The sequence below is a fragment of the Eptesicus fuscus genome, chromosome 9 (assembly GCF_027574615.1).
Source record: "Eptesicus fuscus isolate TK198812 chromosome 9, DD_ASM_mEF_20220401, whole genome shotgun sequence".
Classification (NCBI taxonomy): domain Eukaryota; kingdom Metazoa; phylum Chordata; class Mammalia; order Chiroptera; family Vespertilionidae; genus Eptesicus; species Eptesicus fuscus.
In genome coordinates this window covers 47,629,547-47,770,760 of record NC_072481.1, presented here as the reverse complement: position 1 = coordinate 47,770,760, position 141,214 = coordinate 47,629,547, and the positions used below count along the sequence as shown (strand labels likewise).

Genomic DNA, 141,214 nt, shown 5'->3' with positions numbered 1-141,214 from the left:
TTTTAAAAACATAAATCAGAAAAGAAAGCAAAAAATAAATAATAACAATAAAATAAAATAAAAACATAAATCAGATTCTGTTTACCTCTTACACCACCACCTTTCAAAACCCTTAAATAGGTCCCCCATGCTTTAGAATAAAATTCAAAGTCCTTACCACACACAGGATCTCTCAGCTATTGCATGGCCTCACCTCTCCCGTCTTGCCACCATCATTTGCCTTATGTTTTTTTGCCCTGCTCACTCTGCTCTATTCACACTGACCTATGACTGTTCGTTAAACAAGACATGCCTTTTGTTGCCCAGGGGACTCTGCACTTTCCATTTCCTCTGCTAGAATTTTCTTCCCCTTGTTCTCAGTGGCTGACCGACTTACATTCTTCAGATCTCATCTCATGTGTCACTTCCTCAGAGAGCCCCTCCCTGACCACCTAGCCAAAGTGGTCTTGCCCAGTAGCTACTTTCTACTCATTGCCTTCATGGTACAATCTATAACCACCTTGTTTTTTTACTTCATTACTTGTTTGTAATTACTTGTTTGAATTTAAGCCATCATGAGAGCAGAAACATTAACCGTCTTGCTCACTGCTGTATGCCAGCACTTAGCATTGGGAAAGAATACTCAATAAATGGTTACTGAAAGAAAGCAGGGAGGGAGGAAAAATGGGAGGGACAAGGAATATAAGCTATAGAAAACTCCCTAAACATTCCTACGGCAAGCAGAATAATGGTCCACAAAATATGTTTATGCCCTAATCCCCAGGACCCATGAATATATTAGGTTACATGACAAAGGGATTTTGGAGATGTCATTAAAATTAAGGACCTTGGCCAAATGGGCTCAGTCTAATAGCGTGAATTCATAAAAGTTGAGGTGGGAGGCAGAGAGCTTCAATGCAAGAAGTATTCTCCCCACCTCTGCTGGCTCTGAAGATGGAGAAAGGGGGCTAGAGCCAAGAAATACAGTGGCTTTTGAAGTCTAGGGATAGATCTCAATGTGCAGATAATATAAAATGTTATATTACCTAGTTCTTCTGGGTCTTCGTTAAAAATGTTTGAGAAACACTGATCTAAATAGAAATCTGACAGTGTCCCTCTCTCTAAACCATAAAGTACAAGTTCATGGCTTACAATGGCCTCTGTGAGCTAATTCCTATCTTTACCACTAGCCACGTCTACCAGCCCTCTCTGCTGGCATTCAGCTCTCTAGTGAGACTGAACTGCACAACTCATGCTTCTGTTACTTTTCCACTGTTCTTAGACTGGCTGAGTCTGACTCATTTACCCCAGACACCTTTTATTCAGTCATTCATTCAACAAATACGTATTAAGTTTCCATGTGCCAGGATTTTGGGACAGAGTGGAGAGGAAGACAGAGAGGGTTTTGGCTCTCATTGGAACCAACATCCTAGAGTAAGAGATAGAAGACAAAGAGATAAATCACAAATTCAGGTAATGATAGAAGAAAGAACACAGGGCTAAAGGGAGAGAGAGGCTGGGGAGAAGAGGAGCTGGTCAATGAGGTGTTTCTAGCAGGTGAAACTGGAGCTGAGACTGGTGTAGGCCAAGTGAAGGCTCGGGAAGAATTTTCCTGACAGAGAAAATGGTGACTGCAGAGCCAGAGGCAGAGGAACAAGCTTGCTGTGGATGAAGCACTGAAATAAGGTCAGGGTGGCTAGGGAAAGTGACTCTGGGAGATTGGTATGAAGTGAATTGGAGAAGGCAGGAGCCAAATCTATCATGGGCTTGTTTGCCATGGAGGGGAGCATGGATTTCACCCTCAACACTATGGGAAACCACTGGTGTTTAATTAGAAGTTCTATTTATATATTTAACTGGGTTTTATTTTTTTTATTTATTTTTTAAAATTTCTTTATTGATTAAGGTGTCACATATTTGTCCTCATCCCCCCATTCCCATCCCACACCCCTCCCCACGGATGCCCCAAACCCCTGTTGAACTTAACCATTGGTTAGGCTCATATGCATGCACACAAGTCCTTTGGTTGATCTCTCCCCCCTCTCCCCACCCTCCCCTATCCTCCCTCTGAGGCCCGATAGTCCGATCAATGCCTCCTTGTTTCTGGTTCTGTTCTTGTTCATCAGTCTGTGTTGTTCATCATTTCCCCTAGATGAGCGAGATCATGTGTCACTAGAAATATACTTATAAGAACTGAATGTGAGACGAGCAATAATAGTTATGCTGACAGGCAAATGAATCAGTCTGTAGTGAGTTTCTTTCTGGACCAACAGTTCTTTTGAGACCCAATATCAATGTCCACCAGTTCCTTATGTGTACATGTCGGCACTGACCCCTCAGCTCTGGATGGTGGACAAATGGTGGTAATGCAGGTCCGACTCCCTCTGGTTTGGTCTCGGCCGGACCCAGGGGCACAGCTTCACCCCGACTCAGGGGCACGTGGCCTCATCCGGACCCAGGGGGCGCGTGGCCTCACCTGGACCCAGGTGCGCGCAGCCTCACCCGGACCCGGGACCCAGCCTCACCCGGATCCAGGGGCACACGGCCTCACCCGGACCCGGGATCCAGCTTCACCCGGACCCAGGGGCGCGTGGCCTCACCCGGACCCAGGGGCGCGTGGCCTCTCCCAGACCCAGGGGCGCGTGGCCTCACCCGGGCCCGGGACCTAGCCTCACCCGGATCCAGGGGCACAAGGCCTCACCCGGACCCGGGATTTAACTGGGTTTTAATTGGGGGTGATACAAGGTATGAATTACATTAAATGCACATACATAAAACAAACAAACAAAAACCACAAAACAAAAAACTAGGCTTGGCCCCTTGTATGGGGGCCAGAATGGAAGCAAGCAGACCAGTTAGGAAGCAATTGCAGAGACCCAGGTAGGAAATGATGGTGGTGTGGACCGCTTATAGCGGCAGAGATGGAAAGAAGTTGTCAGATCTTTGGAAGCTTTACTTAAGTCTTCAGATCAGACAGAAGCCTCCTGCTAGTATCTTCATAGCATCTTGCATCCTCTTATCTTAGCACCTGCCTCAAGTAGTACTAACTTATTTAGGTATCTACCTGTCTCCTCCATTTGCTTGCAAGCTCCTCATGGGCAGAAGCCACAATCTGTGGCACATAGTAGGCATGTGCTGAACGGAATGAAACTTTTCTGTGTTTATCTAATTTACTTCTAGTGTAGTTTTATGTAATTAAAACTACATTAAATCTTATTCTGCTACATTGTGGCTGATGTCATTAATAAATTTTTGTTTATTATAGTTACCTTAGTTGCGTCCTTAAAATTTGAAATATTCTCCATAAAGGAAATTATGAATTGAACTAGAATGGACAGATACATAGGATTAAAAAGGTTTCTGCTTCCTAACTGCAAAGGGTATCTACAGGGTATCTTCCAATGTGCATTGCAATTTATGAAGCTGTAACATTCTCCAAATAGTAAAATATTCAATATTAAATTATTTAATTGGCTAGTATAAAAAATTTTTAAATGTGTGTGTGTGTATGTATGTATGTGTGTGTGTGTGTGTGTGTGTGTGTGTATATATATATAATGTATGTAGGGTACCCCCAAAATAGTATATACACTTTGAATAATTATAAATTCCAATGGGTTAAATCTGAAAAGAAAGAAGCATCAACTGAGCTATCAGCTTTTAGTAGTGTATACATTTTTGGGATACCCTATATATATGAAATAGGCAAAATAGAGGATCAATTTCAGTTTACATAGTCCAAACATAAACTTGATCATTTTCTCTGAATACCAGGTAAAACAGCTCTTCCACTTATAAGAAACTCAGAAACCCAAAGACCTTCAAGTAAATGAGGTATCTTCCAATAAAATGAAACCCCATATCTACTGTAAACATCCTTCACACAGCCTGCCAGGAGGGTCCATATTAAAACTACAACTCTACCTTGAATCAGAAAAACAAAGAGTGTGCCGTGTCACTGACTCATCGCTCCAGTTGTGACAGTTTCCAGACAGAGAAAACAATGTCTCCATGAGGGGGGCGGGGACGAGCCAGACACAGAGCTGCTGGCAGGTGGCAGAGGCAGCAACTGTCTCCCAGTGAGTCTCTTCCTCCGTTGCTCCAGGAAGAAGCATAAAATATGCAACTACTTCAAAATCTTATTTTACTAGTTTAGGAAAAACCCTTACCACAGGGGACAAGTTCACATGGGGAGAAACACTTTCTACTCTGCTTTGCTTCTGTAGCACCATAGTAAGTCCCAGGGGCAGCATGGTATGGTGGAGGAGAAAAAGCCTAGTCAATCTCAGTTCCACTTTGCCTTCTGAACCATAGAGTACCATTTCCTCATTCAGACAACAGGTACCTAGACAAAGTTTTGGGAAGATTGATATGATAGTGTCTTATGGTGTCTTGGACCATAAGAATAACTAACACAAAGTAGCACCACCACTCTCAGGCTAGTTTTCATTTTCCCTTCTGTACCTTGTTTTTGCATTTCTTTTTAAAACCGCTTATTACTTTCTTTTGTTTTGTTTTGTTAATCCTCACTGGAGGATATTTTTCCACTGATTTTTAGAGAAAGTGGAAGGGAAGGGGAGAGACACACAGAGAGAAACATTGATGTGAGAGAGACACATCAATTGGCTGCCTCCTACATGTGCGCTGAACAGGGCCAGGGATCAAACCTGCAACCCAGGAACATGTTCTTGACCGGAATCAAACCGGGACCCTTCAGCCCACAGGCCGACACTCTATCCACGGAGAGTACTTTCAATGTACAGGAATTGTATGTTCTGTTAGACTAAGTAAAAAATTATGTTAGGCACTCTTTATTCTAACATTGGCCATCTGATAATTTAATAAGTCAGAGGGAGAAGGAACCTCAAAGGTTTGCTAGTCAATGCCATGTGCCTGCTGCCCCCTTTCCCTCCCAACTGGAGTCTGGGCCACTGCAGAACAACCAAGTGCTTGTTCTGAACCTACATCGAGGTCGGATGTCTTACAAGTGCATGCCGTTCATCACCCAGCTGACTCAGTGAGGCAGGGTACCAAATCCTTCCCTTCTGGGAAAGCTACTTACAGGCACGGCTTACCGGTGCCAGATCAGAATAAAGACAACACTTTGGAGGTCATCTCTTCTACCTTCCCCATTTTACAGAGAGACAAACTGAGGTCTAGAGAAAAGAAGGAGCTTGCCACAGGTCACACTAAGAGCAGAATCCAGATCAGATATTAGTTCTCCAGATTTCTAATCCAACATTACTTCTGATCCAACATGTGAGACTGTTTCTGATCAGTAGCAACAGCAGCAGCATAATACTAAAAGTAATGCTACAGTTTGTTGATCTCTATGTTCCAGGCACCGTACCTATTACACACAATGGTCATGATACCGGTACAATTAGTAAAGCACTGATAATGCCTAATGCTTGTGATCTTCAGAAGCTTGAATCATTATTTCTGATACCCACCCCCCTCAAAAGAGGATGAAACAACAAAACCCCATGCATATACAAGATGTAAGTATCTCTAATGACCCATTCCACTATGAGGATGGAAAAGGAACATCAGATCCGCCAAAGAGCTTGCAACTTAGCATTGGAGCCAGCCTCTGCTCCATGCCTTCTCATGACCTATGTCATGAAAACGAACAGTCTCCTGAATGAAGCACTGTCTCTTTTTTTCTTTCTGGGGTTTTTGGAGAAAAACCTAACAAGCTATAACATAAACAAATGCTGTCCTGTCAGTCCCCGATCAAATCAGCCCCTTCGTACCATGTTAGATGGCTTCAAGGAGAAGAAGTAACACATCCGTCCTCTCTGCTTTTTTACCCAATAGTCTCAACACCCTTTCCATGAGCCAAATTGGACACACACCTGTTTTCCTTTCTTATGACGCTACTGAGGCTCTTGAATTTTTCCCATGTAGTCCTAATTTTACCATGTATAGAAATTTTCCTCCTTGCCCAAATTCAAGAGATTTCTGAAGTTTTGGTACTTTTTAAAAAAAAATTTAGTCACAAAGTTCTCTCCTTTCCCTCTTTATGACCCCTTTATTATTTTTCTTAACAAAGATACCTTTATATTTTTCTCCTTTCTTTTCTCTTGTTCTTTCTACCAGTTCACTTGTCTTTATTTCCATTTCAGATATATCACACTGCACAGGCTCCCAAAGTGTTGTGTGTAAACAAGTTACTTTTAAAATGCACTAGGGAATCTTATCCAGCCTTAATCCCTGAATCATTTGTACTGTGAACTGCCTTATAAATTGAAGAAAGACAGACAGACAGCACGGGTGGAGTCTTGAAGAAAGAAGGTACTTTAAAATTAATTAATGTTATTTGTTACATTTTGTCTTTTCGTTCTTAGAATAGCTCCACAAACCTACACTATTCACCACACTTTTTCAATTAAGTTTTAACAATCCAACCTTCTCTATTCCCCCCTCTGCAGCCTTCTAGAGCTATCCTACCTAATAATAGACAAATATGCAAATTGACCATAACTCTGACACACCCACAAGCCACGCCCACCACCCAATCAGAGCAAGTATGCAAATTAACCCAACCAAGATGGCTACAGCCACAGAGAGCAAGGTTTCCTAGGTAACAGAGGAAGCCAAGCTTTCCCTTGCCAGGCCTAAGCCTCCACTCAAGCTACAAAGTTTCAATTATAGAAGGTAAACAAATTCAAACAGAAATGGTGGCAGAATGGAGCTTGAGAGAGCAGGCCAGGGTTGTCGGCAGCAACAGGGGAAGCAAAGCTTTCTGCATACTCTGGCCAGACCCACCCACTTAAGCTACAAAGTTTCAATTATAACCCAAACAGAAATGGCTGCCAGCCGCAGAGGGAGCCCCAGGCTTGGCTCTGCTCCAGGCTACAAAGTTTCAATAGTAGAAGGAAAATAAATTCCAGATACCAGGGCCTCCACTTGCGCTGCCAGGGGGCGTGGCCGGCCTGCAAACCACCACAGGCCCCTCGATCAGGCCGCCCCACGCCCCAAGGGAACCCCACCCTGATCAGGGACACCCTTCAGGGCAAACCAGCTGGCCCCCACCCCTGTACCAGGCCTCTATCCTATCTAATAAAAGAATACTATGCAGATTGATCATCACTGCAACACACAATATAGCTGCCCCCATGTGGTCAAAGATCCTGCCCCCATGTGGACACAAGATGGCCACCACAAGATGGCCAGCAGGAGAGGGCAGTCGGGAGGCACCCAGCCTGCAAGGGAGGGCAATTGAGAAGGACCAGGCCTGCAAGGGAGGGCAGTTGAGAGGGACCAGGCCTGCAAGGGAGGGCAGTTGGAGGTGATCAACCCTGCAGGAGAGGGCAGTTAGGGGTGACCAGGCCAGCAGAGGAGGGAAGTTGGGGGCAAACAGACTGGCAGCGGAGTGGTTAGGGGGTGATCAGGCTGGCAGGCAGAAGTGGTTAGGGGCAATCAGGAAGGCAGGAAGGCAAGCAGTTGGGAGCCAGCAGTCCTGGATTGTGAGAGGGATGTCCGACTGCCCGTTTAGGCCCGATCCCGGTGGGACAGTCGGACATCCCTCGAGGGGTCCCAGATTGGAGAGGGTACAGGCTGGGCTGAGAGACAACCCCCCTCCGTGCACGAATTTCATGCACCGGGCCTCTAGTCCTATATAATAAAAGCCTAATATGCAAATTGTCCCCTCTACTGGGAGTTCGAACACTCGCTATGGCATGCGCTGACCACCATGGGGAGGTGTGGAACATGGCAGGTGTCGGTGATGTGGCACTGGCAGTGGGCAGCAGTGGAGGCACTGCCAGCCCTGATAGGCCCTGACGAAAGCGGGACTGCAGCGGGATGGTGGAGCAGATGAGCAGGCGGTGCCAGGCCAAGGCAGGTGCGAGCAGGGCCTGATCATCCCCGCCGATCACCCTGCAGATGGTGACCAGCGGCAGCAGCGGAGGGCGGGGTGGGCTGGTTGGGAGGGTAGGGCTGCTGCCTGGCTACCTGGTTCTGAGGGCGCTTGGCAAGGGCCTGATGACTCAGGCGCAGGGGGGCACGCGGGATCCCGGGAGCCCAGGTGCTGTCCAGGGCCCAGAGGTCAGTTGGGACTTGCCCTTCCATGCCAGATGCTCCCGCTTCGATCACCGGCCAGGCCTTGGGACGGTACTTGTGCATGAACTTCCTGCACCGGGCCCCTAGTAAATAAAATAAGCCATCTTCTACTGGGAAGGATGGTGAACTGGAAAGAGCATGATGTCTGGGGCCAGAGAACCTGGGTGCCATTCTGGGTCCTCCACTTCTACCTCTACCACCATCACAAGTGGTTTCACATTTCAAAGCCTTTTTTCCGGTTTGAAAAATGACAATCAACATTTGTTGTAAGAATTAAATCTCCTTCACTAACGTTTCATCCTTAGTTTATTGAAAGGTCTCTCATTGGACATCCTCAATCTTGAAATCTCTAATTGTGGACGATGGCATGGGGTGGGGATTTAACCTTGTATCTTGCCACTTTGTAACATCAACCCCTGAGTCTTTTCATAAAGTGCTATGAGACATTAAAGACATTAAAGCACATTTCAATTACTTTGTTTTGGGAATTTCCTAGGAACTTCACAATTATCTTCAAGTAACTGGAGGCACGTGTGGGGATGGGGTGGGGGCTAAAACTAGTGATTGCCATCCTGCAATGTTCCTTTAAGTTTCTTATATAAACTAAGAATTCAACTGAAGTTTCTACACTAACAACCCCATGCCTCAGCATCTCTGCCTAACATTTTACTTAATGTTTCCCTTTTCTTCTGGACATCACAAAAAAAAAAGTAAACTAAGGTTCTAATCTTAATCTTTTATAAGCATTTACTTAACAAGTTATCACAATCCAGAGCACATAACTGAGTTGTTACTATTTGGTCTTCTGTATAAAGTATCCATTTGGCATTTCTATTGTACAGGTGGAGAAATCTGTGACCAAGATAAAAAAAAAAAAAAAAAAGGAGAAGGAGAAGGAGGGGAAGGGGGAGGGGAGGGAGGGGGAGGGGGCGGGGGAGGGGAAGGGGAAGGGGAAGAAGAGTCAAAGGAACTTGGACAGGCTTCTTTGGGATTTGGCTTTCTTTTGTGGGGGTGAAGGGACCTGGCTTTCTTTACAAGTTAGTTTGCACAAATTTATATAGAGAAGCTGAGCGCACCACTGTGAGTGTAATTACAAAGATAACAATTGGCTAAAGAACCCAGGTGTCCCACTACAAAAATAAGTGCAACATCTACTACTGTATTTAGAGGAGTCTTTCCCCATAAAAATTTTACATGTGCTTTAGAATTTTTTTCACACTAGAACTCATTCTCATACAAAAAAAAGATTAAGAGCTTACCAACATTTGGAAATTTACCATCTTATGTAAACATCAGGACATTCAAGAAACATGACAAAAGATAAAAAGAATGTTGCAAACTCTTGCAGAGACTTTCATGACTAATGAAGTGATAATCCAGTAAAACCTTGATATAACAATTAATTTGGGCTAGGGGGCGTCCGTTTAAGCCAAAAGTTCGATATATGATAAAGTAGGTTTTCCGAATGCATGTGTTAAAAATTGACAAATTAGTTTACCCGTTTTTACTTATGTAGACACGTTTGTGTAATTAAAACGATGTATGGAAAGTTTAATTTCACAGTTTTCTATATGTATTACTGTAGTTTTTAATTTAGACTGATTGGTCTGGTGAACACGTGCATTCACCAGTCACCTCAAGTAAATAAATGCCCACATCTGGGGCAGGGAACATCACCCCCACTTGTGTTAAAACTGCTGCAGAAAGTCATACAGAGCCCATTACCCGGTGTGATAGAGTGTGATCACTTGCTAATCACTTGCCCAACATTGTTTATGAGTGGTGGCTCTTGGATTTAAATATGTAGATTATAGTTGTAGATATGTAATATTTATTTATGTCGATGAAATTACTACAGTGTTTTCTCCAACATGGCCTATTTGCTAAAATTAAAAAAACAACAACAGTGAATTAATAACAAAATAGCCTCTTAATTATAAGCAAATCTTGGTTAAAAGCATTTTGAAGTTAACAGGGTGTTAATGTTCACATATGACATATGGACCGGAAACTTTGTTCATTAAATCCGAAGTCTGTTAAATTGAGGTCTGCAAAATCGAGGGTTTACTATAATGAATGGAGGGTTTCATATTAAAACGGGGAGGAGAGTGACAGCGCTTGAACACTAAGGTCTTCTCAGTTATCTGGGGGACAGAGAAATAGGACACGTGTTAGAGGGAAATAGAGCCTAATGTTTGTTTGCCCAAGTGGAGGTGGCTATACCCTTATTAAGCCTGAGGTGTGAAAAGGCAAGGAGCACAGAATTGAGAGTCAGAAACGTGTATAAACACTATGTCTGTGCAAGTGCCTAAGTGTCCACATCGGTAAAATGGGAATACTAATAACCACTCACTGGGTTTTTAAACAGTTATATGGGATGACAATGTGCTGGGCACATAGTAGGTGCTCAACCAAGATTTTTATCTACACCAGACATACACCTAAGGATTGTAACAATGATCCAGTCCCTCCTCTCCCCTCCCCTCCCCTCTGCTCCCCTCCCCTCTCTCTTCTTTCTTTCAAGGACCAATTTCACCCTGTTGTTTACACATACCAGGATATAAAGTTTCATCATATGCTTTTGGGCTAAGACCTATATCTAGACCTTAATATATAAGACCTTCATCTCTTACAGCGCTTATATTTAGTGCCCTTCAATCAGGTGACAAGGGCCTCTGAAAGAGACATTTCACAGATGAGAAAACAGGCTGGCCCGTGGGCTCACCCCAGAGCATAGTGCTAGTAACTGCCAGCCGCTGTACCTGAGAGGCCACAGGAAAGCGCTGCCGAGAAGGGGGCCATGCGCCCTCATGCCAGGCCAAGTGTGATCCTCAGTATCTCACTGAAAGTCCATTTTCAAGCCCCGAGTCACGCCCGCGGGCCTAGACCAAGGCTGGCCCCGGAGGGGTGCCCTCTGCCCTTCTCCAGAAGCCCTCCCCCGCTTCCGCACGAACCTGTGATTCTGGGTCCGGCAGGGCTCAGTGTGAGCGCGCACGCCCCTCCATCCTGCCAAAGCCCACCCAGCACCCTCAAGTGCACACCAGCGCCCCGAGAATGAGGACCTTGAGGAGAGGCCACCACCCAAGCTCCCCCGAGAAGCGAGCCCTGAAGCTTGGGCACTGACACACCCCGCTCGCCCGCATCCCTGGGTTCCCCGCCCCACCCGAGCCCCTGGTCACTCACCATGCGGCCAGCCCGGCCCGGGCGCTCCCCGGGCTCTGGGACGCACGTGTTGCGCCCGCCGAGGGCGCTCGGGGAGTCCCGGCGTCAGCGCCCCCTGGGCCCCGCGCGCGCCGCCCGGAGACCCCGGGGTGGCGCCCCCGCGCGCGCAGGTGCCGAGGTGCGCAGGCCGCGACGCAGGCGGAGGGACGGCGCTGCAGCCTTCAGCCCGGACGCCCGGCGCCAGCGCCTGCGGTTTCGGCGCCGCGGTCGGTCGAAGCGGGCCAGGGACCCCTTCCGCGACACAGGCTGCGCCTCTGAGGTCCCCGAGCGAGGTCGTTCTCTCTCCACACCTCCGTCTCCCCTTCGGTAAAACGCGGGGGTAGAGCCCGTCTCCGGAGCCCGAGCGAGGACGGGGTTGGCGTGTAAACTCTGCACCGACGGAGTGAGCGCGGCACAGTCATGCTGTGGGTTTTCACAGCCGCAGCGAAGGGGCACTCTGTTGACAGTCTGAGGAGAGGACTTTCGTGAGATGCTCTTCCTCTGTGCAGCCTGGAGCGCCCCGTTCGTACCACACCCCCCGGGGCCTTGGCTCCTAAGGGGGCTGGTGCAGGGCAGGGTGGGAGGGGACTATCAGGACTTGCATTTGTGTTTGCTTTCTAACGTCTAAGGAAGAAGTGGACATTTACTAGATGCTAGGACACCTACCCTAAATGGGCCCAGGTTCTGTGTTGTAAGGGGGATTCTGGGGGAAGAGGGGCAATTGCACAAAATGCAGTGGGGGTGACGGCGGCGCCCTTACTTAGGACAGTATTGCATTGAATCTAGGAATTCTTCAACTATAAGACGTCCTTTTTTTAACGTACCAGTAAGAAATTAAAAGATCTGTCGCATAAACTATGACACAATGCTTTCTTGTCACTTAGGATATTTTAAATTTTTATTGATTAAAGTATTTCTTTTAGATTTATTTAAGCATATATGTTTATCAGCTATCCTTATTCGTTCAAGAAAGAAAAAGGAAACTATGTATAAGAAAAAATTGTTCAAATAGTCTTTAGATACCTTCAGATTTCAGTGCTTCCCATCACTTTTTTGTTCTACCCAATATCAACCTCAGTGATGTAAGAGTGTTACTAATAAGGCAGCAATTCTTAAAAGAGTGTGCCACTATTTTCTCTGGGATATTTTTCCCGTCCATTAAAACCAATCCAGGTTTGCTGAGCATGTGCAGAGCCAACTACCTTACCATATTTGGGTAGTAGGCATAAGATAAGATGTTAAAATTTTTTAAAATGTACATTTTAGAATTGACAATGCATAGATTGCTTTTATGACACTGTGACATTTTATAGTTTATACTAGTGGCCCGGTGCACGAAATTCGTGCACATTAAAAGGGAATTAATTAGAGGAAATATTTTAATATTGCTATTTGCCTTTTCTCTATAATAGAAGTGTCAGAGGTGAAAGAAAATTAGTAAAATATATATGAAAATCTCCCTCCTGTCAGAGTCTGGGGGCACCATGGGACCCAGAGTCAAGTCCCCACCCACCCCCGTGTGCCTTGAAATCACGTGAGACCCAGACCCAGCCGGCCCCACCCCTGTCAAGGCCCGCAGGGCAGGGGGCGCAGCTTCAGGTCCCCTGTCAAGCCCTGCTGGGTGGGGGACACAGTCTCAGGTCTCTCGGCCTGGCCTCAGGTCCCTGGCCCCAGTGCGAGGACACGAGGGTGTGACAACCATTTGCATATTAGCTCTTTTTAAACTGACTTTTATTTTATTTTTTAAAATATATTTTTATTGATTTCAGAGAAGGGAGAGGAAGAGAGATAGAAACATCCTATCTAATAATAGACAAATATGCAAATTGACCATACCTCCGACACACCACAAGCCACGCCCACAAGCCACACCCACCATCCAATCAGAGCAAGCATGCAAATTAACCCAAACCAAGATGGCTACAGCCACAGAGAGCAAGGTTTCCCAGGTAACAGAGGAAGCCAAGCTTTCCAATAGCCATTGCAGGCCTAAGCCTCCACTCAAGCTACAAAGTTTCAATTATAGAAGGTAAACAAATTCAAACAAATGGCGGCAGAATGGAGCTTGAGAGAGCAGGCCAGGGTTGCCGCTGCCAACAGGGGAAGCAAAGCTTTCCACACACCCTGGCCGGGCCCACCCGCTTAAGGCAACAAAGTTTCAATTATAACCCCAAAACAAATGGCTGCTGGCCTCAGAGAGAGCCCCAGGCTTGGCTCCGCTCCAGGCTACAAAGTTTCAATTGTAGAAGGAAAATAAATTCCAGATACCAGGGCCTCTGCTTGGGTTGCCAGGGGACGTGGCCGGCCTGCAAACCACCACAGGCCCCTCACTCAGGCTGCCCCACACCCCAAAGGAACCCCCGCCTGATCCGGGACGCACTTAAGGGAGAACCAGCTGGCCCCCACCCCTGTACCAGGCCTCTATCCTATCTAATAAAAGAGTAATATGCAGATTGATCATCACTGCAACACACAATATAGCTGCCCCCATGTGGTCAAAGATCCTGCCCCCATGTGGACACAAGATGGCCACCACAAGATGGCCAGCAGGAGAAGGCAGTTGGGAGGCACCCGGCCTGCAAGGGAAGGCAGTTGAGAAGGATCAGGCCTGCAAGGGAGGGCAGTTGGAGGTGATCAACCCTGCAGGAGAGGGCAGTTAGGGGTAACCAGGCTGGCAGAGGAGGGAAGTTGGGGGCAAACAGGCTGGCAACAGAGTGGTTAGGGGGTGATCAGTCTGGCAGGCAGAAGTGGTTAGGGGCAATCAGGAAGGCAGGCAGGCAAGCAGTTGGGAGCCAGCAGTCCTGGATTGTGAGAGGGATGTCCGACTGCCTGTTTAGGCCCGTCAGACATCCCTCTCACAATCCAGGGCAGTCGGACATCCCTGCATTGCAGTCAGACATCCCTCCAGGGGTTCCATATTGGAGAGGGTACAGGCTGGGCTGAGGGACAACCCCCCTCCGTGCACAAATTTCGTGCACCGGGCCTCTAGTCCATGATAAGAGAGAACCATGGATCGACTGCCTCCTGCACACCCCCTACTGGGGATCGAGCCCACAGCCCGGGCATGTGCCCTGACCGGGAATCGAACCTGTGACCTCCTGGTTCATAGGTCGATGCTTAACCACTGAGACACCCTGGCAGGGCTTAAATTGACTTTTAGAGAGAGAGGAAGGGAGAGGGAGAAACATCAATTGGTTGCCTCCTGCATGCCCCCTTCTAGGGATCAAACCCACAATCTGGGCATGTGCCCTGACCAGAAATAAAACCAGCAACCTGTTGGTGCCTGTGATGATGCCACACCAGCCAGGGCTTACGTAAACATTTTTAGAGAAATTATCATCTTTTTTTTCATTTTTAAAAAATTATTTATTTTAGAGAGAGGGGAAGAGAGAGAGGGAGTGAGAGAGCGAAACATCGATTTGTTGTTCCACTTATTTATGCATTCCTTGATTGCTTCTTGATATATCCTGAGATCAAACCTGCAACCTTGGCATATCCTGATGATGCTCTGAACAACTGAGGTCCTCAGCCAGGACTCATTTTATTAACAGAAGAATTTCTTTAATGTTGTGAAACTGGCTGAGATTAGAAATTATCATCTTTTAAGTCTATCAGTATATTATCCAATTAAGGTTTAAACTCAAGATAAGACCTGTGCTAATAGTTATTGCTAATAGTGATTCTCTCTATATCATAAATTCATTGAATGCAAGGGACACATCAGTCTTGTTTGCTCCCTTACCTCCAGCACCTGGCACAGTGAGTGGCACAGGACAGGTGCTCAACAAATCCTTACTGAGATGCAGTGACTTGTTCTGTGGAGATCTCACTGTCTGGTCAACCAAGGTTATAGGTGATGTTATCTTCAAAACTTTCAACAGAGTTTTTAAAATGTAGTTTGAAAATTATATATAGTTTTCCTTAGCAAGTAGGTGACCATCCCATATGGAATCTGTAGAGAGCTTTCTATTTTCCTTCTCCCTTTCTCTTTTTTTTTTTTTTTACCTTTAAAAAATCTTTACTGTTGAAAGTATTACATATTTTCCCTTGTTTCCCCCATTGACCTCTTCTAGCCTATCCTCCCTCCCCCACACCAGGCCTTCACCACCCTATTGTCTGTGTCTGTGGGTTATGCATATTCCTCCTCCTCCTTTTAATATCTGGGTAGTTTTCCTAGTCGATTCATGGCTGTTGTCAGTTGTTGTCTGTCTAGTTGGAGAGGAAAAAAATCTTGCCTCTATATTTTCTGAGAACAAGACCTAGACAGCGGAGAATGCCTGATGAAGCAAGAGCCTAACATACAAACCCAAATATCAACCTAGGATTGTTAGGGTGATAGTTGTTAGGTCGATGGGTGTGAGATGGCCTTCTGTACAGCTATAGCAGATGAATGTACATACTTGCAAATCAAAAGCTCAAGTAAGTGAAAACCACAGTGACAGTGACAAAGACTTTTCTAGGAAATACTAGTTCAGTTTCCATTTCTGATACTTTTCCATTCCTTTAAATGTCTATTTTGGTTCATTGTTGATACCAAAAGTCCTGAAAATACTTACTCACACTGTGCTGTGAACAACTGAGTCATTTGTCAGAATAAATACTAAGAGATGGTTGCCAACATAGTGACTTAGGACATCAGACAAATGTTGGCCCCGGTTAAGCTTGGTAAGAAGGTTTTTACATACATTTTAACCTTTTACTTATAATAAGGAGATCAGAATCTAAGATTAATTATTCATCTTTGCTACTTCTCTTTACAGAAGTTTCATTCCTAAAAGTTTTTTTTAAATTTAATTTTATTGTTTGAAGTATTACAAATAGTAGTACATACGTAAACGTTTTTACTTATTAATTTTACTCATCTGACTAAAGCATTACATGTATAGGACACCAATGTAACTACTAAATGTACTTGCATCATGTGTTGAAAGGCTTATATAAAAACTAGAGGCCCAGTGCACAAAATTGTGCAGGTAGGGTCCCTAGGGCCTAGCCTTCTGCGATCAGGGCCATCTTCTGCCTGTTCACCAGTCCCCAGGCTGAATGCCACCTCCGCTGCCAGGCTGTCAGGCCGTTGGGATCACCAGTTCATACCCGGCTGCTTAGGGGCTCAGGCCTGCAGTAAAGCGGGTGCCGACGACTTCACCTCCATGCACGTGTGCCGGGTCAGCCGCTGATGGAACACGCTGCCTGCTCGGGGCTGCTCACGCGGGTGCTGCCGCCGCCGCTACTGCTGGTGCTTGAGGTGCTGACAGAAGCTGTGGGGCGTGCCCGCGACCTACCCACCCTGGCATGAGCGGCCCCAAGCGGGCAACGTGTTCCATTAGCGGCTGGCCTGGTGCACATGCATGGAGGTGAAGTCGCTGGTGCCTGCTTTCCCACAGGCCTGAGCCCCCGAGCAGCCAGGAATGAGCTGGTGATCCCAACGGCCGACAGCCAACTTGGCCCTCCTGCCACCCACCCCGATTCCCCCGTTCACCATCGCTGATCCATCGGAGCCTGCGGGTTGGGGGCAGGGACCAGGAGGTCAGCCATTCAGCCTGCTTGCCAGTCCCCAGTCCCGCCCCACCCTGCTTGCGGGCCAGGGGGTGGAGGGGAGGGACCAAGAGGTGCTCAATGCACCTCATAGTGACCGGTCGTTTGGTCGTCACAGTTGTCACGGACACTGGCATTTTATATATATAGATAGTGTAGTACAAGACTCTTAGATTAGCAATAAAAAATATTCCTAAAATTCAAAGTTGTAACTTTTTTACAACTGATATTCAGCAAGTACAGATGTTGTTTATAGATGAACAAACCACATGGAAAATTCCATGTCTTGGATAGGAGCAGTGCAATTCCAAGAGGTGTTTAGGTTGCCACAGGCCTTATTGAATGAAAATAAAGGTTCAAGGGTAAAATTAGAATATGAAGTAAATTTAAAACCCTGACAGCCACAGGGTCACCCACAATATGAACTAGACTCACAATCTGTCATTCTCAACAGCAAAGACATACGAGTCATAGGATTCACAGATTCCATCATTTAATGGGTTTGTAACCTGGTCAGCAGCAGCAGAACTTTTTTATTTTTAATATATTTTATTGATTTCAGAGAGGAAAGGGAGGGAGAGAGAGAGATAGAAACATCAATGATGAGAGAGAATCATTGATTGGCTACCTCCTGCACACCACCCTACTGGGGACTGAGACTGCAACCCGGGCATGTGCCCTTGACCAGAATTGAACTTGGGACCCTTCAATCCACAGGCTAATGCTCTATCCACTGAGCCAAACCGGCTATGGCAGTGGCAGAACTTTTGGTGGCCCAAGAAAGTGTTTTGGTGGCCCACGGGAGAGTGAGTCACATAAAAGACAACCTTCTCACAAACATTCTTACACAAAACCACACATACGTTCCTTAGTTTTTTATTTATTTTGTTATAGAGTTCTTCAGGGAAAGCTTGGTGAGCATGAACATCGTTTTGTATATTTCAGTATCTTAAGCTCCAGTGTTCATTTGCTCCATGCTTCTCATACACAAGAATACTCTCTGATTCCCAAGTGAGACAGTCCTAATCCTGTCCTGTCACTGCCTCCAGCTCAGAGTCAAACTCGCTGGGTAGTGAGCAACAGCTACTGTGGGATATGATTACTCTGGTCTACTGCTTATAATCCCCAAACATACCTGCACCCCACTCCCCAGCCACAGTGTAACGTGGTGGAATGGGAATAATGAATGTTCCATGTTGGAAAGGAGAAAATGTGAGACACTGGAAGTCACAGGTTCAAGCACTGCTGTCTGAAAGGTGATGTATTAGAGTTCTTTCATTTGGCCCATGAGACCGCTGCTAAAACTGAGAGAGGAAGAATCTCAAGAAAGTATCCTTTTCTACAACTCCAACACAGCAGAGAAATAGCAAATTTTAATAATTTGTCCTGTCCCTTCCAGTCTCTCCCCAAAAAAGTAATAGTTTTGTGAGAATATTTCCACATTTTTTCTTCATGCCTTATAGAGGTAAAAAAGATAGTTTTTTTTCTGCATTTGAACAAAATTTGAGCCATGCTACCCATCTAACTTTTTATGTGTCATCTGGTTTTCTTTACCACATGGCATAAACTTTATTCTATAACATACATAATAGATTTCACTCATTTTTTTCAATAGCTACAAGTATTCCATACTACGCTATATATGTACTAAGATTTAGTCAATTATTCTTTTAGTTTTAGTTCTTCAAGTTTTTCCCAATTTTCTCCCAAACAAAAATATAACATACTCAATAAAATAAGAATATTCATGTACAAATATATGGTCCTTTTATTTGTATGTAATAGAATCTCACACGTGGCTTGTTAAATTTAAAAAAAAAAGGTATGAGCTTTTACACTTTAATAGATTATGCCAGATTATTATCCAAACTAGTAATTCACATTCCTACTAGCATACCACGCTATCACCGACAGTGAATTTATATTCTGTAATTTTTATCAATCTAACAGGTGGAAAATGGTGTCTTATTGCTTTAAACTATATATCCTTGACCAGGAACATCTTTTCATATGTCTGATAGCTTTTTACAAATATGTATTATTAATTTATATCAGTCTACCTTCAAATCTATAATAATAAAAGCATAATATGCTAATTAGACCGGATGAAGCCATGGCAGCGGGGGCCGAGGCAGAGGCAGCCACTGTGGCGGTGGGGGCCAAGCCCCTTGCACAAATTTCGTGCATCGGGCCTCTAGTAGTGTATAGTGTAAGAGCTTTACAACAGTATACTGCTATCTTCATATCTTTTGTGCTATTCCATTGTACATTTTACTTTCCTACATATTTAAGCTCTACAGTACATTGTTACTACTTTTGTTTTAACTATCTTTTAAAGAAATTTTAAAATAGAAAACAAAAGTTATCTACATGTTCTGATATTTATGGTTGCCATTCCCCTTAATTCCTTTGTATAAGTTGAAGTTTACACTGGGTATTATTTTACTTCTGCCTTAAGAAGTTTCTTTAATATTTCCTATAATGTAGGTATGCTGCTGACAATTTTCTTACCTTTTGTTTGTCTAAAAATGACTTTATTTCACTTTTTTGAGTAATTTTTTTACTGTATGTAAAATGACAGGTTTTTCCTCCTAGCATATTAAAGACACAATCCCATGGTCTTCTTGATTTGCATTGTTTCTAATGAGAAGTCAGTTAAACTTTTACCTGTATATAATGTCTTTTTTTTTCTCTTGATACTTTCAAAATTTTCTCCTTATCATTGATTTTCAGTATTACATTATGATGTGCCTTGGTATGGTTTCCTTGGTGTTTATTCTATTTAGAGTCTTTCAAGCTTGTTAGATCTGTGGTTGTTTAGTGTTTGCAGAATTTGAAAAATTTTCAGACATTATTTCTGTTCCCCCATCTAGATTCCAATTACATGATTTTAGAGTACTTTATAATGTCCCACAGGTCACTGAGGTTCTGTTATTTTTTTCAGCTCTTTTTCCTTTCTTTGCTTCAGTTTGAATAGTTTCAAATTTATTGCTCTTTCTTCTGTAGTGTCAAATCTGTTAAATGCATCCAATTAGTTTTTTATAAGGTGTTAAAAATTTATCAGCTCTGGAAGTCCATTTAGTTATTTTTATAGTTTCCATTTCTTATGTTACATGTCTTTCCTTTAAATTATTGAATACATTTATAATAATTGTAGTAAAGACCTTCTCTTATTTCTATCATCTCTGCTATGTCTGGGTTTATTTCTATTGCTTGAATTTTCTCCTACTTATGAGTCACATTATTGGTGCTTCTTTGCCTATCTAATAATTTTTTTTACTGAACACTAGAGATTATAAATATTATGTGATCTACAAAGGCTAAAATATTTGCTATCTGGTTATGTACAGAAAATGTTTGTCGTTCCTGCCCTAGATGTATTGAATTGGGTTGAATACAATTATCAGTACATGGAGTACACAATATGCAATTGTCCTACCCCTCCCCTCCTTTTTTACAATTCAGTTTTTTTTCTTCAGTATTTTTTTATCAGTATTTTTTTTCTGTTCGGAAAGAGTCAAGAATACAAAAGAGTGGGGAACAAAATATGAACAATCCCCTTTGTTCCCACCCCCATTCACAAACTCAACTATTGTTGACTTTTGGTTTCGGAAGATTTTGGTCCTCTCATGATCTCTATCAGTCTTCCCACACCAATCTTTGAAAGTGACATTTTCTATTTTTTCATTTTATGAAAAGTTCCAAGCAAACACAACTATGAGCTGGGTCTGCTCCTAAAAAATTATAATCTCTATACCCTCTTTCTATTAATTGTAATCACAAACATATACCTTTCTTTGTGTGGGTATATTTAGGACTATAGCATTATTCACCTTGGAGTTCTTTGCATATCAAGGTGTATATGTCTGCTTCATACTTTTCTTAAACAACTTCATCACATCTACAGGACAAATAATCCATAATTCATGAATGATTTTCGTTTTACTGGACACTTTAACTTGTAATTTTCTATTATTCATGATATTGCAAGAAACACCCTTTATATAGTTTACATACTTATTTCTGAACATATGTGGTTATTTGATGGGATATATTTTGGAAATAGAATTTGAGCATTAGGGAAAGTGCATGTTTACAATTTTTTTAATTGAGATATAATTGATATATAAAATTATATTAGTTTCAGGTGTACAACATAATTCAATATATGTATATATTGTAAAATGACCCTCACAATAAGTCTAGTCATCATCACACAGTTACAGTAGTTTTTCTTGTGATGAGAACTTTTAAGATTTACTATCAGCAACTTTCAAATATACAATATAGTTTTATTACCAATATGCTTTATATTACAACCCTGTGACTTATTTATATTATAGCTTCGAGTTTGTACTTTTTAACTCACTTCATCCATTTTTCCCATCCCTCACTTCCCCACGTCTGGTAACTATCAATCGGTTCTCTGTATCTATGAGCTTGGTTTTTGTTTCTTTACTTATTTTTTTAGATTTCACATATAAGTGAAATCATATGGTATTTGTCTTTCTTTGTCAGACTTATTTCACTTAGCATGATGCCTTTAAGGTCCATCCATGTTGTTGCAACTCTAGGGCTTTTTAAAAAAATGATTTGAAAGAGAGAAATAGATGCATTGACTTGTTGTTCCACTTATTTATGCATTCATTGGTTGATGCTTGTTATGTGCCCTAACTGGGGGGTTGAACCCACAACCTGGGGGTATACAGATGACACTCTAATCAACTGAGATACCCCACCAGGACTCAACTTCACTCTTAATAGTAGCAATGCAAAATACACAGAGACCATTTTTTAAAACAGCTTGAGATATATTAAGATATAGTCCATAAACCGTATAATTCACCTATTTTAAGTGTATAATTCAATGGTTTTAGTATAGTCACAGAGTTGTACAACCATCACCACAGTCAATTTCAGATTGTGTTCTTCACCTCCTAAAGAAACACTACCACCTTTAGATATCATTTCCAATCCTTCCATGTACCTTAACCTTAGGCAACCACTAATATACTTTCTGTATCTATAGATTTGCCTATTCTGGACATTTCTTTCAAATGAAATCATATGATATGTTGTTTTTTGTGACTGACCTCTTCCACTTAGCATAATGTTTTCAAGGTTCATCGTGTTGTAGAATGTATCCGTACTTTTACTCCTTTTTTTCTGGTTAAATAATGTTATTCCATTGTATTAATATACCACATTTTGTTTATCCTTTCATCAGCTGATGGGCATTTTGGTTGTTTCTGTCTTTTGGTGGAATTATGCTGCTATGAGCATCCGTGTACAAATTTTTGTGAGGACATATATTTTCATTTCTCTTGAGTATATTCCTAAGAGTGACATTGCTGGGTCAAATAGTAACTCCATGTTTCAGTTTTTCAGATACTGCCCAACTGTTTTTGCAAGGTGGCTGCATCATTTAAAATTGCTACCATCAGCAATGTATGAGGGCTCCTCACCAAAATATCTATCTATCATTTTTATTATAACCATCCTAGTGCATGTGAAGTGATATCCCTGTGGTATTTCATTTGCATGAGACCATTTTTTACCTATCATATTGGTGAAGATCAAATTTTGAAGAAAATAAAAAAGAAACCCACAGGGATGGAGAATATATTGGGGGAAAACAGGCACTGCTTACAAGGCTGGTAGGAATGTGAATTCGTGAACCTTCTATGAAGGCCCATTGGCTTTTCTGTCAGAAATTGAAATGCACATACCCTTTGAGTTAATAATTCCTCTTCTGGCAATTTGAACTTGAGATTGTCTGCACATGGAAATGTGGAAATTGATTTATGTACAGGGGTTTTCACAGTAGCATTGTACCAATTTCCATATATATGGGATTGGTTCTATAAGTGATACGGTGGTACACTTTAAAAGGGTGAGGCAATTTTATATGTACTGATATGAAATTATTTCCAAGATATATGATATGTGAAGGAAAGTGGGGTGCTGGGCAATGTTCCTCTATGCTATCATTTTGTAAAAAAATAAGAATGACACATATTTGCATGTATATGTCTAGGATATCTATGAAAGAATGCGTAAGAAACTAAGAGTAGCTGTCCCTGCAGAAGGGAATCAAGTAGCTGGGGAAGGGTGGGATGGAATTTCTAAATAATATTCCTTTCTTTCTGCATGTTAAATTTTTTTAACTGTATGTATGCTATAGTTACTTTATACATAATCTTTACTTAAAATTTTCTACATAAGGTCTGGCTTTCTTTATTATGTTAATTCCAACTTTATTGTTCATTGCTATTATGAATGAAAAAAAAGTTTTTTGAGAGTATGTTTATTGAGGCTGAGGACAGTGAAATAAGGAAGGGCTTAGGATAGAAGCAACAGGAGAGGGACTAAGTGGGGCTGCTTTGGCTCTAGAAATGTTACGGAAAAGAAGCGGCCCAAGGCAGTGCTGCTGTCAGCTCCCTGGAGAGGCAGAGAAAAGAGGACCTGGGGACAGGTTCAGGGGGTTAGTTCAGGATAAGCTGCTGCTGCCCATTGCTCCCCATATATCGCATTGTGTGCCCACCACCCAAAGCCAAATCATCTTCTGTCACCAAATGTTAAATGAAATCTTTTGATTATGTTTTCTAATTAGATATTACTGGAATTGAGAGACAGTAATAATCCTATATAATAAAAGCCTAATATGCAAATTATCCCCTCAGGCAGTTGTTCAACTGGGAGTTTGACCGGGAGACCAGGAGTTCGACCGCTTGCTATGACGTGTGCTGACCACCAGGGGGCGGCAGTGGAGGTGCTGCCGGCCCCAGTGGGTCCCAATGAGAGGGGGACCGCGGCAGGATGGTGGAGCAGGTGAGCAGGCAGTGCCAGGCCAAGGTGCGTGGGAGTGGGGGCCGATTGCCCCACCCATCACCCTGCAGATGGCGACCAGCAGTGGAGGGGGGAGGGGGCAGGGCCGTCACCTGGCTCCCAGGGGCTGAGGGAGAAAGGGCAAATAGCAATATTAGAATATTTTTCTAGCCCTAGCTGGTTTGGCTCAGTGGATAGAGCGTTGGCCTGCAGACTGAAAGGTCCTAGGTTCGATTCCGGTCAAGGGCACGTGCTTGGATTGCAGGCTTAATCCCCAGTAGGGGGTATGCAGGAGGCAGCCGATCAATGATTCTCTCTCATCATTTTTTTAAAATTTCTTTATTGATTAACATGTTACATATGTGTCCTTATTCCCCCACTCATGCCCTCATCCCCCTGTTGTCTGTGTCCATTGGTTAGGCTTATATGCATGCATACAAGTCCTTTGGTTGATCCCTCCCTCTTCCCCCCACCCTCCCCTACATTCCCTCTGAGTTTTGATGGTCTGATCAATGTTTCTCTGTCTCTGGATCTATTTTTGTTCATCAGTTTATGATGTTCATTATATTCCATAAATGAGTGAGATCATGTGATATTTATCTTTCTCTGACTGGCTTATTCTCTCTCATCATTGATTGATGTTTCTATCTCTCTCTCCCTCTCCCTTCCTCTCTGAAATCAATAAAAATATATATTTTTAAAAAAGAATATTTCTTCTAATTATTTTCCTTTCAATGTGCACGAATCCATGCACAGGGCCACTAGTTTTTATATACTGATCTTGTTCTGGTAAATTATTATAACAACCTTTTATAATAGTTTATCTTATTGGTTATCATAGTTTATCTTATGTTTTTTTAAAATAATTGTGTCACCTAAAAAGAATGAAAGCATTTGTCTCTTCACTTCTAATTCTTATACTTCTTATTTCTTTTTATTGTCTTATTGTGTTGGTTTGGTAGAATTTTTCTTTTCCCATTTTCACTAACAGGACAACCTTGGTTCATAGGATTATTCAAGTTCTCCCTCACACATGGGCTGAAACTGTTTGCTGTTCTTCTCAAAAGTGCTAAAACTCCAGGGCCAAAGGTCTCTAATTACTTCCTTTGCCCTTGTGAACTGTTCTGTTTTAGCTCCTACTTCATGCTCTTAGTTTAGGCCTCTCTTCATTTCTGGAAAGTGGGGTTGTTCTTTCTTGCTTTTGGCTTGGCTGTGTACTTTAAACAATTTTTTAAATATTCATAATTTCTACATGTTTAGGGTTAGAAACAGCTTCCTGTATCAGCTTCTATATTATTATTTTTTAAATATATTTTTATTGATTTCAGAGAGGAAGGGAGAGAGAGATAGAAACATCAATGATGAGAGAGAATTATTGATCAGCTGCCTTCTGCATGCTCCCCACTGGGGATCAAGCCCACAACCCAGGCATGTGTCCCAACCGGGAATCAAACCGTGACCTTCTGGTTCATAGGTCGACACTCAACCACTAAGCCATGCTGGGTGGGCTCAGCTTCTATATTATTATCTAGAAGTTTCCACCTGCTAAGGACAGTATGTTTGTGTCACCCCCAAATTCATGTTTTGGCGTTGGAGGTGGGGTCTTTGGGAGCTAATTAGATTTGGATGAGGTCATGGGGGTGGAGTCCCTATGATGAGATTGAGTAGATCCAAACTCTTCCTTCTCATTGTGAGGAAACCAAGAAGAGTAAAATTGACTTAGAGTTAATTTTCTTTTCTTCTTTCCTTAACATTTGCTTGCTTGTTAAAATCTTTTACCCTTGCCACTTTGATATTCTTAGTACTTCTATCATCACTACTAATATCCTAGTTCAGGTCTTCATTGCCTTTGTATTATACTCCTAATTACTCTTTTGCCAATTTAACTTTCCTAAAGCCCAAATTTATCTATTCAACCATTCATTCAATTTACAGTGCCAATTGCTGACAATACCAAAATGAGTAGATGTTTTCTGTCCTCAATCTTTTCCCATTTTGGTGAAGAATACAGATATAAAGATATATATATATTTAAAAACAAAACAAAACAGTATATGTGCAAGAGTAAATTTTAAAATGTATTCACTGCCCTGGAAATAATTTAATCAGAAAACTAACTAATTCTGAGGTGGGTCTGGAAGAATGAATAGGAACTTTGCAGGCCCAAAGGAAAGACCATTGAGGGAGATGGAATTGTATGGTTTGAAGTAAGGACTCAAAGTGCAGGTCGAGCTTGGGAAGGTTTGAGCTATGTCTGTGAAACAAGGATTCCTGCGATGGAGTGCTGGGAAATGAGCTGAAATGCAGGGCGGGTCTGATTGGGAGATACTCATTTGTCCTTTGTGAGGACCCATGAAAGATTCAGCCATCCATTCTATTAACAGCAATTTGTTAAATGGCTGGTATGGGTTGAGTATTAGGAAATTTGCTAAGAGTAGAATTTAAACCTATCCACCAATAAATAAATAAATAAATAAATAAATAAATAAATATGAATATGTGAGGTGATAGATGTGTAGTGTCCCCCACTCCCAAATTCATCTGTACCATAGAACACGACTGTGTTTGGAGATAGGATATCTAAAGAAGTGGTTAAGTTAAAATGAGGTCATTAGGATGAGCCCTATCTAATATGACTGGTGTCCTTATAAGAAGAGGCGATTAGGACACAGACACGACAGAGGAAAGACCATGTGAGAGCACAGCCATCTACAAGTCAGAGAGAGGCCTCAGAAGAAACCAGCCCTGCTGACACCTTGATATCCACCTTCTAGCCCTCCCAAATTGTGAGAAAGTAAGTTTCTGCTGTGTAAGCCACCCCGTCTGTAGTACTTGGCTACGGCAGCCCTCGCCAATGAATACAGAAGGTGTTCATAAGGCCAGTACACACACAAACAGGTTTTCTATCCCATTAGTCATCAGGGAAGTGCAAATGAAAACCAGCTAGCACACCACCACTCACCCACCAGAATGGCTAAAATTTAATGGTCTGACAATGCCAAACGTGTTAACTGTTGCTATGATTGTTAACTCAGTGAATAGATATTTATAAAACATTGTCCCAGGAACCATTCTAGAGAAAGGGGCCACAAAGATAAACAAGACAGACACCGTCCCCACCCACCTTGAACTTACGGTCCAGGAGGGAGGGCAGACAACTAAACTCGTTAACAGAAATAATATGCACTGAGTGCTATAATTGTGAAAATGGAAGATGCTTTGGGGACACACAGCTAGAATATCGAGCCTAACATCAGAGTAAAATCGTTGGCCGTAAGGAGGTAGGTAAGCATGTCAGGGCTCTTCTAAAGAGAGTTGGACTGAGAAACATAGGCCCCTCAAGCAGGCTAATACCTGGTACTCCTCCAGGGAGATGGTTTTCAAATAACTGTTCAAGCTTTGTCCAGAGATGCTGCTGAATCTGTTTGGAAGAAGAGCAGAGAAGGACCACAGGGTTTGCCCCTCCTGCTCACAGCAGTCCTGTGCTGGCCACACGCCCTCAGCACAGAAGCCGGCACTCAGGGCTGGCTTCGAGGGTGTGTGACTGCTGCAGCTGCACAGGCCCCCAGCTTCGAAGAACCCTGTGCTTCGTTTAGTGCTCTGCTGTCATCTTTTCAAAATCCTTAATAATTTTTGGAAAGGTGGTCCCACGTTTTCATTTTGCACGAGGCTTTTTAATTTATGTAGCTGGCCCAGCCTAAGTACATTGGCAATCCTTAAAGAGCAATTTAGCATGCTCCTTGGGAGTTTCATAGGGCCAGGATTGTTGTAAATGCAGACACTCCGGGCCTACTCCAGCCCTACTGAGTCAAAATCTGCATTTTTAAAGTTCCCCTGGCAATTTAATGCATATGGAAGTGTATGAGAAGTGTTCGCTGAGAACACCTCATGCCCCCTGTGTGCTGAGAGTAGAGCTAACCCTACCCCTGACTCCTCTGATGAACACATGACTCGGCCTGGCCAATGACAATTCCCTGGTAACAGTGATTAATTCGTTTAGAAATAAGCATATTACACAGGTTATGCCAAGCATGGTAAATATTGAAATTTGTGTAGGAATGACTCAGCTGAGACCATCTTTCTCCCTCCCTTCCCTGGAACTGCTAGCTGTAATAGTTACCTGAGTCTGGAGTTGTGGCCACCATACACCATACAAAGCCTGCAAATGAAACCAACACTGCAGAAGCCAAGAGATTTCAAGAAATTGCCATCTGGATGCCATAGCCTTAGCTTCCAGGTCAAGGAGTACTTGTAGTTAAAGCTACGCCTGGTTTTTTTTAATTACTTGATCCAATGCATTCCTATTTTCATTTCAGTTCATTTGAGTCAGGTTTTCTTCTCTTTGGTTCAAAAGAGACCCTGATGGGTAAAAAACTTCTGATCTTGTACACAGCAATAGATGCACTTTTCACTTGAACTATCCAGTTTGGTTATCGAGTTGCAGAAATTCACTGGATCATTACCACATTTTCACTTTGTTTTACTTTAAATGATATACCAGTTCTGGATCAAAAATACTATTTTCTCTTTGCTTGTGTTTCTCTGCTGTTTCAATACATGCAATTCCATTGTAGCTCTTATTGGACAACCAGTCAATTCCAATGTGTAATAATACGTTTCCTTCTGGGGTGTAACTTCCTTAGGCAGTTCACTGAGCCAACAATGCTAAGAATGAAAAGCTCCTGTTTTCACATCAGGAATAAATAGCTGAAAGCATTTCTCTAACGAAAGCCCGCCCTTACTCCCATGTTCATTACCTCCTTTGATTGTTGCTTAAGTTCCCCAAGGAAATGATTAACCAAGCTTTTTCTTTAACACACCATCCGAGTCCCTTCTCCTTCAAAGCATTCCAAGCCATGTTTTATTTATCTCTGAGTACCTGGTAGGTAGCTCAGTGCCCTGATTAAGTATTTTCTTAATATGTACTTGTTGATTTCTGTTAAATTAAGTCTACACACACTCATAAGCAGGCTAAGGGTATAAAGTTTAAGATTACAAATCTAGCTCGAATATGAACCATTAGAGCTGGAGAGAGACCCTTTAACTGAACTCTTTTATTTGTCTGTCTCTCTCCCTCTGTCTCTGTCTCTCTAAGAAATAAAACAGTGTAAAGCCCACCCTACCCTACTCTTCCTTCTCCCTCCCACTAGTGGTAAGCTCTGGTGAAGTTGGTGTATATTAATCCAGTGCATGTTTTTGTACTTGTATCATGTATTTTAGTGTCTGAAAATTTACATTAGTGGAGTCATATGAATGTATCCTTTTGCACTGTGCTCCCCCCCCCCCGCCCCGCACTCTTATATTTTTTAGTTTATCCTCGTTGATACATGTAGATCAACTCTAGGATAAGTTTGCATGTGAGCACAAGGAAGACTGTATATAGCTGCTCACTGTAGCGCTGTTTGTAATAGTGAAAAAGTTGAAACTACCCAATGTAGGGGAATGGATGAACTGAGGTTTATTTATATAATGGAATGCCAACACACAGTTAAAACAAATAACTTCTGTATTTTACGTGGTCCAGAGAGGTTTTGTGAAATGGCAAATGTCATTCAGAGGGTAATGGGACCCAGGATTCCGGCGTCCATGCTGATGCTTCTTTTTATTAATCTTATATTTTGAAGTAATTTCAAACTTACAAAAAAAAATTGTGAGACTAAAACATACAAAGAATTTCCATTACCTTTACCAGACTACTTTTAATACTTTGTCATTTCTTTTCTCTCTCTCTCTCTCTCTCTCTCTCTCTCTCTCCAGTTTCTTTACTAAGTTATCTGAGAGAGGTTGCTTGCATATATTATGGCCCTTTAGCTATATTACTCCAGTGTGTTTTCATATAAATAGTGATATTTTTTATGTATTCACAGTACAGGTATCAAATGCAGGAAATTTAACAGGGATACAGCATTTTAAAAAAAATTCTTTATTGTTTAAAGTATTACATATAGTATTACATATGTCTCCTTTTCCCCCCATTGACCTCTCCCCGGCCACCCCCACCCCCCAGCACAAGCCCTCACCCCCTGCCCCTAGTGTCTGTGTCCAGTGGTTATGCTTATATGCATGCATACAAGTCCTTTGGTTGATCTCTTACTGGCCCCCACCCACTCCTGCCTTCCCACTGAAGTTTGGCAGTCTGTTCGATGCTTCTCTGTCTCGGGATACAGCATTTAAAAAATAATCTACACCTATATTAAAATTTCGTTGAATGTCCCAATAATAATTGTGACAGACCTCCTATTATATTTGCCCTTGGCATAGGATTCAGTCCAAGATACTGTGTTTGCATTTTTAAATGATTCATTATTGGTAAATCTGAAAATGTTTCACAGGTGTGCCTTTAGTGATTCCTCTATTACACACACCTGCTGACTATAATATACTCTTGGTAACTGCTATATTCTTGGCATGTACACATTACTACTGCCAAGGTTTCAGTCTTCTATGACAAAGGTTCATTTAAAGAAGCAATGTAAACAGCAGCTTCCGGACCTGAGGAATTCACAGTTGGGCACAGCACTGAGATAGGCACATGGTATGAGTGAGGTGACCCTGGCAGGATGCCTCATCTCTCGTGACTCAGTTTCCTCAGCGTTGAAGGGCTAATAATACACCAAAGGTTGTTGGGAAGTTAAACAATGTATGGAAAGAGCCAGGTATGAACTCATTTATTGCAGATACTTCCCCGCGCCACCCCCCCCCCCAGTTTGTGCACTGAGATTTAGTTTCTGCCAAGTTTGTGTATTAATAATTATGACACCTCGTAGCCCTTAAGTCTATTCACAGCAGGAAATGTGGGAGTTGACACTTAAGTCATTTCTTCCCCAGTTCCTGACAAGGTTACCTGGTTTCTGCACAAACACAGATAAGGGGCTTTATCTTTTGCAAGCTACACCACATAAAACTTCGTAGCATGCAAAAAAAAAAAAAAATTGTTTACGTAGTCATAGAACAGGATTTGTACCTGGTCGCTGGAACATTTTGGTTAGCCATACCTTACTCAAATTCTGAACGTCAGTCACGTAATTTAAAGGGATTGTCTCTTCTCAGATAATGTGCAATATCAATGTCTAGGCATAATTGTTGAGATGGAAAGCTGAAAATTATAAATATTAAAACAAATAAAAATATTAGAACTTTGTTTCCATTTTAGACTTCCAGTTAGGATGACTAAGAGTGAGTAGTGCAATCCAATGCTCACAGGCTTTTGAAAGGTATGGTTTTTCTTCAAGCTGAGTTGCATTTATTGCCAGTTCTTCTGTCTGTAATTGCAAAGAGGTTGGTGTAGGGGAGACGCTGTCAGGATGGCTTGAGGTTTAACTCCAGTAACAATTTACTGAAAACAACATCAAATATGTCTTTGTGCAGTAGTACCTTTCAATTTGAGGTAAACTAATGTACAAGATAAACAGCATCATTGCTAATCATCACTAGAAGAAAATCATGTAGATTCTGGGAGCAAAATTAGAAGCTTTTTTTCTTTTTCTTTTTATGTCTAGGGGGTTGTATTAATTAGGACTCTCAATTATAAATAATAGAAATACAACTCTAAGTAGCTTAAGCAAAAAAAGAAGACTATTATAAAGGCTTCTCTTTAACTGTAAGTCAGGAATGTGATTGAACTGTATTAACAATTAAAACCAGGTCCTTAGATGCATTTAGGCTTCTCACTTCACCTCTTCTCTTTGCCTTTTTCTGTTTATTTGTTTATTCTTCTTGTTCTCTGTATATAGACCATCCTTTTATTCTGGTCACATGGAGAGAAACATGACTGACAAAAGCTTCTGAACTTTGCATCAAAAATTCTATCACTGGAGAGAGTCTCCGTTTCTCCAAAGTGCCTGGGAGAAACCTTTGATTGGTCCAGCTTAGGTCAGGTGTCCACCTCTAGCCCAATTGTTATACCCAGAGGCAGGTGTTGGGGAAGGCCTTTGACAGGCCTAGCTTGTTTTAGATAACCTCATACCAATCCCCTGCAGCCAGCTGACCAGGGTGACGCTGAAGGTACATGGATTGGAGGAAAAGAGTAGATCCTAGGAAAGGGGAACTGAGGAGAAAACAGATGACCACCATAGGGATGTACGCCATCCAGTCTTTGAAAAAAGAAATAATTTCTGATTACCTGTTGCATCCTTTATTTTTAATTCAGATACAAAAACAGGATGACCAATAACAGTGATTTAAAAACATTACCAGTAATCTCATCTAAAAGTAGGGATAAGTGCTCCAGGGCAGCTCCTCAAAATCAACAGGGAGCCCGGCTGGCAAGGCTCAGTGGTTGACAATCAACCTATGACCCAGGAGGTCATGGTTCATTCCCAGTCAGGGCACATGCCCAGGTTGCAGACTCAATCCTCAGTGTGGAGGGTGCAGGAGGCAGCTGATCAATGATTATCTCTCCCTCTCCCTTACTCTCTGAAATCAATAAAAATATATTAAAGAAACAAACAAACACCAGGGATGAGGGCCTCTTCCATCTTTCTGCTCTGCTATGCCCAGTGAGTGGCGTTTGTCCTCCAGGTCACCTGTGGTCCCAGGTGGCAGCTGGAGCTCTAGCTATCACGTCCACTTTCCAGTCATCAGGAAGGAGCAAGGGAGAGGGAGAGGGGAATATTTTTCTCCATTTGTCTGTCTCCCCTTTTAAAAAGACTTCCTGGAAATTCCTCTAACACCTTCTGCATATATCTCATTGTCTGCCCCTTTCAGTTAGCATCGACCCATCCCTTGGCCACACCTAGAGGCAAGAGAAGCTGGAGAATGTGTCTTTCAGTGGGATCTATTGATGCTTCAATAATATAGAGGCTCTGTTAGTAAGTAAGAACATGAGAATGGCCCTAACCGGTTTGGCTCAGTGGATAGAGCATCGGCTTGCGGACTCAAGGGTCCCAGGTTCGATTCCGGTCAAGGGCATGTACCTTGGTTGTGGGCACATCCCCAGTAGGGCGTGTGCAGGAGGCAGCTGATCAATGTTTCTCTCTCATCGATGTTTCTAACTCTCTATCCCTCTCCCTTCCTCTCTGTAAAAATCAATAATATATATATATATTTTTAAAAAGAACATGAGAATGGATGTTGAATAGACACTTAGAAGTCTTTACCACATTTACTATGAGCCAGGCACTGGTGGATGAGAACAAAATGGGTGTGATGTGTAAACATATAACTAAGCCAGTCCCTAAGGGGGCACAAGATGAGGGGGAGAGTCCAGTGCCAGGTGGAAAGATTAGCCTGGAAGGGGAAAGGTATAGTTCTTTTATTTTATGAAAGCAAGGAGAGAGAATGGGTAAAAGCAAGTTTATAGATGGGGCGGTGAGATGAAGGGGCTCCCATGGATTGGCATCTATTGTCCCTGAGAAAACCAGGTGATGGAAAGATTGGGGATGTAAATAATAATGCATAAAGGCAGGAAGTTTCTTTTCACAAGGAGGAGCAATTAAGTTAATGGTTTCAACCCTGGCAGTGCATAAAATAACCCCCGAAAAGTATCAGTGAAACTGGTGGTGATCAGGCTTCGGTGGTCTTTACTTTTGTTTTGTTTACATTCTCAAGGTGATGCTAATGTTCAGGCAGGTGAGAACCACTGGTCCATTTCTAAGCAGCTAATTTGGTGTAGGTTGTGAAAGAGCCCTGGACTAGGAGTCAGGAAAGTGAGATCTTCCCTAGCCCTGCCACCTCTGTACAAATCACCAAGCCAACCCCAGCTTCATTTACAAAATTTACAGGCTAGTTGGAAACTAAAGCAGATGGCATTTAAAACAACAATACACGAATACATACATTCTGTGGATTATCTCTACTTGACTATTTTTAGCAACTTTACACCAAAGTCCCTGTAAACTACGAGATGCCTGGTCTTTTAGAATTTAGCTGTTGTTTTGTATTAGTGAGCTATTTATCTAATGTTCTATAAGGTGAGAACACTTGTTTGTTTGGTCATTTTCTTTAGCACCCCACACAATTTGTCTGCCCCTTTCAGTTAGCATCGACCCATGCATCAATAGGTCACCAGTTCAATTCCTAGTCAGGGCACATACATGAGATTTGGGCTCGATCCCCAGCATGGGGTGTGCAGGAGGCAGTTGATCGTTATTGATATTTCTCTCTCATCGATGTTTCTGTCTCTCTCCCTCTCCCTTCCTCTCTCTATAAAATCAATAAAAGCATATTTTTAAAATGTATGCTTGATTTTACGTGGTGGTGAGTGCTATGAAGAAAGGAAAAGCAGAGGAGGAGAGTAGGAAGTATGGGGGTCAGATTTGCAATTTTTGATGGAGTGACCAGGGAAGGCCTAAAGTCAGTGTGCTACTGAGCAATCCACCATCTCGGGGAAGAGTATTCCAGGAAGAAGGAAGAGCAAGAAAAATCCTTGAGGTGCTTACTAGGTGGCCAGTGGGATAGAGAGAGATAAACCAGGTAGAGCTTCATAGGTCACTGCAGTGACTTGGACTACTATTATTTCGAGGTATGGGAAGCCATTGGCAGGTTTTGAACAAGTGTTATTTCAGCAGGATCACTAGTTACATTTAGTTCTCTACTGAAGATGGACTTTAGGAGACTTTTGCAATAATCTAGGCAAGAGATGATGGTGGTTTGAACTAGGGCGATCAAGTTGAGGTGATATGAAGTGATTTAATTTTAGGATGTATTTGGAAGGTAGGGTAGACTGGATTTGCTAATAGTGTAGACCTGAGGAGTAAGAGCAAAAAGGTCAAGGATGACTCCTAGATTTGTGAGTAATTGGGAAAAATGGCAATACTGTTTATTGAGATGGGAATATCTATGAGAAGAGAAGGCTTGGGAGATTATCTCATATTGGATCCTCCAGGTCATGAGGATGTGCAAATGGATATGTCAGAAAGACAGCTGAATGTATGAGTCTGGAGTTCACAGTAGAGGTCAAGATAATCTGTTTTTATGGCATGTAGATAATGCTTAAATCCACAAGAATGGACAAGATCACCAAAAGAGAAACTAAGGCCTGGGCCCAGGGCCTCCAATGTCTATATGACAGAGAGGCTAGGAGAAATGAGAAAAGGAGGCTGAGAATGAGTGGTCAGAGAAACAAGTCATGGACTTTTGGTGTCCTTGGAGTAAAGTGGGGAAAAAAGTATTTTAGGGAGGAGAGAGTATTCAACTCAGTCAAATCTACTTCTTTTTAAAAATATATATTTTTTTATTGATTTCAGAGAGGAAGGGAGAGGGAGGAGAGATAGAAACATCAATGATGAGAGAGAATAATTGATCGGCTGCCTCCTGCACGTCCCCTACTGGGAATCAAGCCCGCAAACCTGGTATGTGCCCTTGACTGGAATCGAACCTGGGGCCCTTCAGTCCCCAGGCTGACACTCTATCCACTGAGCCAAACCAGCTAGGGCAAATCTTCTTAAAAAAAAAAAAACTTTTTAAAAATTGATTTCAGAGAAGGAAGAAGTGGAGAGAGAGATAGAAACATTAATGCCGAGAGAGAATTATCGATTGGCTACCTCCTGCATGGCCCCCATTGGAGACTGAGCCCGCAACCCAGCCAGGTGCCGTGACATCCTGGTTCATAGGTCAGCGCTCAATCACTGAGCCATGCTTGCTGGGATCAGTCAAATCTTCAGCAAGGTACACCCTGTCCCATAAAATAGGACAAACAGAGAGAATATCAAACTCTGAGGATTGTCCAAGGTCACACACTTGGCATTCAGTAGATTCAGAATTCAAAAACCCTGACTGTTTGACCTTATTTCAAGCTCTTCAATAGAAAATAAAAGAGGAAGTTTAGTCCACCTATTGCAACATTAGTTATATTTGTAGTTCTACATGCTTTTCTGCAATTTTTTATTTTGCTAAATGAGGATTTTCATTGCTTAGTAAAACAAAATAAACAAAATGGAAAAATAAGAATTTTAAAGAGTGCTTTTAAAAAATCATTATTTCATTGAAGTTATGAGGATAGGTTGAATCTATCATCTGTTGTATTTCCTAAGCATTTCTGTGTTTGTTTGTTTTTTAATTATTATTACAATTGCTTTTCTGCATTACTCTGGGCTTTAGCAAGCTGCTGCCCAGCTCTCACGGGGTTCTGAATATGCTGCCTCTATTCTATCAAATGGAATCTCCAAAGTAGCACAGAATGTACAATGAATACTAAAAAAAGAAAAACAAACTTGCAAATATTTGGCAGCTGGCAGCTTCTTAAAATCCTAATCTCATCATTTAAGAAAACATAAGTGATTTTCAATTTCAACAACTAAGATAAAATAAATCTCCTACATTGAATCCCATAGTAAAATGAGAACTGAACTTTGTTTAAATTCAGATAAGAAGAGGTTTGGAATAAGTATCACATCAGTCAGCATCCAATGAATATATTACATTCTTCATGTTTACTATGAAATTCCGAACACTAAAACAGAACAGCAGAATTTAGGGTTGGTGCTATTTACTGGGTGAACAAGAGCAGTCCTGTGCTGCTTAAAGTGCATGCTTTTTGGGTTTTTTAACCCTATTTCTTTACTCCTGTTTGCTCCACAAGTCTCCTGACATTTCCTGCCTCTCCACTCAGGTACCTCATATTCCCCTTCTTTCTATATCCATTTAGGCATTTATCCCTCCCACCCCCCAATTCACATACTTGTGTGAAGATGTATATAAGATGAATTATTACAAGAGTGGGTATAATAATGAAAAACGGGAAACATATGAAATATCCAGATTAAGGTAAATACATTATAATACATTTACTCTATGAAATACTGTGCAACTGTTTAAAGAATAAGATAAAGCTATATATAACAACATGTGAAGATATCCAAGATGTACTGTTAGGTGAAAATAAGTCACAGAACAATACAACATTTTAAAAATATATATTTTATTGATTTTTTACAGAGAGGAAGAGAGAGGATAGAGAGTTAGAAACATCGATGAGAGAGAAACATCGATCAGCCGCCTCCTGCACACCCCCCACTGGGGATGTGCCCGCAACCAAGGTACATGCCCTTGACCGGAATCGAACCTGGGACCTTTCAGTCCTCAGGCTGACGCTCTATCCACTGAGCCAAACCGGTTTTGGCAATACAACATTTTTAACCATTAAAAACACTGGAAAGAAAAACACTAATTTATTGAGAATTACTATTTTATTAAATGTATTGGGGTGACAGTGGTTAATAGGGTCATATAGGTTTCAAGTGTACATTTCTATGATACACGATCTGTATATTGCACTGTGTGCCCACCACCCAAAGTCAAATCATCTACCGTTGCCATATATTAGGCCCCTTCATCATATTATTATGATGGGGATGGGGCGAGGAAGCAGGGGCATACAGGCGGACTGTCACTTTTCACTCCATTGATACTGATATTACTTTGATTTTTTAAAAGCACTTTTAAAAAATAAATTACTGTGTAGCTTGAAAATAAGAACTGCTTTTTAAAAATTTTACTATTATATTCTTTCCCTCTCACTCACTTCTAATAAAATTCTCAGGCAGGATGTGAACAGAAAGAAAACAGTTGGTTTATTGACTTCCGTGTCTCCCACGGGTTCCAGTGTTTGCTGTTGATGATTTCCTTCCTGTGCCCTGACAGAGTTGCGACTGTTAGATGTGCCTTCATAGCTAGAAACAGCATTCTGGTTTGCTTGAATTTTTGAAACAAGGATCTCAGGAAAGAACTATGTTTCTCCAACACTTGCTTGATTTAGTTTTTTCAATTTTATTTCTTCTCATAAAGCTAGGCCATAATTATTTGCTATCCCAAGCAAAAATGAACCATGTAAGAATAAATTCTTAATTTATTGATAAATGCTAATTATTAAAATTAAATAATAAGTTATTTTCCTGAACATAAGCATAAAGGAAATGCATCTTCAGAAAGTTAATGGAAATTCTGGATAAAAAGATGCAGAGTAGGTTGAAAAGTGAAATTAGCAAAATGGCTAAGAGAGTCCTTAACATGAAACATTAATTGGGATTTACTGGTGTAATCTTAGCAGCTTGGAAGAGACATAAGAATATTCTATCAAACCTTTGTTAGAGTTCCTTATAAAATTGCCTTAACTGTGGCATCCAAGAAAGTAGTACATGATCCACTCCATGAATAAGAATGCAATTATTTTATATTGGTTTCATGCTTTTACCCAAGAGAGCTCCATAAATTGTTTTTAATCACTTTCTTTTATTTTAATCAATAGTGTCTGCCAAGTGGATAACATTGCCCATTAAAATATCACCTCCTATAATTGGTATAATTACTTCATAAAGAGATAAACCACAGCACAATTCAATAGTCTTTGGGGTTATAATCTAATTATGTTCACAACACAATATTTTATTCTTAATGATCAAAAAAAGAACATAAACTTGAACAAAACCCAGACATTTATGATAAAGTAATTGGAAAGAAACAAGTTAATTATTGCAGGTAGTACTGCTTCTATTAGCAACCTCTAAAAGAAAGCTCCTTTTTACAAAGCCGTTCAGGGTGTAGGGAGGTTTGGGGGAGTTGTGGTCCCATTAGCCTGGGTTGGCAGCCTATAGCTGAGATGGAAAAGTTTGGTACAATCCTGAGGTAGGGGCTTCTCAAGGCTGGGCTGGAGTCCTGATCACTCTGGTGTTGAAGAGAGAAATCTGTGAGTTTTCACATGTATGTGTAGGCTGCTTCAGACATGACCTTCAATCTCTGTTTCAACGGGAGATTTGCTTTCACCTGTTTTACATTTTGGACTTCTGCAACAGATTTAATTTCAGTTGCTAAAATTTATTTATGAAAACTCTGCCCTGTGCCATAGTCATGTGTTTCTTTTTTGTCAAAGACTGAAAATATAAGAAAAGAAGTTGAGAACACCCTCTGATTGAGCCAGCAGGGCTGGAGAGCAACCCATGTTGCCTGAGAACCACATGCTAAAACTCATAAGCCTTCTTATATCATCAAATAGTACTTCTAATTTGTAAAAACAAATTCCTAACTTAAAAAAGGATAGAACACACACACACACTCAAGAAAACACCTCAGAACTGTACGTCAACTGTGCCTCTTCCATTGGTTCTATGTAAAAAAAATCCTACCTAATAATAGACAAATATGCAAATTGACCACACCTTCGCTAAAAGCCACGCCCACCAGCCAATCAGGGCAAGTATGCAAATACCCCAACCAAGATGGTGGTTAATTTGCATATCAAGACAGCGTAGAAAGAAGCCAAGAGCTGCAGAAGGGAGCAAAGCTGTGGAGAAGCAAGCAAGCAGGGCAGAGGAGAAGGGAGGAGCATAGGCGGGGCCGGGGGAGAAGGAAGGAGAGCAGGCTGGCTGGTGGAGAAGGCAGGGCAGGGGAGAAGGGAGGAGTGCAGGCGGGGCGGAGGAGAAGGGAGGAAGGAAGGAAGGAAGCCCTATTGCAGGAATCTTCCTGTAACGGGAACGCTAGTAATAAAATAAAAATTTTTTAAAAAGGAAGGAAGGAAGGAAGAAAGAAGGAAGGAAGGAAGGAAGGAAGGAAGGAAGGAAGGAAGGAAGGAAGGAAGGAAGGAAGGAGGCAAGAAGCAGGGAAGATACTAGACCAGGAGGAAATTGCATGTCCCTTAGTTTTAGGATTGTCCAGAATTATGACGTTCTATTTTGCTTCGGCATTACAGAGAATTTACCTGCCTTTCTTTGTATTTATCTTTTCCTCTTCCCTCTCAATGGTATCATTAGGGGCTTTTTCCTCCCTCTTTCTCTCTTCCTCCTTCTCTTTATCCCACACCAAGAAGCATGACACATCCATTAGGAAGCAGCAACTTACAAAGATTGTGAGACTTAGAAAGTTAGTAATAAGCCCAAGGGCTAGATGGAAAGATGAAACGATACACACTTGTCCCCCAAATCTACAGAAAATTCTGGCTGAGGAAGGGAGAGGTGGCGGGGGGCAGGGGGAGTGTTAGGGGCCACATGAACAGGAGGGAAAGAAGTACAGATATTAGCCTTGGAGAATTTTTCCAGAGAAGGAACTGATCAGTGGCAAGCTGATTCTCCCATGCTGGCTCCTCCCTGTGATTCAAATGGCAACGTCAGTGTCCCTTTGGGAGGGACTTTCCCTGACTGCTCAGTGTAAAGTGACCACCAAGTGGCTCTTCACACACTATCCCATTTTACCTCTCTACACACACTTACTATCTGACATTTTTCTTCTTTACTTTTTTTTCTGCTTCTCTTCATCCCCTGTCTTCTCCCCCTTCCCCACTAAAATGACTTAGCCCCATGGACTGTGTGTTTCTTGCCCATAGAATGTAAGTCCCAATGCTGCATGGACTTGGCTGGTTTTGTTCACATCTATATCACTCAGAGTGCCTAGCACAGAGTAGGGACATTCAATACTACAGAGAATAATCCTATATAATAAAAACGTAATATGCAAATCAACTGAACGGCCAAACAGTGGAACGACCATTTGGGCGACCATCTGAGACCACGCCACGACACCCACTGGTGCCAGGCCAGCCAAGGCAGGTGCGATGCGATTGGTCGGGGGCCTAGCCATCACCTCATGATCCTCCCGCAGAGGGAGGGCTAGGCCACCGGCCAGCAGGCTGCGGCAGGTGGGCGGGCTTCCGGGTCCTGGGTGCCGGAGGGAAGCTGGTGCCGGAGGGAAGCTGGTGCCGGCAGCGGGGGGTGGGAGGTGAGGCGTGGGGAAGGGAGGCCTACTCTTGCATGAATTTCGTGCATCGGGCCTCTAGTATTTGAATAAGTGAATCGTAGGAAGAAAACCCTTGCCCATTTACCAAGGTTGCATTGTGATGAAGCAGTTGAAATTTTCCTGGAGTTAGGGCAAAGGCAGGCACATTGCCTCTGTTGCAGGTATTGCTTCAATTTTTAGTCCATCGGGACCATGAGGCCTAATGGCAAAGATAGACCTACAAGTGTCTCCTTGGTGCTAAAGAGTGATGTGGGTGTGGGGAAGACACCTTAGAAAATGAAAGCAGCCCAGAGAACAAGAAGTTCTAAAGGAGACGTTCACTGTAACAGAAGCATACGCAGATCAAACAATGCCGCAGTTCTTTAGGCTCGACAGAAGCTTTCTTGATGTGCAGCCGACTACAATTATACTGAAATACACTAAGAAAATATTCTTCACATGCTAACAGATGTCATCATCATGTTGGTAAACAAGAAGGATTTATCTCAGTCTTTTGTTATTTCTATTTCAAATACTACCTGCCTCTTTACTTCACTATATTCTCCCTCTGGAGAAGAATAAAGCAAAGCCATATGATCATTTACAAATCATGGTATTTCATATTGGCATTTCATTCGTGATTTCAAATATACTTTCAGGATATGCAAAGTACAACTATTATATACATATTTTAGGAAAATAGAATTTCACAGCAGAGGGTATGTTTTTTAAACTGTGAGTAGTCACATTCCATTTTTGGAACAAAATGGCTTTGGTAAATAATATAAAGTAAAATAAAGAGGAATGCCAATGCAAAAAAAGAGATGATGTGATAAATTACTTACATGCTGGACGTTAAGCAGTTTTCACAGATAGGGTGACCATATGATTTATCATCCAAATGGGATGCTTCCGAGAGTGAAAGGTTGTGCTGATCTTATTTAACTCTGGGACCAAAAACCAGGAAAAGCAGGATGTATGTATGGTCATCCTCCTTATGGGGACACTTAATGACGACAAAACTACTTTTAGCTTTTTAAAAAATTAAATGAATCCTTTTTTATTTTTTTAAAAAAGCCCAAAACAAAATAGCTTGCTCATGTGCTAAACACATGGTAGGCAACTGGTCCTTTATTTAAATTAACTGCTTGACTTGTTCTAATAAAATTAAATTATTTAATCTGAATATAAACTGTAGAAGAGAAAGAGAAATTCAGGGGATAAGCTACTCTGTTTTCAAATTGTTCTGATCATTAAAAAAGTGTTCCCCTTGACCATAAAATGAATCATAATAGAGAAGTCTGCTGGGTACCTATTCTCAGCCTAAAATATGCATTTCATATTTCGAAGATCACCTACCTTTCAATATTGACCTGGTTGGCAGGTCATCTCGTCTCAGCCATTATTGATTGTGGCCATCACAAGCACTATGTCAAGATGATTGACTCTAAGGCCACCTTAGGGCTCAGCAAAAGGCATGTAGTGATCAATTAGTGATGTCTGCAGGAGACATGGCATAGGAAGCAATGGAAGGAGTGGCAAGTATTTAGACATATATCTGTATTAACAGTAATCTTCTGACATATATCTAAAACATAATTGAATCCGAAAAAATATTACACCTTGATGATCCTGCATCTGCTACCTCATTAATTCTACTATTGTGTAATTAATACACTGACTATGCCACAGGGGACGAATGCTATCACTCTTGACTTGAATGAAGATAGCAATCTCATGATTTCCACACATCATTGTTTTATAACTTCCTTAGTCCATAATCAAAATAAGAAAAGATCAAATATCTAACACCTAAATAGAAAATAGTAGAAAAAATAGTACAGCAAACATGCTAATTAATTGCTCCTCTGTTTCTGTCCTTTGCTTATTTTGTTGTTGTAGGCTATGATTTTATCTACTCAAGATAATTTTAAGCAATAAAGTGAAAATTAAACTTGCAAGCTAATATTAATGTCTTGGTTTTAAAATAACTATTTTCAGCATTTACTTCACTACCATATATTTTGTATTATTTATCCTTCCTACAACAGAGAGAGCTGTTCTGTGCCTGGCAAGGAGGGAACATGAAAAGGATATCGTTGATTCTTTTTGAAAAATACAGGAGGTGTCCCTAATATTGCTACTTTTTTTGTGACCATAAAGTATGTTCCATCTTTGGATCTTAATTCTCTAATTTTTAAAAAATAGGGCAGAATTAAATTTATGTTGAGGGGGAAATTCAACTTCAGATTGCAAGGCAGCTTTCTCACATTAATTTTGACTACACAGCTCTACTTTTCTAAGAGTGACATCCTCTTGAAGTGGTTTTCCAAAATATTTTGTGGGAAATAAGAATTACTAGATGGCAACTCCTCATTCATGATCCCTAAACAGGAGACAAATTCATCGGGCAGCAGGGTCTGTTCTGGAAGAGTTTCACTGGGGGAAGCATTTTCCAAAAGCATGGTGGTTTCATCCTCTGTCGAGTTTTGCATGTCAGAAGGATTGCATTCTCCTTGATTTAAAATGAGGCTTAATTCTTCAAGAAATAGTGTATTGTTTAGTGAATGCATACTTGAGACAGAAAGAGCAAAATCAGGGTATTTTTTAAAAAGGGCATTTTTTTCCAGGTCTAAGGAATCAACTGTTAGTTTGAGAGCTGAGGAATCGGTTTCATCATCATTGCTGAAATGGTCTTCCTCAGTGAGGAAGTTTGAAACCTGGGGTTTATACCCCGTGTTGATATCAGGAATATACACAACTGTAGTACTGGTGAGCAGTGACTTCTGCAGGCACTCTGTTGTCTCCAGGGTTCCTGTATTCCTTCCTTTCTTGCAGTCCATGGGCTTGTGTTCCTCTTGGAGAAAGATTTCTATCTCTGTGATCACTGGATCAACATACAGGACTTGTTCACTGGAATTATTATTCATAAATTCACTCTTTTCCTGGGGAAGAAAAAGCATTGTTTCAATTTACAAAAGACATTTAAAAGGGCCAGCTGGATAACTGGATAAGGACTGGAATTCTAATTTCCCTCAACTTTCCTTTCCCTCTCCTGTTTCTCATATTGTTTGTCTTCCCATAGGATTTTCTCCTTTGTTACCCTGCTTGAATCCAAGCCTTTATTAAATTCTCCCGTGAGGAGACTAAAGGAAAGGAAAAATAAAAATAATCCATGTCTTAAGGACCTGTCTTGGTTTAAAATTTTTAAAGAGAAAGCGTTCTGCATATTGTTTCAGGGCCTTTTAAAATTTGGATTTTGAAATATGTTGGAATATCTTTTAATATTATGGAGCCTTACTACAAGAAAATACTTGGCTGCTTAAATGAAAAACTGGGGTAGGGGGAGAAACCTATTTTGCTTCCATTTGAGACTAAGGTTGTAAGAAGTGTTTTGAGTTGAGTTTCTAAAGGTGTGCAGCTGCTCGCAATTCAGACACATCTGAGGTAAGCAGGAGGGCAGATGAAGATTTTTATTTGTATAAAAGCCTGATCATTCTTCTGGGTAAGAAAAGGTCTCAAGGTTTTCCAGCTCATGGCTGGCTTCCCAGGGCAAATAGCTTTCACCCAACACAATTGTAAAATTATAGCTTCTGCTATGGACTAAATATCTGTGTCCCTCCAAAATGCATGTATCGATGCCCTAATCCCTGATCCGATAGAGTTCTCTTGATTGAATCATTTTTCGCATGCCTGATTTAATCTTGTGTTGTTTTGTGCAGTAACGTGCTGTACATGCTTATAGCCTGGGACCAATAGTCTGTACCATATAGCCTATGTGTGTAGTAGGCTGTACCACTATGGAAGTGCACTCTATGATGTTTGCACTGGGACAAAATTGTCTAACAACACATTTCTCAGAACATATTCCATCATTAAGCAGAAGATGACTGTATATACTACGTTTTTTTCCTATACGTACATACACTTTATGACTTCTCTTTGGATATCTAATTTTCCAGCTTCACTACTCTTATGCTTGGGGCCATCCTATATAATAAAAGCCTAATATGCAAATCGACCAAACGGCAGAACTACTGGTGGAACGACCAGTCGCTATGATGTGCACTGACCACCAGGGGGCAGATGCTTAACACAGGAGCTGCCCCCAGCCCACAGGCCCCAGGCCAGCCAAGGCGGGTGCCAGAGGGGACCCCTGATCGCCCCGCTGGTTGCCCCAGAGAGGGAGGTGACTGGCGGCGGCAGTGGCAGCGGGAGGTGGGGTCGGCAAATAAGTGGCACCAGGCTGGCTTAGGTGGGTGCCAGCAGGGGGCCCCTGATTGCCCCACCGGTTACCCCACAGATCGGCCTGATCACTGACCAGGCCTAGGGACTCTATCTGTGCATGAATTTCATGCACCAGGCCTCTAGTTATTAAATAAAATAAGGGTTACTTGAACACAAACACTGGAATACCACTTCAGTCAATCTGACAACTGAGATGGCTACCATGTGACTAATGGGCAGGTAGTGTATAATAGTTTGGGTACACTGGACAAATGCTCAGAACTGGCACAATTTAAAACTTATGAATTACTTATTTCTGGAATTTTCCATTTCATATGTTTGGACTGTAGATAACTGACAGTGGGAAAGGCAAAACCGCGGATAAGGGGGAACCACTATAGTTAAAGGATAGATGAAGTCAAAGGAACTAGACACTACAGGAAACTAAGAATGCAAGGTGGCTGTGTTCTGGGGAAGGAGGTGTTTCCCCACTTTAGGTTGGCAATTGAGTGAGGAAGTGGGTGGGAGTCAAACCACAACGAAGGACACAAGAGACCAATGGGAACTATTCCAGAGTGAGGGCCATAAAGGAAGAAGAGGATCTGATCACGAGAGAACAGAGACCTTTCTCTGAGCCATAAAAAGTCCCCAATTCCCTAGTACAATTAATAGGGGAGCAAAATAGCACTACTAAGTGGAATGAATATCAAGACTAAAGTATTTGTTATCTGTAATTTGGTGAATGTATGTTTGTCCTTCGGTCAATTGACCTTGTACTTCATTATATATGTGGGTTCAGTTGTTTAGATCACTCCTCCACTGTCAGCCATCCAAGCCCTTTCTCTCCTTCCTGTATCCAGAGACAAAGATCTCTCCTCCTGCTCAGGGTGGACTTTCCACCTCTTTCCTTTAGACCATCCCCTTGCTTCTTCTTTCTCACAGTCTTGTTCAATCATGTTCCTCTCTCTCTGTAATAATCCTTCTCAGGCCTGTCCAATTTAGTACAAACATGCTTCTGACTCCACACCCCTCTGGAGTTACTGTTATTCATTCATTCCACAAGTATTTGAAAGCTGACCACATGTCAGCATAGCCCCTTTCTTCCATTCCCTTCTAGACAACACTCATCGAAAGATGTTTCCACTCTTACTCCCCACTTCCTCCTTCTCCATCCACTTCTCAACTGAACCTCCGGACTAGGATCACCAATGACCTGCTCCTTGTCACTCCATGGACTCATTTTATTCCTTATGTTATAGACCCTCTACAAATGAGTCAGCACTATGGGTTCTTGCTTATTGACATTTTGTCCACACCTCACTATGCTCATTTCTCTGACCCCCCTAAATCTGCCTCTTTTCTAGCACCATGTCTATTTCAATTGAAAACTCCCACTGGCTCCTCATTGTCTTTAGCAGTAGTTTTCAACCCCTCAATAGTGTTCTCAACATTGGCCATGAAGTGAAATCATTTGGGTAACTTTGGAAAATACTGTTGCCTGGGTCTCCCCAGACCCATTCTCTCCCAGAGATCCTGGAATGGGCCAGGATTCTAATAAGCAACCAAGGCTGAAACTGTTGCCTTAGAGAGATGGGGAAGGAGGTGATTAATGGGCTTGCTTGGCGAAGCTCCAAATAGAGCCATTTTGTTTGTTTTACAAATACTCGTCTTCCTCACATCATTTGAACACAGGGTTCCTAAGCTAAAAATACAGATTTTATTAAAGTTTGAAAACTATTGGTCAACAGAATGAAGTTCCATAGCTGTAAGACCTTTTGTGATCTCCTCTCACTCACCATTCCAGTATTTTTCCAGCTGCTCCTCATGTAAATCCTTTTGATAAAGCAATACCCAGCACGCTCCTCTCCCTTCTGTGCGTTTGCTCATGTTGTCCTCTCTATTTTGAATGTTCTCTGTATCGTCTGAGCAACTCCTATTCATCTTTCAATATACTCTTGTCATGTGTCATCTTATTTTTGTCACTGCACTTACATCACTGCATTGCAATGCTTGGATGATGTGTCTGTCCCATTGACTAGGTTTTGAGCCTCTTGATGGCCAGGCCAGAATGCTGGAAAGTAGAAGCACACACAGCAGATTCCTTCCCTTCACTCATAATCATCAGCAGTTCCTCCATAACCAGCAAAGGCCCTTATGTCCTCAAGGTCTTCTGGCTCACCCTTCTCTTCTTTGCTGAAGTGGAAACCTGGCCCCACCCCTAGTGACACCTTCTCCCATAGTCCTCACACATTTATTTTCTAATTCCACTGGGTCTCAGGAGTGAACTGGTGTCCTCCTTGGGCTCCACCTGCTTCTGTAAATGAAAACTCCTTTGGGTCTGTGAGGCTCATACAATTGAACCTTTCTGCCCTCTTCCTTTGGTCCCTGAACACACCTACCAATTGCATAGCCACCAAGTGACTCTGACACCTAGTTCACAATCTTTCACTTCTCTCTCTCTCTCTCTCTCTTCCTTTTATCTTTCTTCTTTCTTTATATTGTTGACATTATTACAGATGTCCTCATTCCCCGCCCCCTTCCACCCACACCCACCCTCTCCTTCCTCTGGCCCTAAGCACATTGTTGTCTGTGTCCATGCATATATGTTCTTTGGCTATTCTCTTCTCCTTCTTTCATCACGTTGAATAGCATTGTGTTTTTGTTGTTCTATCTCTCTTTTCTTTTCCTAATTCCATTCTCTCATCTCTTAAGTATGATTTGAAATATGTATTAGTTTGTTTCTACATATGTTTACACAGTTATGCTTATATGTACACACATTTACTTATTGAAATGGAAATTCTACTCTATTGAACTGCACTCATGGACACAGCTGCCATTTAGTTTTTATTTGATGGTGTTTAGTTACCTGTAGCATTTTCACAGCATTACTGTTCTTCATACTAGGAATGTCTTCATGAAGCCATTTTGGAATTAGAAATAACATTCTTCTTTTAATGCTAAAAAACAAAAAAGCACATTAGAAGCATTTTACTATAGGATTGGTGTAGGCAATCCTATGGGATATTAGGAAATCAACTACAGTAGAATGCATAATAAAATCAAACTTTCTGAAGCAGGAGCTAAGATTTCCATCTCTTTAAATAGTTAAGTGGGAAGTTGATTCAATGTCTGTAGGGATTTTTTCTCTTCTCTCTATTACTCTGCTTCTCTCTAATGAGCCGGAACATTTCAAAACACTCACACTAGATTCAAAATAAGTGGGAGAACCACCGTGGAAGTGAAAACTGTACATATGTTAGATATGGCAAAGCATGATTAGCAGGACATCTCAGTGTGGAAACGTTTGGAAAACTTAAGGGATATTTTGTAGAACTTTCCAAGGTGACCATAAACACAGAAAAATATTAAAGAAGAAAGTATTATATAATAAAACCATTTAATTCAAGCTTCTCTAATTCTGAATTTGTAATGATTCCAGATAGGGTTGAGATGATAGTGGTGGTTCAAACTTTCTTTATGTGGATGGAATAGGGAGACTGGGAAACTGTCTTACAGTGAGAATGCCATTTTTTATTTAGCCTGTGTACTTATTCAGGATCACTGGGGTGGGGTGATGGAAAGAAGAGGGAGAAGCTGTGTACAATCCACTTCTCCAAAGCTATCCCTTGGAACTGCCACTGTGTTGGAAGCATTTTCTGCATTTATAGTAAAAATTGATTTGAGAAAAAGATTGTACCAGGAACTTAGAAGAGACTAAACTGATCTATGGTACATTTTCCCATGTTAACAGTGCATCCATTAACAATAGGTCAGATTTGTTAATCTATTTAAGCAGCTTCTCTACGGACTTTTACTAACATTCTTCTTTTAATGCTAAAAAAACAAAGATCCTGTATGTAGGACTTTATGGTTTTAATTATAAAACAGAGAAGTAACAACCAAAATGTCTGAAAGTACTTCGCTAGCCCAATTTTATCTTGAACTGTAGGGTAAAAATAATTTCCTTACACATTTATGCAGTGTTTCATGATTCAGCTTCTTTACTAATTTACACTCTCTTTCTATACCTAAAATTAGACCAAATTAGTAAGTTCATTGCTATTGTAGAAAAGTTTTTATACAGCTGCTGATATAGCAAGAATATATATATCCACTCTTATTTTTGTTATTTAAAATGTATTACTCTCTGTTTTCCAGTTCTATTTCTGAAATAAGGGTTATATAAATAACGTATCATTATAGTAAACTAGAGGGCCAATGCACGAAATTTGTGCAAGGGGCTCAGCCCTCGCAGCCCCGGCTTCATCTGAAAGGTCGTCCGGAAGGTCATTCGGCTGTCCGGTCTAATTCGCATATTACCCTTTTATTATTATAGATAACAGTATCTGCTAATATGTACGGTAGTTATATTGGAATTATCTCTTGTTATTTTATCTTTTTAAAAATAATACATATTTAGCCAAAACCGGTTTGGCTCAGTGGATAGAGCGTCGGTCTGCGGACTGAAAGGTCCAGGTTCGATTCCGGTCAAGGGCATGTACCTTGGTTGCGGGCACATCCCCAGTAAGGGGTGTGCAGGAGGCAGCTGGTCGATGTTTCTCTCTCATCGATGTTTCTAGCTCTCTGTCCCTCTCCTTTCCTCTCTGTAAAAAATCAATAAAATATATTTTTTTAAAAAAATAATACATATTTAAATAATTAAATTAGCAAAAAATTGTCCTATTTTCTTATTTGTCATTATCAACAGGAAGCTAATTCTTAGTTTATTCTTAGTAACAAATTTACTGATATTTAAAATTTCACACTAACAGACTTCTTGGATAACACAAATATTAATATTTGTATGTGGTATAAATTTGAATATTAAAATATTTCAAAGGGCTTTGTAATTGAGTATATTTTAAAACAACTGAAAATCGTTTTTTTCGGATTAAAGATGGCGACCGGCAGGAAGGTAGGGAGAGAGAGAGTGTGAGTGAGGAACCCATAGAGAAGAGTGTAGTCGTGTGTGGTGTGTGTGTGTATAAGCTAGGGTCAGTTAGATTCTGCACGTCTTCCAAGGGGCTGCCTAACCGGGCAGTCCTAGACAGCGGAGCCCCGCGCACAAAGCGGACACATCTTCGCGGCTGTTGCGGACGCGGAGACCACGCCATCTTGAGAAACAGAGCTGCCTGAGACTTGGATCCTGGCTTCTGACACAAAACAGGACCCTGTAGCCACTGGGGACAGAGAACTGCTATCACAGCTTCAGACCAACAAACAACAAGAATCCAGGCGTCCCGGCAGAATTCCGTGAGTCAAAGAGCCTACCCCCTCCCCGCAGGCGCGCAGACAGCGCCATTTTAACTGATAGATCCGCCTCTCGCCCAAGCCACAGAGCTTTGCGCAGGGACTCGCTCCCCCTCAGGGAATTTGGCGCGCGCGAGCGCACAGGAGAGAATCAGCTCCCTGTTGGGGAAATCTGTCAGTGCGCACAGAGGGCTCCCCTTCGGAGAATTTGGGGGAATTTGGCTTGCGGGCCACAGCTCTCCCTTCAGGGAATCTTAGTGCTTGCACAGAGGGGCTTTCCCTTTGGGGAATTTGGCGCGCAGGACAGACTCCGCCCCCCTTCCGGGACTCCGGTAGAGTGCACAGAGCCAGCTCACCTTCAGGAAATCAAGAGTGTGCGCCCTAGCCGGTTTGGCTCAGTAGAGAGAGCACACACAGGTCGCAGCTCCACTTCAGGGAATTTGGCACGCCGGACACAGCTGCCTGGGATCCCTGACTCACAGCGCATTCACACTAAGAGCCAGCGACCCCAATTGTTGGTGCATGCACACACAGGGACCCTGAGTCTCAACGAGAAACCGCACAAGGCAACAGAGACTCTGACACTCTAGTCTTGGTGCAGACACAGGGAAACTCTGACTCCTGGCACATGCTAAGGATCTCATTTTCGGCACATACCAACAGTGTGGTGCAGACAGGGCCCCTGAATCTAAGTGTGCACACGAGACCACACGGAACACTGGGACACTGACCCTGGGCAAGTCTGGTTCCCACCAACCAAAGGCAGCCACACGTCCTAGTGTCAGAGCACTTCAGTGAAACTCGGGTGGAGTGAAGTCCCCACAGCACACGGCCCAGGTCCACACAAACGGAAGCTTGAGCTTTCTGGTGATAGCCAGAATGGGGAAACGAAATAACTCACAGAGGAAAGAAAATGTGGAGTCGCCAAGAAAGGAAATCAGTGAAACTGAAGCTTGCAACATGACCGAAAAGGAGTTTAGAGTAATGGTCGTGGAATTTATACATCGGATGGATGAGAAAATAAACAACTTATGCAAGAATCAGGAAGAAATGAAAAGTGATATAGCTACAATCAAAAACACCATGGAAAGTTTCAACAGTAGACTACAAGAAGCAGAGGACCGAATTAGTGAGTTAGAAGATCAGGTACAGAAACAAGCTCAATCTCAACAGCAATTGGAGAAAAAAATTAAAAAGCAGGAGGAAAGCCTAAGGGAGCTTCGGGACAACATGAAACGAAGTAACATGCGTATAATAGGTCTGCCAGAAGGACAAGAAGAGCAGCAGGGATTAGAAAATCTATTTGAAGAAATAATGACAGAAAACTTCCAGGATATGGGGAAGATAAAAGTTACACAAGTACAGAGAGTCCCAAGCAGGATCAAACCCAAAAGACCCACACCAAGACATGTCATAATTTCAATGGCAAATATAAATGATAAAGAGAGAATCTTAAAGGCGGCAAGAGAGAGACAGAGAGTTACCTACAAAGGAACACCCATCAGATTGTCAAATGATTACTCAACAGAAACACAACAAGCTAGAAGTGAATGGACAGAGGTATACAAAGTGTTGCAAAGCAAAGGACTGAATCCAAGAATACTATATCCAGCAAGACTATCAATCAAAATTGAAGGGGAAATCAGGAGCTTTGCAGATAAAAAAAGGCTTAAGGAGTTTATCACCACCAAACCAGCAATGCAAGAATTGCTAAAGGGAATACTGTAAAAAGAAGAAATAAACAGGTAAGAAGGAATATAGACACAAAAATAGTTATGACCACAAACAAATACCTTTCAGTAATATCTTTAAATGTAAATGGACTAAATGCTCCAATCAAAAGATATCGAGTAGCTGAATGGATAAAAAAACACGACCCATATATATGCTGTCTACAAGAGACCCACCTCAGAACAAGAGACTCACACAGATTGAAAGTGAAGGGATGGAAAAATATCTTTCAGGCAAATGGAAATGAAAAAAAAGCTGGGGTAGCAATACTTATATCTGACAAAATAGACCTCAAAGTAAATGCCATAACAAGAGATAAAGAAGGCCACTTCATAATACTAAAGGGAGAAATCCAACAAGAAGAAATAATTCTGGTAAACATATACGCTCCCAATATAGGAGCACCCAAATACATAAAAAAACTCCTGGAAGATTTCAAGGGAGAGATTAATAGCAATACAATCATAGTAGGAGACTTTAATACCCCACTATCACCACTGGACAAATCCTCTAAACAAAAAATCAGCAAAGAAACAGCAATCCTAAATGAATCACTAGACCAGATGGAATTAATTGACATCTTTAGAACATTTCACCCCAAAGCCACAGAATATACATTCTTCTCAAGTGCACATGGGTCATTTTCAAAGATAGACCATATGCTGGGTCACAGGCAAAGTCTCTTCAAATTCAAGAAGATAGAAATTATATCAAGCGTCTTCTCAGATCACAGTGGCATAAAACTGGAAATCAACTACAATAAATACAATCCAAAGAAATCAAACACTTGGAGACTAAACAGCATGCTATTAAACCATGACTGGGTCACCAGAGAGATCAAGGAAGAAATAAAAAACATCATGGCAACAAATGACAATGAAAACACAACAATCCAAAATCTATGGGACACAGTGAAAGCAGTCTTGAGAGGGAAGTTCATAGCTCTACAAGCCTATTGCAAAAAACAAGAATCAATGGTAATAAATTACTTAACCCTACAACTCAAAGAGCTAGAAAAAGAGCAGCAAGAAAAGCCCAGTGTAACCAGAAGGAAGGAAATAACAAAGATCAGAGCGGAGATAAATGACATAGAGACCAAAGAAACAATACAAAAGATCAACAAAACCAAGAGCTGGTTCTTTGAAAGGATAAACAAGATTGATGGACCTCTAGCCAGGCTCACCAAGAAGCAAAGAGAGAGGACCCAAATAAACAAAATCAGAAATGAAAGAGGTGAAATAACAACAGACCCCGCTGAGATACAAAGGATTGTTACAAAATACTACGAACAACTCTATTCCAACAAACTGGACAACCTGGAGGAAATGGACATATTCCTAGAAAAATATAACCTTCCAAAAATCAATCAAGAAGAATCTAAAGAGCTCAATAGGCCAATAACTATGGACGAAATTGAAGCAGTCATCAAGAAGCTTCCGGCAAACAAAAGCCCGGGGCCTGATGGCTTCACAGGAGAATTTTACCAAACATTCAAGGAAGAACTAAAACCTATCCTCCTCAGACTATTCCAAAAAATTCAAGAGGAAGGAACACTTCCAAGCTCCTTCTATGAAGCCAGCATCACCCTAATACCAAAACCAGATAAAGACAACACAATGAAAGAGAATTACAGACCAATATCCCTCATGAACATAGATGCCAAAATCCTCAACAAAATTCTAGCAAATCGGCTCCAGCAGTACATCAGAAAGATCATACACCATGACCAAGTAGGATTTATCCCAGGAATGCAAGGATGGTATAATATCCGCAAATCAATAAACGTGATACATCACATAAACAAATTGAGAGATAAAAATCACATAGTCATATCAATTGATGCAGAAAAAGCATTTGACAAAATCCAACACCCTTTCTTGATAAAAACTCTCAACAAGGTGGGAATAGAAGGCTCATACCTCAAGATAATAAAAGCTATATATGATAAACCCACAGCAAACATCATACTCAATGGACAAAAACTAAAAACATTTCACCTAAGAACAGGAACAAGACAGGGATGCCCACTCTCACCACTCCTGTTTGACATAGTACTGGAAGTATTAGCCATTGCAATTAGACAAGAAGAAGAAATAAAAGGCATCCAAATTGGAAAAGAACAAGTAAAGCTGTCTTTATTTGCAGACGACATGATATTGTACATAAAAAATCCGAAAGACTCCGTCAAAAAACTAATAGACTTAATAAATGAATTTGGCAATGTAGCAGGATACAAAATTAACGCCAAGAAATCTATGGCCTTTCTATACACCAATAGTGAACTTACAGACAGAGAGACTAAAAAGGCAATTCCATTTACCATTGCACCAAAAAAATTAAGATACCTAGGAATAAACTTAACTAAGGAGGTAAAAGACCTATACATGGAAAACTATAGGACACTGAAAAAAGAGATAGAGGAAGACGTAAACAGATGGAAGAACATACCATGTTCCTGGATTGGTAGAATCAACATCATTAAAATGTCCATACTACCCAAAGCAATCTATAGATTCAATGCACTCCCCATTAAAATACCAATGGCATATTTCACAGACCTTGAAAGAACTCTCCAAAAATTCATCTGGAATAAAAAAAGACCCCGAATAGCCACAGCAATCCTGCGAAAGAAGAATAAAGTAGGAGGGATCTCAATACCAGATTTCAAGCTGTATTACAAAGCCACTGTTCTCAAAACAGCCTGGTACTGGCACAAGAACAGACATATAGATCAGTGGAACAGAATAGAGAATCCAGATATTGACCCAAACCACTATGCTCAATTAATATTTGACAAAGGAGGCATGAACATACAATGGAGTCAAGACAGTCTCTTCAATAAATGGTGTTGGGAAAATTGGACAGATACATGCAAAAAAATGAAGCTTGATCACCAACTTACGCCATACACAAAAATAAACTCAAAATGGATACAGGACTTAAACATAAGACGGGAAACCATAAAAATACTAGAGCAATCCACAGGTAGCAAAATCTCAGACATATGCCAAAAGAAATTCTTCACTGACACTGCACCTAGGGCAATGGAAGCTAAAGAGAAAATTAACAAATGGGACTACATCAAAATAAAAAGCTTTTTCACAGCAAAAGAAACCATTAACAAAACAACAAGAAGGCCTACTGCATGGGAGAACATATTTGCAAATGGCATCACTGATAAAGGTTTGATCTCCAACATCTATATGCAGCTTATACAACTTAATAAAAGGAAGATAAATGATCCAATAAAGAAATGGGCAACAGACCTAAATAGAAGCTTTTCAAAAGAAGACAGAAGGAAGGCCAAGAGACACATGAAAACATGCTCAACGTCACTAATTATCCGAGAGATGCAAATCAAAACAACAATGCGGTACCATCTCACACCTGTCAGAATGGCTATCATCAATAAATCAACAAACGACAAGTGTTGGCGAGGATGCGGAGAAAAAGGAACCCTCGTGCACTGCTGGTGGGAATGCAGACTGGTGCAGCCACTGTGGAGAACAGTATGGAGCTTCCTCAAAAAACTGAAAATGGAACTCCCATTTGACCCAGTAATCCCACTCCTGGGAATATATCCGAAGAAACTAGAAACACCAATCAGAAAGGATATATGCACCCCTATGTTCATAGCAGCACAATTCACCATAGCTAAGATTTGGAAACAGCCTAGGTGCCCGTCAGCAGATGACTGGATCAGAAAACTGTGGTACATCTACACAATGGAATACTATGCTGCCATAAAAAAGAAAGAATTCTCATCATTTGCAGCAACCTGGATGGAATTGGAGAACATTATGTTAAGTGAAATAAGTCAGTCAATGAAAGAAAAATATCACATGATCTCACTCATTTATGGGTAATAAAGAACATTATAAACTTGAACAAAAAGATAGATACAGAGACAGTAAAGCATCAAACAGACTGTCAAATTACAGGGGGAAAGTTAGGGAGAGGTGGGGGAGATAAGAGATCAATCAAAGGACTTGTATGCATGCATATAAGCATAACCAATGGATGCAAAACTCTGGGGGGTGAGGGCATATATGGGAGTGGGGTGGGGGTGGCAATGGTAAAATATGTACACATATAATACCTTAATAAAAAAAAATATTGCATATCAAAAAAAAAAAAAATAAAAAAAAAAAATAAAACAACTGAAAATCAAGTTGCATACTCATTTGCCCAAGGTACAAGGGGTATGTTTATTAATGTGTAATTTAAATACTTAATTTCTGAGGAAAAAGGCTACATACATTTTAAAAATCACTAGTATACTTTATGTAGAATAGCTCATTCTAAATCTTTCTACTGTGTTTTGATTATAAGTTTTCAAAAAAAAGTAAGTTTATCTCATGAAACAAGCGATGGCAAAAAAGAGAGAATCAATGTCAATTAGCACAGTCATATGTGTTAAAATTTGTGTGTCATTGATGTACTGGGAGACTGCCACATGAAACAACATATTAGAAATATGTTTTCAGTGCATCTAGTAAAATTTATAAAATTTAAGGCCTTGCTTTCCTCAAAGTCTCGTGTTTAAATAACGAAGTGTAGATATTTACTAATATCATATTGGGGGGAAACGATTGAAGAAGGCCAAGAAGAATGGGCATTGGACCCACATGCTAAAACACTAACACAATTGGTATCCAGTGATGAATTCAGGTGGTGCCACACTTCTCTTCACACTGATTCAGGGAGCATGTTTGGGTAGAATTCAAGGCAGGTTATGATATGACTTAACCACGCTAAAGAATCCAGGTGTTGCCTGGCTGTTGTGGCTCAGTGGTTGAGCATCAACCTATGAACCCGAAGGTTACGGGTCGATTCCTGGTCAGGGCACTTGCCCCAGTTGTGGGCTTGATCCCCAGTAAGGAGTGTGCAGGAGGCAGCCGATTAATGATTTTCTCTCATCATTGATGTTTCTCTCTCTCTCCCTCTCCCTTCCTCTCTGAAACCAATAAAAATATATTTTTTTAAAAAAAGAAAAGAATCCAGGCACTGTAGATAAACTTAAGGGCACAGTGAGAAGGCTGTGTAGTGAAAGAGGGTACATGGGCTTTGAGATCAGCCAGGTCTGGACTCCTGGCTAGTGCTTAGTGACCTGGGGCTGACCACTTAACCTCTGTAAACCTTGTGTAAGCCATCCGTAAATTAGACCATAGAGCTCTTCTGGCAGGGTCACTGTGAGGATTAAATGAGTGACATTTGTAAAGAGTTTGGCATAACTGTTCCTTTTGTTTTTCTTTTCTCTGAATAAAATTGCTGATGGATTTTTCTTGTAAATAACTGAATAAACCACATTTTGGTGGTACAAATATAAGGTCTAAATCAGAAAATAGAAATTCTGTGAAAACCTACCCAGTTCGGAATGATTTGTTAAATATCCCAATCAAAGAAAGAATTGACAACACAACGGCAAAGGAGACCATTCCTAATAAAAGTCCAATGTCTTGTTGCCTGTTGTCTGAGAGGAAAGAAAAGAAATATATTAGCTAAGCATCAGTGTTCATGCGATATCAGAATCATTGTTCTCTCTACTCTCCTCAAAGCGAAGGTCATTGATCTCAAAGGAAAAGGGAAAGGGGGAAACAAAATTAATCTTTACCTCTCACTCCAAGGTGACTGCCCTGGCAAACTGTATGATGATACTTCTTGTTTGAGAACACTGGGTTGCATATATCTGATGTCAGCAAGTTTCTAGAAGTGCAACTCCAGCAAATGTAGTCAGCATTAGACATTCTTCTGAGCTTGTGCGTGCATATTTTATATTAAAAGGTTTAGTGATGAATCCCATTTGGCTTTTCTGACACAAGTGAGAATTCTCAATTGCTTGTAACAGAGTCTAAAGCTGGCCATAATTACAACTGAGGTTTTGTTGTGTGCGTTTTTTAACCTTTTGTGTGAGACAGAAGTTATATACAACTTGTCACCATTTTTCAAAATTGATTGTTCATGAATTTTTTTTTCCCTGCTGAGAAAGAGCATTCACTCTACTTAGAACAATATATGTAATAAGAAAAAAATTTAAATTGTTATACATCTTACACTCACATTTTATTTTTAAAACAGTGCTAGCTTTTCTCACATTTTGAAGTTGAGTTAATCCCCTGAAATCTTTAAATAATTAGTATACTATATCCAACATGTGTTACCTACCAAGATCATCACGCTTTCTCCCTATTTTCTATTTTTAAATATAGACTGTAATTGAGAAATGACTTATCACACTGGAGTTTATTAACCTCCATTCCATCCCTCTTCCTCTCTCCCTTTGGCAAACATATATCAGATACTTACCACGTGGCAGACACTGTATTGGCCCTTCTCTAGTTATTTCCCAGCTGCACCTACCATACACTTGCAGCTCCTCTCCTAAAGCCAGTTGGGTGTCAGGGGCTTAGATTACTCCAAAGTTCCAGTGGAATATGAAATTAGTGTTTTCCTAGGACTAAAACACAATTGCTGGAGATTTCATGCAACTAATGGAAGATACTGACTGCCACATACCCTTGGGCATTCGTGCCTGGAGGAGGATAGAGAATCCCCACATTAACATCAGATGGGCCAAGGGGACCAAGGATAAAGCAGAGTGACCTGAGGTGCCTGGGTTTGAAATGGACTCTGCCACTTATCAGCTCTCTAACCTCAGGGCATAATTATAAACTTGCTGAAGCTCAGGTATCCTCTTCCGTAACGTAGAGGTAATAATACCTGTCTAATAGAGCTGCCATGAGTTCCTAGCCTCCACAGTTCCCACAGAGATATCAAGGTGCAGGTCTGTGTAGGCATCTGTCATTAGGGATCTATACTGAACCTAAGCACTTGCCTTGGAATTGATTCACATGTACAAATTCAGAGTGCTCGTACCTTGCTTCATGTTTCTTTATACCATGTACTGCCACCTGACTTGATTCTTCTTGTTTTGTTTGTTTTCCTCATCACCCTCACCTCCCCCACCCCTCCGCCCCGCATCTATCTAGAATAGAAACTCCATGAAGACAGGGGGCTTTCAGCCTGGCCAGTGTTGCTCAGTTGTTAGAGTGTCGGCCTGTGGACCCAAGGGTCACAGGTTCAATTCCCAGCCAAAGGCAGGGTTGCAGGTTCAATCACCGGCCTGGCTGGGTGCCTGAGGGAGGCAACTAGTCGCTATATCTCTGTCACAGTGACCTCTCTCCTCTCTCTTTCTCTCTCACTCTCCCCGCCCCCCCCCCCTCCACTTTCCACTTTCTCTGAAAATCAATGAAAAAGAAGCCTCGGGTGAAGATCAACAACAACAAAAGACAGGAGCTTTGTTCACTTTTTTCACTGCTGACTCCCCAGCACCCAGAACAGTGCCTGGCACATAGTAGTTGCTTAATAAGTATTTGTTAAATAAGTAAACGAAAGTCCAAAAAATGTTAATATAATCTGCAAAATTTCTTACGCTATTCCTGTTAGGTTTCTATGCAAGGAGATAAATGGTCTACCCATGGTCAGTAGTGAAATAGTCATGCCTAAAGCTTTTCAATTTGAAATTTCTATTTAGAGTTGTATTTGCCCATTGCACAACCTACAACCTGATCTAATATCTTTTTATGCCTAAAATATTTAGCTATGCTCATCAATGAAAAACCTTGAGTCATACTAACAAATAAAATAAGATCTTGAGTGTATGAGAGAAAGACTTCTGAATTTGAAAAACAGGATTTGAATTTTAGTCTGTCACTTAATGTGAAGTTGCACAAGTTTCTCAACCTCCCTGAACTTTAGTGTTCCCAACCATAAAATATATATGTAACACTTGTCTCAGGTTATTTTGAAGATTAAAAAAGATGATGTATATAAAGCTCCTAATACAATGGTAGACACTGAAATAATGGAAATGTTTTAGAAAAACATTTTGGGGTCTTGAGCCCTAGCACCAATTAAAATGAAAACATATTCAACACAGAGCAAAATCTGGTAAAATCCACCTACATCCACCACTCCTTAAATTCAATTTTAAGGAGATCTTTGTTGATTATTTTCCTATAGAAAGCATATGGGCAATCTTCTTATCAAGAAATGTATGCCTGACACAATTTTTTCAGTATGGAGAATTCAAATAAATGATTAGTTAAAAACCACTATAAAAACCCAAATTGCATTTTCTTACCAGAAGTAAGGTGTCCTTTAAAGATGGAAGCAACTAGAAGCCCAGAATTCTGCGTGTCGTGTTGGAATGATTTCAGTGTGACCGGGAGAACTTAAAGACAAAGAAAATAGCATCAGCTTCTTATATCTTACACTGGGGTTACCCAATTTCCTAAGAGTTTCTTTACTTGTTTGAAGATGATTAAAGTAAATCAGTAATTTTAATAGGCTTAAACGATGGAATAAAGGCAAAGGCCTTCAACTGTGTCTTTTCTTCTTCTTTTTATTTAACTGGGTAAATCCCAAAGGAGGAAAAGAAAAACAACAACAACGATAGAAACTACTTAGAGTTTGTAACACTTCAAGGTGTGTCTGCTAATTTGATGAGGCTTCTAGGCAACAAATACCAAGGAGCTTTATTTCTTTCACTGAGCCAGAAAAAAAATGTACAATAACTGGTCTCTACTTTATTCCTTCCAATAGACGATGCAATAAAATTCAGGCTTCCTTACGAGCCTCCAACATGTGTCACTTTTGCCTTTGCACAATCTGTGAGATGCTGTTAGTGAACAGCCTCTAGCCACCAGAGAAGAAGCCCAGTTTTGATTATCAGACACTCTGAGGTTGTAACACAGGGGAGGAATGCCATTAATGACCTCCCCCTGCTCCTTTCCACTGGCAAGGATCTTGGCCAGCCCCAGCTAGTCATAAAGGTTGTCAGGACACTGCTAATGAAAGCTTCGGACCAGGGTGGAGTGAGCCACCTTGGCTTCGAACTCGCTTTCAAGTCTGAACTCAAGAGTCCTGGAGCTTCCTTACCCATCCCTTCCCTACTGATAATTAAAAGCTGCCAGAGGTGACTTTAAGGACATGATTCTCCCAGCTGACAGAAGAGAATCGTGAAAATGATTCTAAGCCCTGGATCCCCAGGCGTGCCTCAAGCCCCAATATTCATTCTGATTTCAGAGTTCAAATTCTTCTTTTAAAAAGTACTTTGGAGCCAGGGGGAATCACAACTTGAGGTGTCCTTAGCTGCCATAGAGACATCACACATTTGAATAAAACAAGCTACATGGCCCAGACAACTCTCTTTGAGAAAAAGTATCATAGCGTTCCAATACAAAGGTTCCTATGGGTCTTTGGAAATGTTCGAAAAGGGCTGATCTGGGCGCCAGCACAAGCTCCATTGAAGAGCAGTTTTCTAAGAACAGTGGGTAGGGCACTTTAGAAGATGAAAACATTAGAAAAGCCAAAAGATCTTTCCTGTTTTTTATTCTGGCTTCTCCACAGCAAGAGGGGAATGTTTCACTGTAAATTGTGACAAATCAGAAATTCCCTTCGGCTTCTCAATGCTTCATTAAGTCTTTTGTTTCCAAGTATGTGGTTCCATCAAACTGTGAGGGAGCAAGGTTATGCCCCATGCCCAACAGCCAGATTTATTCATCTAAATTAGTATTTTATAAGCTTCTGTTCATTCTCAGGAAGCCCATGCAGGAGTCTGCATCTACATTAATTTGAAATTTTAAACAGAAATATAACATTAAAATGTGATACAGTTTTCAATATAGCAAAACCATGGGTTTATAGCATATGTTGCTGGATTTTTTTTTCATTATTTTAAAATTAGCATTGATATTTAAGAATATATATTGCTGTTGGATTTTAACACAGGTTAATGTAATTCTTTTGTATAAGTACAGGTGGTTATTTGACAATGAAACTGATCACTAAAAGCTGTCAGAGGTGACTTCAAGGACACTATTCACCCATCTGGCAGAAGACAATCCTGAAAATGGTTCTAAGCCTATGATTTGCATCATATAACAGTAATTTTCATATCTGACTACGTCTTTATTAGCCCTAATAGAGAATAATCACAGTCTTCCTCTTGGGTCCTTTGTTATCATAGTTTCAAATCTACCAGGTTTGTTCATTTAAATTAGATTAATTAAAGTCATTTTAAAAAGAGGCTTAATTATCAGAGAGCAATTTCACAAAGAATTAGATAGCTGAAGCAAAACAAGTTATAAACAAGAATGTTGTAGAAGAAATCAAGCCAATAGTAAAATTTTTAAGTGTAGGACTGCAAGGAAGCCATGTAGACTATATTCTTCATGGCATACCGCCACCAAGTGGTTAGGTCATTTCTTAAATAATACTTAATCATTTTTCATTATAAACGCAGTAACTATAATAAGAGAAAATAATTTTAACAGGGAAAATAAAAAGGAGAGAAAAAGAACCATCTCTAATCCCATCCCCATAACCTACTTGCTATTAGTAATTTATAGTATTTTCAAGTATGTTAACATACAAAAACTGAATGATCTAAAATGAGCTTTTATGACTGAAAAACTATTTATATCAGCTGTAATCATCAGTGTATTGCCTAATGTGCCAGAAAAGCCTCGTGGTATTTTTATTATTTATTTAATGTCTGCCGTGTCATATCCATAATGAGATAATTCTGTCCCTGCAACGGAATATTAAATTATGCCTATTACTCTCACAGTACATACTTGAGTATACTCAGAAAACCCAAATTATCTCTACTTTGATAAAAACATTTTTATATAACTTGTGTGCACTGACATTGGATACTAGAGTTAATCTTATAGAAGACAGTGTGTTCATAGGAAAGGTACAGTGGTTTCAAACAAAAAAATGTAGTTTATTATACTTGGCCAAAACTAGAAACATAACATAACTACATTTTTTTTTTTTGGCTCACCAAATACCAGCATAATGTAATCAAATCTGCTGAAAAGGATTTGGTTTTAGCAATAATGTATTCCATCTGTTTCTCATGGATGATGTCAAATCAATCTCCTCAGCCCTTCTTCCTACCCCGTCCACCAAGGGGCAAAGGGTGCTTTGTTATCCCTTTTAAGTGACCATTTATTGAGTAGTAATTATGTTCCAGGTGACGTACTACACTTTACCTACCTCCTCTCATTTCACCCTCAACAACAACTTAATCAGGTGCATCACGTGCTATTGCCCTTATTTTATGGATGAGGAAACAAAGGTGTAAAAAGGATAAATGACTTGCCCAAAGTCACATATGTAGAAGTTGCAGAATGAAAATCTTCATCCAGTTCTGACAGCGTTGCTGGTCCCTGGCCCCATTTGTTAATCACCTCACTTCTGCTGCAGGATGGCACGGGATGGGGAGGCCCAGCCAGCCCTGAAAGCAGCCTCTCCCATGCTGAGACTTAGCCATTGCTCCTCCGGGCGCTGGCCACGGCGTGGTAGAGCTGCCTGGCCGTTAGGGCTCTGAACCCCACCACAATGGGTTATGGTTGGGCTAACCCAGTGGTCGGCAAACCGCGGCTCGCGAGCCACATGCAGCTCTTTGGCCCCTTGAGTGTGGCTCTTCCACAAAATACCACGGCCTGGGCGAGTCTATTTTGAAGAAGTGGCGTTAGAAGACGTTTAAGTTTAAAAAACTTGGCTCTCAAAAGAAATTTTGATCGTTGTACTGTTGATATTTGGCTCTGTTGACTAATGAGTTTGCCGACCACTGAGCTAACCCATTTAGCACTGATTCATAGAACATTCCAGCCAAGAATTATTTTTTTCTGAAAACCAGCTATTTTCCTTTATTATACAAACAATGCATACTGCTTGTAGGCTGCTTGGATAATATGAGAATGGAAAAGAAAATACTGTTTTATATTTGTTCCCAAACTGGAAACAGTTATTTTTATATTTGGTAACAATCCTTTGTGTATATCTGTACCCTAGTAGAGATCATGCTCTTTACTGTTTTTCTTTTTCATTAAATATTATATCATGAACATGTCCTCATTTTATTAAAAATTGTTCAAAACCATCCTAGTAATGACAATGTAATATTTCATCATGTTGCTACTGCATTTGTTTAGTCATTCCCCTATTGAGGAATGGTGATGGTATCAGACACCAGCTCTGAATTCAGACAAAACTCACTTCAAGTCTGGATCCACTACTTGGAGTTGCATGGCTCTGGGCAAGTTGCTTAACCTCTCTGTGACTCAGTTTCTTCATTTATAAAATTGGATAATAATAGTACTTCACTTGTGAGATTTGATGAGATAGTTCATATAATTCACTTAGTACCATGCCTTACACAAATTAAAAGCTTAGTAAGTGTTTGCTACTGCTATTATTGAACTTTTAGGTTGCATTCCAAATCCTTACTATTATAATTAGCTTTTGGATAAATAGCATTGTACGCAAATCGTCTTTCCATATCTCTGTTTATTTCCTGAGACTAGATTTCTATAAGTGGAATTACTGGACCAAAGGTTATGGACATTTATAAGGTTCCTTTATTTACTTTTTCCCTTGCCAATCTTGCTGTCAGCGCTAACCAAGGTCTGCATCAAAAAGGCTTTGACCAGAGCTGATACAAGGACCTTTCTAGACCGTTCTCTCAGAAGGTTCTAGATATTCAAGAAAAAAGGAGTCATATAAAAATAGACAAAGGGTGTGTTTTTCAAATTATTGGAATTTTTTTCAACCCTTCTTTTCTTAAAACATAAACATCCCTTTTTGGTTTCTTTCTAATCTCCTTCTCCTAATAAGCTCAGCTGGTTCACAGTATTTAAGCATTATCTCCCCAGGCCAATTTTAGCTCCACAGTTGGAATTCAAGATTATTGGGCCGTGGGTAGAGATTTGACTCTAGTTTATGTCATTGGCAAAGAAAAAGGCAATGGCCAGACATATCAAACAGGCACCAGACGCCCAGGGCAGAGAAAAGGATATGTCAGAACAAATTCATTACCACACCTTGAAAAACAAGTCAAACAATGAGTCATTTTATGGGTCATCCTTGTATATTAAGGAGAGAAGGGTGTGCCTAGACATATTCCAGAGATTATCTTCATGCCTATATTCCTAGCCTGTAAGCACTTCGTACATAGAGGGAGAAGAAGGCAATGAATATATGTATGGCACTCATATTGTTAAAGAGAAAGAGTAAGGAGAGGGAAAGGTTAAAAGCAACAGCCACCCAGGAAATTTTCTTAAGTGAAGACCACATAGAGGTGAAGGTCTGATGTCAAAGTGTAGCATAACGTAGAAATGAGCAACTTCCAAGTTTTACTCAGTGATTTAAGATTCTTCAAAAGTGCAGCCTTGCTCTCAAGCACAGCATGTACCTACTTCTTGAGTCTGAAGAGTCTAGTGAACATTTGCCATTTTTGTAGTTGCCCAGCACCGGGACATACTTCTTTGTGGGCATCCTAAAATAAGTAAGAGGCAGGTAGGGCTTGCACTGTGGAAGCCTCAGTGGAGCATTAAGTAGCTTCGAGCAGATGACCTAAGCCTAGCTCATCAGATGCCCTCCTCGCCCAACTTGCACAGGACACACAGCTCCAGGAAATCACTAGGAATCCAATATGGGTGCAGCAGCTATATCCAAGGTCTGGTGACAGCAGCACCAGAGGGGTCTCCAGAGCACAGGGCTGGCAGTTCTTCTGAGGCCAAAATTTTGGCTGTGGTTCTGGCTCTAATGTCCCTTGGATCTTGCTTGTGACCGTTTTGCCAGCCTTTCTCCTAATTTCTATCTTCCTAATAATTCTCTTTCTACTTAAGAGAACCAGATTTGATTTCTTTTGCTTGCACTTCCACAATGAAGAGTAGAAATTGCAATAGTAGGTGGTGGGTGGATAGGTGAGAAGACGTAGCTGGACAAATAATGATCCCCCAAAGATGTCCAGGTCCTAACCTCCAGAACCTTTGAGTAGGTTACCTTTTATTGCAAAAGGAACTTGAGATGAGGAAATTATCTTAGATTATAGGGGTGGGTCCAGTGAAATCACAAGGTCTTTATAAAAAGAAGGCAGGAGAGTCAGAGAAAGAGGTTGGGAGATGCTATGCTTCTGGCTTTAAGATGGGGCCACAAGCCAAGAAATGCAAGCAGCCTCTAGAATCTGGAAAAGGCAATGAAATTGATCTCTCTTAAAGCCTCCAGAAGTAACACAGCCCTGCTGATACTTTGTTTTTAGCCCGATGATACTGATTTTGGATTTCTCACCTCCCGAACTATAAAATAATAAATTTGAATTGTTCTAAGCTACTACGTTTGTGATAACTTGTTACACCAGCAACAGGAAACTAATACAAGAGATTATTACTTCCTCATGGAAAAGCATAATTTTTAACCTCTATCTGTTGGTTGCAAACCTCAGATTGTGAAGCATTTTTTAGGGTTTTTTAAATTTATTTTTATAATTCTACAGAACTCTGGTGGTTTATTAGAAGAAGAAATAAATGTAGATGAAGAGTCTAAAATGATTAGTATGTTAAGGAACATTGTGTATCTGTTTAACCCAGTTTAGCCTTTTGCACTCGATGTCGAGTGTGACGGTTATTGAATGTATCAATAATTTGAAATATAAAAAAATCCAAATAAATAAGTTTGTATGGAAAGAAACTCCAGTTTTTTATTCTACTGCCGCGCTTTGTAAAATCTGGGGTATTTAAAAAATTAAATCCCGAGTAGAATAAAGGAATTGAGAAAAAAGCAAGCGAGTGCAAAGGGTTAGTAAATATGAATCTACAAATTTATAATCCATCTCAATATGAATGAATCAGAAATCTCTAATTACAAACTGCAGACTTTTTGAAAAGTACATTCTGCCCAGCCAGTATGGCTCAGTGGTTTTCCTATGAACCAGGAGGTCACAGTTCAATTCCCAGTTAGGGCACCTGCCCAGGTAGCCGGCTCATTCCCCAGTAGGGGGCGTGCAGGAGACAGCTGATCAATGATGTTTCTATTTCTCTCTCCCTCTACCTTCCTCTCTGAAATCAACAAAAATATAAGAAAACTACATTCTATGTGCTAATAGAATATTAGCCACCCCCTAATTTCATTATATTTAACTAGAGGCCCGATGCATGAAATTCATGCATGGGGGGAGGGGTGTGTCCCTCAGCCCAGCCTGCACCCTCTACAATCTGGGATCCCTCTCACAATCCAGGACTGCTGGCTCCCAACTGCTCGCCTGTCTGCCTTCCTGATTGCCCCTAACCACTTCTGCCTGCCAACCTGATCACCTCCTAACCACTCCCATGCCAGCCTAATTGATGTCTAACTGCTCCCCTGTCGGCCCGATTGCCCCTAACTGCCCTCCCCTGCCAGGCTGGTCACCCCCAACTGCCCTCCCCTGTCGGCCTGGGTTCCTCCCAACTGCCCTCCCCTGCTGGCTTGGTCGCCCACAACTGCCCTCCCTTGCAGGCCTGATCACCCACAACTGCCCTCCCCTGCTGGCCATCTTGTGGCAGCCATCTTGTGTCCACATGGGGGTGGCCATCTTTGACCACATGGGGGCAGCCATCTTGTGTGTTAGAGTGATGGTCAATTTACATATTACCTCTTTATTATATAGGATATCACCTATATTTAGTTGCATGGATATAACATTTTTTCTTTCTTTCAGTCCCTAAAAGTCCTGAAAATTTCATGAGAATCTGTATGGAGTCATCGGTAATGCAACAACCAATAGTGTTTTGTGGGAACAAAATACAATGTGGTTTAATATCTTGCTCATACTTGTTTTCTTTTGGAGAATTGTCAAAAAATTAAAAGGAATATTATGATTTCTCTGGGAAACTTTTCTACTGCAAATAGCGATTCAAAGCAAGTTAATTAGTCATTACGAAATGTGACTGCCCTTCCCTCGGGCCTGTGACTTGTCCTTAAAGAGATTACAGAGCCTGAGCCTTTTCTTCTTTACAAAGGCTTCTGTATCACAGTACAGCATTGAAAACACTCCTGCCTGGAAGTCCTCTTTTCACCTTTTTTACATCAGTGGTAGTGAATTTAGGGAAATGACTTTCACATTTTCAGTGTTGGTTTTCTATGCTGACAAATCATCTTTTCCCCTCTGGGGCTCTTTCTGTTCTGCGTAGGGACAGCAGGAATTTTTACAGCTCCCCAGGTTGGTGGTCTAGAAGCTCCAACTTCAGCAGCCCTCAGTGGCTCTCAGAGCCTCAGCTGAAACCTCACATCCAGAGGCAGGGCAGGGTCTAGGCAGAGGGATAATGTGGGACACGATGGTTCACTGGAGCAATGGTCTCGCATCCCTGCTTCTGGGGATTCCGGGCTCCTGAAGTGGGCTGGGGTGGTCAGTGACTCAGGAAACAGTGGGCAGGAGGAAGAGGAAGCAGAGGGGTGACCAGATAGTACAAGAGATAATGGCCTGAGGTTCTCAGAGCCAACCCTTCTCTGCCCCGCTCCAAAACCACTGCTAATGTAGCGTCTTCCAGTCCAAGAACTTGGAATAGCATGTTGATTTGTGTCTTTTTCAATTTATTTCATCAATGTCTCGTAGCTTTCCATGGATATGTCTTTCATCTTCTTGGTTAAATTAATCTTAAGTATATTATTGTTTTTGGTGCTATTATAAATGAGATTTTTTTCTTAATTTCTCTTTTCGATAGTTCCTTGTTAGTATATAGAAGTGCAACTGATTTTTTTTTTGTATATTGATTTTTTATCTTGAAACTACTGAATTTGTTTATTCTAATAATGTTTGGTGGAGACTTTAGGGTTTTCTGTATATAAGATCATGTCATCTGCAAAAAAAGAGACAGTTTAACTTTTTCCCCAATTTGCATATTTTTAAATTTTTCTTTTTCTTGCCTAATTGCCCTGGTTTGGACTTCTAATACTGTGTTAATAGACGTGGTGAGGATGGGCATCCTTGTCTTGTTCCTGATCGTAGAGGAAAAGCTTTTAGCGTTTTATTACTGAGTATGATGTTAGCTGTGGGTTTGTCATAAATGACCTGTATTATATTGAACTACATTCCTTCTATACATAATTTGTTGAGAGCTTTTACCATGAAAGGATGTTGAATTTTGTCAAAAGCTTTTTCTGCATCTATTAACACAATCATATGATTTTATTCATTTTGTTAATGTGGTGTATCACATTTATTGATTTGCATATGATGAACCATTCTTTTTTGTTTATTTTTTATTTTTATTGATTTCAGAGAGGAAGGGAGAGAGAGAGAGAGAGAAACATCAATGATGAGAGAGAACCATTGATCAGCTGCTTCCTGCACGCACCACACTGGGGATCAAGGCCGCAACCGGGAATCGAACCATGACCTCCTGGTTCATAGGTCGACACTCAACCACTGAGCCACGCTGGCTGGGCATGTTGAACCATTTTTGCATCCCAGGGATAAACCCCACTTGATAGTGGTGTACGGTCTTTTTAATGCACTGTTTAATTCTGCTCAGTTCTGTCTGTATATCCTGCCCACACCCAACATTGTTGTTCGAGACACTTGTCCCTCTTAGGGGGTGTGTCTAACCTCTAGGTGCAGTGGTTCTTACACTTTACTGCAGAACTATTACTTGGCTAGAGGCTGAGGAATCTGATTGTGAACTAATTTCCCAAGCATTTCTAACACAGATGGTCCACAGACCCCACTCTGGGAAGCACTGTGTTCTAGACCCTTCACTGAATCAGGACCAGCTAGAAAAACACAAATTGCCCTGTCTTGGCCAAAGCCAACTTTTCCTCATCTCAGACTGCCCTATCCCAAGGTTCCTGGAGTCCTGCAGTTTCATTCTCATCACCTTAACCCAAGACTGCTTCCACACCTTGTATTCATGGCAAAGTAGAAATAATTGATATCAAATTATGGTTCACTCTTTTCTCATGTGTTTGCATTTTCATAACAAACATGGCACTTAAAATGAAGTGCTGTTGGCATAGTTTTATTATTAGCTAATGTGTGGAGGAGGATTTGGTTCGGTGGCTGAGGGGGTGCTGACACGGGGCCCTCCTAGATCCCCTGGGAAGGAGACAGCAGAGCTGTCGAGCAGGTGCTAGAACCCCACAGCCTGTGTTGGGCCCTGGCTCTACCATTTACCAGCTTTGTAACAGCTGACAAAACTGTGCAATCTCCCTGTGTCTCTTTATCTTTTTCATCTGCACAATTGGAATAATAATTACACTCCTGTAGTGATGAGTAAAGGGCAATTCATATGTAAAATGCTTATCATAGTGCCCAACACATAGAGAGCATCCAATAAATGTTAGCTATTATTATTTACTAGAGGCCCGATGCACGAAATTCGTGCAAGTGGCTCAGCCCTCGCAGCCCTGGCTTCGTCCGGAAGGTCATCTGGAAGCAGAGAGGTGACCAGATAGTACAAGAGATAATGGCCTGAGATTCTCTTAATGGCTGAAAGGTCATTCAGCTGTCTGGTCTCATTAGCATATTCCTCTTTTATTATTATAGACTAGAGGCCCAGTGCATGAATTCATGCACGGGTGGGGTCCCTTGGCATGGCCTGCAGAGATTGGGCCAAAACCGGCAGTCCAATGCCGCCTGCCGCTCCTGCCTGCCACTCCCACTCATCCAGGCCCTGCTCGAACCCAGTCAGTCCTGATCTGGAGAGGCTCACGCGCTCGCCAACTGTGAGCCCTGTGTCTGGCGCCCATCCCGAGGGGACGGGGGTGGAGGGGGGGGGCGGGATGTGATCGGCCCTCCAGGTAGGCAGTGGGAAGCCCTTGGAGGCCTGGGATCCAGATCCATCCCACTGATGTTCATGCTGGTTGTTGGGAGCCACCTGGTGGCCACTATTATATCGTTTCTTCCTTGTGAAGTGTCTAGGGAGAGGAAGCAACCGTGGTGCTCGAGGCCAACTTCCAGGAGGCCAGTGGCACTGTCAGGATTGTGCTAGCAGTGCCAGTCCATCGGTGCCTGGACCGTTCTCCAGAGATTGTACCTGCAGGACCACTGAGGGAGTAAGTGGCTGCCGCCGGGCTGGTGGGCTGCCGGGCTGGGTCTGTCAGCTGAGCAGCACTCCTGCTGTGGGAGCACTGATCACCAGGGGGGAAGCTCCTGTGTTGAGCAGCTGCCCCCTGCTGGTCAGTGCACATCATAGCGACTGGTCAACCGGTTGTTCAGTCGTTTGGTCATTCGGTCACTTAGGCTTTTATATATATATATAGATTGTCCTGAAGTCACCCTGCATTCAGTCAGTTAATTAAGCTTTTGCTATTATACTAGCATAGAAAAACATGAGTTTCTAACCCAGAGAAACTTCTCCTGTGTGTTTGCTAAAGCCTGATATTATATTCTGAGATTGATTTCTTGGTTTTTCTTTTTTATTGTAAGGCTTTGTTTTCTAGTAAAGTCTAAATACTCTGAGGAAGGAAAAGAGAATAATAAATCATTTAACCCTCACAATAAATGAGTTTGTTTGGTTTCTTTTGGAGACCAGGTTTTCAAAGGTTACGGAAAGGCAGTATCCAGAGGGAAAGTGATAGAGAAGAATGTTAGGGGCCATACCTACTTCATGGTTTGCCCTGCAGTGCCATCTGGGCAGAATTTTGAAAACACGTGTGTGTGTGTGTGTGTGTGTGTGTGTGTCTTTTCTTGTGTGTTGTTGTTGTTGTTTTAGAATTTTCATAAGAGTTTATTTGAGTTAAACATATGCCAAGGAGCAAGATCTCAAATGCTCCTGAGAATAACAGTTTTGCAGCTTTTTAAAATGAATAGAGAAATGTACTTGGAGGTAGAAGAAAGCAGGGCCGGAATTAGATTACAGGTTAATTAACAAGATTATGTGCTCTCCTGCCACCTTCGAGGGGTATTACTGCTAGTATTTCAAAGGTGTGCACAAGAACAATGAGCAGGGCTGGCTTAAAACCTTTCACTTACGAAGTTATAGGCCTGGGGAAAACACATTGTTTTGAGATTAATCAGTTCAGTTACCCACACATAATTTTAGCAAACAAAATAGGAAATTCCTGCATAGAGGGAGCATTACTGCCTGGCCTGTGTTTCTTCATATGTAAATAAACTTTTAATTACTGGGAAAGTTTGGCTGCTCAAAAAGCCCTATTATCAAACAAGTTGGTTAACTAAAGTAATAGGAATTATTTTTTTCAATTGTGAAATAATTGAAACTTCAGTTATGAGGTTTCATTCTTACTGCTTTTATTTATATCTTTATTCATAGTGCTATGTAATTTACTGTTTTGTTATGCTTTTTTATTGACTGTCTTCTCTAGAATTAAGGGATCTTTGTCTCTGCTCACTGAGGTTCTGCAAGTATCTAGCAAGTGCCTGGTGCCTGGTAGAGTCCAAATGAACATGAGTGACTAAATGAGTATCTTTTCATGAATATCTTTGAAAAAGCAACTGATATTAAAGATTTACTAATGAGTAATTTGACAATTTGCAACAAGCATCTTAAAATGTGCTTAACTCTTGAGCCAATAAGACCTAATGGCCAATGGGGGCATAGGGTATGAAGGAGACAGAACTGAACCTCATATCACCCTGCTTGGCCCCAGAGGATGGCTGGTTAGCCAGAGACGGGTAAGATTCCTCAGGGAAGGAACAACCTAAGACAGGCACAGTCGCAGAGGGGCCATCAGGAGAGAACTTGGGGGTCAACAGAGATGGGGCACAGACCCTCACCCCTCCCCAACTTTGCAGGGTCCTGAACCCTCACCCCTTCTGAGGGAGGTCTCCTGCCCCCATGGCTGCTTAACTTCCCATGCCCAGCTCAAATCGGGACCTGGGTAACAGACAGAGACTTGGCCGACAGCAGATGCCCTCTAACTGCAACAAGAATTGTTTGAGTTGTCTTGAACCCATGGTGGGGGGAAGTGGGTTTTTGATATCTAAATCCAGCCTACCACCAGGAATGCTCAGGGCCTACTCAAGAAGGCAAATAATCCTTTTCACTAATATTTACAGGGTAATATAAGATTGTTGTTAGAGCAATACATTTGACAGTAAAATAGTAGTCAAGTTTTCAGGCTAATTTAAATTGGCTAATTGAAACAAGCAAATATTCTAGAAAAATTAATTGTACTGGACAAAAAGCAGTTCCTAAAGTGTTAACTAAAATTTTTATTGGTAGTTCATCTCATGATAAAATTGCATAACATGTAATGAACCTAAAGCAGTCATATTATAGTGCAAAAAATTAAAATTTAAAAGCTATCAAGACTACATTATAAAACTTTGGAAAGCCTCCTAATATTTAATTCAAAAAAAGGGGGGATAGTAGAAGAATATCATGTAAGGAAAAATATCCTGTAAGTAAATTACATCTAGAAAATTTGTACTTTAGAAAATTAATTGTAATGCTAAAAGCAAGACACCCATGAAAAACACACAAGGTGTCAAAACAAGCCAGAGGAAAATCATTTGGGCAAAAAATGAAAAAGGATCCCAAGTGAAATTTATAGAAAATATTCCTTTATTAACTTTTGGTCGAGAATATGTTTATATATTTTCAGAAAGCAACTCTGAGACCATGTGGATTCCGGCAACAGAGAGGAATTGACAGGACTACTCCAGCCATGAAGACAGAAGAGAAGCAGTCCAGAGACGGAAGACGCTGACGCTGACGTCGCCTTGCCATACTAGCAGTCAGCAACTGTGCGTCACTGCAGGTTGCCCAGGACCAAACCAGAGAGGGTCAGACCTGCATTACCACCATTTGTCCACTATCCAGAACTGAAATATCATTGCTGACATGTACACATAAGGAACTGTTTGACATTGAAATTGGGTCTCAAAAGAACTGTTGGCCCAGAAAGAAACTCACTACAGACTGATTCATTTGCCTTTTAGCATAACCATTATTGCTTGGCTCATTTTCGGTTCTTATAAGTGTATTTCTAGTAGCACATGATCTCACTCATCTAGGGGAAATGATGAACAATATAGACTGATGAACAAGAATAGACCCACAAACAAGGAGGCATGGATCAGACTGTTGGGCCCCAGAAAGAGGGTAGGGAAGGTTGGGGATATAGGGGAGAGATCAACCAAAGGACTTGTGTGCATGCATATGAGCCTAACCAGTGGTTAAGGACAACAGGGGGGATGAGGACAAATATGTGATACCTTAATCAATAAAGAAATTTAAAAAAAAAAAAAAGACCTAATGGCCAAAGGAGAATTTATATACAAAGCTTAGTCAAATAAATTTATTGATAATGGGAAAAAATACAATCACCTACATATTGTTAAAATAGGGAAATTATTAAATATATTATTATACAACTATAAATTGGAGTGCTGTGCAGCCATTAAGTAGTTTTTAAAAATAAGAACTGTATTTGAACAGTATACACACTATAGTTCTTACCATTTAAAAATATGTGCAAAAAAATTAATGTTAAATCCATTAAATGTAAACAACAGTGATTTTTAAACTTGCCTTGCTTTTACAAATAGAAAAAAAGAGATACATTTTCAAAAAGATTTAATATTATCACTTTCCCTAACACACTTTCACTGTTTCTCATTTAATGTGTTTTAGACAGGAATTTGTACCAAAAGAAGTTTATGTTTCCTCTTAACTAACATGTAAAACTTTTATAGATGCAAGTTTTCAGGGATATTTAATTTTAAAGTATTTTTGCCTCAAAGGATTCCCCCCCACCCCCACCAATGAGAAACCAATACTATACTTTAAATATAGGCTTGTTGCAAGGTAGCTGTGATGTTTCTATTCTTTCAATGTAAGGTTTAAAACTTTTACTTTTAAAGAAGAAAATTTGTGGCCCTGTACTTAACTTGTAGAATATTTTAGTAAACTGCTCCTCCACTTTGATGTAATTGGTTAAAGAAATTGATGAGATTGCTGAGGGCTATTGGTAAGAAAATGTGTGCTCTAGTTTAGGCGCTATTACTCACTAGCAATATGTGATTTAGAAAAATCATACCTCACTTTTTTTCATTTGTAAAATGGTGCCAATTACATTGCCAAATATGGCTGATGTAAAAATCAAACAAGATTATGCATAGTAGTACTTTGTAAGTGGTAAGTATATGTTAGCTATCAATTTGAATAATCTTGTTAGACAATTCGACATTTCATTTAAAAATAATTTGGTTACCAATTAAATTATGACTATTATAAATGTCATCTAAAGTCCTAAGAATTTTTAACAATATCAACTTAAGACAGAATATTTTCAATTAAAAACTAACCTTTAAAAAAAGAGACTTGGTATTGCAAATGATTCCCTTAATAAAGTGTTTCTACATCAAAATTACAACTAAACTACAGAACAACCATCATTCAGAACTGTCTGAAATCTGGCTTGATGGAAGTCCTACAACTAGGGAATTAAAGAAGAAGCTACATCAAGACTGGTAGGAGGGGTGGACATGCAGAATGGGCTGGTCCCACACCCACATGTATGGGATAAAAATTGGAAGGGATATCTCAGCTGCAGAGATATCCCCTGAGGAGCAAGGGGTCCCAGCCCCACACCAGACCCTCCAGTCCAGGGTTCCAATGCCAGGAAGAGAAGTCCCCACAACTTCTGGCTGTAAAAACTAGTAGGAATTGAGGCTGAGGGAGATGGAAGGTCCTGGAGTCCTAGGCAGTTCCTCTTAAAGGGTTTACACATGGATTTCCTCAGACTCACTCCCTCTGAGTTCCAACACGAGGGCAGCAGCTTCAAAGGCACCAAAGACATATGGGGAGGAACTGAATTGCCTGACATCATGGTGGGAGCTAGGGGTACTGGGGGAGCTTTCTCCCAGAGAGTTGGCAGAGGCCATTGTTCCTTTGATGAGCCTCTCCCCAACTGAACCAGCAGGTGGGCTTTATATCTGAGACTCCATCAACCTGGCTCCCACTGTTTGCCCTGCCCTGGTGATGCCCTGACACCCCACCCCACCCCACCCAACTTTCAGGTCAACCCACACTGTTTCCACTTTTTCCATATGAATTCCCTGTCTTGCTTGGCTCATGCTTGAGGTTTTTCCAAAATCTCTCAAACAAGTAGCATCTGGCCTTGGCATGCCCTGTATTCTCCCTAAGTGGCTCCAGATGCAGCACTAGTAGCAGCTGTCCTTGCTTCACAGCCTGGCCTGGCCTTGGAACCTCCAAACCCAGCACAAGTAGTAGCCATCTGCAGATCACTTTGTAGCTCATGCCAGTGCCCTGGACAGAACTCAGGTGGTGGCTGACCTTGGCCTGCACCTCCTGGGAGTCCCCAGAGTCACCACACCCAATAGCTTGAGACCACATGAAACACCCCCAACCACCTCTACAAATGACACATGCAAGGGACACCAGACCCCCACTGAAATAAAGTCTGCTCAGTGAGGTGGTTCCTGCACAGCTGATCCTCCACAGGAATCAGTGGTTGAAGCCAGGCCTTGCAGCTGATTGGCCTGGGGGCAAATCCCTCCCATTGACATGCCAACAGCAATCAAAGCTCAACTACAATAGCAATCAAAGCTCAACTATAACTACACAGCTCACACAGGGAGTAGGGCGTATCTCAAGTGCCCAGCTGGGGTGATAGGGGAGGCTGTGCCACTGGACCCTACAGAACATTGATTACATTAGGCCACTCTTCCAAGACAGGGAGGTGTAGCAGTTCTACCTGATACATAGAAACAAACATAGGGAAGCAGCCAAAATGAGGAGACAAAGAAACATGTTCCAAATTAAAGAACAGAACAAACCTCCAGAAAAAGAACTAAACCAAATGGAGACAAGCCATATACTAGATGCAGAATTCAAAACACTGGTTATAAGGATGCTCAATGAATTTAGTGAGAACTTCATAAATGAAGGCTACATTAACTGAAATGAAGAATTATTTATAGAGAATGGTAGAGTAAAGGAAGCTGAGAATCAAATCAGTGACTTGCAATATAAGGAAGCAAAAAAACACCCAATCAGAACAGCAAAAAGAAAAAAGAATCCAAAAAACTGAAGATAGTGTCAAGAGTTTCTGGGACAACTTCAAGCATACCAACATTCACATCATGGAGTACTAGAAGGAAAACAGAGAGAGCAAGAAATTGAAAACCTATTTGAAAAAAATGATAACAGAAAACTTCCTAACTTGGTGAAGGAAATACAAGTCCAGCAAGTGCAAAGAGTCCCAAATAAGATGACCCAAAAAGGCCCACACCAAAGCACATCATAGTTAAAATGCAAAAGATTAAAGACAAAGAGAGAATCTTAAAAGCAGCAGGAGAAAAGCAGTTAGTTACCTACAAAGGAGCTCCCATAAAGACTGCCAGCTGATTTCTCAAAAAACTTTGCAGGCCAAAAGAGAGTGGCAAGAAATATTCAAAGTGATGAAGAACAAGGACCTTACAACACAGATTACTCTACTCAGTAAAGCTATCATTTAGAATGAGGGGCAGATAAAAAGCTTCCCAGATAAGAAAAAGTTAAAGGTACTCATCACCACTAAACCAGTTGTTATATGAAATGTTTAAAGGGTCTTCTTTAAGAAGAAGGGGAAAAAAAAAGATCAAAATTATGAGCAATAAAATTGCAGTAAATACATATCTACCAGCAATTGAATCTAAAAAACAAAATAAATGAACAAGCAGAACAGAAACAGACTCATAGATACAGAGAACATTTTGATAGTTGCCAGATGGGAGGGAGAGTTGGGGGGGATGGGAAAAAAGGTAAAGGGATTAAAAAGTACAAATTGGTTGTTACAGAATAATCATGGGGATATAAAGTACAGCATAGGGAATATAGTCAATAAAATTCTAGTAACTATGTATGGTGTCAGATGGGTGTGAGATTTATCAGATGATCACTTAGTAAGTTATGTAATGTCTAATCACTGAATTGTACACCTAAAACTAATATAATAATGTATGTCAACTGAAATTTAAAATTTTTTATATGATTTTTAAAAATGTGTTTCTGAAATTTGAGCTTTAGGGGACGCCAAAAGAACTTTTAACCCAGTCTTTGGGTCTTGGCTTTCTCTACATGCTGGTTGGTTGGTCACCAATATTTATAATGAATGTTAAACTGCTTTGAAAACATAAAACACAATTATAAGATGCTATCTTATAATAAAGATGATATTAACAATAGTGAGATTATAATTAAGTTTTTCTGTTCTGAAAAGAAAAAATTAAATCTATTGTATAAGCTACCTATACTAGAGAGACGTCTTCAGGATAATGGGGCATTTATGAAATATTATGATAATTACAATAGGTTCATTTTATTGTGTGCTTACAATTGAAGTCTATTTGGCTAAGATTTTATTAAGTGATATGTAAACATCTAGAATATTAAACTAATAATATTAAGAGCAGAGAAATATCTAAATATAAACAACAGCTTAGCTAAATTTTATTGAGAAGAAAATTAAATAATTTCATATTTAAGTGCTTTAACTCTTTCAGATTGTTTTGCATATAGTAGGTAATCAATATGATTTGATTTGTGTCAGTTTTTGAAGAATTATTTTATCAGACTGACATAAAGCATTGAATGTAACTCTGACTAATGTCTTTTTTCAAAACAAGGTCTTAGGTTATTATCTGCCACACAGTCACCCAGGGTGTTTGTGAGAAATGCTGATGCTTGAGCATCCCCCACACTCCTGCTACCTGAGACCTGTGAAGGAGGGACGGTGAACATGCACACCAGGTGGTTTGCATTGGTTTTTAGGCCCAGGAATGTTCAAGAACCATTACGTAAATTGTTGTCAGCCTTCACAAAAATCAAAGCAAAATGACAATGAAAGTATTACCACCTGCCCTAGAATCCTTTTGTCAATTTTGATGGACATCAAGAAGAAAAAAATGTATATAATTAGAAGAGAGATAGAGGTCAAAAGAAAAGCCTAAGAGATTAAATATATAGATACACTCACCTGTTTCAGGTGTTTTATGAAAAAAGGGTGAACTCCAGGACTGCCAGTAGCTTTTACCTGTTTCTCGACATCTCACTTGAAATACATATTTGGTATTTGGCTCCAAATAAAATGTTGACTGCTGCACATATGTAAAATTGGTATCAAATTCCTTAACCTAAAATGGATGAATAACAATAATGAAATGATAGAATGTGCTTTTAAAACTATTATTCAATTTAGCAGAAATGCATGAAGTACCTATTGTTTCAGGCACTCTTCTAGAGGCTGGGAAAACAAAGAGGAATAGGGTAGTTTAGGTAAAACATGGCCATAAATAATTAAATACATGCTATTTAACATTAAAAATGAAGTACAGCCCAGCCGGTGTGACTCAGTTATTGAGTGTCTACCTGTGAATCAGGAGGTCACAGTTTGATTCCCAGTCATGGCACATGCCAGGTTATGTATGGGTTGCAGGTTCAATCTCCAGTGTGGGGTGTGCAGGAGGCAGCCAGTCAATGATTCACTCTCATCATTGGTGTTTCTATCTCTGTCTCTCCCTCTCCCTTTCTCTCTCTGAAATCAATAAAAATATTTTTCGTTTTAAAATGAAGTACATATTGTATTTGATAACTGTCTCAGATTTTAAATTTCAAGAAAGTCCAAATGTAATATATTCTTCATTTTGAAATAGCTGATTATAATGGGGTAGAAAAAATGGGGGACCTAATAGCAATTGTTTGATTTCAGTTCTCTCTCTCTCTCTCTCTCTCTGCAGTTGGATATTTAGATCAATAATTATTCATGAATGGTTAAATAATTTCACTTGCTAATGATGACTTTTAGGAAAAATTACTCATAAGCTAAACTGTTAAATTGGTCCTTATTGCAAATTTATGCAGATTCTGTAAGACCTGTTATGTATATGTATGAGTGAGAAAATAAAATGAAACATTTAAGAAAGTTGAACTGTAAAAATCCAATGGAAGATAAGCAAGAAAATAGCTGAGGTATAAACTTAAAAATAATTTTCTGGGGCACTGCAACCTGCTACAAAACGTAATGAAAAACAACCCCCAAACAAGCTGCTTCAGACAGGAGAGAGAAATCATTTATACAGCACCGTTGTATGTTGTGATAAGGGATTTACTGAAAAAGTGAAGCATGATTGAAAGGTAGACTAAAGTATGTCTAAAAATGCATTTATGCAGCAGCTGGGAGAAAACAGTTACTAAACACTCATGAAAGAGAAAATTGAAACTATCAAGATATAGTTGTGTGGTTTTTTTTTTAAAGAGCAAGATAGCAACCTCATTTAGGGATTCTCCTGTTAAAGCCCAATTTTTTTTTTTTAAATCTTAACATAAATCTTTAAAATTTGCAATGCATTGAAAATATAAAATTCATGAAAAATATCTATATTGGGGATGTCATGCTCCTTGAGATATCATTCAGAGTTTCCATAAGTCATGTCTCTACCCATGGCTCTTGGAATTTTCTGCTATGTAAACATGACTGGTGACCCCTGAGGTCTACTGTGTTCCAGGAGACATTTTATTTGTGCCAAAAGTTTGACTTTCAAATGCATTCTTCTTCATATTAGTGTGGATGAAAGGGGCCACATGCTCACCTGACAAGCTCAGTAAAGGCCTTCATGGTGGTCTTGCAAACTCAGAGACCTAAAGTAACCACATGGTCTGAAATGGAACTTTAACTAAAAGCAGTTATGGTGGGCAGTTACATCCTAGGCCGGTATCTTCACTGACAAGGTCAACCTTTACCTTAACTGAGCCTGTCTTTTTGCATCCTATATAATAAAGAGGTAATATGCAAATAGACCCTCATGCCCTCGGGTCACAAGATGGCCACCCCCACGTTGTCACAAGATGCCTGGGCGGGAAGGGTTGGGGGAGGGGGTCAATTGGGGGAAAAGGAGTTATATGTAAAACTTTAGACAATAAAAATATTAATTAATTAAAAAAATATGGCCGACCCACATTGTCACAAGATGGCCGCCCCCACATTGTCACAAGATGGCCGGCAGGGGAGGGCAGTTGGGGGGGACCAGGTCTGCAGGGAAGGGCAGTGAGGGGCAATCGGGCTGGCAGGGGAGCAGTTTGGTGTCAATCAGGCTGGCAGGGGAGCGGTTAGGGGGCTATCAGGTAGGCAGAGTGGGTAGGAGCCAGCAGTCCCAGATTGTGAGATGGATGTTTCACTGCCAGGTTAGGCAGGGATCGGGCCTAAACTGGCAGTCAGACATCCCCCGAGGCATCACAGATTGAGAGGTTACAGGCTGGGCTGAGGGACACTCCCTCCAGTGCATGAATTTTGTGCACCGGGCCTCTAGCCTATAATAGCATACCCTTGAAATGTCTGGGTAACTTGTAACTTCCCTTTTTCTGGACCCCTTGGGGCACAACCTAATGTGCTTGGGCTCCAGGACAGATACCACAAATTCCTTCATTGTTATGTTAATTGTTCCTGCACCCACATAAGTATGTGTCTATCATTTTACTTTTTATCCAATCCCAGGAGTTTCCCTGCTTTGCTTTCTCCCACCTCTCTAGTCTATCACCACTGGATTTCATGTAAGCCACCCAAATCCCTTTCCTTTGATTGTATAAAATACAGATGTAACCCGCCATTCTCTGGAGCATTATCTCAATTCGTTGAGATTCTGCTTCCCGGCATATGTCGACAGTTTGGCTCAAATAAACTCACAAAAATTCTTTACAGGTTTCAATGTTTTTTTACATTAACATTAGCTTCTCTTAGAAGGGAGTTGTTATTCTCTAATATGTCTCTTGCCATTACATTTATAGATAAGTCCTCTTGAAGAAGTATCCTAAAGTATAGCCAGAATTCTAAACTAGAGAGAAAAATTTTACAGAACTGTTAGCAGTTCTATCATGAATCAAGCCAGGTGACTGCTTAGGGCCTTGCAACCACAAGATGACACTTCAAGATGATATTTTCAGAGGCTGAAATGAACATTGAGGGCTAGACCTAATTGAGCACCCACGGCAAGGGGATGATCTCAAGTGCAAGAAATAGGACTTTATTTTTTATAGCAGTTAATTTAGTTAGGTGAGGGCATAGAGACTCAATCTCCATCAGTTTGAGGTACCTCTTTTCTTATGGTTTCATCTAAGTTTCTGGGAGCATCCTTTTGTGGAGGGAAGGAGAATCTCAAACCTATTCAGAGAGTTCTATAATCCTGACTTCCTTCAAATCCCAACTTGGGACATGGCCCAGGGGCAGAGGGCCCTTCTCAGTGAATCACCAGTGTCTTAACTCTTTTGATTCTTCCCTCTTACCCCTGGCCCTGGCCAGTTTTAGCTCTTGCTGCTCAGGTAATCTTTATCTACTGTTTGATGGAGGAGGGAAGGGACATGATTATTGGGAAACTTAGTCATGACTAATCTCTTCCAAGTCTTCAGCATTTATACCTTTGAAATGCAAAGGCCAAGGATTTGGCCCTCTGCTATCTGTGTATTGTTCTATTAGTCATCCCAGGGAGAGAATGAATGCTTGGTTTTCTGCGGCCCATGAGCTAAGAATGGGTTTTACATTTTTTAAGTGTTTGGAAGAAAAATCAATGGAAGACTATTTCGTGATACATGAAAATTACATGAAATTCAAATTTCAGTGTCCAAAAATAAAATTTTACTGGAATGGAACAATGTCCACTCACTTAGTATCTGTTTTGATGCTGCCCATGCAAAGTTCAGTAGTTGGGACAGAGACCTTATGGCCTGCAAAGCCTAAATTGTTTACTGTTTGGACCTTGAATAAAAAGTTCGTCAATACCTTGGTCTTGTGTAATTAGAGAAGTGCATCACCATTAATCCATTTACTCCAACTTATTGGGAAGATTTCCTTAAATTACTATTTTTGCTGATAGGCACTATTAAAGGCAAATAATAATAGTTCATGTTTCATAGTATTATCTATGTGAACTAGACATTATAAGATTCAATATAGATACAAAATTATAGAACAGCCCTGTCTTCCAGAGGCTCACAATTACAGGATGGGGAAATATACTTGTAAACAGTTAGGTGTATTCAACATGGCAAAGAGTACACAGCAGTGGACAAGGATTGCTAAGAACTGAGCTCAAAATTTTGACACAGTTTGAGATGCCAGGAAGACAGTCCATGAAGATAACCAAGAAGGTAAATATTCTCCTACTAGAGGCCCGGTGCACAAAATTCATGCATGGGGGGGAGGGTCCCCTCAGCCCAGCCTGCACCTTCTTCAATCTGGGATCCCTCTCACAATCCAGGACTGCTGGTTCCCAACTGCTCCCCTGCCTGCCTGCCTGATTGTCCCTAACTGCTTCTGCCTGCCAGCCTGATCACCCCCCTAACCACTCCCCTGCCAGCCTGATCGATGCCTAATTGCTCCCTTGCCAGCTTGGTCACCCCTAACTGCCCTCCCCTGTCTGCCTGGTCACCCCTAACTGCCCTCCCTTGCAGGCCTGGTCCCTCACAACTGCCCTCCCCTGCTGGCCTGATTGCCCACAACTGCCCTCTCCTGCCAGCCATCTTGTGGCAGCCATCTTGTGTCCACATGGGGAAGGCCATCTTTGACCACATGGGGGCAGCCATCTTGTGTGTTGGAGTGATGGTCAATTTGCATATTGCCTCTTTATTATATAGGATGGTGTCAGCCTGGAGGATTGCCAGGAGGGCTGGTGAAACCTCACAGTCTATATGCAGCTTAACTAAAGGGGGCTGGAAAGCATTCTCAATGCACTGATTTTGCTTTTCAGGTGGGCTTCCTTTGCTCTATCAAGCCTGCTGCATAGCTCCCCCTGGAGGTTAAGATGAAGAATAATGATAACAGCCAGCATTTACTGGACATTAACTCCATTCTAGGCTCTGGGCTAGCTTCTTACAGCATTTGATCATCCCACAACCCTATGAGGTAAGTGCTTATCACATTCCTGTTTTAGCTATGGGAATAATGAGGCACAGAGAAGATAAGGAACTTGCCCAAGGTTGTACTACTAGAGAGCCAGAGCCAGGCTTTGAACTTGAGAGCCGGTGTGCTTAGTCACAAGGCTTTCCTGGTAGCTGTCTGGTGCCTGAAAGTACCTCCCTCCAGCAATGTCTGATGGAGGCAGAGCCAAGGTGGAAAAGTAAATCTGTAGTCCTTTGTGTCCGCCCACTCTTCTTGACTCTGGCTTCCTACATGGAGGCAAAGATAGCATCTTAGGCCTGACCCAGACAAAATTGGTAGGGTAGCAAATGTAAAGCTTCACTCTGGCTATTACTGACTGGATTTGGGTCATCAGGATAGAAATAGTAATTCACCTTTTTCTGTGTAAGTGGTTACATTTGGAAGAATCATAGCAGAAGGGATATGATACGGGCTTTTGATTGAAACCTGTTTTTTCATTTTCCAAATAGTTTATGGGATGCCCAAAGGGATGTACTAGTTAGATCTGTGAGAGGTTTTTAGTTACTGTGTAAAGTTTGGGGAACCTGTCTTAAGCTCTTTTAAGTCCAGTCTGTAATGGAGCTGATACTACCTATCACAAAAGATTGTTATGAAGATTACTGGTAAATGGGATAACAAATATTCTTCCAGTTTATTCATTTGTCTGATCCTATTAAAGAGAAGGGTTTTTTTTTTCTTTCTTTATTGATTAAGGTATTACATATGTGTCCTGAACCCCCCATTGCCCCCCCACCCCTGTCATGCCCTCACCCCCCTGGTATCTTTGTCCATTGGTTATGCTTATATGCATGCATACAAGTCCTTTGGTTAATATCTCCCTCTTATCCCCACCCTCCCCTACCTTCCCTCTGAGGTTTGAGCATCTGATCGATGCTTCTCTGTCTCTGGATCTGTTTTTGTTCATCAGTTTATGTTGTTCATTATATTCCACAAATGAGTTAGATCATGTGATATTTATCTTTCTCTGACTGACTTATTTCACTTAGCATAATGCTCTCCAGGACCATCCATGCTGTTGCAAATTGTAGGAGTTCCTTCCTTTTTATAGCAGCATAGTATTCCAGTGTGTATATGTACCACTGTTTTTTAATCCAATCATCTGCTGATGGGCACTTAGGCTGTTTCCAAATCTTAGCTATAGTAAATTGTGCTGCTATGGAAATAGGGGTGCATATATCCTTTCTGATTGGTGTTTCTAGTTTCTTGGGATATATTCCTGGAAATGGGATCACTGTGTCAAATGGGAGTTCCATTTTTAGTTTTTTAAGGAAACTCCATACTGTTCTCCACAGTGGCTACACCAGTCTGCATTCCCACCAGCAGTGCACGTGAGTTCCTTTTTCTCCGCCTCTTTGCCAGTACTTTCCATTTGTTGATGATAGCTATTCTGACAGGTATGAGATGATACCTTATTGTTGTTTTGATTTGCATCTCTCAGATGATTTGTGACTTTGAGCACGTTTTCATATGTCTCTTGGCCTTCCTATGTCCTCTTTCAAAAAGTATCTTATTTAGGTCAGTTGGCCATTTTTTGATTGGGTTGTTTATCTTCCTTTTGTTAAGTTGTATGAGTTCCCTGTAAATGTTGGAGATGAAACCCTAACTTTGGCAAGTATGTTCTCCCATGCAGTGGGCTTTCTTGTTGTTTTGTTGATGGTTTCTTTTGCTGTGCAGAAGCTTTTTATTTTGATGTAATCCCATTTGTTTATTTTCTCTTTAGTTTCCATTGCCATATGAGTTGTATTGGTGAAGAAATTGCTTCAGCATATGTCTGAGATTTCGCTGCCTATGGATTCCTCTAGTATTTTTATGGTTTTCTGTCTTACATTTAAGTCCTTGATCCATTTTGAGTTTATTTTTGTGTATGGTGTAAGTTGGTGGTCTAGTTACATTTTTTTGCATGTATCTGTCCAGTTTTCCCAATAGCATTTATTGAAGAGACTGTCTTGACTCCATTGTATGTTCTTGCCTCCTTTGTCAAATATTAATTGAGCATAGTGGTTTGGGTTGATTTCTGGGTTCTCTATTCTATTCCATTGGTCTATATGTCTGTTCTTGTGCCAGTACTAGGCAGTTTTACAGTGGCTTTGTAATATAGCTTGATATCTGGTATTGAGATCCCTCCTATTTTGTTCTTCTTTCTCAGGATTGCTATTTGGGGTCTTTTTTATTCCAGATGAATTTTTGGAGAGTTCTTTCTAGGTCTGTGAAATATGCCGATGGTATTTTAATGGGGAGTGCATTGAATCTGTAGATTGCTTTGGGTAGTATGGACATTTTTACTACCCAAAGTTATTTTTACTTCCATAGTTATTGGCCTATTGAGATGTTTAGATTCTTCCTGATTGAATTTTGGAAGGTTGTATTTTTCTAGAAATATGTCCATTTCCTCCAGGTTGTCCAGTTTGTTGGAATAGAGTTGTTCATAGTATTTTTTAACAATCCTTTGTATTTCTGTGGGATCTGTTGTTATTTCTCCTCTTTCATTTCTGATTTTGTTTATTTGGGTCCTCTCTCTTTACTTCTTGGTGAGCCTGGCTAGAGGTTCATCAACCTTATTTATCCTTTCAAAGAACCAGCTCTTGGTTTCATTGATCTTTAGTATTGTTTTTTTGGTCTCTATGTCATTTATTTCTGCTCTGATCTTTATTATCTCCTTCCTTCTGCTCACTCTGGGCTTTTCTTATTGCTCTCTTTCTAATTCTTTAAGTTGTAGAGTTAGATGATTTATTACCATTTTTTCTTGTGTTGTTTTTAAGGTAGGCCTGTAGAGCTATAAACTTCCCTCTCAGGACTGCTTTCACTGTGTCCCATAGATTTTGTATTGTTGTGTTTTCATTGAAAGAGAAGGTTTTGAAAAGTTAGCTCAAATTTACCGGTTACCGAGTCTCACAATGGCATATATAGCTCCACCAGGGGGAGCAGAGAACAAGAATTTCAACCAGAAAACAGCTGGTTTCTGAAAACCTATTCAGAGATTCAGATAACATAATTCCTTTGTATTTTCTAAACATTCTTGCAACCTGTTAATTTCTCCTACTTCTGCCAAATAAAGGAGTTTCCTATTCTCAGTATCATCCTATGACTGTCACACTACACAGGGCCCAGGTGTCCTATTTGAGCAAAACCCTATGAACTCAAAATCTAAGACTCAAGAATTTCATTTAGGTTGTTCTCAAATTTACCTAAGTTCAGCCTTGGCAAAAGAGTGGCTGTGGATTTTTGTTTAGTGATTATCTCATCTGTCCCAGGCGTTAAGCGTGGGGCTGCTGTGCACACAGATGCATAATTATTCAGGCATGGAGTCCAGCAGCACGGCCACCTGGTTCCTGCCCAAACGATGCAGAACATGGACTCGCATATCAGTGTAATCTGAACAACTGTGAAGTTCACATTTCTGATTTAAATGAACAAGGTAAATAAACTTCTGACAACAGGGATTTGTTTGAAAGAGCAATCTTTAGACGATGTCATGAAGTCAATATAGTTTTACCCTCATCTTCACACTCGTTAGCACATTGGTCCACAGCAAAACTCATGCTCAGAATGATGAGGCTGAAGCAGACGAAGGCTTTGGAGTCACACGGATCACCAAAGATTACTGTTAAATATACATTGTTTCATTTAACTCCATGAAAACTGGGAAATTTATACATGATACATAACTCACAATTGTTTTTTGAAAGAGATGGTTGTTATTTTATTTTATTTGGATGAGTATGTTCAATTCATCATGTTCACCCAGAACTTACTTTTCTTCCTTCCTTCCTTCCTTCCTTCCTTCCTTCCTTCCTTCCTTCCTTCCTTCCTTCCTTCCTCCCTCCCTCCCTTCCTTCGTTCTTTCTTTCTTTCTTTCTTTTTTTCTTTCTTTCTTTCTTTCTTTCTTTCTTTCTTTCTTTCTTTCCTTTCCTCCCCCCTCCCTCCCTCCCTCTCTTTCTTTTCTTTTCTTTTCTTTTCTCTTCTTTCCTTTCCTTTCCTTTCCTTTCCTTTCCTTTTCTTTTCTTTTCTTTTCTTTTCTTTTCTTTTCTTCTCTTTTCTTTTCTTTTCTTTTCTTTCACCATTCTCCTCCCCTTCCTCCCCTTTGGCAAACATTAGTTTGTTCTCTTTAACAATGGGTCTATTTTTGTTATTTATTTTGTTGTTGTTTTTTAGATTCCACATATAAGTGAAATCATATGATATTTGTTTTTCTCTGTCTGTCTTATTTCACTTAGCATAATGCCTTCTAGGTCCACCCATGTAGTCACAAATGGCAAGATCTCATTCTTTTTTAATTGCTGAGTAATATTCCATTGTGTGTGTGTGTGTATACTAGATATATCTCACATCTTCTTTATCCATGTATCCATCATATATGATAAATAACTCTCAAGCAAAACCAGGCAACTCCATTTATTAATTATTTTTACTAAAGGGCAGTTCATTGTAATCACACAAAAATAAAGTTGCATCTCTTTTCAAATTGGAACTTTTTTCTCAGACTAGTGTTATCCTATAGTTCAAATTAGTGAGTTTTTATTAATGTTCACAGGTGCTGTCATGTGATGTGATTTTATTAATGAACCTTGTACCTATGCCTCTCCCAAGATACTTGGTAACTTGTCATTGGTATTTGAGGATGATTAGTTTGTCTACCAGTAGACATTCACTTTGTAACCTTATACTCATCTAAGACTGAGGACTAAGAACTAAGTAGATGGACATATCTCAGCTGAACATTCAACTATTTAGCACTTTACAAAAGGCAGGTCTGTGAAATATCAGAAAACATCTCCCTGTGTGGAAGCATAGTTTAATCATTATTAAAACCAGAGTGGGCCGAAACCGGTTTGGCTCAGTGGATAGAGCGTCGGCCTGCGGACTCAAGGGTCCCAGGTTCGATTCCGGTCAAGGGCATGTACCTTGATTGCGGGCACGTCCCCAGTAGGGGGTGTGCAAGAGGCAGCTGAGCGATGTTTCTCTCTCATCGATGTTTCTAACTCTCTATACCTCTCTCTTACTCTCTGTAAAAAATCAATAAAATATATTTAAAAAAAAAAAGAAAAAACCAGAGTGGTATGAATATCACACAAAGAATCAGATAAAAACATGTCAAATAGATCACTGTAAGTCCCTGAGGTCACTGACTGTGGTTGGTGCTTTTTTTCATTCACTTACATACTAAAGAATAGTGAAAGTTAGCTTACATTCCAAGTTCGGTTTGTTGTAGCCTTGTGTCTCATTTCACAGGAAACCTTTTCAATTGTTGTTTGACTATTCCAATGAATTATGGTCTTGGGGACTGTAGTATTTATATCCTCAACCCTGGAAATGATGGCTTCTGAAGGTATCACTAGGAAAAAACAAAAACAAAAACCCAGCAATTTAAAACTTGCCTAGAGAGAAATGTGTATCTTTTCATCAATCTATGGACATGTTACAACTCATTACTGCCCTGGCCACATAGTTCACTTGGTGAGAGCATCGTCCCAATATGCCAAGGTTTTCGGTTTGATCCCTGGTCAGTGACACATACTAGAATCAACCAATGAATGCATATATAAGTGGAACAACAAATCAATATTCTCTCTCTCTCTCTCTCTCTCTCTCTCTCTCAGATCAATAAATAAATCTTAAAAATTATTAAAAAAACTCTTAAGTACTAAAAATAATTCCATGATCTAATTAACAATGAATGATTTTTTCCTTGTTTTCTATTCTGTTATATAGGAAACAATTGTTGTTGCTAAGTAAAATTCTATTCAGCCCATTCTTCAGTTCTTTTAAAAGGAACTCTAATAGTCTTGCCTTTCCTCCCCTCCCACACCCTTATAATTCTAACTAATGAAATTCCAGAGCCTGGCCTTATTAACATAATAATGTAAAAAAAGAAATAAAGGAGATAGCTCTTTTTCCCTGCATCTGTTTAGGAGAGATTTTTGCATCCTAAATTTACTTCAAATAATTTCATTTAATAAGTTGTTTAATTTAAACCTTTCACAGTAATATTATTTTTATTCTCTGGTGTTAGATGGAAATTTGTGTGAATATTTATATTTACTGCTAACTTGTTTTATTCTCCATTAAAACAAATCTGTATTTGAAAGTATGATTTGAACAAAGCAAGTCTCAAAAGACTCTAAGATTTTACCAATTATCACTATGTTCTATGAAAATAACTTTCAAAAGGGAATTGAAATTCTGATCGGTTCTTTCATTAGTTTTTTCGTTGTACTATGAGTAAGGGTGTAAATGAAATCTCTATATTTCTAAACTATATAAATACTTAAAAGTTTGTTCTGTCCAAACAGAATGGAATCATTGGTACTTTCTGATAGATCCTCCCTTCCCCCAACTGATGGACGGAGCATGACATAAACTCTACCTGCAGCCGGACATTCCTGAATACCTTATATGGACTGTACATTGAACCACCAATCAGCACCTGCCATATAAGTCCCCAATTCCTAAATCCCTAGGCCCCTAACCATGTACCTTACATGAAACCACCAATCAGCGTGGGCTGAGTGCCCTAAGCCCCGTTCCCTCTTTTCCTCCCCTTAAAAGGCACTCTCACCCCGGCAAGCTCTCTCTCTCTCTCTCTCTCTCTCTCTCTCTCTCTCTCTCTCCCTCTCTCCCCTTTTCCCCTCTGGAAGGCGGCCGGCAGGGTGATCTCCAATAAAGCCTGTGTCCTGGTATCCCATGGTCTCCAGCCCTCTGTTTCATCTTTCACTTTCCATTTCTCCTAAATGCATGCTTAGAATAAAAACAAACAAAACAAACAAAAAACCTATGACTTTTCTAGATGTATTATTATTGATATTATTGCATTCTTTTTAAAAAATCCTTACTTAAGGATATGTTTATTGATTTTTTAGAGAGAGAGGTTGTTTGTCTCCCATTTGCATTCCAACCGGGAATGAATCTACAACGTAGGCATGTTACCTGACTGGGAATCAAACCCACAATCTTTTTGGTGTACAGGATGATGCTCCAACCAACTGAGCCACCTGGCGGGGACCTCTACTTGTATTATTTAATAAAAAGCTCAAGACTGTATGTGTGTTTTTAGGGACCATTGTTAAAGTTTAATATCCTCTATGAATTCATCTTCTTTTCACTTATTCTAAATGTAGGAAGTATTCTTTGGGGAAATTATATTTTAATTATTAATAACTATTATCTAAAATTATGTGCACAGGTATATGATTTATAGAGAAATATAAAAATTAAAGATTTGCTCTCTAGTAGCACAGTCGTAGAATAAAATCCTTGGGCTAAACCTAGAGCAGGACAGAAGTAGTAGTAGTAGAATTAGTCTAATTAAAGACCTTACTGGACCAAACTTTTATCAGCTGAATCCCATAGTTGATTTCCTATAGCTAGTATACACTTCTTATAAGAAGAATCAGTATTCAGAGATCTCTGGAGTCAGGGAAGTAGACCCCATTGGGGGCTCTGAGCAAGCTAACATTATGCAGGGAAGTGGACCTTCTGAGGCCACTGGAGACCACATAAGCACCCTTAGTGCTGTGTTATTTACCCGCTCCTGTCTCCCACTTCTGAGTTTGGCCTGCCACTGCTAGAGCAGCACAAGCATTCATTTGCAGGAAGAAATTTCTGGGAGGAACCAAAATCTGTTTAGTCCTATGAGAAATGCAGATCACAATAAGTCAGGTTTAAGATAGAGTCTCAGCACAGTAGAGATCTAAGCCTTTAGATCTGCATGAGATTATATATTTTAAAAAATAAATATGTTATATAACATGTACTTGAACATATTGTTTGTTACACAAGATTCAAATGTTAAATTTTTGCTGTCATTGCTTAGGTTCAAACCTTCCCATAAGATTTTAGATTTTTATTTTGGTTTTGTTTTTCTCTATTTTACATTTATTAAAGAACTGTCAAATCTATACCCAACTGTAAAAGAGAACTTAGGATATGATAAAATATATGATAAAAGTATAAAAGAAAATATCTATAATAAGAAGTAAATGACAAATATTATGTAATAACTAATCATCCATTTGGAAAACAACCCAAATTAGATTCTATGGAAGATATTGATTGGTGGCCAAACAACCATTCCCAAACCTCTTTTCCCTTATAGAAGAGGTAGCTTTGATCCTTAATTTATTGGTAATAATTCCGTTGCTTTTTTCCTACCTCACATGTATTTCTCTATACACAATGTATTATTCAGTTTTGCCTGCCATGAAATATTTATACATTGAAAAAAAATCCAAAAATCCCCCCAAAACTGTCATGTCATCATAGATACCTTTTTTGAAGATTCCACTTGTCCTATCTAATAAAAGAGTAATATGCAAATTGACTGTCACTCCAACACACAAGATGGCCGCCCCCATGTGGTCAAAGATGGCCACCACAAGATGGCCGGCAGGGGAGGGCAGTTGGGAGGGACCAGGCCTGCAAGGGAGGGCAGTTGGGGTGACCAGGCCAGCAGAGGAGGGCAGTTGGGGGCGACCAGATTGGCAAGGGAGGGCAGTTAGGGGTGACCAGGCTGGCAGAGGAGGGCAGTTAGGGGCAAACGGGCAGCAGACGAGCAGTTAAGCGTCGATCAGGCTGGCAGGAGAGTGGTTAGGGGCAATCAGGCAGGCAGGCAGGCAAGCAGTTGGGAGCCAGCAGTCCTGGATTGTGAGAGGGATGTCCAACTGCCCGTTTAGGCCAGATCCCTCGAGGGATCCCAGATTGGAGAGGATGAAGGCTGGGCTGAAGGACACCCCCCCCCCCCATGCACAAATTTCATGCACCGGGCCTCTAGTATTGAAATAAATAGCATGTATTTACCCATAATTATTCATTGGGGAACATTAATGTTCAAAATGGCAGCCAGAAAGCACTGCGCTTTCTGTATTCTAATTTATTTCTCTACAAGAGAAGTTAAGCATTCCTCTCACATGTCATTTTGGCACAGTGTTACTGCACTATTAACTCAGCCCTGCCTTTCAGCACAGCCTAACTTAATTAAAGCCCAATCCCATAGCTATTATGTGGAAATTGCTTCCAGGAGAGTCCACTTTCCTCAGTTTCATAGAACAGTTCATTTATCTAACTTGCAATATCTCATTCTTAAAGTGTCACAAGTGAAAATAGCTCATCTGTTAATATTCTGGTGGCTTTGTTGTGTGAAGTCCTCTATCTGTTATATTATCTGGATGATGATGAGGAGGAGGAGGAGAAGGAGGAGGAGGAGGAACAACTCCAAACAAGAAGCTTCTTTATTCATGGTGTGAGAAGTCAGATTTGCTGGTGGTGGCAACCAGATAAGATTTTTGCTTTATGGGAGGTGGGGTGATAATTAACTATGACAAGTTAACAAGTTTGGGACGAAATCTAGCTGTCCTACTAGCTATGCAACCTTGAGCAAATTATTTTATCTCTTTCTTCATCTGTAAAATGGGCACAGTACCATGTGTGATTGTTTTCAGAACTTAATGTGATATGCTTGTTGTCTAGAACACAATTAAATAATATTATGATCATAATAAGGTCACAATGATAATAACAGTAATACTGCTACTACTAATTTATTTACTAAAAATCATATTGCCCAAATGATAGTGGATATGACAGCCTTTAATTATCATTAATCTGTCAAGGTAAATCTGTTGTAAGAAAAGAGCATGTTACCCCATCCTACCTCAAAATGTAAATTTACAAAAATGTATAGGTCATGGTCAAGAGAACTGTAACTCCAAGAATATACAATACAATGGAATTATTTTTCATCACCATCGTCAGCAGTGTTTATTTCAAATCCAAAATTCAGAGCATAATGACAGATTTTTAGACTAATACTGTTAGTTGAGATGGTTGACATAAGTCCAGACGGAAGTTGAGAAATTAAGATTTTAGTTCCAATAGAAAATCTTTGTGATCCCCCAAAGATACTCATGTTGTACCCCATAAGAAGGCATGACATCTCCTAAGTCAGGGGTCGGCAAACCGCGGCTTGCGAGCCACATGCGGCTCTTTGGCCCCTTAAGTGTGGCTCTTCCACAAAATACCACGTGCGGGCACGTACGTACACTGCAATTGAAACTTCGTGGCCCATGTGCAGAAGTTGGTTTTCGGTCTGGGCGAGTCTATTTTGAAGAAGTGGCTTTGGAACACTCAAGGGGCCAAAGAGCCACATGTGGTTCGCAAGCCGTGGTTTGCCGACCACTGTCCTAAGTTATTAGTCAACAGGAAAATTGTCAGACACATTGTACTGTGCGTTTAAATAAAAACTGAGGATAGTAGTTGAGGATGTTGAAATTAGAAGCTCCCTAGCTCTGCAATCTCAAATTTCTTAATTCAACTTAGCCTCAGTTTTCTCATGTATACATTACAATACCTTCTGCAAAATAGAGCTGTTGTGAGTGTTAAATAAGATGATGTATGTAATAGCAGTTAGCCTGAAGAAAGTGCTGCATAATTGTTAGCCTGCTGAAATCATCCTTCATATAGTAATCTTCCTTATCCGTGGCTGACAGGTCCAAGACTCCCAGTAGATGCCTAAAACCACAGATAGTACCAAACCCTAGGAATACTATGTTTTCTCCTGCACATATATACCTATGAAAAAGTTTAACTTATAATTAGGCACAGTAAGAGATTAACAACAATAACTAGAAATAGAATAGAACAATTACAATAGTATCCTATATAATAAAAGCCCAGTGACCGAACGGCGGAATGACCAGAACGACCAGTCGACCAGTCATTATGATGTGCACTGACCAGCAGGGGGCAGACGCTCAATGCAGGAGCTGCCCCCTGGTGGTCAGTGTGCTCCCACAGTGGGAGTGCCACTCAGCTGACTGGGATGAGCAGCGCTCCCACAGTGGGTGATTCCCACAGGCCACGCCCCCCACCAGTGCACCCATCCCATGCACGGGGCCTCTAGTACTGTAATAAAAGTTATGTGAATGTGCACTCTCTTTCATAATATAATTTGCACTATTCTTACCTTTTCACTTAAAGGAGGCACTTTACACTTCTCTCTGGAATATCTGAATTGTCAGCATCACTACCCTTGCATTTTGTGGCATTATTAAGTAAAATAAGGGTTACTTGAACACAAACAATGTGACAGTAAATCTGATAACCAAGAGAGCTACTAAGTGACTGCTAAATAGGAAGTGTATATACTAGTATAGCAGGTGGATATACTGGGTAAAAGGATGACTCACAACCTGGGCAGAATTTAACAGGATGGTTCGAGACTTAATCACCCTACTCAAAATGATAAACTATTTAAAACTTGTGAATTGTTTATTTCTGGAATTTTTCATTTAATATTTTTGGGCCATGGTTGACCACACATAACTCAAATCACATAAAGCAAATCCACAAATAAGGGTTGGCTACTATGATAAAAACAGGAATAACTGGGACAAGGATCTCCAAAGAGGGTGATTCACATTTGGTGTTCATTGGCTGAACTCTGGCTTTAGGGCTGGGATGTAGTTGTAAAATGCTCAAGTTGTAAAAGGACAAATTACTTTTTGGAATTTATCTTCAGAAGAAAACCAACTACAAGCAAAACTTTAGCCAAAAGGTTTTTCATGGCAATCCTATCTAATAAAGAGGGAATATGCTAATTGACCATCACACCCTCACAAAGATGGCAGCGCCCACAGCTAATAAGGAGGGAATATGCTAATTGACTGCCATGACCTCAAAGATGGCAGCGCCCACAGCCACAAGATGGCGGCGCCCAGTCCCCTCAGCCCCTCCAGGGCAGCAGGTGCACAGAGCAGCCAGGCCTGCCCCCAGGTGGGCCCAGCTGCTCCGCGTGCCTGCCTCCAGAGTCCCCCAGTCTCCTCAGCCCCCCAGCTGCCCAGAGCCGGCCCGAGGTGCAGGCAAGCCTCAGATGGTGGCTGCCCAGCTGCCCAGGGTCAGCCCGAGGGATGACCAAACGACTGAACAAGCAGGCTGCGTGGGGCGACCAGGCCGTCAGGGGGGTTAGTGAGGGACAACCAAACAACTGAACAAGCAGGCTGTGTGGGGTGACCAGGCCAGCGGGGGAGCCATGAGGGACAACCAGGCTGGCGGGGGGGGGGGCAGTTGGGGGTGACCAGGCCAGCAGGTGGGGCTGTTGGGGGGTGACCAGGTTAGCGGGGGGGAGGGGGGGAGAGGACTGTTGGGGGCAACCAGGCTGGCAGGGAGGGGCAGTTGGGGGCAACTAGGCTGGCAGGGGGGCAGTTGGGGGTGATTAGGCTGGCAAGGGGCAGTGAGGGGTGACTAGGCCAGCAAGGGGAGGCAGTTGGGGGCGACCTGGCCAGCAGATGGGGGCAGTTAGGGGCGACCAGGCCAGCAAGGGGGGGGAAGTTAGGGGTGATCAGGCCAGCATACAGAGACAGTGAGGGGCGATCAGGCCAGGTGGGGGGGGGGCAGTTAGGGGCGATCAGACAGGCAAGCAGGTGAGCGATTAGGAGCCAGCAGTACAGGATTGTGAGAGGGATGTCTGACTGCTGGTCTAGACCGGCAGTCGGACATCCCCTGAGGGGTCCCGGATTGGAGAGGGTGTAGGCTGGGCTGAGGGCCCCCCCACCACCAGTGCATGCATTTCGTGCACCAGGCCTCTAGTAATTTATAATGGTGAAAAATTGAAAACAGTCTAAATCTTCAACAATAGTGACTAGTTAATGACATTTGTTAAAATATTATTGTAGATTAAACTAATAGAAATATTTATTCTATATTGTAAGTCAAAAAAGGCAAGTTCTAAAAATATCTGAAACAAAAAATATTAACATTTGTTAAATTTGGCTGATAAAGATCTCTACAAAATCTCCACAATTTTCTATGTATTTTGTAAAACTTTTCAAAATAAAAACAAAAACATAGCTTCCACAATAGTGCATACAGAAGAAATTCTTTATTATGCTGCACTTCTCAGAACATAAGACTCATAATACTTTATTCTAATTCTTATTTCCTTCCATCTTCCCTGGTAGACTTTAAGATATTTAGGGTAGCAGGTACCTTGTCTATTTATTCCCCGTAGACCTTAGAACAATCCTTGAACATAAAAAGTTATCAGTATTTAAAAAAACAGATACACCCATGTAGAAATTATGGGTAATCCTTGTTTTCTTTATCATGATCTACAAGAACTTTTGCGGAACTCCTTTTAGATCTAAACTTCACTTAACTAGGTCAGCACAAATTAGTTGTTTATTTGTAAATACAGTATATAATTTCTTATTCTTTACCTATATCATCCAGGTGAACTTGCAGTTGTTTTGACTCCTCCGTACCTAGTACATTTGCAGCTTGGACCCAAACCAAATACTTCTTGCCTCCTTGTAATGAGTCAGTGGAGATGTTAATATAATTTGAGGCGAGATATTGTTGTTCTTCTTCTGTCTCTAAACTTTAAAAAAAGATCATAATTACCAGTTATGTTTGGCTTGAATTAATTATTCCTGAATTTTTTGATGCTACCTTTTTAGCTGGCTTTCAGAAATCAACATTTACTGAGAAAAAAAAAAAATAGATCAAACTTGATTTTATCTTGAGAATTTAAAAAAAGAAATTGAGCCCTAACTGGTTTGGCTCAATGGATAGAGCGTCAGTCTGCGGACTGAAAGGTCCCAGGTTCGATTCTGGTCAAGGGCATGTACCTTGGTTGCAGGCACATCCCCAGTAGGAGGTGTGCAGGAGGCAGCTGATCGATGTTTCTGACTCTCTATCCCTCTCCCTTCCTCTCTGTAAAAAATCAATAGAATATATATTTTTTTTAAAAGAAATTGAAAACTATCTATGACTACAATGTGACTTTCATGGGCCCTAAACAATTTTGCCTTCATGGACTCCTTCTATTAAGAAAATAAAAAAAGTATGTATGTGTGTAGGTGTGTTTATGTTTATATATACATATACATACCTATGTTTTTATAATATTTTACAACTGTTGCTATAAAAGCAAATATATTAATATCACATATTAAAACATTTTATCTGACTTAACAATAATTTTTTCCTTTTGATTTTAAATGAAATTAATCATTTTCATGGGCTTCTGAAATAGGCACTACTCCTACTGTGCCTATTGAGTAAGTCAGCTCTGGACATAGCTTGAAATACATGAGCACCCTCTGGGAAAGGGCATTGCATAGGGGCTCAGTGCAAGGGTTCAGATGTAGGATAACCATAAGAATGAGATGAGGGGTGATGGGGGGAGGCGGGGGCGGGAGATTTGGATGGGGGGAACACTAACCTTCCAGATAGAACAAAAACCCAGCATGTTCTGAAACAAATAAATGAAATGACATGCCAGTTTTGAGAAAGTTCAACAAGTTCAATACTCTGGGGCATAAAAGTATAAGAAATAACTTGAAGTAGAGCAGACCAGATCAAAAAGACCTTCTACGTATTTTGAGGTTAGAAATGACTAGCTCTGGTGGTTGATTGAATGAGGGGATGGACAAGATAGAGGAGAGAGACCCACTCTGGAATGAGAGAGATAGAGAGCTATTAAATTATCACTTCCAATTACATTTATCTAAGATTTTATAATTGAATATTGAGGATGTCTGACCCACCAATTAAAATTTCCAGTTATTTGTTAAGGCTAACACTTAACATTTTATTAACTGACATTACCTTTGAACAAAAAGTTTGAGCCTCTCTTTTAAGTCTTTGAAAAAATTTACTCTGTAATATTTTAAGGGGGTGGGAGATTGGGAGTAGTGGAGAGGAGAGTACTGAGGAATGTCTCTTCCCTCATTTTCTGGTTCTGTAAGGAGAAATTGACTTTAAACGTCCCCTCCTCTTGTCCTGCCCCTCGCTCTCTCTTTCCTCTTGAAAATGGGGGTGATTCTACTCAAAAATAACTGGGCCTGGGCCTCAGTCCCTTCCTCTTTCCTTTTCCCTCAGGAGTCAGAAGCCCAGGGAGATGTCCTTTTCTAGGCTGCTCCTCCAATATGCTATTAGATTTTTTTTTAAATATATCTTTATTGATTTCAGAGAGATGCAAAAGGGAAAGAGAGATAGAAACATCAATGATGAGAGAGAATCATTGATCGGCTGCCTCCTGCATAACCCACACTGGGGATCAAGCCCGCAACCCAGGCATCGAACCATGACCTCCTGGTTCATGGGTCAATGCTCAACCACTGAGCCACACCAGCCAGGCAAAATCAGCATTTCTTGTCAGTTACTCCATTATTGTCAATAGCATGCTGCCTCTCTCATATCCTCAGTTTGCCTTTGTTTGTGTGCCATTTAAAAAAATTCATTGATTTGAGACAGACACACAGAGAGAGAGAGGTAAGGAAGGAAAGAGGGAGAGAGAGACAGAAAGAGACATTGATCTATTGTTCTACTTATTTATGTATTAATTGGTTGTTTCTCATATGTGCCCTGACCGGAGATTGAACCTGCAACCTTGACATATCTAGACGATTCTCTAACCAATTGAGCTACCCAGCCAGAGCTCTCAGTTTTCCATTTTTAATAATTTTCTCTCTAAAATAAATAAATAAATAAATAATAATAATAATAATAATAATAATAATTTTCTCTCCATCACACTTAAGAGACAACCAAAGAAGAGAAGCATTTTTAAAAAAGATTATTTTCTTATATTCTCCCTGTTTTGGGAGCTGTGACCATGGTCTAGGTTCTCTCTCTGTATTAATTGCCTATGGTGTATTACTTGTAGATTCCTAAGTTAGTTGTACTACATTGTGAAACCTAACTTGATATAGAAATCTAATTTAGAAGGGAAATAACCTTGGAATTCGAACAACGGTGAAAAGACAAGTACCTTACATTCTTATATTTAACGAATAGAACGCTTCACAAATTTGTATGTCATTTTCATTCAGGGTCTTCTCCATCTTCTGCGCTGTTCCAGTCATCGTATTGGTGCTGCAGAGGCAAGCACCTGCCTGATTGTTTATCTAATACCATTAACTGCTCTCTGTCCTGAGGAACTGACTTGATAGGCTTTGTGGGGAAGAAACAGTTTAAAAATCACTGGCATTTCCTCCCTGGGGCTCCACTTCAGGCCCTGTTCCTATTATGTGTCTATACAGCAACTCCCGAATTTCTCCAGCCCCACAGGACCCCAGCCAGGATTATAACTTGCCAGCCACTTAGATTTGTTGGAATCCAGAGTAACGTGCTGGCTAAGACACAAAACTTCATGGAGAAAAAGAGGAATCAGCCTTATACTACCATGAAATAAATGCATTTATAAATCAAAATACTACATAAATTATATTTCTATTTTTTAAACTTATTGCCACTATCAGAGCAGGATAACCTCAGAAGGCAATAAAAAAATCTCTCTAAGGCTGACAGAGGGTGGGGGGAGGGGTGTCCACAGCATGCAGGTGGCAGCAGCTACTCTATCTTGTTCAGCTCAGATTTCTAACTCTCAGTATATATGTATTTTCCAGTGCTGCCTCTTTCCTCTCACCAGCAGGGAGATCACTATGAGCACCATGAGAGGACAAGAAGAACATATCATCCTGGGTCCAGGTGAGGCCGTGTGCCCCTGGGTCTGGGAGAGACCACGTGCCCCTGGGTCCGGTGAGGCCACGTGCCCCTGGGTCCGGGTGAAGCCGTGCCCCTGGGTCCGGCCGAGACCAAACCAGAGAGAGTCGGACCTGCATTACCACCATTTGTCCACCATCCAGAGCTGAAAAGTCAGTGCCGACATGTACACATAAGGAACTGGTGGACATTGAAATTGGGTCTCAAAAGAACTGTTGGTCCAGAAAGAAACTCACTACAGACTGATTCATTTGCCTGTCAGCATACCTATTATTGCTCGTCTCACATTCAGTTCTTATAAGTATATCTCTAGTGACACATGATCTCGCTCATCTAGGGGAAATGATGAACAACATAGACTGATGAACAAGAACAGAACCAGAAACAAGGAGGCATCGATCTTACTATCAGGCCTCAGAGGGAGGGTAGGGGAGGGTGGGGAGAGGGGGGAGAGATCAACCAAAGGACTTGTGTGCATGCATATGAGCCTAACCAATGGTTAAGATCAACAGGGGGTTGGGGCATCTGTGGGGAGGGGTGTGGGATGGGAATGGGGGGATGAGGACAAATATGTGATACCTTAATCAATAAAGAAATTAAAAAAAAAGAAGAAGAACATATCATGGTGATGAAAAGCACAGGGCTTGGGTTTTGGAGACAGACTTAGGTTCAAATTTCAGCTCTGCCCCTCGATAAATTGTGAGAGTTGAAGCAAGCCCCTTACTTAATCTCTATGTACTTCAGTTTACTCATCTGTAAAGCAGAAATAATAACATCCTGGTATCATGAGTAAATGAGTAAATTAAATAAGAAAGCATTGAGCATGGCTTCACATATTAGAAAACAGTTATTTCCCTAGCCGATGTGGTTCAGTGGATAGAGCATCGGCCTATGGACCAAAGTGTCCCAGGTGTGATTCCGGTCAAGGGCATGTACCTTGGTTGCGAGCTCCTCCCTGGCCTGGTCCCTGTTCGGCGCTCGTGCAGGAGGCAACCAATTGATGAGACCAATTGTTTCTCTCACATTGATGTTTCTCTCTATATATCCCTCTCTCTTCTACTCTTCCTAAAAATCAATGGAAAAATATCCTAGGGTGAGGATTAACAAAAAACAAACAACAACAACAACAAAAAAACCCAGTTATTATTATGACTTGTGACTTTTATGCATTTAAAAAAATAAAAATGAAAGTTTTAAAATTGCTTTATATCAACAAGTGAAATTTTATATTGTTTGTATCTGAGGTCAAATCATGCCATTAAATCGAAGTGTTTACATAGTTGACTTATATTCTTTTTGAAGTAAGGCAGCACATAAATAAATTAGAGGATAATTTGTTATAAGGCACACTAACCTCATGCTAGAAGAAAATTAAAATGTGAAAATCAGAAAATGGCAACTATGTGTAAGTCCTAAGTAGGGCATCTGTGAATATTTTCCAGCTAGAGAAAACCACATGCATATTCTTAATTGGTTTGTGGCTAATTCTTTTACCGCACATATTAAGACCACAAGTCAAAATGAAAATGTATTCTCAAACCGACATTAACCATATACTGGATAATTTAATTCTGCTCGTAAAACCTCCTCTCATATTGGCATCTAGACCACCAAGCGCTATTTTAGATGAAGATTTCAATAATAATGACTGACTATACTTTGGGACTACTTTTATATAAAACCGTATATCACAAAGTTTTTTAATTTCTTATTTCTATTTCTTTATTTCAGGTACTAATTAATACATGACAGATTATTTGTTAAAGTGGGTCAGCATGATTTATATTTACAGAGTGTCCTGTGCATCTAGCTCTAGTTGTAGTTAATAGATTTTCAATAAACACTGTCAATTTATGGTGATAATGGTGACAGTATCTTTCGTTTATTTAATCACTCATAAACAATATGTATTTAATACCCACTATGTTCCAAGCACTACTTTAGACAAAACTCCAAGGAAGTAAAGAGGAACCAGCCTTATGTTACCAAATAATAAATACATTTATACATAAAAATACTACATAAATAAACAACAATGAACAAAACGGATAAAGACCCAAACTTTGTGGAACATACATCTTGGTAGAAACAAATAAATGTATAGTATGTCCTTTAATGTTTAGAAGAAAAATAAGAGATGGAAGACGCTGACGATGCCTTGCCATACTAGCAGTCCGCAGATATGCGTCACTGCAGATTGCCCAGGACCAAACCAGAGAGGTCGGACCTGCAATACCACCGTTTGTCCACCATCCAGAGCTGAAATATCATTGCTGTTATGAACACATTAACAACTGCTGGACATGGAAACCGGGACTCAAAAGAACTGTTGGCCCAGAGGGAGGCTCACTACAGACTGATTCATTTGCCTCTCAGCATAACCATTATTGCTTGTCTCGTTTTCAGTCCCTATAAGTGTATTCCTAGTATCACATGAGCTCGCTCATCTAAGGGAAATGATGAACAGCATAGACTGAGGAACAAGAACAGCAATGATCGGACTGTCGGACCTCAGAGGGAAAGTAGGGGAGGGTGGGGACAAGGGAGAGATCAACCAAAGGACTTGTGTGCTTGCATATGAGCCTAACCAATGATCACGGACAACAGGGGGAGGGGGGCTTGCGTGTGGGGGGGCATAAAAGGGGTTAGGAAGTGCTAGCAGTAAGGGTGGGGGAATTATTTTGTTTCAGGGAGATGAGGAAGGTGAATCTGAGAAGGTAACATTAGAGCAGTAAACAATCAAGTCTTGTGGGTCTCTGGAGGAAGAACATCTAGGCAACCTGCAAAGGCCCTGAGTCAGGACCTTGCTTATCCCATCCAAAGAACAGTAAACAGTAAGGAAGTCAGGGAGGCTTGGTAGAGTGAGGGAGATGGGAAGGGGCTAGAGAAGCAATTGGAGAGCTAGGAGGAGGGAGATTTAGAAGGCATTGTAAGGTCACATAGGTCGTCCAAGGACCCTGGTTTAGATTTGAGTGAAATGAGAGATTTTGAGCAGAAGAGTGGCATGATCTAATGTGCATGTGAAAAGGATGATGGTGGCTACTTGTGAATAACTAATGAACTGTAGGAGGGCAAAGGTTGAGGCTAGAGCCGTGGTCGGCAAACTTCGGCTCGCGAGCCACATGAGGCTATTTGGCCCCTTGAATGTGGATCTCCCACAAAATACCACGGCCTGGGCGAGTCTATTTTGAAGAGGTGGTGTTAGAAGAAGTTTAAGTTTAAAAAATTTGGCTCTCAAAAGAAATTTCAATCATTGTACTGTTGATATTTGACTCTGTTGACTAATGAGTTTGCCGACCACTGTGCTAGGTCATCACTTAGGAAGTTCTTGTACTAATTCAGATGAGAGATGATGTGGCTTAGATCAGGATTGCTATGTACATAGTGAAAAGAGGTTAACTTTTAAAGATAGAGCCAATACATTTTGCAGATTATTGGTACAGAAGAATCCAGGAAGAGATCAATGGTTTTTTACCTGAGTAATGTGAAGGACGGAGTTGCCATTTACTGAAAAGGAGAATGGAAGTGTGGGGAGAGGAAACTGGGTGTTTGATTTTGAAAATGTTAGCTTTCAGTTACCTTTTGGATTTCTAAGAGGAAATGTTGAGAAGATGTTAGATATATGTTAGCTGCAGTTCAGAAGAGAAGTCTGGATTGGAGATAAATAAAGAGTTTTATACCATATATTTGGACGAGGTCTTTCAGGTAAGCAGTCTTAGATAGAGATAATTAGAGATCCTAGGATACTGCTGCGAGGGCCTATTCCTTTACTGGAAATGCAAAGGAATCAACCAAAGAGACTGAGAAAAACCATCCAGGAAGTAGGATAACCAAAAGAGGGTGGTGTCCATCCTGGCAGCCGGAAGAAGGAAGTGTAGAGCTAAATTAAGTGCTCCTGCTAGTAAGTGATTTTGATAAGGAAACTAAGAACTGAGAATAAACCATTGGATTTGGCATTAGGGAAGTCATTAGTGGCACTGTTTCAGTGGAGGACAAAAACTTGACTAACTTGATTTAAAAAAAAAGATGAGACCCTGGCTGGGGTGGCTCGGTGGTTGAGTGTCGACCTATGATCCAGGAGGTCATGGTTCTATTCCCGGTCAAGGCACATGCCTGGGTTGCAGGCTGGATCCCCAGTATGGGTGTGCACAGGCAGCCAATCAATGATTCTCTCTCATGATTGATGTTTCTAGCTCTCTCTCCCTCTCCCTTCCTCTCTGAAATCAATAAATTATATATTAAATAAAAAAGAGGATGAGAAGAGAGGAAGCAAAGACAAAATACGGACAACTTGTTTGAGGAGTTTTGTCATATAGAGGAGCAGAGAAATAGGGTAGTAGAAGAGAGGGACTAAGAGAGGGCTGTATTTTTCAAGAGGGCAGATGCTATAGAATGTTTTAAATCTGAAGGGAATCATCCAGTAAAGATAGAAGAGGTGATAATGCAGAAGAAAAAGAGGAACATTGTTGGAGCAGTGACCTCCCGTAGGCAGGAGGGGTAAGATCTGGTACACAAGTGGAGACTTGGCCTCCGGGTAAAGATAGATCATCCACAGTAGTGGAAGAGAAGATCAAGTTTGTGCGTACAGATGTCAATGCATCAGTAGATGAGGGAGATTGTGGTATTTCTCATTGCTCCTATTTTCTTAAAGAAATAGGAAGCAGGTCATCAGTAGAGAATGAAGAATGTTGGAGACCAGAGATGAAAGAAAACATAAGAATAATTATTATGTGGAGAAGTGACTTGGCCATTGAAATGTAGTGGGATTACTGGGCGGCTCTCTGGGCCCAGTTGAGATTAGTGGTCATGAGTAGAAAGTAGTATCAGTAAGTTTGTGTTTGTCCCCAATCACAGTTAGTTTTCTGAGTACAGGTACAGAATTGGTGAGGAAAGGGATTTTAAAATGTGAGATGCTCATCAAGTCCTAAAGGAATTACTGAAACATAACATCAGAGCCATGAAAATATTTAGAATCATATCTAAGAACTCTTTCTGGTTGTTATGAATATGAGAAAGGTGTGGCAAAAAACAATCAGATCTTATGAATCAGTAGAATAAACAATTGATTTTAGGGGGTCTGAAATTATATATCATCTAAAAATAATTGCCCTATTGGTCTTTCATGGCACCTGAAAGTTCCACCATTGGCATTGTTCTAAAAAAAGTATGAATTTTTCATGCACAGAGACAGTGTCTATACTTTTTAATCTCTAGAATTTAACATGATGCCAAGAAGACACAAATGCTAAATAAATATTTACTGTTATTTTGAATGGAATGGAATGAAGGGCCACCATCATTCATTAATTTTCATTCAACAAGTCTTTATTGAGTAGAAGGCAATGCGCCAGATATTACAAAAGTTTCCAAGATGAAGAACATATTTATATGAACCTGTTGACAGTATTGGGACATCAGTAGATAGACACTTATTAGCAGAGGTGTTTTGTTTTTTTTTAATCACTACCCATTGATACATAGCAAAATATAGAAGTGTACAGGAGGGTATGTGAATGGCCATGCCTATCTGCTGATGGGGTCACTACAAAGGCACTGAACAAAGTTCTTGAAGTAATACAGACACAATTCCTGTACTTTAGAACTTCAACCCAACACAGAAGGAAGCCCTGATGTTCCATGGAGGAAATGCCACCTTCCTGTCACTGGTAAAATAAGTGGGTGGGTGGAGGTAAAATGCCTGTCAATATCTGTGATTTTACTGGAAATTAGAACCACATGTGTTGGAAGTGAAACCTTACAAATGCTGATTTCTTCCTATCTGCCAAACTGGAAAATACACAACCCTGGATCAAGAAGAGCCTTTTTAAATCCGATACTTACCACTTCAACCACAAAATTCATTCTAAGTCAGCTTTTTTCCTGGGAGGTAAGATTTTTTTGCTAGTTAGAAAAATTGATTTTCTCTTTTCTATTTTTTTTTCAATTCAGGGGTGTGTTTCTAATTACAAGATGAACAGATATTTATATGTGCTTACAGAAGCTCATCTTTGAATTTGCTAGAGGAGAACATTCATGGTTATGCTAATCGTTTATGTCCTCTTTAAAATATGATCAAATTCCATTAATCTGGACTCCATTAATTCAGAATTTTTGTTAGGTTTATCTGATTTTGGCTGTAATTTATAATATACTAGAGGCCCGGTGCATGAAATTTGTGCATGGGGGAGGGGGTCCCTTCAGTCCAGCCTGCACCCTCTCCAATCTGGGACCCCTCGGACATCCTTCTCACAATCCTGGACCGCTGGCTGCTAATCGCTCACCTGCCTGCCTGCCTGGTGGCCCCTAACTGCCCCCCTGTCAGCCTAGTTGCCCCTAATTGCCCCCTGCTGCTGGCCAGGTCACCCCCAACTGCCCCCTCCCTGCTGGCCTGGTCGCCCCTAACTGCATCCCCCCCCCCCGCCAGCCTGGTCACCCCCAACTGCACCCCTGCTGGCCTGGTCACCCCCAACTGCCCCCCTGCTGGCCTGGTCACCCCCAACTGCCCCCCTGCTGGCCTGGTCACCCATCACAGCCTCTCCGCCAGCCTGGTCGCCCCATGTAGCCTGCTGTTCAGTCGTTTGGTCATCCCTCACTAACACCCCTGCCGGCCTGGTTGCCCAACTCAGTATTGGGACATTGAACAAGACATGCTTGTTCAATCATTTGGTCGTCTCTCACTAACCCCCCTGCCAACCTGGTCGTAGGCAGCCATCTTGTGAGGGTGTGATGGTCAATTTGCATATTACCTTTATTATATAGGATGACTTTTTATTATTATTCTTTAATTAGACCAGTGATGGCAAACCTATGACACACGTGTCAGCACTGACATGCGTAGCCATTTCTGATGACATGCGGCCGCTGAGGCAGCCGCATGCCAAGGATAAAACATTTGCTGCTCCTGAGGATGAAACATTTGCGAAATAATGTTTTTTCCTCAAAGTGACACACTACCCGAGTTATGCTCAGTTTTTTGGCGAAGTTTGACACACCAAGCTCAAAAGGTTGCCCATCACTGAATTAGACTGTCAAGGGAAAAATGCACTTACTATGTGTCCGGCATTCTAGGCTCAAGTAATACAGCAGTGAACAAAACAAACAAAAATTATTGCCCAGATGGAACATTCTGGTTTGAATGAATGAGTAAATTTACTCGTGACATATGTACAACAGCTAGAAAATGAGTCTCAGCATATTTGACATCTCTTTCTAGTAATCTGTCCAAAATTGCTATTACTTGAAAATAATGTAAATAAAATAATCATTTATAATATCCTGTAAATGATCATTTTTTAATGGCTTTATATTAAATTTCTCTCCCTAATCAGTCAGGTTTTGATGTAAAAATAAATTAAATAAGCCTAGGGAGTCAACCTTGAGTGTCACCATAATACTCTAACATTGCCTTTTTGTTGTTAATGTCTTAAGCATTTCCTAATTTGCTTTCTTATAAGTTTTATAATTTGCTTTCTTATAACCCAGTATGGTATTACTTATCCTCATTTCACAAGAGGCTAAGGTTCAGCAAAACTAAGTAACTTTTCCAAGATAGCACAGCTAACAACTATGGCAGATAATGTTGATGACAGTACTAAGCTCCATATACAGGGCACTTGGATGAGAAGCCTGGAGTTACAGCATCTGATGATTAAGACCAACAGAGAGGAGATTACAGAGGAGAAAGGCAGAAAGAGCCTAGATCCTTGGGGTGTCATTGAATTATCAAGCCAGCTCTGTGCTAACTACACCTACAACCTGATATAAATAAAGCCCCACCTGTTCAAGTCACAGTGCTTGGGTTTTTTTGATATTTGCATCATAGAAGACATCTGACTGATAAGTCTGAGAACTGGAAATCAAATGTAAAACTCTGAAGCCCTTGTTCTTTCCGATGGAACAATCTCAGTACTCATAACTCACTACAGGTATTCTTCACTTTATAAAGAGAATGTGTCCCTCAAAAGCCACATGCAAATAATTTAAACATAGTCAATTTAGAATGCATTGATTAATTTTAAAAGAAATCTATAATAAATGATCTTATGAACGATTTGGAGGATATTTTTATGACATTAAATAGGAAATTAAATGGTGGTTGGCAAGTTTTTGCTAACAGATGTATTTCTTCAAATTGTGCTATGTGTGTTCCAAATTTACAATGCAATTTTACTGTCAAGAATCTGAGAAGGCAGGTTAGTAGGACCTAAAAGGATTAACCTACACCCACTAAGATGGCAGTAACCAACAAGATACTAACAAGTGTTGGCAAGGATGTGGAGAAATTGGAACCCTCATACACTCCTGCTGGGAATGTGAAGTGTTACAGCTGCTTTAGAAAACACTGTGGCAGTTCCTCTAAAGGTTAGGCAGAGTTACCATATGACACAGCAGTTCTATTTGGAGTTCTATTTCTAAGTATCTGCCCAAGAGAAATGAAAACATATTGTACACGAATGTTAATAGAAGCATAATAGCCAAAAAGTGAAAACAACCCAAATTCCACCAACTAATGAGTGGGATACATCCATACAATGGAACATTATTCAGCTAGAATAGGCATCCATAGAGAATGCTGGAGCAGTTGAAGAGAAACAGTGAGTGACTACTAATAGATACAGGGTTTCTTTGTGGCATGAGGAAAATGTTCTAAAATTGATTGTGGTAATAGTTGCACAACTCTGTGACTATACTAGAACTCTGTGAATGGTACACTTTATATGAGGTGAATTGTATCAGATATTGAACCACAAAGCTGTTACATTTTTTTTTTAATATATTTTATTGATTTTTTACAGAGAGGAAGAGAGAGGGATAGAGAGTTAGAAACATCGATGAGAGAGAAACATCGATCAGCTGCCTCTTGCACACCCCCTACTGGGGATGTGCCCGCAACCAAGGTACATGCCCTTGACCGGAATCGAACCTGGGACCCTTGAGTCCGCAGGCTGATGCTCTATCCACTGAGCCAAACCGGTTTCGGCAAAGCTATTACATTTTTTAAAAATTAACCAACCAACCATGATCAGGAGATAAGTAAAAGGGTCCAGGAAATAGCAAAAATCCTGAAGGCTCTAGGCTCCCCGTCAGTCTGGCACTGCTAGTTTTTCTGTGAGCTTGGACGGTGGGGTTTACTCCCATAGTGCCCTCATTTTCACAATTCTGAAGTGGACTTAGCAATGAGACTCTAGTTTTCTTGTCCTCTTGGCCTTTTTTTCATCTCCTGGAGACTATCTTACCCCCAAGGCAAGGGGTGAGATTAATGATTGCTCAGACCCTTGTTAGAATCCTGGTTCCCCGTGTCTTAGCCAAGGGACTTTGGGGAGACAAGAGGAGCTCTCCAAGCCCTCGGAAAAGGGGAATAATAATAGTTACCTCACAAGGCTGAGTTGAGCATTGAAGCCATAAGCACATGAAGTACACACGAAGCACATTGCTTAACACATTGTGTACTGTTCACCAGTGCGACCCATTTATGATCTCTTCCGTCATCCCTTTAATACCCGACCACGACTCTGTTTAACCCCTGCTCAGAATGAAAGGTGTGAGCTCCTTGCCCTTGGCTAGAAGGCCATGTACACAGCTAGTAACTCCGGGCTTTACCATGTACTCAGAAAGATGTCTAGTTTTTACCCAGAATTTCTTGAATGAAAAGGTGTTACTTTCTATGATTTATTTCATCACTATTATTCTGAGTACCTAACAGGTGGAGAAGAAGAGCAAGTTTGGAAGGTAATTCTCTTCCATATTGATGAGACCTAGACAGCATCTATTAAGTATGCCCTGCGACCTGGTTCTCTACATGATTTCAGCAGAAAAGTAAGGAAATTAGAGGTAAGGCAGTCAGGCCAACCCAGATTCAGAACCCGCCTCTCCCTCTCTGTAGCTGTGTGGCCCTGGGCACATTGCCTAACCCTGCTAAGCCTCAGTAGCCTTGCTTATGAAAATTGGGGGGGGGGGGGGGGGGGTCTTAGGTACATCACAGGGTTGTATAGGGAATTAAATGAGGTAGCACATATAAAGCTTTTAGCTCAGTGCTTCCCAAACAGTAAGGCTCAATAAGTAGTTTGTGAAATTTTTGAGAGAAAAATAGTGTGCTTCAAATACATTACTGAAGGCTTGCTTTTTTTTTTTATCCTCACCTGATGATATGGTTTTTTTTTTGTTATTATTATTATTATTATTACTGATTTCAGAGAGAGAGAGAGAGAGAGATCAATGTGAAAGAAAAACATCAATTGGCTGCCTCCTGTATGTGCGGACTGGGGATCGAACCTGAAATCCTTTGGTGCACAGGATGACACTCCAACCAACTAAGCCACCTGGCTAGGACTGAAGGCATTCTTTTTTTAAAAAGATTTTTTAAAAAATAGACAAAGGTGACCAACTTATCCCAATTTGCCAATTTTTCAAGTTAATGGTTTTATTTCCATCTTTAACAGTAACAGAGGAGTCCAACACAGACTGATGTACATGGGTATGGTTGAAATGTAACATAGAAATATTTGAACTATCTACATGGAAGAATGGAAAGGGATTTTTCTCAGATCAACCTTTTCCTGTGTTACAGTCTCTGAATAGTAGAAACTAAACATGCATCCCCCCACCCCAATTTAACTTAGTATGTAGTAATATAACTTTTATGATCAATCATTTGTCTTTAAGCATAAAACTTGAAGAGAGTTTGGCTGCCTGGTGGTCTTGGCTCCTGTAGTCTGGTATTGTTAGAACATATCAAAAGAGCATTTCTACAAAGCCCTCCTCAACTCCAAGTAGAAAATGATTCTTTCATTCAATTATTACTTTCAGTTTTAAACCCAAAAGTCCTGTGCCCCAGGAAACTCCTTAGACTCAGGAAAACCAGGAAAGTTGCTCAGCCTACTTGACACCAAATTTAATTCATTGCTAACTATGGCCCTGGCACTGTGACACACACTTTAAAAGCCAAATTTCATTTAAATAATTAGAACAAACCTGTGCAATCGGTTCTATTTTAGGCCCATTTCAAAGATGAGGAGAAGTCAAATTTGGAGAAATTGGGTAAATTGCCTAAACCTTAGAAGGAGGATAGCTTTGGGATTTTTAAGCGAAGGTCCTTCTAAAACTGTCCTGCTGTATAACCATTGGGCTCCTGCCCCCAGTTCCCTATCAATGAATTAAAAGGTTAGAAAGGTTATAGAAAACCTTGCCCCCCAGAGTGAAAGTATTAACGGTGTGAAAGTGTTGTGGTAGCTTCACTTATCATGGTTAGGGAGCTGGGGGTAATCAGGGTGTCTGTTTGATCTTGGGGCCCATTTCTTGGGTCCCTGCGGGAGGTGAAGGACTGGCTGAACTGCCGTGGGATTGCTTATTTAAAGTGTTGAGGAAGGAACCTACCTTTTCAAGTGCACCACATACTTTGTGTCTAGGTAGGTGGGCTTCCCGGTATTCCAGGTACAAGTCATGTTGCCTGAATATTCATAAATTACGCAAGTTACCTCGTCAGGGACATCTGGTGGATCTGCAACAAAATGTATCACTTAGGAGCCACCATAGAAACATCGAGTTCTTTATAAAGAGAAAAGTTCTTTTCCATTTCATTTGGGAAAACAGGTCAATCCCCCTCAGCACTTCTCTCATTCATTCCCTACCACCTCACCTTGCGACCCACTCTGCCATCAAACACTGCTCCTTTCCTTTATAGATTTCTCTATATACTCTACTTCTTTGGGGATACTAATGTGATCAAGTTCCTCCCATCAAAAAAAAAATTTTTTTTCACCCTCCTAAGCTCTCTTCTCTTAGCTACTACTGTATCTTTCTCCTTTTCTTAATAGCTAATTTTTTTTTTAAAGAATTCACTGTACTGGTCTTTTTCTTCATCTCCTATTTACTTGTAAACCCCAACAACCAAGATTCAGCCCACAGTTCCACCAAAACCACAGTTGATAAGGTTTTTAATGATTTCCTAATCAATAAATCCCATGATCTCTTTGCAGTCATTATTGACCTTGACCTCTGCAGCATTTAGTATTTGGGCCACACCCTTCTTGAAATCTTCTGTGTCTTTTGGCTCCTGTGAAAGAGTTCTCCAAAGGGTTTTTCTACTTCTCCTCTGGCATCTATTCCACTTTAAAAGTCTAGTGTTTATACCTACTATTAAGTATTATTCAGCCTTAAAAGGAAAGGGAATTCTGACATGCTACAACACAGATGAACCTTGGAGACATTATACTAAGTAAAATAAGTCAGACACAAAGGAGAAATATTGTATGATTTTACTTACAGGAGGTATCTAGAAGAGTCAAAGTCTTAGAGATAGAAAGTAGAATGGGAGCATCGTGGTTGTCAGTGGTTGAGGGTAGAGAGGAATGGGAAGTTGATGGTTAATGGATACAGAGTTTCAGTTTTGCAAGATGAAAAGCGTTCTAGAGATGAATGGTGGTGATGGTTGCACAGCAATGAACTCAATGCCACAGAACTGTACACTTAGGAATTGTTAAAATGGTATGTTTTATGTTGTGTCTATTTCACCACAGTAAAAAACAAGGTTTTTTAAAATGTTGGTAACCACAGAATTCTATTTCAAGGTTCTTTCTCCCTTCCTCCACCCCTCCTCTGTGCTTTCTCTGAGTGGCCATATTATAGAGAACATTATTAGATTTTGTCTGCTAGCATTTTTCCTTTTTCAGCACTGACATCTCCCTCACTCCCAACCTCATCCCCTCACTACCCCAAGCTGTCAATCACTAGGCTCCACAGAGAAGTATGCCCTTGACCTAGGCTGATCAATCAAGTATTTCTCTTGGGAATGACCACATGACTCAAGATGAACCAATCAGAATTCTCCCAGGGACTTTTTCAGGAGCCATTGTAAAAGAGGCACCCTCCTTCCCCCTGAAATTACTGTCTCTGAGTAATAGGAGCTGTGAGTTGCTGGTGGCCATCTCCCTGTCATAGTGAAACTGCCTACTTAAGAATGAAGTCAACACAGGGGAAGACAAAACCCAAGAGATGGGAAAAGATCAGAGAGTTCTGATGACAGTGTTTGAGCCCTTGGAGCTGATGAAACCCCAACAAGTATGGAACAGCACCTGGAATTTTCAGTTGCACCATCCAGTAATAAATTACCAAGAAAAAGATAACGAAAGAAGTATGGAAATACTGAGTTATATACTCACTGATTATATACTCACTTTCTCAGGTGCTGCTCTCTCAGCTTGTGCCTACATGTGCAATCCTGTCTGGTAAACTAGGCTATTCAGAGAATGACCAGATAAATGGCAGAATGGGGGCTCATAAAAAGTAAATCTACAGACATTTATGCACCTGAAGTTATACCCAAAGATTTATCTTAAATCTAAATATACTCCTTGCACTTCATCTGCAAATTACATACCAAGAATATTACTTGTAAAATCAGAAATAAATATGCAAAAAAGTTATCCTCATTGCAAATTGAAAAGATAATAGATGCCATTTAGACCTATATAAATGGCAAGAATTTTGAAAAATGGCAATCCTCAGTGTTGGAATGGACAAAGGACAATCCTCTAACACACTTGTGCAAATTGCTGCAGCCTTTATGGAGAACACTTTACATATCATAATCTTTAGAAGCTAGAGTAATATCTTGCAACCCAGCAATTTTGCATCTAGGATTGCATTCTTAATGAAATATTCATGGATATACAAACTATTTAGCTAAAAAAAAAATTTCCTCTTAAAGTACTGTTTATTGTAATAAAAATTTAGAAACAAACTTAATAACCTAAAATAAGGTTAAATAAACTATAATACACTCCTAAAATACATTCCAAAACAATGTAGAATACAATTATGTATGTTTAGTTAGTTTAGTAAGTAATTAAATAATGGTCATATGATAAAGTGAAAAAAACAAATTGTGAAATAGTATAGTATAGTGGTCTCATTTGAGAGACAGAGAGAGAGGGATTAAGGGAGAGAAAGAGAGAGAGATAGAGAGAGAAACTTGAAAGATACTCTGAATTATTAAAGAGGGATTCTTTTAGTAAGATTATGGGATATAGAGATCATGAGTATTTCTTTTTGCTGGTCTAAAATTTTTAAAACTTTATGCATTGACTGTGATTTGATTTTAAAATAAAAAATGATTTTCAAACAGTAAGAATAGACTAAAGTACTTTATAACATTTTTGTGAGTTGTAGCATTGAGTTACAATGGGGAGAAACAGGATGCCAAGTAGGGTAAAGAAAGCTTTACATTTTATTTGCACCTTAAAGGAGGTAGCTGTGGACACAGACATTTAAGTCAGTTTGAATATTGATTGAGTTGTGGTCCCTCAATGATTACAGTGATTTGTGCTGAAGTTATTTTTGTTTTCTGGTTTCAGATAAGAGTATCATTGAATTAGTCACCATGAAAGACAACTGTCACTATTTTGGGCTATGCTATTTATTCCACAGCATTCTATCTGAAGTGAATGCTCAGGGTTATAAATGTCTGATGGTTTATTAACTTTGCAAAAAAAACAAGTAGATTATATACACACACACAAATAAACACAATACCTATAATAATAAAAGCGTAATATGCTAACCAGACGTCCTTCTGGATGAAGCCGCGGTGGAGGGGGGCAGGGGGGCTGAGGCAGGGGCCGAGCCCCTTGCACGAACTTCATGCATCAGGCCTCTAGTTTGTAATATTAATGTGAAGCTACGTAAAGATGGGAATGTGAGTATGGTTATGAGAGTAAGACCAAATTGTTGTTAGATCTCATTTCCAGGTTATTCAACGTTCAAGAATAAAAACCTACTTTACAACTAGATACTAAAATATACCCTGAAATATACAAGAATGAGGCTTAAGTTTTTGCTCTCGCCTACCAATGCCATCCCTCCCCTATGGGGGCACTTATTAATCACAGGCCAGGATTCTAATTAATTTAGAGTCTAGACAGAGATCATTTTCTACTGAGAGCTCCTTGAAAGCAGAGTCTGTCATCCCTCTCCTAGCATTTAACACATTTTTAGTGCATAGCAATCTCTCGATAAAGAATATTTCATGAATTGATTGGATTGATTAATAAAATGATAATAATAAGCAGACTTAAAATGAAAAGAAACCCAGTGCTTCTGACAAAGATCACTCTTTAATTCCTTCTCCAAGGAGAGCACAAACCAACCTAATTGTGCCAGTAATACTTAAGAGCAATGCTGAAGATGAATATTCAGGATGTTTATTGGATAACAAGTCTGCTTTTATCAAGGTAAGTAGAGATCAAAGATGGTTAAAATTTAAGTCAAAGATATTTAAACTTTTAAATAAATGATTAAGTGGTGATGTGACTGTCCCATGCAATGTTTATTTTAATTTGGTATTTTTAAATGCATAAAGACATCTCATAGTGTTTGATTCCAGGAGTTGGTGTTATTCTGATAGAAGAAACTTCCCATAATAAGCATGCATTTAATCACAGACAAGAAACCAAGGTATGTTTAAAATTACGGCTACAAATGAAATTGTAATAATAAGTTTGTGTTTCACAAATTACACATTAAAGTACAGATCATTTTAAATATAGAGAGATAGATAACTTTTCAGGGAAAGCAGTGATTGATTTATCTTCTCTCTGTCTTTTATGACTTGTCTTCAGTCTAAAAATATACATATAATCATTCTGTTTAAAGCAGTAACGATAAATTGACATAGTAAAGCTCACAGGACAAATATCCTGTGATCAAAGTGATCCAGTAAAAGCAATGTGATTTCTAGAGTACCTCAAAAACCCTCAAAACCTTTCTTTGACCTACTTAAAAAGGAAGTCTTATTTGCTAAGAATGCAGAACCCAAGAACACAGGGGTTCTTCAATCCAGGGGTTTGAGTAAATTTTTACCTGGCAGTTACCATTTCGTACTCATAACCAGGGGTCTATGTGAGAAGTTACAACTCACAAAGTAAATAAAAGGAAAGAGTGATGTCCTTTCTAAGCAGCCATTTGCAGAGAATACGTGCTTCATTATATGGTCCTAGAAGGGCAGCAAAGGCCATTCCCTGACTTGAAGCATCACCCAATGGTTTCGGGGGGCTCAGAGGCCCTCAGCCAGCACTGGGAGAGCTACTGGTAGTGACCTATCACCCAAACTGCAGCACAGGGAAGAAGGCCATGCTTCTTTGGCCTCTTTCTTCCTCTGGCTTAAATCAAAAACTAATCTTTCCTCATAACTGTGGAAGTTGCTAATTTGCCCTCTGAAAAAATTATATATTATCTCAACACCCCCACCCCAAAGGATAAATAGTGAAGTAGTTAAACATTAAGGCTTATTTATATTTCCTGAGGATGTGGACAAGGTAAAGAGTCCTCATACATCAGATAAGATGTCTGCCTGTGGTTTCAATTCCCACAATTTAGGGCAAGTTTAGCATGTTGTTATCAGCAGGGGTCCTCAAACGTTTTAAACAGGGGGCCAGTTCACTGTCCCTCAGACCGTTGGAGGGCCCAACTATAGTTCAAAAAAAACTATGAACAAATTCCTATGCACACTGCACATACCTTATTTTGAAGTAAAAAAACAAAATGGCAAAAACACCCGCATGTGGCCCGCGGGCCGTAGTTTGAGGACACCTGGTTTAAGGCATACAGTTGCCAACCTTATTCTTTGACTCCAAAACATACTACTTCCTTTTCAACTACTTTTCTTCCTCAGTTTACTTCTACCCCCTCCCATATTTCTTCTCTATCTTAAAAAAATATATTTTTATTGATTTTTTTTTTTAAGAGGGAAGAAGGGGGAGAGAGAAAGAAACATTAATGTAAGTGTGGATCGATCTACTGCCTACCCACCTGAACATGTGTCCCTGACCGGGAATCAAACCAGCAACCTTTTGGTGCATGGGATGATGCCTAACCAACTGAGCCACACCAGCCAGGGCTTCTTCTTCTTCTTCTTTTTTTTTTTTTTTTTTGAAACTCTTGCAAGATCAGGCAACCAGAGTTAAATAGGACAATGACCTTATTTTAGGTCCCCTGCTTTTCAGTTATCCATTCTAAGGTCCAGGTGGTCTGGCTCTTACTAGGTAAGGTCTGGAGGTGAAGAAGGAAGAACTCAGATTTGATTCTCATAAGTGTAGAGGAAGAGAACATAGCACATACCCAAAGCCCTGTACCTTCACTGAAAATGGACCTAGATGTCATCTATATATATAAAAGCTAAGTGACTGGAATGACTGGAATGACCAGTCGCTATGACTCCCACAGCCCTCCCCGCTGCCGGCCCTGATCGGCACTGATCAGGGCAGGCTGGCAGGACCCAGTCTGTGCATAAATTCATGCACCAGGCCTCTAGTAGGGAATAAATATCTGGGTTAAAACAGTGCAGAACTTATTGGTCTATGTTTCATAATAGCACAATGAAAAATTAAGTATATAATTATGCAAATCAGCCCATATTACTCTAATAATTTAAACATCTTCAGAATGCTTGCACACAAATTGAATTTAGCAAATATGTTAAAGATTAACTATATTTTTTTCTTAATAATTAAAGTAATAAACATAATGATTCACAATTGGGGCAGTGGGATTACAAGCAGAGAATTGTATCAGAATCTTCAATGTTTTGTCCAAAGGATGTATTTTTAAGGGCTTAGGCACATTGGTTGTACTTTAAAGTGTATAAAGTGCTTTAAAATAAATTATTAAAATTAAGGACTTACCACAGTCAGTATAATTTGCCTCATTTTACAGATATGGAACTGAGGCTTGGATTTGTTAAGCAACTTGCCCAAGGTCACACAGCTGGTAAGGAGTATAGCAAGAACACAAAGCTAATTTTGCAACTGTTTTTCTCCCTAAATCTTAGCTTCAAAATTTTACAGTAGGATCTGCTTCAAAGTTGATGATATTAATTTGGAAAAATAAAAAACATAAGGGAAAAACAGATGAAAAACATTTAACACCTGAGTTTGTTGCCTCTCATGTATGCTGTATTGAAAATTGTTGGGGTTTTTTTGGAGTCATTGATAACATGGTAACATTTATAGAGTTCACATTAAAAATTCATATTTCAGTCTTCTTCTAAAGAGTAAAAAACTCTGGTAATATTGAGCCCTCACAAATGCTGGAGCTGGGCAGTGGCTGTCCCCAGTAGACCATATCTCTGCTCTCCTCTCTGCACAGCTTCCACCAGCTTTTGTAACTCATATTTTTCACCAACCTGGCCCCTGGAGACATTTAAGTTTGCAATCCCTGTAATAAACTAATATAAGAAGTAAATGATATCAACTTGCCTCTATTTTTAGACAAGTTGGTGATTACCAGTAATTGTTAGACGAGCTTTTATTTGGACTGTGAATGCACCCCACACACTTACATCCAGAAGAAATGTCTTTTCCACATATCAGTGTCTCTTGAGAATATCCAGGACATTCAGCCGTGCAATGCATGGAGGCACGTGGTTCCACAAAGTTGTCATACCGAAGCTTAGCTGTCGTTTTATTAATCCTTGTGATTTTCAATCCTTCTTTGATGTTATTTTTATAAAAATAAAAATTCCTTGGTTGGCAGTTCTTAATTGCTGCTTGGCAATATATGGAGATATTCATACCCATCTTAAAAATTGTGGCTGGTTCTACCCAGATGTGACCAGAGCAGTTTATATTTGTAATTCCTGGAAATAAGTAGATTAAAATAATAAATTCCATATAAAACATCAAAGCAGGAGATTAAAAAATAGGCTATTACTTTTAAAATGTATTCTTTCATATTAATTAAATGAATTCCATTGGGAAAAAGTTGGGGCACTAAATGTATCTTTTAATTGATTAGCTTATTGTCATGTATTTTTTACTATGCTTCTGTTAGACTCAAGAGCATGACAAAAGACTAGTATCAGCCTTTAAGCTTCTCTGTCTAAAGAGCAACTATAATTAGCTCTCTTATTGTAAAGCAGAGAACCAAGGCATTATGAGGCTACACCTTTTTTGAAAGGTAAGATTAGATATAACTCTTGGCACTACAGAATCCAAATCCCAACTAATCTATCAGTTTTTATTATTTTTTAGATAAAGACTACTTTTACCAGAAAATTCAGAGTTTAATGAATAAAACCATACTGTTACTTATGGCAGAAATCTATTGCTTGGTAACCACTTAAAATTCATTCTTAATTTAATAATATGGGAAATGTTCAGAATTTTTTTAAGTTAAAAAGAACATTGCAAAACAACATATGTAATTGTAATATACATTCATGTTAGAAAGAAATAGATGGATTAATTAAAGAGAAATACACTGATATTAACAATGAATTATTAAGTCAATTTTTCAATACATAGGAGTCAACATGGATTGCATAAGAATAGGTAAAAAAAATACATTAACTTCTCTTTTTAATAGGGTTCTTGGATTGGACAAAGGAATGTTAAACATGGGATATATATTATTTTTAATTTAGCAAAGCTATTTAAAAAGGGTAACATAAAATTCTAGTAGAAAACTTGGAAAAGGTAGTCTGGATTATATTAAAAATTTTCATAGCAGATTGAAAAATAATCTATCCTATCTAATAAAAGAGTAATATGCAAATTAACCATCACTCTGCTACACCCACAAGCCATGCCCATCAGCCACGCCCACCAACCAATCAGAGCGAGTATGCAAATTAACCCCAACCAAGATGGCTGCAGCCACAGAGAGCAGGAGGGAGGCTTGGGTTTCCCTGGCAATGGAGGAAGCCAAGCTTTCCACACACCCTGGCAGGCCCAGGCTTCCACTCAAGGGTACAAAGTTTCAATTATAGAAGGTAAATAAATTCCAACAGAAATGGCGGCAGCCACGGAGCTGGAAGAGCAGGAGGCTAGGGTTGCCCCGGGCAATGGAGGAAGCCAAGTTTCTGCAGCCCTGGCCAGCTCAGGCCTTCACTCCAGGCTACAATGTTTCAATTATAGAAGATAAATAAATTCCAACAGAAATGGCTGCCACCATGGGGTGAGCAGGAGGCTTGGCTCTGCTCCAGGCTACAAAGTTTCAATTGTAGAAGATCAATAAATTCCAGATACCAGGGCCTCCGCTTGGGTTGCTGGGGGGCGTGGCTGGCCTGCAAACCACCGCAGGCCCCTCTCCCAGGCCACCCCATGCCACAAGGGAACCCCCACCCTGATCTGGGACAGCCTTCAGGGCAAACCAGCTGGCCCCCACCCATGCACCAGGCCTCTATCCTATCTAATAAAAGAGTAATATGCAGATTGACCATCACTCCAACACACAAGATGGCTGCCCCCATGTGGTCAAAGATCCTGCCCCCATGTGGACACAAGATGGCCACCACAAGATGGCCAGCAGGGGAGGGCAGTTAGGAGGGACCAGGCCTGCAAGGGAGGGCAGTTGTTGGCAATCAGGCCAGCAGGGGAGGGCAGTTGGGAGGCACCAAGCCTGCAAGAGAGGGCAGTTGGGGGCGATCAACCCTGCAGGGGAGGGCAGTTAGGGGTGACCAAGCGGGCAGAGGAGGGAAGTTGGGGGCAAACAGGCTGGCAGGGGAGCAGTTAGACATCAATCAGGCTGGCAGGGGAGCAGTTAGACATCAATCAGGCTGGCAAGGGAGTGGTTAGGGGGTGATCAGACTGGCAGGCAGAAGCGGTTAGGGGCAATCAGGAAGGCAGGCAGGTGAGCGGTTGGGAGCCAGCAGTCCTGGATTGTGAGAGGGATGTCCGACTGCCCGTTTAGACACGATCCCACTGGGCAGTCAGACATCCCTCGAGGGGTCCCAGATTGGAGAGGGTGCAGGCTGGGCTGAGGGACGCCCCCCCCCATGCACAAATTTTGTACACTGGGCCTCTAGTATATATATAAAAGGCTAAGTGTCCATCCATCCAACTGATAGCTATGATGCGCATTGACCACCAGGGAGCAGATGCTCAATTCAGGAGCTACCATGACGCGCACTGGCCATTTAAAAATAAAGGGCACCATGGACCTGGTGCTGACAAACCAACACTTGGCTTCCCCCAAGTGGGACACAGGCCCCACCACCACCCCAGAGCGACACCCCATCAATTCACAGCCAACACTGCCAAGACCCCATAATGCAAAATGCAACCCACAGCTCAGCTCAGCCTGGAAACAATCACTGTGGGCATCAGGTAATGACGTCACATAGCAACGCCTGGCTTCCTCTCCCTAGCGATTAGCCTCCTTGGAGTTTCTTCAGCCCAGGAATACAACTTGCTTTATAGCCAGGTGCAAACATTTTACAATTTAACCAAATGTTTGTGAAGCATTTTTACATGCCTCATCTCATTTGATCCTCACAGAAATCCTGAAGTAGGTAGATAGGAGACTCGGTAGAATCCTATTTTCTTTTTCTTTTTCTTTTTCTTTTTTATATTTTATTGATTTTTTACAGAGTGGAAGGGAGAGGGATAGAAAGCTAGAAACATCGATGAGAGAGAAACATCGATCAGCTGCCTCCTGCACACCCCCCACAGGGGATGTGCCCGCAACCAAGGTACATGCCCTTGACCGGAATCGAACCTGGGACCCTTCAGTCTGCAGGCCGACGCTCTATCCACTGAGCCAAACCGGTTTTGGCGAGAATCCTATTTTCTTTTCATTAGCTGGAAAATGGAGATTTAGAAAGTTTAAAAACCTGACCCGACTGAAAAGAAGTAAGAAATGGTGGAACTTGAAAATGACTTCAGGTTTTCTCACTGCGCAGAATATAGCTAAATACTGCTGCAGTTAAATATTTTACCCTTTGTTCTACCTGCGTGATCTACAATAATAATCTGCTTCATGTTGATATTTACTGCTGTGTTTCTGACAATTACCTGAAAGAGAAGTTAGGGTTCTTCACTGGGCTGGGAAAAGTTCAGCTAGTTCAGAAAGCAGGTCTAATTAAGCAAGTTTATATATATATATATATATGGTTAAGTTGACTTGCACATGCGCAATATATATAAAGCTCTTGCTAGCGTCAATCACATGCATGTGTTTTGATCTGTCATTGTTGATCGTGAATTTGGTTGACGCTTCTATTATAGAGAAAGGGCGAATAGCAATACTAAAATATTTCTTCTAATTAATTTCCTTTCAATGTGCACAAATCTGTGCACCGGGACACTAGTATATAAAATAATATCTGATGGACAGCTGAAAGGTCTCTAATGCCACTTCACAGGGACCCATCTTATTTCTCTGTGCTCTGTATTAATCACTTGAATGATAAACAGAAGTCCTACTTATCATTTGCATTTTTCCAGAAGCCAGAAAAAGTAACTGGTGCCTTATTTCCCCCAAATCTTCTTGGATAGTGTTGGGCTGACTCTGGAAGTGTCCAATATCCTGCTGGAGGGATTCTAGTTCCGATGAGGAGGCTACCTCTATATCTCTAATATAATTGTGTCCCAGCCTGTAGAATACAGTTTTGCACTTGCCACTACTCTGAGTAACTTGCACCATCTGGAAAGTTTTCTCCGAGGCCTAGAACCCTGCCTTGGTGTTGCTTGTCACCCAGTAAATGAGTCCTTGCCATGCATCCCCAGGATACCATTGCCTCCAATAGAAACTCCTAAACACAAATGGCTGTGCTGTCTGAACTTCTGAGGATCCCCTTCCTGGATTCCTCAATACTGCTTATGTCTGTCCTAGTGCCAGACGTGTGTGTAAATTGTAGGAAGGGAATAATAACAGCACTGAAGACTGCTGCACAGAGTTGTTGTTGTGAGGGGTAAAAAGCTTAGCACAGTGTGCCTGACACACAATAACCCTCAATAAATGGTCTGTGGAATTGAATTCAATTCAAAATGTTTGATGGATTTTCATAGAACAGTTATAATAGTTCAGAGATAGAACATGCCAACTTGAAGTAATAAGCTCCTTATCAGAAATGTTTATATATGAGTTAAAGGTGGTTCCGTTAGGGATACATACTTGAGAAAGGAATCCTGCCTTAGGAAGGAGGGAGCCTTTTTTATTTCATTCCACATAATTCTTATGCTCATATAATTTTTCTCAACATAATAACTTGATTCTTCAGAGATCCTAGCATACATGACACCTTGGAAATATTAGACATTCAATATTTTATTTGAATAAAAGGTAACAATAGGTATTCAAAATACTGTACCTCCATGACACCAGTTGAAGAATGCGTAAAGAGCTATTACCACATCCCACTGAAATGTGACCTGATTCATGTCTGAAAGCAGGGAAAAGCTCTTTGTTCCTCTCTAGGAGAAAAATACAAAAAAGTTTAAATTTTAGTATTTTAATAAAAGGCATCACATTTTTCATAGCAGTTATTATTACCTTTGATAAAAACCTCTGATAAGGAAGAAAGGAGAGATGGAAGAAAGGAGGGATGGAAGAAAGAAGGAGGCAAATGGTAAAAAGTCACTAGTGTGTGAAGAGGTATAATATGGAGTAAAGCAAAAGAATGCCATTTAACACCCTTCAAAAATCACTATGAATTAGCTCAGTAGGACCTTTTGATCCTGGATATGATACAGTTCCTCTTGTCTAGTCTATCTCATCATAAATCTCCTTCTGCTCTAAATCCTGATGATGAACTTTCCTCCTGACCAGGTTATGCATCTAACAAGCTCCAGGAATATCAGTATTTGATGAGTAAAACTTAGGAAAAAACAAAAATCTCATAATCTCCAGAGAAAAGGCATTTAAAATGAAGAAAGATGAAGTGGATGAAGTGAAACAAATGTGTATGTGTTGTCACCAGTTAAATTTACAGAAAGCTCACTCATCTCTGGAGAGCTCAAAAGAAACATAATATAGAAATTGCCATGAGTTTACCACTGGAGTTACATTACTCAATTAATCAGTTTCTTACATTATTAGTAATTCAGTTATTCAATAATCAACATTTTTCACTTATTTTATCTGTTTAATTAAACCCTGAGCCTTTAATATACAACAACAAAACAAAATGCATAACTCATCAAATAGCATGAAATATCTAATAACATTTTTAAAAACTGGGGTTCTCATGACTCATGAACTAGGGAACTACTATTGTTAACAATAGTAGGTGTCATCTTTATAGATAATAGTGAAAACAAGCCCTAAAATATTTCAGAAGTTAACTACTCACCTACTAGACTATGCACAATAAATACTAAGGTGATTGATGTCAGACAATATTATAGATTCAACTATCATCCGTAACCACTGTATAAAATACCACAAGAACTTATAAGAGAAAATAATTTTGCCCATGTATTTCCAACAGGGAATACAGCTGTTTTTAAGTATTTGGATGTTCGTTTTCTCTTTACCTTTCAGTCTGTTTGAAGCACATAGTTCCACTTCAGAGCCAGGCCGGCATCACTTCTTCTTTCCCCACCGCCTGCCTGTCAATGATCACTTCAGAGTCTCAGCTATGAAGCAAGTGGAAATGTCAGCAAAGCCCTGACCTACATTTCAGATTCTTGAAGAGGAACTCAAACTGTCCAATTCAAAATGACTGGCTCTCATGTCACTATTTGGGAAAACCCAGATTATTGAAAGTGAACTGCTCTGTCAGTACTTTTTGTTTTCTCAGCTTAAGTTAGAATTACCTATCTCAACCGAAGAGCAGAACACATAAAGGTGCTCTGTCAAAATCTTTGACACCAAATACATGATGCTTAGTTTTAATTTGTAACAACATTGATATTAATTATAAATTTGTTTCTTAAGAAAAATTTTAAATGCTACTGTTGACCATTAATTTATTTTTTAAATATTTATTGTGGAAAGTATTATATAGGACATTCTTTCCCCCATTGATTCCTAGCCTGCCCCCAACCCGACCTCAGGCCTTCATCAACCTATTGTCTGTGTCCATGGGTTATATACAAGTTCTTTTGTTGATCACTGCCCACCCACCCACCCTCCCCCGCCTTCCCTCTGAGATTTCTCAGTCTGTCCTATATCTCTGGATCTATTTTGTTGATCAGTTTATTTTGTTCATTAGATTCCACATATGAGTGAGGTCATGTGATACTTGTCTTTCTCTGACTGGCTTATTTCACTTAGCATAATACTCTCCAGGTCCCTCCATGCTGTTTCAAAGGGTAAGAGAGCCCTCCTTTTCACTGCAGCATAGTATTTCAGACCTTTAATTTATTTAACAAGCATTTTTTAGTAGTATTTTGTGCCAGGTATTGTTCTGGGCATTAAAGGTATAATGGTTATTGATTATAAAACAGCTCCTTTGTTGTATTGTGTACAGTGATTACATTACAGATCAGTCGTTTTAAACTATGGTTCACAGTTTAGCAGGATTCTACAAGCTAATAATAAATTTACCAAATATTTGGTTGGCTTTATAGTAGGCATCACTGGGGGCCTTTCCTGGCATGCCTTTTGTTCCTGCTTCCTCTATTTGTTCTACATGCACATCCTTTTCACTTTATACACTTCTTTCTATTTGTAAATGATTAATTTTACTTGTTTCCTCTACTGCAAACTTCTTGAAGTCAGAAACTCCACACTGTCTTTTAAATTTTTATATCTTTAGTAACGCACACATTAGAATACTCTAGAGCTGTGGTCGGCAAACTCATTAGTCAACAGAGCCAAATATCAACAGTACAAGGGTTGAAATTTCTTTTGAGAGCCAAATTTTTTAAACTTAAACTTTTTCTAATGCCACTTCTTCAAAATAGTCTCGCCCAGGCCATAGTATTTTGTGGAAGAGCCACACTCAAGGGGCCAAAGAGCTGCATGTGGCTCGCGAGCCGCAGTTTGCCGACCATGACTCTAGAGGAATACTTAACTGATTCCTATACTTCGATTCATTCTAGATAATGCAGTCTGAATTTCTGTGGGTAGAGGCTGGGCATTGACATTTTTTAAAGCCCTCCTCTCCCAGGTGATAGAATGAACAGTTAGAGTTGAGAACCACTGGAATATATAACAAATAAGATTACCATTTTTAAAGACCACACAGAAGAAATGACTATCAACTGGGTTTAAATGATTTGTAACAATTTTCTAACCTGTGAAGGAGAGTGTGTAGAAAAACATTTCACAAGAACAAAATTTGCAAGTAATATGAACGTTATGGGACTGGCAAGCATTTCTTCAGGTTGAGAGGAATAAGATTTGAGCTGGAAAATTAGGTCAATGGCAGATTGTAATAGGCCTTGTATTCCTGCGAAGTAGTTTAACCTTTATCTTGATGTCAGTCAAGAGATAGCAAAGGTTGTTAAATATGAATAACATAACTAGATTAGATTTTAGAAAGATAATTCTAATTATAGTGGAGAGAATGAACTGAAGATAAAGAGCCCAGTTAAGAGCCCGGCTGGAGTGGCTCGGTGACTGAACAGCAACCTATGAATCAGGAAGTCATGGTTGGATTCCTGGTTACGGCACATACCCGAGTTGCGGGCTTGATCCCTAGTATGCGAGTGTGCTGAAGGCAGCTGATCAGTTATTTTCTCTCATCATTGATGTTTCCATCTCTCTCTCCTTCTCCCTTCCTCTCTGAAATGAATAAATATATACGTATTTTTAAAAAGAGCCCAGTTAGGAGGCTAACGAAAATCAAAAGCTGATGAGGATCCAAAGCAAAGCAAAGCAGCAAGAACTGGGAGGAGAACATAGAACTGAGAGCTCTGTAGAGGCAGGTTGGACAGGCTGTTGTGACCAATGAGGAAATGGTGATTCTGGCATTGTGCAGTCAACTATGTGTGTGGAAAGTTAAGGGTTCAGGTCACGAAGAATGACTCTGGTGACTAGTTTTGCTGACCCAGTTGATAATGACATTAACTGAGCACACAAAAGGAGAAGAGATTGTGGGGAAATTATGAATTTAGTTCTGAGCATGTTGATTTGGGGATGTTTAGCACATATTCAGAGAGAACTATCTGATAGGCTGCTGTAGACATTGATAAACTTGGGAGAAAAGTTTGAGTTGGAGACCTAAATTTGGATGATTTTAGCATATCAAGAGTATTGAAACTAAAATTAGAATAAGAAGACTCAGCCCTGGCCAGGTAGCTCAGTTGGTTAGAGCGTAGTCCTGATATGCCAGGGTGCGGGTTTGACCCCCCTCAGGACACATATAAGAATCAACCATTAGCCTGGCATGGCTCAGTAGCTGAGTATTGACCTATGAACCAGGAGGTCACAGTTCAATTCCCTGTCAGGGCACATACCCAGGTTGTGGGCTCAATCCCCAGTAGGCGGCATGCAGGAGGCAGCCAACCAATGAGTCATCATTGATGTTTCTAACTCTCTCTCCCTCTCCCTTCCTCTCTGAAATCAATAAAAATATATTTTTAAAAAGAATCAACCATTGAATGCATAAATATAAACACTTGTAACAAAAAATGGACATTTCTCTTTCTCATCAATAAATAATTTTTTTCATTTCAATATATAAAAATAAGAGGATTCAAAGAGAATACTTAGAGCAATAAGGGAAGGAGTGGTGTTCAGAACCAGAAAATGTTGACCCAAAAAAGAAAGAAGAAATATAGTAGTGTGAGGGCTGGTGGTGGTTCTTAATCATCTTTTCAATAAAAATTTTTATTATTTTTTAAAAATATGTTTTTATTGATATTTTATATAGAGAGAGGAAGGGAGAGGGATAGAGAGATAGAAACATCAATGATGAAAGAGAAACATCATCCCGCGGTTGCCTCCTGCATGCCCCCTACTGGGGATTGAGCCCACAACCTGGGCATGTGCCCTGATCAGGAATCAAACCAATGACCTCTTGGTTCATGGGTCAATGCTCAACCACTGAGCACATCAGCAGGGCATTCTATATAATAAAAGGCTAATATGCAAATCGACCGAGCAGCAGAGCAACTGGTCACTATGATGCGCACTGCCCACCAGGGGGTAGATGCTCAATACAGGAGCTGCCCCCTGATGGTCAGTGCGCTCCCACGGTGGCGCTAAGGATGTCCAACTGCCAGCTTAGGCCTGCTCCCCAAGAGCTCCCGGACTACGAGAGGGTGCAGGCTGGACCCCCAAGTGCACAAATTTCATGCACCAGGCCTCTAGTACTGTATATATTTCTTTAGCCCATTTTTATTGGTTTGTTGTTTTTCTTATTATTGCATTTTGAAAGTTATTTGCATGTTTTGAAAAACCAGTTCTTTATCAAATATGTGTTCTGAAATTATTTTCTCATAGTCTATGGCTAATCTTTTTATTTTCTTAACTAGAGGCCCAGTGTCCCTTAGCCCAGCCTGCACCCTCTCCAATCTGGGATCCCTCGAGCAGTCGGACATCCCTCTCACAATCCAGGACTGCTAGGTCCCAACTGCTCACCTGCCTGCCTTCCTGATTGACCCTAACTGCTTCTGCCTGCCAGCCTGGTCACACCCTAACAACTTCCCTGCCAGCCTGTTTGCCCCTAACTGCCCTCCCCTGCAGGCCTGATCACCCCTAACTGCCTTTCCCTGCAGGCCTGGTCATCCCTAACTACCCTCCCCTGCATGCCTTGTCCCCCCAACTGCTCTCCCCTGCAGGTCTGGGTCCCCACCAACTGCCCTTCCCTGCAGGCCAGGTCACCCCCAACTTCCCTCCTCTGCCGGCCTGATCACCCCTAACTGCCTCCCCTGCAGGCTTGATCGCCCCCAACTGCCCTCCCTTGCAGGCCTGGTCCCTCCCAGCTGCCCTCCCCTGCTGGCCATCTTATGGTGGCCATCTTGTTTCCACATGGGGGTAGGATCTTTGACCATATGGGGGCAGCCATCTTGTGTATTGGAGTGATGGTCAATCTGCATATTACTCTTTTATTAGATAGGATGATGTCTTTGAGAGCAGAAGTTTTTTGTTGTTGTTGTTGTTTTTTAATCCTCACCCTAGGACATTTTTCCATTGATTTTTAGGAAGAGTGGAAGAGAGAGAAAAAGACAGAGAGAAGCATCGATGTGAGAAAAACACATCAATTGGTTGCCTCCTGCACAAGCCCCAAACAGGGCCTAGGCTGGGGAGGAGCCTGCAACCAAGGTACATGCCCTTGACCAGAATCGAACCTGGGACCCTTCAGTCCACAGGCCGATGCTCTATCCACTAAGCCAAACTGGCCAGGGCAGAAGTTTTTAATTTTAAGTTCAACTCATTTACTATTTTAATGATTCACATTATTTTTTGTCTTGCAAGCTTCTGTTCACATTTTCATCAATAGATCAACACATAATCTGGTTTTATGTGTGTTTCTGATTAAAGACATCTTATTTAATCTATATTGTTGATTAATTAACATTAAACTTTGGGCCAGTAACACTGTCATTCATGCCTGAACAAAGCCTATCTAACATATATATTTTCTTTATAATATACATTGTAGCCTTGTATTTAGAACTTTAGGACTATACTTTGGGGCCATTTTAAACAGCGAAATCACCATCAAAAACCATAAAATGTAGCACTAAATAGGCTAAAAAGACTCTTATGTACAGTATAAGAGCTGAAACTACTCTTTGGCATGCTCCAGTGTACTGTAGACTGTATGTGCAACGAAAGTGAAGAGTTATTTTGATGCCTGACTGTGCCACCCTGCCTTTCTGTTGTTACAGGCCTAATACAGGCTGCACCTTCCTTTAGTGCCTCCTCTGTGTCAACAGTCACTGTGCCAGAGGCTCTGACGACAGAAGAGGATGTTAATGGCTTTCCAGGATCCTGAACTGGGAAAGAAGATGGTATTTTAAAAGTACAATAGGACAGAATAAAAGGCTAATGGAAAGATACGAAAACAGTTACTAGTATATACAGAGAGGAATATACAACAGCCTCAGGTCACACTCTTTCGAGCTTCAGCCCTGTGGGCCAACTCCTGTAGAGCAAAGCTTACCTGATCTGGGTCAATGACTCAGGCTCCGTTTCTTGCCTGCTGCCTCCTGTTTGATCTCACACGTGTGACTCTGCACTTGATTGCATGATACCAGCATCCCTCTTTCAACTGCCTCTGCTGCTACCCTGTCATCCTCCAGTGGGTGTGTGCTGCCACATCGTATCCACTTTACTGCACCAACAGCTCACTGTCTGGCCCTGCCCTACTTTGCCACGCTCACAACTCTCATTATTCATTTAAGAAAACTTGTTATCAAAAGTGTTGGACTTGTTTTTCTAACTTCATGGCTTAAACTTGAAGTTGTAAGTTTTAATTGTCTTGAGGATAATTTCACTTGGAAGAACGCGTTCTTCAAATAAGCCAGATAAATGAGGCGTCACTTTATTTTATTAATTATCTCAACCCCTGAATTAATTACCCCATTATTCATAAAGAGTTATGTAGATTCTATGAAGAGAAATAAACACCATAACTCCTTTGACTCATCCAAAGGATGGTGCCTACACGCAGCTGCTTGATGCCTCTTGGCATCAAACACCTTATGGCTCCTCCAGCTCTGTTGGAGAAACAGGTGCTACAGGCTGAATCATCATCATTTCCTGTGAGATATGCAAACTCTTATTTCCTATGAGTTTTTTAGAAACTTAAGAACTCTAAGAAGTGTGGGCGAGTTCAAAAACTTCAATGTACAAATCTAGCTCTTAAAGATTGCATGCATACTTCAAAGGAGGTCAATTTCCAGGTTCTCAAATTCGACATGTACCCTTTCTCAAATTTGCTTTCTCTGAGAATGAGCCTGGGTTCACAGTCATCTTTCTCTCACTTCATAAAAAAATAGTATTCCTCCATCCCAAATCTCAGTATTGTGCATTACCCTGGATATAAGTAGTTCCAGGGTACCAAACAAATGGAAATATTGAATTTAGGAAGGTGCCCTTGCATAATTAATCAAGAGCTTTAAACTTATAAGGCTGTATTCTTTATCTGACATATATATTTTTTAGAAAAGTGAAGCTTATTAAAATACTTGTGTTTCAGTTAATGTTGAGATACTCAGAATTTTAGTCAATTTGGGGATATTTGGGACCACTTTGGAATAGTCTGAAACTGGGATTAGAAGCAATATGGTTATGGTTATCCTCCTAAATGTAAATGAGATTTTTAATGGACTATCACATTTTTCTAGACACATTGGGTAAAATTTATGTAAAAATTGTACTTGATTTCTTTACTAGATTTGCTGTAGTAATAAGATAGTTAAAGGCATATTTGTTCCTATTACAGCCTAGTCTCCCTTATTTCATCTTACAAAATGTTCAATAATTTCCATTTCCAATGTAAAAGGAAGTAAGTTTATTTGACTTATGTTTCATATTTTATTTATTTATTTTTAATTTCTTTATTGATTAAGGTGTCACATATTTGTCCTCATCCCCCCATTCCCATCCCACCCCCCGCCCCACGCATGCCCCAACCCCCTGTTGAACTTAACCGTTGGATAGGCTCATATGTATGCACACAAGTCCTTTGGTTGAACTCTCCCCCTCCCCCCACCCTCCCCTATCCTCCCTCTGAGGCCCGATAGTCCAATCGATGCCTCCTTGTTTCTGGTTCTGTTCTTGTTCCTCAGTCTATGTTGTTCATCATTTCCCCTAGATGAGCGAGATCATATGTCACTAGATATATACTTATAAGAACTGAATGTGAGACAAGCAATAATAGTTATGCTGACAGGCAAATGAATCAGTCTGTAGTGAGTTTCTTTCTGGACCAACAGTTCTTTTGAGACCCAATTTCAATGTCCACCAGTTCCTTATGTGTACATGTCAGCACTGACCCCTCATTTCTGGATGGTGGACAAATGGTGGTAACGGAGGTCCAACTCCCTCTGGTTTGGTCTCGGCCGGACTCAGGGGCACGGCTTCACCCGGACTAAGGGGCACGTGGCCTCACCCAGACCCAAGGGGCGCGTGGCCTCACCCGGGCCCGGGACCCAGCCTCACCCGGATGGATCCAGGGGCACACGGCCTCACCCGGACCCAGGATCCGGCTTCACCCGTACCCAGGGGCACATGGCCTCACCCGGGCCCAGGGACCCAGCCTCATCCGGGTCCAGTGGCGCGTGGTCTCACCCGGACCCAGGGGCGCGTGGCCTCACCCGGATCCAGGGGCACATGGCCTCACCCGGACCTAGGTGCGCGAGGCCTCACCCGGATCCAGGGACACATGGCCTCACCCGGACCCGGGGGCGCGTGGCCTCTCCCAGACCCAGGGGCACGTGGCCTCACCCAGGCCTAGGCGCGCGAGGCCTCACCCGGATCCAGGGACACATGGCCTCACCCGGACCCAGGGGCGCGTGGCCTCTCCCAGACCCAGGGGCACGTGGCCTCACCCGGACCTAGGCGCGCGAGGCCTCACCCGGATCCAGGGACACATGGCCTCACCCGGACCCAGGGACGCTTGGCCTCTCCCAGACCCAGGGGCACGTGGCCTCACCCAGACCCAGGGGCACGTGGCCTCACCCGGGCCTAGGTGCGCGAGGCCTCAACCGGATCCAGGGACACATGGCCTCACCCGGACCCAGGGGCGCGTGGCCTCTCCCAGACCCAGGGGCGTGTGGCCTCACCCGGGCACGGGACCCAGCGTCATCCAGGTCCAGGGGCACATGGCCTCACCCGGACCCGGAATCCGGCTTCACTTGGACCCAGGGGCACGTGGCCTCACCCAGACCCAGGGACGTGAGGCCTCACCTAGACCCAGAGGCGTGTGACCACACCCGAGCCCAGAGGCGCGCAACCTCGCCCGCACCCGGGTCCCAGCGGGGTTTCGTCTTCTTGATCCCAATTCCTGTTGGTCAATTCCCTCTCAGCAATTCCTTTGGCCATTTTCTCAGAGCTCCAGGACGGCCGCTGCAGAACTCGTTGGGCGGCGGGCTCGGCGAAGCTCCGGTGTGCCTGGTGCATGGCAGCGGGCTGGTCCGGTGTCGCTGCGTCGGCCCTTGGGACTGCAGCGGTGGCCGGTCGCCGAGCATGCGCACCTGGCCGCTTCCGGGGCATTGAGATTCTTGAAGGACTCGGAGGTCAGCAAGCGCGGAGTCTCCCACCCCATGTCTCATAGGGGCTCGTCTGTCCGTGCTCGGCAGCGAGTGGAGCCGTCCCCTCAGCCGGAGACCACCGGGGGAACTGCGCCGAGCACGTTCTAGGCCGCCATTGTGTCGCCTGAGCAGTAGTTCTTAAAGTGTGGTCTTTGGGTCACCGGCATCAGCATCATCCCGCATACCCCTCTTTTATTCTAGTTGTAGAGCATCCACTCAGCCAGCCCTCTGGTGGTTCTGGATGGTGTCTGCTCTGCTCTCCTGTCGTAGTCTCAAAGTTGTTGTGGTAGGCAACAATCAGGCTTCCGCCCTATGCCTCCATCTTGGTCCTCCTTTGTATAGTTAAGTCTTGATTGTTGTTGGTGTCACTGGGAGGGACCTCTTTGTCTATAAAGGAAGAGTTGCTGTGCAGGAGACACGTTTATTTGCCGGGTCTTGGTGCAGCAAGGCTTTGGCGCTCACTGAATCTGCCTGTTGAATGTGTCCCTTATGCGCGTGGTTGAAATCTGGTGTCATCTCCCACAGACCACTAGATGCCCTAGTTTCTGGGTCTCCAATGGGGTGTAGATCAGCTACTGCCTTAGGCACTCAGCAGGGATTACAGCAAAAACTGTAGTTTCTTCCTCCTGTCTGAGTGGCCCTGGAGCAGTCCGACTAGAACAGCAGTTCATCTGGTCAAGCTGCCAGAGGGCAGGCCACCCACATGCACAAGCCGTTGCTTGGAGCGCAGGTGCGCCTGCAAGACTTGCGGGGCGGGTCTTCAAAACGTGCGGGGCGGGTCCCAGGGCGGGGCGGGGTCTCAGGGCGGGGCGGGGTCTCAGGGCGCCAACAGGCCATGGCGCGGCGAACCGCAATGGCTAGAAGTCTGCTCCTTCTGCCTTCCATGTTTCTAAGCCCCCTCGTTCCGCACTCCAGTGCAGCAAACACTGATTGCTGGGCACACCTCCGCAAGAGTCCCGCCTCTCCCTGCAGGCGTCTGGGTCTCCCGCGCGTCCCCAGAAGCTGGATTTCAGGGTGATGGGGAGCTAATCTCCCCTAGGTTTGGAACAAAAGCCCCCTTCCCCCGCCACCAGCCCGACCCACGTGCCTCCGCACCTCATCCCCTCTGATTTCGCTGGTTTCCTCTTCCCTCTTAGCTGTAAATCTACCATTCAGCCATCTCTCCTGTAGTTCTGGGTGGCAGACGCTCTGTCCTCCAGTCGTGCCCCTGAAATTGCTGTGTGCGGCGCAGTTCGCAGTTCCTTTGTTTAACTTTGCCGCCTTCTTGGTTCTCCTCTGTCAAAATGGCTAAAGGACTTGAATGTAAGATGGGAAATCCTAAGAATCCTCCAAATCGGTGTTGGCGGCATCCGGGGCCCCGAGGATCTCTCTGGGCAGCTCGGCCAGGTCGGTGACGCGGATGAGCCCCTCCTGCAGAAAGATGGTCTCTTCCTTCACCGAGAGCCGCTGCGCCGAGTCCGCGGCCGCCGCCACAGCAGCTGCCGTGGCGCCCACGAGCCCATGGCCCCGGCTGCGGTGCTGACTGAGAGGAGCAGCCGCCCGGTCTGGGGAGACGCGAGCAGCAGTCGCCACCCTCACCAGTCCATGTTTCAGTTGTATTTCCGAAACTGCCATGCGAGGCAACAGATCAGCCTTTCACCTCCGCCGCCATCTTTCTCAGTCTCCTATGTTTCATATTTTAAATATAAATTAAAAAATATGTAAGGGAGTGCATAATTTTAAAAGCTTTTTTAAAGGTATGTAAGGAAAACATTTAGACCATTTCACTAGATAGAGCTCAACTATATAAGCCAAACAAAGAGACATATGTGGAAAAAATACACCAAAATATCAATAGTAGTTTCTTTGGATTATAGAATTATGATTATTTTTTTCTTCCTTTTGCATTTTTTTAACTTCCTACTTTTTAGGATGAATATATGTGATCATTTTAAAACATTTAAAAAATACTAAACACATAAAGTAACGAGGAAAACTTTAAAGAAAGGAATATAAAGAGGAAGTTCATTCCTGGTCAATTCTAAAATATGAGACATCTGGAGGGAATTACTGATATGTCTATTGCTTACACATTTTACTTATGCAATTTAACTATAAGTAGAGGGAAGGAGAAGGGTTTTATTCCATTAAACTCTTCTTCTATTATCCCCTTCAAAATAGACCTTGAGCCTTTAGTGACTCAAAAAAAAAAAAAAGAAGAAGAAGAAGAAGGCCATATCAGACATGCAATAATATAATTTCTTAAATTGATGAATAATTGACAATATTGTATATATTTAAAGTGTATAACATGATGATTTTGTATATGTATACATATGTGAAATGTTTACCACCATCAAGATAATTAACACATCCATTATCTCACATAGTTAGCTTTTAATTTTTTTATGGTAAGAACACTTCACATCTACTCTCTTAGCAAATTTCAAGTATACAATACAGTATTATTAACTATAGTCACCATGCTATACATCAGATACTCAGAATTTATTCATCTTATAACTAAAAGTTTGTACCTTCTTACCAACATCTCCCCATTTCCCCCACACCCAGCCTGACTTAGCATAATGCCAACAATATTCATTCATCTATATATATATATAAAATAGAGAAATATGCTAATTAACCGGGATGCCGTAACAAGTCGACAGGACAGGAGGAGGTTGTGTGCGCAGCATCGGGGCGGGGCAGCAGGGGCCTCCATGCGCCTGCACTGGGGGAGGGCCGGACCAGCAGTGACTGCAGCTGCTGCATGGCCTGGGGAGGGAGGCAGGGCCCGACTAGAGACTCGAGGGTGGGTGGCACCACATGATTTCGAATCGTGTGCTGGGCTCCTAGTGTTGTTATAAATGGCAGAATTTCCTTCTCTTTGTGGCTGAATAATATTCTGTTGTGTGTGTATATATATATATATTATTTTCTTTATCCATTCATCTGTTAACAGACACTTAGATTTTGTCCATGTCTTGGCTATTGAGAATAATGTGGCAATGAACATGGGCATGCAGGTATATCTTGGAAATATTGCTTTTGCTTCCTTTGAATATATTCCCAGAAGTGGGATTGCTGGATCAGATGGTTCTATTTTTAATTTTTTGAGAAACCTCCATACTATTTTTCATAGTGTTTGTACCAATTTACATTCCCACTAACAGTGTACAAGAGTTTCTTTTTCTCCACATCCTCACCAACATAACTTTTTTGGGGAAATGTCTATCCAGATTCTTTGCCCATTTAAAAATCAGATTATTTGGCTATTTTGCTGTTAAGTTGTATGAATTCCTTATATTTTTTGGATATTAACCCCTTATCAGATATATGATTTGCAAAAATGTTCTCCCATGTAGTAGGTTGCCTTTTCTTTTTCTTTTTTTTTTTTTTTTTATTGTTTCTTTTGCTGTGCAGGAACTTTTTAGTTTGATGTAGTCCTACTTCCTTAATTTTGCTTTTGTTCCCTGTGCTTTTGATGCTATATACAAAAAATCATTGCCTAGGCCAATATCAAGGAGCTTTTTTCTCTTTATTTTTCTCAGGAGATTTATAGTTTCAGGTCTCAATTTAAGTCCTTACTCCACTTTGAGTTAATTTAGTGAGTGGTATAAGAGGTTTAATTTCATTCTTTTGCATATGGATATCCAGTTTTCCCAGCACTATTTATTGAAGAGACTATCCATTCCCCAATATGTGTTGTTTGTGCCTTTGTCAAAGATTAGTTGACCATATATGCATGGGTTTATATCTGCTCTCTCTATTCTGTTCCATTCTCTATTTTTATGCCAATACCATACTATTTTACTCACTATAGCTTTGTGATGTAGTTTGAAATCAGGAAATGTAATGCCTCCAGCTTTGTTCTTTGTTCTCAAGATTGTCTTGACTATTCTTTTATTTGTTTGTTTGTTTTAGGGAGGTATGGGGTTCCATACAAATTTTAGATCTTTTGTTTCCTCTGAAAACTTCTATTGGAATTTTGCAGGGATTGCATTTAATATGTATATTGCTTTGGGTAGTATGGAAATTTTAACAATATTCTTCCAATCCAAGAACATGGAATATCTCTCCATTTATTTGGGTCCTCTTCAATTGCTTTCATCACTTTCTTACAGTTTTTACTGTACAGGTCTTTCATAATCCTGGTTAAATTAATCCAAAGTATTTTATTGTTCTTGATGCTATTGTAAATGAGACTGTTTTCTTAATTTCTCTTTCAGATAGTTCATTGATATTTCATATATTGATTTTTTTTATCATGAAACATTGGTGAATTCATTAGTTCTAATAGGTTTTTTTTTGTGGAGTCTTTAGGGTTTTCTATATATATGATCATGTCATCTGCAAAAAGAGAGTTTTACTTCTTCTTTCTCAATTTGAACTTCTTTTCTTCCTTTCTTTCTTTCTTTTTTTTTTTTTTTCACCTAATTACTCTGATTTGGACTTCTAGTACTATGTTAATAGAAGTGATGAGAATGGGCATCCTTGTCTTGTTTCTGATCATACAGGAAAAGCTTTTAGCTTTTTAATGTTGAGTATGATGTTAGCTGTGGGCCTGTCATAAATGGTCTTTATGATATTGAGGTTATTCCTTCTATACCTAATTTGTTGAGAGCTTTTACCATGAAAGGATGTTGAATTTTGTCAAAAGCTCTTTCTGCATCTATTGAAATGATCCTTGTTTTATTTTGTTACTGTAGTATATCACATTTATTTTTTTATCACATTTATTGATTTGCCTATTTGAACTAGCCTTGCATATCAAGAATAAACCCCAGTAGATCATAGTTTCCAACCTTTTTAATGTGTTGTTTAATTCTGTTGAGGATTTTTTGCATCCATGTTCATCAAAGATATTGGTCTGTAATTTTCTTTTTTTGAGGTGTCTTTGTTTGGCGTAGGTATCAGGGCACCAAAAAGATTTGTCAGTTTTGTTTATCTTTGTCTGGCTTTGATATTAGGGTAATGTTGCCTTGTAAAATGAGTTTGAAAGTATTATTTCCTCTTTGATTTTTGGAAGAGTTTAATAATGATTGGTATCAATTCAATTTAAATGTTTGGTAGAATTCACCAGTGAGGCCATCTGGTCCTGGACTTTTCTTTGTTGGGAGATTTTTGATTACTGATTCAGTCTCCATACTATTAATCAGTCTGTTCAGACTTTCTATTTCTTCATGATCAGATTCAGTAGGTTGTATGCTTCTAAGAATTTACACATCTCATCTAGATTATTCAATTTGTTGTCATATAATTGTTCATCGTAGTCTCTATGAGCAATTTCTAATTTGAGTTTCAGGCAGATAGAACAGTTGAGGGACAGGAAGAAGGTTGAAAAAGAAGCTCTAGGGTGCATTAGAGGTCCTGTAGGGAGGCCACTGTGGGAGGAGCAAAGTAAGGAAGGGGAGAACAATGGGAATTAAGTCAGAAGAAAATGAGTTCAGAGAAATAACTGTAGCCAGGGGTGATGGGCTAGTGTAAGACTCTAGAAGGCCTTCAGCTCTTCTGATAATTGAGTTAAACCATTGAAGAGTTTTAAGTGGAGAAATGATAATGATTTGACTCCAAGGATTTTGATCTAAGTAACTAGAAAGCTTGGGTAAAGTGGCCATTAATTGAGGTCTGATAAAATTTGAAGAGGAAAATACTTGCTGAGGAATGGGGAAGGGATTTAGGAATTTGTGTTGAGACATGTTAAGTTTAGAATGACTACTATGCATCCAGATAGAGATGTTGAATAGGCAGTTGGTCATATCAGTCTATTCAGAAAAGAGATACAGGCAGGATATAAAAATTTGAGTTTCATCTACACATTGATGAAATTTAAAGTCATAAAAATGGATGAGATTACCAAGAAAATAGATGTAAACCAGGAATAGAAAAGGAAAGAAATCCTAGGACTGAGCCCAGAACATGCCTATGTAAAAAATCAGGAAAAACAAACCAAGGCAAATTTTCTAATAACTTAAGAAAGTTACCAGGAAATGTATTTATTCATTATTGAGGGGAAAAAAACCTAACTACAAATAACAAAACTAAAGAACTTTGATGCTAAAATAGACTTTAGCCTAAAGGATGATCAAATTCAGCCTGCTGGCCTTTTGGCAGCAAATACCTTGACATTTAAAAAACTAGCTGACTGAGTCATTCATCCAATTTTAGATTAGGGTTTTAATTTCAAATTATGGGCAATGATTGAAACATGAATCTTCAGTTTAAAGTAGGTGGATTAGTGTAAGTATGGGGTTGCTCAGACAAAAGAGGGATCTAGTTTAAATCAGGGGTTTGGGTGGGCCACCACTCAATTCAGAAATATTTATTGAGTGCCTATTATGTGTTAAACACTTGATAGGATAATTTGGGAAATAGTTATGAATAAGACACAGTCTTTTTCTTCAGAAAGAGTACAACAGAAAAGGAGAATAAGTAAAATGTGATAAGTGCCATAGTGAGGCAGAGAGCTATTTCATGGAGATTCAAGCTAATGAAAATGATTCTCCATTGGGAAAATCTTAGAAGGCTCCATAGAGGACATGGCATTGAAGATAGCCTCTAAAATAAGGGTAGGATGGGATTTTGACAGGTAAAGGGTATGATATGGGCAAAGGCCCTAGGGTGGGAGTATGTTCCACTCATGGGTGTTCATGTACCAAAACCATTGTTATTGTCCTCTACTATCTTCTTTCATTCTTTTCTTCCAAACAGGGAAGCAGAGAATGCATAAACAATTATTAGTTTGAATCCATAAAGAAAAGATGCATATATTTGTACGCCCATGTTCATTGCAGCATTGGTCACAAATACCAAGAGGTGGAAGTAATCTAAATGTCCATCAGTGAATGAACCCATAAAAAAAAGTGGTATAAATTTCAAAGGGAAAGTGGAGGTAGGAGGATGGGGAGGAGAGATTAACTGAGGAATTTACATGCATATATGCATAGCCCATGGACACAGACAATAGTGTGGCGAAGGCTTGGGAGGGGCAGGTGCAAGGAAGAGGGGGTCAATGGGAAAAGAAAACAAAACAAAACAAAGGAGACATCTGTAATACTTTCAACAATAAAGATAAATTTTAAAAATAAAAATTTTAAAAACCAATAAGGTTAATACTAGTTCATTAGGTATAACAAATTTACCATGGGAGAAAAAAGTGGTATATACATGCAATGCAGCCCCTAAAAGGAAGAAAATCCAGTCACATATTATAACATTGATAAGCCTTGAGGATGTTATGCTAAGTGAAATAAGCTGGTCACAAAAAGACAAATACTGCTCTGGCTGGTTTGGCTCAGTGGATAGAGCATCAGCCTGGGAACTGAAGGGTCCCAGGTTCGATTCCGGTCAAGGGCACATGCCCGGGTTGTGGGCTCGATCCCCAATGGGGGGCTTGCGGAAGGCAGCTGATCGGTGATTCTCTCTCATCATTGATAATTCTATCTCTCTCTCCCTCTTCCTTCCTCTTTGAAATCAATAAAAATATATTTTTTAAAAGACAAATACTGCATGATCCCACTTATATGAAATATCTAAAATGATCAAACTCATAGAAATAGGAAGTAAAATAGTGGTTGCAAGGAGTAGGGAGGAGGAAAAAAAGAGGAGTTGTTATTCAATGGATGTAGTGTTTCAGTTCTGCAAGATGAAAAATTTCTAGAGATCTGTTGCTATATTGAACATTTATATTGAACTACTATATTGAACATTTAAAAATAGTTAAGATAGTAAATTTTATGTTATTTTTTTACCACAATAAAAAAAGTAATTAATTGTAGCGACTAAACTAAACCAGACTAGCTTAGTCAAACAGAAGAGAATTTTTTGGTTCAGAGAACCTAAGAAACAGTAAGATGCAGCCGGACCTTTAAGATAACTGCAACAGGGATTCTAAAAAGCCCCTAGGTGTCGCCCTCCACCTGCTGACTCATCTTTCGCACTGTGAATCTGCTTTCTCAGACTGGCCAACACAGCTGAGTTTAACTCCCAGGTGTTATACCTTAGACTTTCTGCCACAGAAGAAGTGCCTGATGTTCCTCCAACTTCAAAATAGTGCGAAGAGCTCTAAGTGGCCCAGTTGGCTTCTGGACAAACTGATAACAGGATCTTGTAAAAAAATCTTATAAAGGGTCAGGTCTTATAAGAAGAACCTGGTAAGTCCTATGGGGACCATATGATTGGGAATGGAATGGGATGGAAGGTATATCAGTTAGCCATTATCACTTTAATGTTGTACAGCAAAGTACCCCAAACTAGTGGTTTAAAACAACTGTCCTTTATTTCCATGGATCTGCATGTTGTCTGGGGCCAGCTCTACTTCAGATTGTGGTGATGAGGGTGGCTGTATTCCACACATTGGTCATCTTCCTTCTGGGAGCAGTAAGCTGGCCAGGGCACATGGAGACCTCTGAAGTTTAGGCTCAGAACCATTCTAACTCATATCATTGAAACAGGAATTTTTGGGGGTGAAAAAGTCAGGTTTTAGGAAATTTTAGAAATTAAGGGGACTATGGAAGAAATACAGGGCTGCAGAGCAGGAGGAGGTATATCTCTCTTAGAATAGGGAAGCTGAAAAGCTGCAACAGATACATTTCCATAGAATGAGGGAGCTGGGAACAGCAGGTCTAATTTACAAAATAAAAGGAAGGAAGCCCCTCTTCCAAAAGAAGAAGAAAGCC

The 141,214-nt window shown here is 40.8% G+C and overlaps 1 protein-coding gene across 1 annotated transcript; it reads right to left on the bottom strand.

Annotated features, from left to right (window-relative positions):
* Positions 1-42,542: 42,542 nt before the first annotated feature.
* IL23R (interleukin 23 receptor) lies at positions 42,543-123,986 on the bottom strand. Its single transcript, XM_054721122.1, has 11 exons — positions 123,936-123,986; positions 122,771-122,873; positions 118,019-118,315; positions 111,061-111,184; positions 96,396-96,556; positions 88,374-88,519; positions 78,238-78,394; positions 59,606-59,695; positions 56,830-56,935; positions 47,348-47,438; positions 42,543-43,196 (listed from the first exon to the last, which is right to left on the bottom strand). Exons 2-11 carry the CDS (start codon positions 122,838-122,840, stop codon positions 42,543-42,545), a joined length of 1,896 nt encoding a protein of 631 aa, XP_054577097.1. The 5' UTR covers positions 122,841-122,873; positions 123,936-123,986.
* Positions 123,987-141,214: the final 17,228 nt, after the last annotated feature.

Coding starts and splice junctions, on each gene's coding strand:
- IL23R (XM_054721122.1), bottom strand. CDS start 122,840: ATGAATCAGGTCACATTTCAGTGGGATGTGGTAATAGCTCTTTACGCA. Junction 88,520..96,395: donor AGTTCACCTGGATGATATAG/GTAAAGAATAAG, acceptor GTTTTTTCCTAG/TGATACCTTCAGAAGCCATC. Junction 56,936..59,605: donor TAAAGGACACCTTACTTCTG/GTAAGAAAATGC, acceptor CTTTCCTCTCAG/ACAACAGGCAACAAGACATT.